This window comes from Saccoglossus kowalevskii, chromosome 18, assembly GCF_978046115.1.
Source record: "Saccoglossus kowalevskii chromosome 18, keSacKowa6.1, whole genome shotgun sequence".
Classification (NCBI taxonomy): domain Eukaryota; kingdom Metazoa; phylum Hemichordata; class Enteropneusta; family Harrimaniidae; genus Saccoglossus; species Saccoglossus kowalevskii.
In genome coordinates, this window is record NC_140658.1 from 17,246,994 (window position 1) to 17,391,172 (window position 144,179).

At 34.7% G+C, this 144,179-nt stretch overlaps 5 protein-coding genes and 1 long non-coding RNA gene across 10 annotated transcripts; 3 read left to right on the top strand and 3 right to left on the bottom strand.

Annotated features, from left to right (window-relative positions):
• Nucleotides 1–2,054: 2,054 nt before the first annotated feature.
• On the bottom strand, nucleotides 2,055–6,036 carry LOC100369738 (membrane progestin receptor beta-like). Of its 3 annotated transcripts, none has more exons than XM_085493400.1 (3): nucleotides 5,990–6,036; nucleotides 5,586–5,699; nucleotides 2,055–4,317 (listed from the first exon to the last, which is right to left on the bottom strand). In XM_085493400.1, the coding sequence occupies exon 3, from the start codon at nucleotides 4,177–4,179 to the stop codon at nucleotides 3,196–3,198; it is 984 nt and encodes a 327-aa protein (XP_085349526.1). In that variant the 5' UTR covers nucleotides 4,180–4,317; nucleotides 5,586–5,699; nucleotides 5,990–6,036; the 3' UTR covers nucleotides 2,055–3,195. The 3 variants fall into 3 exon arrangements, with proteins under 3 accessions (XP_085349526.1, XP_077861675.1, XP_085349527.1); XM_078005549.2 differs by having other exon boundaries at nucleotides 5,586–5,695; nucleotides 5,990–6,035; XM_085493401.1 differs by having other exon boundaries at nucleotides 5,986–6,033.
• A 269-nt stretch (nucleotides 6,037–6,305) lies between these two features.
• Nucleotides 6,306–70,576, top strand: LOC100370435 (focal adhesion kinase 1-like). 2 transcript variants are annotated; one of them, XM_085493278.1, is made up of 28 exons: nucleotides 6,306–6,430; nucleotides 34,185–34,305; nucleotides 35,020–35,195; nucleotides 35,559–35,646; nucleotides 36,520–36,662; nucleotides 36,998–37,052; nucleotides 37,504–37,644; nucleotides 38,663–38,740; nucleotides 39,671–39,775; nucleotides 41,935–41,985; nucleotides 44,780–44,897; nucleotides 53,123–53,162; nucleotides 53,964–54,043; nucleotides 55,223–55,374; nucleotides 55,756–55,840; nucleotides 56,457–56,557; nucleotides 56,747–56,862; nucleotides 57,075–57,175; nucleotides 57,495–57,584; nucleotides 57,991–58,195; nucleotides 59,015–59,120; nucleotides 60,009–60,212; nucleotides 61,119–61,268; nucleotides 62,242–62,355; nucleotides 63,626–63,731; nucleotides 65,235–65,287; nucleotides 65,557–65,691; nucleotides 66,429–70,576. In XM_085493278.1, exons 2-28 carry the CDS (start codon nucleotides 34,222–34,224, stop codon nucleotides 66,750–66,752), a joined length of 3,201 nt encoding a protein of 1,066 aa, XP_085349404.1. In that variant the 5' UTR covers nucleotides 6,306–6,430; nucleotides 34,185–34,221; the 3' UTR covers nucleotides 66,753–70,576. The 2 variants fall into 2 exon arrangements, with proteins under 2 accessions (XP_085349404.1, XP_085349405.1); XM_085493279.1 differs by lacking the exon at nucleotides 41,935–41,985.
• Nucleotides 70,577–70,756: 180 nt separating this feature from the next.
• On the bottom strand, nucleotides 70,757–92,401 carry LOC100370582 (uncharacterized). 2 transcript variants are annotated; one of them, XM_078013760.2, is made up of 4 exons: nucleotides 90,627–92,401; nucleotides 78,210–78,438; nucleotides 75,215–75,385; nucleotides 70,757–73,806 (listed from the first exon to the last, which is right to left on the bottom strand). In XM_078013760.2, the coding sequence occupies exons 1-4, from the start codon at nucleotides 91,755–91,757 to the stop codon at nucleotides 73,274–73,276; spliced, it is 2,064 nt and encodes a 687-aa protein (XP_077869886.1). In that variant the 5' UTR covers nucleotides 91,758–92,401; the 3' UTR covers nucleotides 70,757–73,273. The 2 variants fall into 2 exon arrangements, with proteins under 2 accessions (XP_077869886.1, XP_002740090.1); XM_002740044.4 differs by having other exon boundaries at nucleotides 70,757–73,809.
• A 203-nt stretch (nucleotides 92,402–92,604) lies between these two features.
• Nucleotides 92,605–104,668, top strand: LOC100370736 (squalene monooxygenase-like). The gene is made up of 9 exons (XM_085493249.1): nucleotides 92,605–93,320; nucleotides 93,933–94,161; nucleotides 94,847–95,027; nucleotides 96,014–96,110; nucleotides 96,311–96,596; nucleotides 98,153–98,368; nucleotides 100,355–100,474; nucleotides 100,771–100,858; nucleotides 103,655–104,668. Exons 1-9 carry the CDS (start codon nucleotides 93,171–93,173, stop codon nucleotides 103,857–103,859), a joined length of 1,572 nt encoding a protein of 523 aa, XP_085349375.1. The 5' UTR covers nucleotides 92,605–93,170; the 3' UTR covers nucleotides 103,860–104,668.
• Nucleotides 104,669–105,592: 924 nt separating this feature from the next.
• Nucleotides 105,593–114,678, bottom strand: LOC102805027 (uncharacterized). The gene is made up of 3 exons (XM_006823185.3): nucleotides 114,124–114,678; nucleotides 112,222–112,456; nucleotides 105,593–107,512 (listed from the first exon to the last, which is right to left on the bottom strand). The coding sequence occupies exons 1-3, from the start codon at nucleotides 114,617–114,619 to the stop codon at nucleotides 107,194–107,196; spliced, it is 1,050 nt and encodes a 349-aa protein (XP_006823248.2). The 5' UTR covers nucleotides 114,620–114,678; the 3' UTR covers nucleotides 105,593–107,193.
• Nucleotides 114,679–126,279: 11,601 nt separating this feature from the next.
• On the top strand, nucleotides 126,280–127,595 carry LOC144362642 (uncharacterized). Its single transcript, XR_014926932.1, has 2 exons — nucleotides 126,280–126,429; nucleotides 127,566–127,595. It is a non-coding gene; the product is annotated as an uncharacterized LOC144362642 (long non-coding RNA).
• Nucleotides 127,596–144,179: the final 16,584 nt, after the last annotated feature.

Genomic DNA, 144,179 nt, shown 5'->3' on the forward strand with positions numbered 1-144,179 from the left:
TACATATGAATACAACCATAGTGATTCACAATCTGCATATGAATACATCCATAGTGATTCACAATCTACATATGAATACAACCATAGTGATTTACAATCTACATATGAATACAACCATAGTGATTTACAATCTACATATCAACACAACCATAGTGATTTACAATCTGCATATGAATACATCCATAGTGATTTACAATCTGCATATGAATACATCCATAGTGATTTACAATCTACATATGAATACAACCATAGTGATTTACAATCTACATATGAATACAACCATAGTGATTTACAATCTACATATGAACACAACCATAGTGATTTACAATCTGCATATGAATACATCCATAGTGATTTACAACCTACATATGAATACAACCATAGTGATTTACAATCTACATATGAATACAACCATAGTGATTTACAATCTACATATGAATACAACCATAGTGATTTACAATCTACATATGAACACAACCATAGTGATTTACAATCTGCATATGAATACATCCATAGTGATTTACAACCTACATATGAATACAACCATAGTGATTTACAATCTGCATATGAATACATCCATAGTGATTAACAATCTACATATGAATACAACCATAGTGATTTACAATCTACATATGAATACAACCATAGTGATTTACAATCTACATATGAACACAACCATAGTGATTTACAATCTGCATATGAATACATCCATAGTGATTTACAATCTACATATGAATACAACCATAGTGATTTACAATCTACATATGAATACAACCATAGTGATTTACAATCTACATATGAACACAACCATAGTGATTTACAATCTGCATATGAATACATCCATAGTGATTTACAACCTACATATGAATACAACCACAGTGATTTACAATCTGCATATGAATACATCCATAGTGATTTGCAACCTACATATGAATACATCCATAGTGATTTACAACCTACATATGAATACAACTATGGCTGTTTAAATTCTACATATGAATACAACTATGGTTGTTTACAATCTGCATATGAATACAACTATAGCAGTTTACAATCTGCATATGAATACAACTGTAGCAGTTTACAATCTGCATATAAATACAACTGTAGCAGTTTATAATCTGCATATGAATACAACTGCAGCAGTTTACAATCTGCATATGAATACAACTGTAGCAGTTTATAATCTGCATATGAATACAACTGCAGCAGTTTATAATCTGCATGTGAATACAGCTGTAGCTGTTTACAATCTACATATGAATACAACTGTAGCAGTTTACAATCTGCATATGAATACAACTATAGCTGTTTACAATCTGCATATGAATACAACTGTAGCAGTTTACAATCTGCATATGAATACAACTGTAGCTGTGTACAATCTGCGTAAAAACAAGTCTATTTGTGGGAGTACAGAAAAAAATATACAGACTGAACAATGTGTCACATGACCAAGAGCGGTTCAACTATTACAGCAGGTATTATGTCACAATTTTTTGGCAATGTACAATTTAAGGCAGAGCAGTAAAATTTTACAATGATTACAAGCAAGCATTTTTTTCAAAATAAATATTCACTAAAATAATAAAATTTATACCAAAATGTTCATAACCAAACATCCAGCATTTTATAGAATAAATGATGCCTGATATCAATGACATAGAATAATGAATAAATAAATGAAAAAAAACATTCATCTAATTTGCATAATACACTATTAATCATAGGGTTCGGACACAATACCCAGAATTCTGCATGATTTGTACTCTTGTACACGACTTAAACTTGCCTTTTTAGAGGATGCCTCTATGACCTCCAGCCCTGGGTAAAGGTCAAATACGTTGTCATCTTGAAAGGCTCGACTTAAAGCGCTGTGGTCATGTAAATAAACAATATATTTTAAATGCGCTGTATACATCGCTATGAGTCTCATATCGAACAGGACGCGGCGCGACGACTGCCAACCTTTAAACTTTTCAACGTATCAAAATGTCACAGTTATTACATTGCAGTGTGTTAGATATGGTACCATGTGGTGTATACAACAAGTGTAAAATCTATTGTTTATTTGAAATTTAACGTTTATGACACTTTACATATTCAGTAAGACTTGACCAATAAAAACTCTGGGTGAGAGATTGTAGATGAACTGCACCAATTATTTTTTCCTTCATTTTTTTTTGAGCACCTTTTTTTTAATGACGTAGCTTTCTAGATTTTCCATGCCTGTATGAGATTTTTTTCTGTGATTTATAATTTTTTGTTTTCTGTGTATGTTTAACCCCCCCCCCCCCTCCCCTCTGAGTTTAAATGGACAACCACTATGATTGGATTATTGTTTACACAGATTACCCATTCTAATACATAGTTCACGAACCTCAGAGAAAATACAAATTCAGTGTTTGGGTTTCACTCAAACAAAAAAAAAAACAACAACAAAAAACACAATATTGAGGTAGTGGTATCAAGGTAGAAATAATATATAAATGTACAATGATAAACTGCAAATAAATAAATATTATGATAAATATAATTTGTTTAAAACATAAATTTGACCCAAAACAATTTATAAACCTTCAAATATATACATACATTTTATATATGATCAAAAAAATCTCAGCTTAGGACGCAGCAGTGTGAATGAATATAGAAATAACCTCATTAAGTAAATTCAATGTTACTGTCAGTGTCTGATATATAAAAGCCATTGCCTCAGAGGCCAATCTGAATACATCTCAAAATATTTCAGAACACAGAAGCTCAAGCCATGTTAGTTGGAAAATAATTTAGTAAGACTTCCTTAGGACCCCCTCACCCCTAACTCTAATCCAAACCTTGCAGAAAACTGGGGGTAGTGGGAACATCTTTGAGAGTTTGCCATTCAGACAGTATACTGCCCTCTAGTGGAGACAAATGTCAAAACATGCTCTGTCATCCAGCGGAAAGAAAGTACCGCCCTCTAGTGGTGATGCTGATTCAGCACAAAGACAAATTTAACATGACAAAATTAATCCAGAAATAAATAAGTACATTCTGCAGTCTGTGGTTAAGTGAGTATAAATTATGGTAAAAAAGTGTTTTGGAATAATAATTTGGGATGGTATCATGATTAGTTAAGATTTGAACATAAAATCCTATCTCGGGGAAATATTTCACCTGAGACACTCCATCACCCTTCCACATCCACATTGGCTATTCACCTTTGAGTTTGATTTTTTCCACAACTTTAATCCGAAGCCAAAAAAGGATAATAAAATTAACAATTAGTAAAACTGCAGTTAATCCAAACGTCATCATAAAACTAGGTTCAAAGTACTTCTCAATGATTTCTCGTCTATTAACTAAATCGAAATATTCCGCTTGCATTTGACTGTACGTACATATAGGTATGAAGATGTGGAAAAATTGGTGTCCATGACCAACAATATCAAACCAGCCTGGGGCAATTTTCTGTGGATACGGTAATGCAAAGAAAACTGCTCCTATCAAAAACCAGAACACTTGCGCTTCATGATAATAAATTCCTTCATCTGTACAGGAATTAGATTTACACATGATTATATGGTGAAAAATTGGGGCTATGATCCAGAGGTATAAGCTACCGACAGATCCAAGTTGCCAAAGCTTTCTTGTATAGGGGTAAGGCCGTGTATATTTAACTTTCGGATATCCGTTAGCAAAGCATGCAAATGAAGCCAAACACAAAGTTACAACGAAAAAAAACCATCCACTGCCAATGAATTTTATATACGACTCCTCAGCACTGTAATAAAAGTGAACCATACCACTAGAAAAACCATAGAGACTGATACCAATATAATCCATGAAAAAACAGGTGTAATGAGTTAACTCAGACTGGGACTGGAACAAGTGGGCAGTGCTGCTAAGAAAGACATACATACAACAAGAAGTGCAGAAAATCAGTAATGGCCAGGCATGCGGGTCACTAAGGTCAACCTGGGAAATAAAAGTCAAAGACCGGTACAGTAAAATAGAAAATGCAATGACATGAGTCCAGACATTTAATAATTCATTGTGGACTTGGAACATACTCAGCGCATAGTATGTGATTGGCTGATTTGGGATTCGGTAACCGTTGTGTACATCAGGCTCACGGAACAACTTTGGTACTTCGGTAGCACTCTTTGTACGTGGTAAATTTGGAAGTTTTGCCATGATTATTATCCTCCTTGCACAGCTCTACAATCTGAGGTAGCCTGATAATTTGGTAGATTTCCCACGATGAATTGATTGTATACACCAATAGTAGTAATGTCACATCAAAGGACTTTATTAATCATATTTAAATAGACACTGAAATAGATGAAAGAAAAGTTGTTATACATATAGTGAATACAGTCCATCTCGGCCACAATCTAACCCGGCCAGTTGTAATTGTAAGTGTGAAGTGGTCAGTAACACAAGTTTACAACAACAAAAAATGAAACTGGCATGGTGTTGATTTCAATAATTCCTGTGACTGTGATTGTTGTTGATTTCAGTGATGCAAGTTTACAAAAAGACACAGACATTACATCGGAAACACAGACATTGCATTGGTGACCATCTGGCTCTGCTATGTAAAAACTGTGTATCGTACAGTATTAGTATTTTATTTTTTACGGTGCACTGCTGCACCACTGAAATCAATATCTTCAGTATTTTATTTTTAACTGTGATATGACTGAAACCAACAACACTCGCAGATCATTAACACCCACATAAACCGGCCGACTTTAACCGCTGGCCACGTTCTACCCTCAGCCAAGTTCAAATCTGGCCGAGTTTGGCAGACACCCATATAGTGAGTGAGTAAGTGAGTGAGTGAGTGAGTGAGTGAGTGAGTGAGTGAGTGAATGTATACCATTCATAAATGGTTTATAAATTACAAATTACTGTTGAAAACAACTTAACTGATGTATAAATGTAACTTGGCCAATGATTGAAAGAAATCCACAAAGGCTCATTGGTAATATGTTAATATATGTTACCAATTGGTTTTATAGCCAATAAAAAAAACATACTTGTGCTATGGTCTTCCATATAGTAAATGTTTTATAAAGATTTCATAAATGCATGTCCATTATGAAATTCACTATATTGGATAAGATACTACTTTAGATTACTTAAATATTCACTTTCACTATGCTATAAAAGAATTCACTGTATATAAAGGCATTTCCAATTATATTTTTTTCCTGATTGAAAATAAATTCCCAAGTACACAAACTTGTTCAGTCATAACATGGAGCTTTTTTTTTTAGCTCCATGGTCATAAGAACAAACACGTGGTTATATTTAATGTTATTGAGTTATTTCCGTGAGGGGAAATAATTTTTTGTTTTTATTCGCACTAAAGTAAGAAATATTGCTGCATTAGGTGCATAGGGCGGTGGTCGCCGCGTCGCGTTCGATGCAATCATGGATATGTCACGGTGTATACCGTACACACGTATTTAACACGATGCGCGACCACCAGCGCCCTTTATTTTGAGTTGTCGCGACTTCTCTGTTAGCGAGCTCAAATTTATTAAAATTAGGCTCCGCGTACACTGCAACTAAAGGTAGACACACATATATACCTGAACAGAAAAAAAGATGAACGGATAATGCAGGTTTTCCTCTCGCTTCTGTCACAGGCTCCACTGCTTAAAATCCAATAATATTACAGTTTATATGTCCATCTCATATCCTGTCTGTGTGATAAGAATTAAAGTAGGTTCAGTCTGATATAGAAATGCATGCAGTCTAACCCACGCAATGAAGCGAGCCCCGGCTGTCACCGTGAACTCTGCAATTATTCACGATTCGAAGAGACTCGCGTCCGAGACGCGACCGAAAAGGAGGATCGTTCTCCGGAAATGCGTCGCATGTGATATTTTAGAATACTTAAAATTAGTGTACAATGTACAGAAATGGTATAACATCATACAACAATAAAGATTTTGAGAATAAATATTAAAAAAAAATCAAGCGGCTTACGTACACCAGCAACGGTATCCACATCAATTACTTTCTCTCCGTGTCAAAGGTTATTTATAAACCTTTTAACTCTGAAACAATTATTATAACTTTCATAATTCTTCATCAGTAACTGTCTTATCACATGAATTATTATTATTATTTATTATTATTCACATTATAAAGAATAAAATTGACAAATAAAATCGTATTTAGTATAAGTTGTTTATTTAGTTTTCCCAAAACGATAATAGGATAGTTGGGCCTTCTATGATGCTTTGTAAAATATTGACTAACTTAAAGGACCTCTACCTCTACAATGCATTCTGGGTTATCATCAACCATTTTGGAATGTGTTTAGGGCAGCAATTACTTCCTGGATTTCCGTGAAACTTCTTCCGATACGAAGTAATCACTATTTTAAGAATTTATCAAGCAGTTATGGGGCTGCCCTGACCAAGATACGGTACGTCGTGTTATCTTTATTGTTCTTTTGTAGTATGGTTGAATGTGATCGCGTTCAAGAAGAAACTGAGTTTTTCAGTCCGTTGCTTTACCGATGTGATTGTGAGTCACTCTCTCATCTGAGATTCGCAGAGCGTAGACTTGCCATGCGTTGGTCGCAGTTTCTTATTGTTTAGATTTGTATGCGAGTTATCGCCGATACTAATTGTATTACTCACGTAGAACTAGTTAGCGTGATTTTGTCGTGACGTGAAATTTGACATGGTGCAGTCGTTGCTTGTTGATGAACCATTGCCTCAACCAAGGTTCCACTGGACTGTCAGTTTATTGTTGATCATAAACATGACCTTGTTACTTTGTACGAACCTAATAGTCGAACGAACCTTGAAATAACCCGCCACCCCACCCTACGTATATAGAATAATAAATATTATTTTCAACTCTCCAAAGACGCAATGTTTGGTTTCAAAATAAATTATTATTTTTTTTCTTAGTGATAATATTAGACAACTCAGATTGTTTTGTTGTTGATATATTATCAAATTATTAACTTTAGTTCGTGATTGGATTATCAAATGATTCATATTTTCTGGTCACTGACATATACTTTTACGCATAATAACTGTGCATGAACTCAAAAATATGATATTCAGTCACATCTACAAAAGAAGGCACAGAAATACATACAGCATGAGTTGTATGATTTGTTCATTGAAATAGAATTTTACTGAAAATCAATACCATAATAAAGTTATTTTCATTAGTCTTTGAGTGAAATGTATTTTTTATTTGGTGCAGCTCCTAATTTACATAGTGAGCCCCTGTTACAAAAGGGAAGCAATAAATAAATAAATAAATATTAATCCAAAATTGTCAGTTATATGCAATGTTCCTAATTAATGAGCTTATTTGCATATTGGCACATAATTATAAGAAATTGTATCTGGGATCTACACACTAAATCTGCAGCTTATACCCCATCCCTTAAGGCTTGGCATTAACACTTTCTTCACCAAAATCCAACTTACGACACCATCTCCAAAATAGTTACATTTATAGTCCTTTCCTTTTCACATGGAATGTTGGGAAAATTTCAAATTTTTTTTTCAAAAACTAGAAACAATGTCACATTTGGTCTAAAATTAAGATTGAATTCAGTGAAAATTACAGATAATGTGAAAAAATTTATTCAAATTTCAAATAAAAAAATCGGTGCTGAAAGGACCAACAAGTAATTAGGCAATTGAAAAATAACTAACTTGCCTTAACTCATCGCAAACTGAAAACCTCCACGAATACCCGGAATAAATGAAAATAAAAAAACAAAAACACCACCAACTGATGTGTTAACAGACTATATAGTAAATATATAGAAAACACGTATTTTGAAAAAGTTTTGTTAGAAATGTCAATTTAATGAGCATAAATCAGATGAAATTAAAGAGTTCTGTCTGTTTATTAGTGCTGTTATGTTTCAACACCAGATGACCTCAATCTGCTTTTGTTTACTGGTAAAGAAACCTTCACTGCACAGAGATCAATGATACAGTAGAAAATAGAATATCTGTTCACCAATATATTTATGCAAGGCTTCACAGAGGCCATTACCTGGATGCCCAATGAGCTTGCTATGATGCAATTAGAAAATAACCGATATTTTTTATATCATTCTATGCACTAAGTCAATTTATATATTTGGGTCTTGAAAATGGGTGAAATCTCAACTCTGAAGTTCCAGCCCTGATTTTTGTTTAATATATAACATAATCATCAGTGCATATGAGAAAGAAAGAAAAATGTTGTATGTGTCTCGCATCTGATTTTTGTCACAAGCAAAATGGAAAACCATTTTGGTATAAGTAACTACACCTGAATTTCATGAACTTAACTTATACTAAAAAATATTTTATTTCCTCAATCACCAAATTTACAATAAAAGTGCATCATATATTTATGTACACACTTATCACACAATAGAAATAATATTAATTTAAATTTGTAAGTTATTTATTTACATCCACATTTACAGTAGAGTAGAAAACTGTTGATAAATAAATAATCTCCATTTAGTGTGCATTCCTTGTTATTTCCATCGGTGTTCGTCTCGTGTGTCTCGGTGTTCGTGTACTTATTTTATAAGGTTGGAATCAACATAACAAAATGACTGTTAATGCCCCAATTTTTCTGAACTTTCTTCGTGAATAACAAATTTATATCACTGTTACTAATATGATCTTATTTCTGATAAGTTTCCAGTGAGATAATTCTTCTGTTGTATTCAGTAGAATATTTCTCGTCTGTAATCGCCATGTATAATCAGTAACCTATTTAGTAAATGTAAAACTTGAGTTCAACTCAAACTGAATTAATAGGGCAAAATGTGATTCTGATAACCCAACTATACCTAAAACTGAATGCCTACTCTAAACTCTTTATTTTGGCTAAACATGGAAAAGGAAGGGGGGGGGGCTTAATCACAAAATATTTTATTGAGACTTAGAAAATAGAATTATGGTTCGATGGGGAGGGGGGATTTACTGTAAATATTAAACATTATTAAAGTAATCTGCATGGAAAGTAAATGATGTCCAATTATGAAAAAAAAAAAAATCTAACCTACCCTACTGATTCTTGAAATGCATTTTATAGAAACTTCACAATTATATTAATCCTTATATAAACCATCAAAGTCAACTTTCATAACCATTCACAATAGAAAATATTTTTCACAGATTTTTTTCAAAAATTTAGTTCTAATCCTTTAGCTTTCAGAAAATGATGTCCACTTGGTTCCAAAAAATCAAACATATGGAAAAATATTTAAAAATAGTCAAAATATCACACCAAAATTTTAGTTGGATAAATTATAGTACTCAAACTTGCCCTGTTATACATACACACTGTGATCTGTTAGTCACCTGATGTGTGTCCTTGTAACACTGACATTCAATCCATGCCTGGGTTCTGATAGTGTGTTTATTTAACAGATATATCAGGGAGATACATTCACATTACTTTCACACTATATTTATACAGTCAGTGAAATCAAAGTAGGCTGGCATTCCTTTTTACATTGATTACTGTCCCTGTTGCTGTCAAAAACGACTGGTCAGTTTGAAACTTGGCTTCCCTATTAAAGCAGGTGCACACATGCAATACAGGGCTCCAAATTAACATTGTTTCTTGAAAATTTGAAAAGTCAATTCTGATATCGAGTATAGTACCAAAAAAACAAAATTTCTATCGAATTTATATAATTAGCTAAAATTTAAACAAATGTCAGGTTTTTAGATCCTTCCTAAGAAAAACAGAACAGTTTACAAATACTGTAAAATGACTAATTTTCACTGGGTTTAAATTTCACTGATTTACCATTTCTGGCATATTCAGTGGGTTTTAAATTCACGGTTTCGTCATTTAGATAATGTGTTCTATGCTAAATTTTACATATTCACTGTGTTTTAATTTAGCGCATTTTTCCAGTCAGCGAAATAAGCTAAATTAAAACCCAGTGAATAATTACCCCCTTTACAGTATAACATCAAATCACAGAGGGACTGCGATCAAATGCCAGCCATCATGATCAGCAAAAATAAAAGATTAAGATTAATAGCAAAATATATTTATAACTATTAAATTAAAGGATTAAAGAATACAACTCACTCATAACAAATATGTCTTATTTTAGGATTTATTTTCTATCATTTTTCTGATATTTCAAGTTTTGTTTTGTTGTATTCTTGTTTTCTTTCTTATTCAACTTTATCAAGATCCAACCGAAGATATGATTCAATGAAGATTATCATTACAATTATTAGAACACTAAATTATATTCAAATCTTAACTTGTCAGATCAGAAATCAGTGATTACAAAAAGTTGGGAGACATTCAACTTGGTTCCTAGAAAACAAAATAAATCCATTCAACTCACTTCTATAGTTGTAATATGTCATAGCAATCGGGAAGGTTATTACCAAATTTATGCTGAGAAAATTTATATACATGTATTTCAACTGTAGCTATTGTGTTTGTTCTCATAAAAAGTCTAAATTACTTTAGTGCTGAACCTGTGGCCCAAGAAAAGAGGCTAAGATGAAACTGTTTCTATACTTGGAACCATGTTATAACATACATGTATACCAGTAGAGTAATGTGGTCATTTTCTATATACACATATCATATGAGAGAAATTCCTTCTCAATTTCTTGTAGTCCAATTGAGCTGCTGCTTTTAGAAACTGCATGGCTTCGCTGGGACAGGGATTGGTTGTCTGGGTGCCTCAGGCTACCATGATACCGTGTACATGTAGTAAATTTAATGGGCATGTTGGCCAATCAAAATTGCTTTTTTTCAGTCCCCGAAGGCTTTTGTAGCTGTTTAAGAAAAGATGTTTTTTAGTATAACTCTTATAGAGATTTGTCTGTATCATGTGACTTTCTTTCTTATTTGGTAAGTGTGTGAGAAAACTTATATCTTTATTAGCTTTTCCTTAGGGGACAAGAAATTTCTGCAAGTTCTTGTGATTGATCGCCAGTGTTGCCCCTGCCATATATACTTATGTGTGTACAGTCTGTGTAGTTTATCCACACAGGGAAGCACTATTTAAAAAAAAATATATACATGTATTATTATGAAATGACTAATATTCACTGGGTGTAAATTTCACTGATTTAGCATTTCAGGCATATTCAGTGGGTTTTAAATTCACGGTTTTATCATTTAGATAATGTGTTCTTTGCTCAATTTTACATACATGTTTTCAGTGGGTTTTAATTTAGTGCATTTCCCAGTCAGCAAAATACGCAAAATAAAAGCCCAGTAAGTAATTAACCCTTTTACAGTATATGGTAATAAAGTAATGCACTCAAGCATATTTGATTGGTTATTTCTTGTCACATGTCTTCTTCAAGTGGCATGGTTATAAAAAGTATTTTTAGTCATTACTAAAGGGGAGAAATATGTATTACGTTCGTTTGATAACCATGCGAGTATACGTGCAGATACCGTACATACTTATGAGGTATCCAATAAAAATACAGTATATACAATGTAGCAAAAGGTGCCCCTTTTTCATGGTTTCAATGGATCAATATTTTTTAACACCTTACCACGTTGTTCTTTATTTGTAAAAAAAACAAACAATCTTTGAAAGACAACTTATAGGGTTTCACGTAAGTAAAAGCATGGAAAAAAATACTTGGCTGTTGCAAGTTGTACCGGTATCTGAATTTAGTACTGAGTTTAAATAGAATGTTGATCAGTGCAGTCACAAACCGTATTCTCACTAGAAAAAGTTATGTGGGTGTAAGTTGTGTGTGGTAATTAAAACGATAAGGATCACACAATTTTGCATTCACACCAGCAATTCTTAGAAGAAGCATAAATATAGCGAGTTTTGGATAATGCGCACAATGGCGCTGACTTGTAGATAGGCTATATTTCCGTTGGCCATGTGTTTCTGTCTTTTGTGCACCTTTTAATCGGCAATATAGTTAACATTTGTTCACCTTTTGAAGTGTCTTAATAATATATACATACATATACATGTACGTGTAAACTTATCGGCTATGTCGCTAATCTTCTTTTAGCTGTACAGGGTATATTGAAACCATATTTTGAGTTTAATATCGTGTACAGGTCAATAAACAACCCTAAAATTTTATACACATCATGAACCTGCGTCGTTGCAGTAAGATAAACTTAAATATAGTTGGTATTTGGTAATACCATTGCATCTACAATACCTTTTGTGGTTGATCGCCAATGTTGCTCCTGCCATATTTACGCTGCTGTAACTTGCATCTGTTGTTATGTCAATATGGGTTTGAACTAATTAACATTTGTGTAATGTGTTCACAACTGTTGACCTATGTTGCAGCAGGGTAAAGCAGTAAAATGACACTAAAAACATATGTGAACATTGGAATATTGACCTTGGTAATAATGTTAGACATATTCCTGATTATTATACCAATCTAACGACCATTTCAGAAACTCATAGGAATTTTTGCAATATGATGACTCGGTGGTCTTCTTGAAGGCAACATTTCATGAGAGTTGTTGCGATTCTGTCTATTTAGGACCACAGTCAAATATCATAATGTTGCAAAATTTCATGATTTTCTCAGACTGCGTTCTGTTAAGTACTTTATTTTCACTATTTTTGCTGATGAATCAGTTAAAATAAAATCCAAAAATTCAAATTTAAAAAAATCAGTGAAAATAAATTTCTTTTTAGCTAAAATAAAGTATTTTACAGTAATTTGTCTTTGTGAAATGAGTTGAAGTGGTTTGCAGAAGTATTTCCAGACATACATGTACTAATAAGGTTTGTTAGTCGATATGTCTCATTCTTTGTTTCTAATCTCCTCTCAAAAAAAAAAAAAAGATTGTTGGTGAAAGCTGCTAGGACCAATGAATATAATGCATGTACTGGTATATTGCAAGATATAAATGAATGAATAAATGAAAAAAGGGTTGAATGAAAGCATTCAAAGCTGGATTACTCTTCTAATATAAATGTACGTCCAAGTCTTCGGAGTGTCACCGATGTCTATGACTGTATTCCCATCTAAAATAAATTTAATTACTCGAAATGATTGTTTTTTATTCTGATTTTTGTGTTTCACCTTGTATATGTTTTTTTTCCATTGAGCTGCTGTCGTCCTTATTACTACACATTTTATGCTTTTATTTTCCGATTGCATATTTTGTGATTTTACTCATGTTTGCATAATATTTACTCTGATGTATTTTATTGTTTGGTGTATATTTGTGTGTATTTCCATATACTTGTACATGTATTTTATATTGAATTATATTTTTTTAATATTTAATAATTTTTTGGTAATTTTTGATTGCATAAATCTTATTCTGTGTTTTAGACCATCATGATTACTAAAATAACTACAAGTAATGTTGTAATAATTATCCTAAAATTTAATATGTGAAAAACTAAAATTGAATACATAATTACATGAATAAAAAAAGATCCTAAACTAGGATCTTGCTTCACTCAGATTGATACTGGAATTTCCCACTGAGCATTATTTTAAGATCCCAAAGTGAAATATTCTCTGTCCCTAAATTGTAAATTTCACAGTTTTTTTTCAAATTTTTGCAAAAAAAAAATCTTCCACAAAACTTGTTATCACTGTAATCTTTTATGCAGCTTTTCTATAGGTTAATTTTATTTTGTTACAATTTTCAAATTTTATTTTTGTCTGTTGTTTATTTGTTGCCATATTTGGATTGCTGTCATCAAGTCAATGTCATCACATAGACTTTACCAACTGCTCCTTCATATTCAGTTCAAGGGTAGATCCTTCACCTCATGAATTCTATTTATATAATTTTCACAATTCAAGGTAGAATACAATTCTATTTTTGTTACAAATCATAACATTTTTGCTGGTGGAAATTTTAGTCAATTTGAATAATATTTTCCCAGGATTATTTTGAATCACCATCAAAAGCACCAAGTTCAATGTTAACTGTTGACAAATTTATTTAGTCTTTCTGTTAAGGAAATTTCAGTTTAAATTGACTTTCTATGTCAGTACAATTCTGTACGTAATTGCTTTTTTTGGATCAAATTTAAATCAAAATTTGACGACATAATTATATAAAAAATGATTATTACAGTACTTGTCATTTGCTTGTTACACTCGTAGCGTAAATTCAATTACTTGTTTCTATGGAAACAACTTTTTTTTTGCTAAAAACTGTCTTAATGTATTGTAGTAGGCAAATGCAGACTGAGTATAAGAAGCTTAAATTTTGTTTTTAAGTCTACATGTATAATATTAAACTACTGTGAAAGCTAATACTGAAAACAGTCAGTTTAAGAAAAAAAATTCTTTGTTGTTTAGCCTATAAATTTTCTCTCTCCAAAAAAATTAAATTAATGTTTTAAAATAACATTTATTTATGTAATGCCAAATTGTGTCAAATTTTGAGTACATAGTTATTTTTTTTAATTTTCAGAAAAGCATGCAGTTAAATAGGTGCTATATGATGATCCATCTTATTTTTTGACTAAATTTACATATTTTGTTATTGACTATGATTTGTACTTCCTGCACTATTATTTCATTTTTTGTGGTTACAAAATCTCACTAAAGATAGAACTGACCACAGTGTTGGGGCATCGTGAGCTAACATAACCATAAAACATTCAATGCGTAAAACAGATAACATGCAGACAGCGTATGCAGATAATATCTCAATCTCAGTCCAGGCTTCGCTGCATCTTTTCGTGGTTCGTTGTGAATCCCAAAGAAGTTTATATACAGAACAAAGCTCTTGTTTGATTTGTTCAGCGTGACAGCTGTTATGAATATAGCTGTCGGGTGTTTTTTGTTTTTGTTTACTTGCATGTATTTGTTTGTCTGGATGTCTCATGAATAATTCATCACATTGCATATTGATTAGTGATGTCATTTGAAATACATTTTTGTATATTTTGGTTCTATGACCCTACACGTGGGAAATACTACATTATTCTGGAAACCACTCCTATTTTGTGACAAACTTTTGTAAATTTTGAGAGTAAGGGAAAGAATTCCATAATGTTAATCTGTAAAACAAAGACGTTCACCGTTTTGTTATTTCGTCATCGACATCGTCAAATTATTACGTCATATTGGTATATCTACATGTAGAAGTACATTACATTCTCGAAATTGAACTAATAATGAACTTGGGATATTAATTAATGTAAATTGTACATTGATTTGAGGTGCCGACTAACTGAATCATTAATTTTGTTTGATTTGTGTTTTCTAAAAGACAAATGTTTAATATACAATACTATTAATGGTAAATAGTTATATTTTATGTCAAAAATAAAAAAAATGTTTCATATTAATTCCAAGTAGTGATGAACAGACTATAAATATGTGTGTTTCTGATATTTAAAATTATTAATAACAAAATTTAAATGTTAAAAAATAGATGTCCTCTAATGTGTAATTAGTCTGTCCTTAACTGGTATTCTAGTGCAGTAAATATTGACTTGTGTTACTGATTACAGATAGTAGTGTTGTTTTATTGGACTGATGATAGAATGCTCTTAAGTTGTTGTGGATATTAAGCACCAGTAAGAAGTGTTTTGTAACCGTGGTGAGTTCTGTGACCGTGGTGAGTTCTGTAACCGTGGTGAGTTTTGTAACCCTGGCGAGTTCTGTAACCTGAGTGAGTTTTGTAACCTGAGTGAGTTTTGTAACCTGAGTGAGTTTTGTAACCTGAGTGAGTTTTGTAACCTGAGTGAGTTTTGTAACCTGGTGAGTTTTGTAACCTGGTGAGTTGTGTAACCTGGTGAGTTGTATAACCTGGTGAGTTTTGTAACCTGGGTGAGTTTTGTAACCTGGGTGAGTTTTGTAACCTGAGTGAGTAGTTTAACCTGAGTCAGTTGTGTAACCTGGGCGAGTTGTGTAATCTGGTTGAGTTGTGTAACCTGGTTGAGTTGTGTAACCTGGTTGAGTTGTGTAACCTGGTTGAGTTGTGTAACCTGATGAGTTGTGTAATCTGGGTGAGTTGTGTAACTTGGGTGAGTTGTGTAACCTGGGCGAGTTGTGTAACCTGGTGAGTTGTGTAACCTGGGTGAGTTGTGTAACCTGGGTGAGTTGTGTAACCTGGGTGAGTTGTGTAACCTGGGTGAGTTTTGTAACCTGGGTGAGTTTTGTAACCTGGGTGAGTTTTGTAACCTGGGTGAGTTTTGTAACCTGGGTGAGTTTTGTAACCTGGGTGAGTTTTGTAACCTGGGTGAGTTGTGTAACCTGGGTGAGTTGTGTAACCTGGGTGAGTTGTGTAACCTGGGTGAGTTGTGAAACCTGGGTGAGTTTTGTAACCTGGGTGAGTTGTGTAACCTGGGCGAGTTCTGCAACTTGGGTTTTTGGATGCTTGTTCTGACTCAAGTTGATGAAGGGAGAGAGGGAGGGAGGGAGGGATATTGTTCTTCCAACCCAAGGTGGCATCTAATTGTACAATTCTTCAATTTCTTTAGCATAATGCTAGGTTTATCAGGGGTTAACATTTTTGAAACATTTTCACTATTCCAATACCACAATCTACATGTATTGTAATAAAACCATTATTCTAGTACAAATCAAACTTGTAATCATTATCAGTCAGCGTAAAGTATTTTGTCCAAAAAGGAAAGAATCGGGCTACTGTAGAATACTTTATTTTCGCTTGGAATTTATTTTCGCTATTTTCGCTGAAGGGATGATTCAGTAAAAATAAAATCCAGCAAATATACTTTTTTTCCTATATTTCACATTAAACTCATCAAAAATCAGTGAAAATAAATTCCATAAAAAATGCCCAAAAAGGCTTTTCAGCGAAAATTAATTCCAGCAAAAATAAAGTATTCCACAGTATTTCTAAATTTGTTGCCATAATTTGGGTTGTAAAACATTCAAAATTAAACAGCAAACACTATTAAAAGGTCCGTTTTCTGAAATGATTGACACAAATTTAGAACATTTTCTGAAAATATCAAAATAATTGCTGTTGTCCGGTGAGAATCCGAATCATCATAATGTTCTATATTTAGTACTGTTGCTGGATGAGAAAATCACTTACCGGAACAAATATTGAAGTGTATTTATTTTGGGCAATTTAAATTATCCATTAAGATTATTTCTGTTCATGTAATGTCATTTTCTCTGACACTAATCTAACTCAAGCTATTCACATCTTATCGTGTCAGTGATTTCTTTCAATTCAAAATTGCTTTCTAACCTTCCTATAGAAGAACATTAAAAGTGGCCATTAGTTACTTTTCTTGAATGCCAGTTTTCTAGAGTGTTCCTATAGAATGTTGAATTCTTTCTGCTTGAAATTTTCCTGATTTCAGGATTTATGACTTTCACAAAGAAAAAATTTGACAAAGGTCGCTGAATCTTTGTATTGTAGACTAATCTAAGACAGATTTTTCGCCTCAACAAAATCACACTACCTGGTAGTTTCACTTATTTGCGAAATTCATAAAAAAAATTGTCTTTTGTGAAATTAATTTAAAGTTATTGTAAATTTGCATAGTGAATGTACTGTAGTCTGTTTAATTTTCACTTCTGCAAGTTTTCTTGATTTGATGATGTAATGGCATTCATGGAGATGACATTTTGTGAGATTCGCTGACACTCGTGTCGTATGACCCCAGAGAAATTTTCACTGCTACAAAATTCTGCAATTATTACTGACTCATGAATTTTACAGAAATATTTTTCCTACGAAATTTAAGCAGTTTATGGTATATTGGTTGATTGAATACAATAGCATACATTGGTGCCTACCATTTAATTACTGTAGAACACGTTGAAATAGCTACATGCAATTTTAGCGGATTTGACTCTTGTCTTGAATTAACAGAATCTTAATTTAGCTAAAGTGTCGACTATCTCCCTGTGAGAATATACTCTATTTTAAATTAGCTGTATCTTGAATTAGCGAAATTACAGATTAGCTAAATTAGCTAAATTAGCTAAAATAACATGCTAGCTAAAATGACATCTTTTACAGTATTTTTCAGTACCAGTGTCAACTATGCTAAAAATGAGCATGTGTTTTTGATTAGTTTTTTTTTTAAATAAAACTAAACAAGATCTGTAGGCAATGGGAAATGATGAAAAAAAAAGAAATAATAGAAAAATACATAAACCTGTTGAACCTATATCTGGGTGAGAAAAATTACAGTCAAAAATTTATGTAGAGCACTCTCTAGATACTTGTGGTCTGATTTTAGCAACTGACAGTTGTTATCGTTTCAACGGTTCGATTAATTTGATTATTATTCATATGTTTCCATGAGGAAATGACATACTGGCACAAAAATTATGAAAAAAAATTGAAATCAATTAGTTTTTATAAATGATAATTTTTGGAAACATAAATTGGTAGAGGTTGAGGAGAAATAATTAACTTTCTACAAAATTAATGTTATTTATTTTGTTTGTACAGAATACTTAATTATAATATACCTTTCTAGGTTTCACATGCCTTTAATAATATTTGCACAACTCCATTTGTAGTATTACTTCTGTTTAGCCAACATTCAATAGAGCTGTTTGTTATTCAAACATGATTTAGATTCACTTCTCACTGTTTTTTTTTGCTGTTTTCTCTTAAATTTGAGTCAAAGCTTTGAAATTTGTCTTTCTGTAACCCAACAAAGAATCTAACTGTGCTTTAGAAATACGGTGTGCCAACATTTTTTGTTGGAAAAATAGCAGCTGTTCTCAATACAATATCGTGTTGGGGCTTATATAGTGATTGGTTGTTTTAATTCTGTGCTAAGATCAATGTTTTTTTTATTTAGCCTCACACGTGTATAGATTGGTCTTCTTTCAGTCAATGTTTATGCAATTAGTTTTTATGCGTAGCGAGAAGGCAGCGGCAGATGCGTATGAGTGAGTACGTGTCTTAGCAGGGAATTAGGCCTATTTTGTTGTGTATCAGGACAAGAATGATTTTGAAATTTTTTTTAGTCAAAATGGAATCCTCAAAATCAAGTTGGACGTTGTTGTCTGCTATACATGTAGGTGACTTTTAAAGGAATAAACAAAAATGTTGTGGCACCCTGAATTCCATTGTTTTCACATTTATTTTGTTTATAAAATTGTTTTTATTTTGTTTGAATACCAAATTACAAATTCTTCAGTGTATTTTGATTAAAAAATGTGAATTTTATTAGTAAATTACAAAAGTTTCAACTATTGCAAGAGATTTTTCAAGGTATTTTTTTCAAATTAAGTTTTTCTGTTGAACCAATGGTGTGCCAGGGAATGAGCATAACTGTCGTTCCACCAATAGAATTCATATTAGCTTGGGGGGCCTACTTCTTGTTTGTATGTTCATTATCAAATTGTGTGCCAACTTAATTATTGCATGCATGGACAATGCAAACACAAGTTTCCAGTTGTATGTTAGATGATTTTAAAACAATTGAAATGCGTTGTTGCCATGGGGAACATTTATAAAATGGCCTAGATTAATAAAACTTACTTTTCATACTCCATATTGCAATAGTTCATTGCATAATATGACATGAAATATATCACTCATTTGAAAAACAAATGTTATGACATCATGATTACTTTCGAGTGTCATACATGTACATACAATGTTAGTCATCCAATAGTTGCCAATGCTGCTCATTGCATGAGTCCCATGAGATGTACTGTACACTGCTTCAATTTTGTCAGACGAATTTTTGCAAATTTTGTGGGGCATAGAAAATCGTCAAATTTTGTATTCAAATTATAAAATAGGCGATAGCGATGAAATATAACGGTTTAATACACCGCCTATGAAAATAAAAATGTTGACAACAAATTTCAATGCATTCTGTATAATAACGAGCTTACTTAATTACACTAATTAATGAACGTGTGTTGTATATAATAGAAACTAGGAGAAAACGTACACTGCCGTGGGTCGAGAGACTGAACTACAAACTCTGTTCGTCATTTATGTTTACCATCTTCAAAAATAACAGCTTCGTAGATATACACGTGGTGTATCATTAACCATTGCCAGCGGCATTATTAATTCACCATCTTGGTAAAATTATTTCTTTATGCTTTTGTTAGCTTAAAAAAGTGTCGGACCGCATGTGTGAAGTTTATTGATTAGTTTGCACTGAGCAAGGGGACCCATAATTTGCTGAGTTCAAGGTCTTAATAGAGCCAAAAGCGGTATGTAAAAAAGAAACTTTATATACGAGAGATATTATTTGATCAGAGCAACTGCCTTAGGGTGCTATGTGAGATGTGTACATACCAGTGTCTCTAGACACAACTCTCCAATCATTGCATTAGAATATTAATACTACAGTTAAGACGTCTATTTCTTGATAAATAAGAACAATTGCAGAATACAAGCGTTTTATTATTCAGCATTACTCGTGTATATATTTGTTCTTAAATTATAGCTTAGGAAAGATTGAATCTAGACTTCAGTATGCAAATCACAATTTATGGTGGTGTATCTAGTCGGAGTGCATCCCTAATTTGTTTTCTGCACGGATCAGAATGTATGGAGTACTGTAAAATACTTTATTTTCGATCGGAATTTTTGCTAAAGGAATGATTCAGTGAAAATAAAATCCAGCGAATATACCTTTTTTCCTAGATTTTACATTCAACTCGTCAAAAATCAATTCCATAAAAAAACAACCAAAAAGTCTTTTCAGCGAAAATTAATTCCAGGTAAAGTAAAGTCACTGGAAAATGTAATCTTTTTCAACAAAGGTGATCTTATATAAATTATCTCCCCACTCTTCCACAGAGAAGTGTGACTATTTACCATTTATACCAAACCAACCTGTCACATTTAATGATCATGAAGCAAACTCCGGCTTTCATAGAATTACTGGTACTTGAGTCATTATATATATCTCAATGATCAGTGTATCGCCTGAAAATATTGTAGCTTTCGCGATACTGCTACAATGCGCTTTTTTTTTAAAAAGTTTGGAAGTCTTTGAACCTGTTAGTTTTGAAATAATGTTTGACAACAAATATAGTTTTAACCAAAATTTTGAGGGGGAAAAACAAAAAATCAGAATTATATTGATTTAACAACTGTTATTTGGTTCAATGGTCATTTGTAAATAAATCATAGCCGTCCATATTCAAATCAAGGAATTGTGGGTAATTGATGACTAATTAATGACGTCATCACAATGTCCTGCCCTCAATTTTCACTGCTGATCAAACAAAATAAAAACTTTGTTTATTTCTGTTAACGTAATGGAAGTAATTTATCATCTTAAAACTGAATAATTCATGACAACGATATTGTCATTTCTCTATCTTTTTTCGCCCTTTTTTTATTAATATCAAACTTTGTTAATAATTAATAGTTAAATCACATCTTTGTTCTGAATAAGAAATACTGTGATGAGAAACATGAATATATTATGTTATATCAACAATTAACCCTTTCAGCACCATTGTGGCACTTTTTAGAAAATTATTTTATATAGTCTGCTTCTTCCCACATAAAGTGTTGATAAAAATTTACAAACCTTTCGATCAAAAACTAAAAGCAATATCTAAGCTTGTCTGTATAGTCTAAAATAATGATGAAATTTAGTGAAAATTTTACAAAATGTGAAAATATTTGCACTAAATATTGGGTGGGAAAAATATCTGGCACTTAAACGGTTAATTAAAATATCCAGTGCCTTTCTTGTATGATTCTCTACATTATAGAGCAGGTACATGTATTGCAGAGTTATCATCTGTTTAGCAATAATAATGTGTTTTAAATAGTAAACCATGACTGCAACATTGTATTTACAAAAATCTTGAAATTCAACTTTATTTTCTTGTTACTGTAAAATAATTTATTTTAGCTGGAATTAATTTTCGCTGAAAAGACTTTTTTGGTGTTTTGTATGGAATTTATTTTCGCTGTTTTTTGACGAATTTTTCTAAGGGCATCAAGGCAAACTTGTTGGGTATCTTGGCAATTGCTGCCGATGTCTCCTCAAAGTTCAAGTGGTTGAGCTGTCTAGGTGATGTCTTAGTGATACATGTAGTTGAATGTAAAATAAAAGAAAAAAAGTATACTTGCAGGATTTTAAGATTTTATTTTCACTGAATAATTCCTTCAGCAAAAATAGGGAAAACTAGTTACAAGCGAAAATAAAGTATTACACAGTATGGGTATATATATACACTTTCCAAAGCAAAAATCTTAAAATTCAACTTAATTTTCTTTATTTCTTTAAATTTATTTAAAATACTATTCCAACAAAGTTGGTTCTGAACGAAACAACATTCTTATTGGTAGTACATGTATGTAACCATCATAATCTTCCGCTATTAATTTATTTAAAACAATTCTCAGCTCAGAAACTTATCAATGTTCATGGTGGAAAAATCACAATATACAGAGAAATAGCAAAAATGGCAATATTGAACCATGCTTTCCCTGAAATATGCTGCCAGAAATGGCAAAAAAGGTGCTGTTTAATTGTCACAGGCTGTTGAACATACTAAACTCCTCACGTGATGTCATCTGGAAATAAAAATCCCTTGTTATTAATATTATTATATTAAAGTACTCAAGCCAAGTCCTTGACTCCTCTCTAAAAATACTACAATGGTTACAATGTAGTTGCTAAGATATTTGACCATGATGTCCAGGATTGAGTTAGTGTTACTTGCTGAGAAACTAATACGGTATATACAGAGACTTGTGGTTGATCTGGGTTTTCACTCTCGTATTTATACAGTCGCATAATACTCGCATGGGATAGATATTCATTGCATGGACAACAAAGTCGTATAAATCCTTGGTTACATATTGATTTGTACCTGTTGCGATTCTGAAAGTAGGATGATGTAATGTACAAGTTTATAGTTTTAAAAGATTGTTGGAATTGCTGGTGTAGAAATGATTGTGAAAATATGGTTCTGTATTTGCTCTATTTGTAGTGCATGCACTCATCTAAATTACAGAGGTGTTTCTGTGGCCAAAAGATATTTCAATGGTTCAGACATATGAGGTTTTTGTTTATACATGCATGTGCTTCTATTGAGATGTATTTCCAATAGAGCTAATATGGTACTGAATATTACATATTGTCATATTTCATCTATTAGAAACTACATAGAGATAATATTTAAAAAGAAAATTAACATACCGGTAATTTGATCAGTATAATTCTGTGATTCTAAAAGAGCAAATACGGTATTAGTACGAATCTCATATTTTGAGTATCTCTTTCGTCAATTGTTGATAGATAAGTGTTACTTCATATATTATGATTGGTTGTTCATGGGTTCAAATATTTCTTGTTTTTCAACAACTTACCAGTATGGCACATACTTTAGGTAATCCACATGTAGAATTGGGAAGTTAAAACCACATACAGAGATTTATTCAAATGCTTGAAATTCATAAATACCGGTACTTGTATTATGCTAAAAATAATTAATTTTTGTTTTAAATATATATTAATTACTAATATTAATTACAATACATTTTCAAGCCAAAATTTGTATATACATTTTGTAAAACATTTTTTTTTCAGAAATTTTCCAATGCTCACAAATTAACCTACCATGGCAACTGTTAGTGTAAATTGTGAGCTTACTCAATGTATATACAATGTATACATGTAGTCGCATCTTGCTTGATTTTCTCCGGTGTCTGTTGACTGTTTGCTGTACATGCTTATTAATATTATTGAATCAGTATGCCCGGCATATCTGTGACACCGTGTAATTAAGTTAGATGACTAAAGCATGGAAACGCATTCACTACAGATGACAATGGAATCTTAAACAGTGTACTGTGTACTGTGTAGTGCATGCACACATACCGTACCCTAGACGCTAAGTAGATCATATGATGTCTTAGCTGGCTTCTTCAGTGTAAAGTCAACGAACTTTATACATATCCTGTTGGTTAGTTGCATTTTCAGCACGAGATACATCTCAATCCCAGGTAGGTTTGTTTTTTGAGTCTTCTTTATTGAGGTTTTTGAAATTTTGTTTTTTCTGTCTGCTATGTCGCTGAAAATTAATCTTAATATAAACTTCTGTCCAGGAAATTGCATGATGCTATATATGCTTTGTGTTAAAAACATGCATTCACCCACATTTTTTTTTGACTGACTGCTTGATGATAGAGAAGTATAAAATACATTCAGAATAATTTTTTAAAAACTTTTCATCATAAAAAAGCCTAAAATACAACTGCTTTAATTTAGTGACAGCTGTATGTAAAGATGTATGTTAAGTATGTTGAGACAATTTTTTATACAGGAATTAAGACACAACCTTTTTTGAAATTTTCTCTATGTGCATCCATTAAAAAAATCAGCTGTGAATAATTACTGATTTTTATTACAACTATGTTACATTTCTGTGTTATTTTTATGATGATTGTCAATCATTTTTTGAGTGGCATAATTTTTTCCTGCCAAATTTTTTGGCACAAGATTTTGCACAATTTTGTGTTTTTTTTCTTTAATTTTTTTGTTAATTTTGGACAAATTAGACATAATTTCTAATTAATTACAGATATTTATCAAAATTTTGACAAAATATGAATAAAAACTATGCAAGATTATTTTATGAAAGGTGACAAAAAATAACTTTGATGTTCAAAAAGTGAAATCAAATAATTATTCAGTAGCTTTAAAATATATAGATAAAACGCATGCTGATACGATCACAGAATATTGTACCAGAAAATATATTATACAGATAGAAAATAAAAATAAAAAGTGAACTTTAAAAGTGTTTGTTTTCATTGCTATAATTATTTTGTTATTTGATCATTTTCACTGAGTTTGAATCTAAATCTTAGGTTCTCCTGTAATTTTAAATGACTTGTTCAAATGAATTTAGTTTAGCATATTTGACTTATCAGTGAAAAATAATGAAATTAATTAATATTTTCTAAATCGAAGAACATGTGCAAAAAAACAAACGACTCTTTCTCAGTCTGTTAAAAAGTCTGCAGCTTGAATTTATTTTAATATTGTAAAAGTATCAGCACATGGCCGCTTCTAAAGTGTCTGGTTATTGTGTTTACATATACATATAGGTGTCAGCATCCTTTCACTTGCTACCAGCAGAAAACCAGGCTTATACAATTCTATTGACGGAGATTGAATAGAATTTGTTGAATCCATATTGCTTCACTGGCCAGCTTTCATGTGTACGCACAATGGAGTCTTTTGTAGGGCATGAAATTTGAAAATTGATAGAATTTATTAATATCTGAATGGCTCTCAAAATGAAACCATCCATACAGTGATATTGAAATATTGTGAGGCACATTTATATTAATATTTATTTTAAATTGTCTGAGGTTCAACTGTCATGTGAGCTGCTTGAATTGAAAGGAATATTGATCACATGATCTTCTTGGGCAACTAATGCGGTGAGTTCAATAGTCACATGATCTGTGGAGCAGTTGTGCTAGATTTTTTTAAACACCTTGTGAACTTGTAAAACAACCAATTAGGTGATGTTCTTTTGTCACATGGTTTGTTGAGCAGCCAATTAGAGGGGAATGTTATCTTCTGCAGACTTCACCATCTTTCTATATAGACTACTTGTCCTGGTATAGTCACTATATTTAAGCTTGGAGAGAACACTTAATTATGCAAATGTTATGTATTATGATTTTATATTTGTTTTTCTTTACTTGTCTCTGCGACCATTCCAATCTAATTTATTATGTATTTATTTGTATCTGTACATAAGGCCAATGGCCACAGTACGAAATAAAGATATATATATATTTAAGCAATCTCTATGCAATTTACTGTAAATGCTACAATTATTCACTGGGTTTTAATTTCGCTTGTTTTCGCTAATGAATGAAACTCGCCAAATAAATCCATGTGAATATGAAAAATAAAAATAGAACTTATTGTTTCACTGAAAAATTTGTAAACTTGTAAATCCAGTAAATGCCCACAGAATGAAATGAAATTTCAGTGAAAATAAATGAGTCTATAGTACATGTGGAGTGACATCGATATAACGGCCACATGTCTAATGTAATTAGTGATTACCTTCTTAATTCTGGTTTGGCATGATGAACCTGTCTATATTTAGTGTTTGATATTTTCAATCATCAAGAATATTTTGTATTCATTCTCCAAGTTCTCAATTCTTATGTTCAAGTATTTGTTGAAAAATTGCTCTTTAAAAAAGTGAAATTATTGTTGGATTTTCATTCCTGAATAAATTAATTAACCTCTTATAAAAACAAAACAAAACATCTATCTATAAAAGACGTATACCTTGGGTGGGTAGGAAACGAACAAATTTGCTCTTACGCTACAGCATTTGATTTACATCTAGTTTATGTTTACTGGTACTAGAAGTACCTGTACATTCAGTTTCCAACTGTCTCTCAGTGCCATGTGTGGATTTACTTACTGTGAAATACTTTATTTTAGCTAGAATTAATTTTCACTGAAAAGACTTTTTGGGTGTTTTGTATAGAATTAATTTTCACTGATTTTTGATGAGTTGAATGTAAAATATAGAAAAAAAGGTATATTTGCAGTTTTTTATTTTCACTAAATCATTGCTTCAGTGAAAATAGCAAAAATTAATTCCAAGCGAAAATAAAGTATTTTACAGTAACTACTAAATTAGAAAATGTTTGCCTTTTTTACAACCATGCTGTAACAGCATAAACTATTACTGCTGTAATTACCTCCATGTACATGTATGTGTAGTTTGAACAAGAAGATTAAACTAGCTGCCCTTTACAAAGTCTGTGTACGGTGGTCTTGTTATTATGCCTGTCTAGACTCTGTCTACCGTACATGAATAATAATGACCGCTGCAAAGTGTGCGAATTAACAAAGCTATACAATTTGTATTACTTATATGTATACTGATAAATGTGCATTTTAATTAGGTGATTTGCATATCAATTCACCAATTCAAGTGTCTGTACAAAACTATTGGTACAATGCTATGTAAATTTAATTATATATGATCTTTTTATAGAAAGCGATATCTCAAGAACCAAAATGGGGATGAAACCCATGTGACAAATCTGTGTTTAATAATTAAGCAATTTGCATACCAATTAACCAGTTTACACAAATTTATTAAAATTTACAAAATAGGATGTTTATGAATCTTACATATAATTTTTATCAACTTACAGTATATGAAATTAATTTTGCAGCAATCAGCTTAATTTTCAAGAAAGTTATGGTTGTATTTTAGTGGATAGTGGCCATTTTGTCAGATTATGACGATTTTACCATAGGTTCCTATGGCAGAGATATTACGATATATGTCAAATTGTAGGCTGGTGACATTGTTAATGATCGATATTTCTCAATATACATCACTTTAACACACAAACGAATGCTATTTCATGGTGCCATGGGACAATAGCTTCACTATTTTACATAATAAACCAATAAACATTGTCATGTGATTTATAACCAACTTTCTCAAAAATTGTGAGTAGTCTTCTGCTGGGCCCCGGAACCTGCATACAGTGATTATACATGCAGATATAGTACATCAAACAGTGGTGCAAATTTGCATTTTTTGCTGTATGCAAATTTGTATACTGATTGACTGGATGGTTCAGTGGAGTTGGCATGTGTAGGGAGAAATAGTATGCACAGCAGGAGGTGGGAGTTGTGTGATGTGATTCCCTGAAAAATATTGTTTAGTTTGCACAAATTCTTATCTGAAAGAAAATTTACTGTAAACCGATTAATTTTCATTGTGAGAATTTTTTTGTCATTTTAAGATTTTTGCATTTGCAAAGACAAAGAAAAATTCAGAAAAATTTTCACTACTACAAAATTTCTTCCTATGCCTCGTACATACTGTAAATAATTCACTTTAAATTAAACAGTGCATCATACATGTAGCATGGTTTTTAAAACCCTGTTTCATTCCCTAGATTTCAAAATGCTTGTTTAAAGTAGAATTGCAAGGCTGAATATTACATGGAAATTGAGCCTCTCAAGACATTTTCTTGCATTTCGGGAAGAATTGGTGTTATTCTCTCTACTTTCTTGGGAAAAATGCATAATGTATTCTTACCAATAGAACATAGAAATTTGGATTTTTGCCAATGAATGGCAAGAATAATTCAAATTCTCACCAAAATGCTTGTTGCTTGTTTCATGCTATTTACCAATAGTTTCAATGAAGTCTGCCTATAGCTGTAATGTCAGTCAGCTCTATAATTGGTTGGCCACCAGCATAGTATAACTTTTAGGTACGTCTTTGTTTTGTGATTCAGAAAATGTAAACAATCTTCTACTTGCAATGACACATTAAAACACTATTTTCCAAATTGCTTACTCTTTGATTGTAAGTGCAAAATATTCCACGTTTTCCCAAACTTTTTTATTCCGCTGCATTAATCACATACATGTATATATGTACCGGTACATACCGTTTAACATGTTTCAAATGTTGAGTTTGCTGATCTAAATACACCTGCAGTCAAATATGATTTAATAATTTTGATAATAATAACTTAATATATATAGCAGGCTTTTATAGTCCATGATCTGTTTTAGACAGGCACTCCACATTTTAAACATGTATAAAATTTCATTTGACAGACGAAATTTTTACAAACCTGTTATAACCATGAATAATCAACAAAAAAATCAATTGTAAGTTTTTGGTTACAAACTCAGAACTGCTATCATTTATTTTGGTAAAGTTTTTGGACAGATACTTTTAATATTCCGACTATACCCTGATATGTAGTAAATTGGATTTTATCTGATTGCTTAAAAATAAATGCTAATCTGACAAAAAGAGTATTTGTTCACCTATGTACATGTATTGTACACTAAAAATAGCCGGAAATGAATTTTGTTTAATGATGGCCATAGCGTGTCTTTGTTTCCAAACAAGCGTCTACCCATGAGTCTTTGCGTTTTTAAGCGTGTGTTGTCATCGCTTGGGACTCCTGTGCGTGCACAGTTGACAACGAACATTAGTTGTTGGGCTTCAGGACCAGAACCTCAGAATTGAGAGCACACATGTATACCCACTTTCAAGACCAACTTTGCCATCGTGTGAGAATAAATACTACATGTGTGTGTGTGTATTTTTCTAAGGGCATCAAGGCAAACTTGTTGGGTATCTTGGCAATTGCTGCCGATGTCTCCTCAAAGTTCAAGTGGTTGAGCTGTCTAGGTGATGTCTTAGTGATACATGTAGATGCGTATAACACTGGTCTTTCTAATTTTATCCTGTGAAACTTGCTTAAAAAATTACTAAAATGTCATAAAAAATGCAGCTTGTATAGATTTTACTGTTTATTGGTACTAAGAACAAAATTATGTTTTTCATGCCCACTTCAATAAAATAGATGTCACTCAGACTTGGGTCCTCCATTTTATCATTACATATGTATACTAATGTGTTTAATGGGACCCTAGGGCAATTAAGCTATACTGACTCATTGTTACCACTGAGTGAAGTCAACATTTATAAGGCTTTTTCCCATTGGTTGAATAAAACTTGTTTCTGTTATGTGAGGACTGTTTAGCCAATCAGACAAAATGTTGTATTTTGTTGCGCAGTAATTCCTTGATTGTTTCCTCAGTAGTATAAATTGTTTCTTAATGGCCTCATCATTTTGCTCAGTGCTAGGTCAAAGTTCATTTCTCTAATCAATTCAACTGGTCCAGTATTACATGTCAAGTGTGCTATTGAGTGTTTTCAAGAGTGTGTACTTGAAAGCTGTACAGAGATGATGATTGGTAATCTTCTCTAGTGGTATTCTTGCTTATTTCATGAACTATTTGAAAATATAAAATGACGAATTAATAATGAATGAATGAATGAATGAATACAAAGATGAATGAAAAATCACAAAACGAGTGAAAGACCCGCTTCATTTCCATGATTTGATGGGCAGTAGTCGGTGTGTCATGTTCAATGTGAATCTCATAGTGATGTATACAACGTGTGTTAACTACATTGTTTACCATGTACTGTGCAGCAATGAATATTGCCCTTTATTAAGCAAATACATGTAGATTATTTTCAAATCAAAATGTAATCAAGAGTGCACATAACGCAGACAGTCCTGAATTATTTTGTCCTTGTGGTGAAAGAGATTTAAAAGGGAACTCAGATAGCAAACTGGATTTAAAATATTCATTATCGGAACTACAATATTGATATATCTGCTTACCTGGGTTAATATTTTTCTTTCCGTTGAATTGAAAAAACTGAACAATACAAAGAATGCCCTAATGTAAGACTGCTTCCTCTCGACAGAGTTATTAATCTGGCAGCTGTCTCTATTGAAAGAAAATAGTTTAAACATATATGGACTTACATGTATATATTAAATTTTTATATAGTGTCTGATACAACCACTTGAGCACTGGTGATTGGATTCTATAATTAGAAGCGATTGGAATATTTATTTCACAATGCATTGCGAATATTTGTACTATATTTGTTAAAGTATTAGCGCATATGATTAGGTAAATGATCCAGGTCACAATAAATGCAATTTTTGGAGTTGCATTTTTAATAGAGCAAATACTGTAGTTTGGTTATTTTTGGTAACACGCACTTTCTCTATTCAGATCTCCTATTGTCTCATACATATGTACAATTGTGTCTCTGTTGCTCCAGTCTCATGGAATTTCACGTCCAAGGTTTAAATTATATTAAACTTTATAATATTTTAGTGCATAGATTTTCAAGTTTGTTGTAGGAGACAGATTTGCACGTACATGTATGCGAACCTCCTAAATTTGAATTTTTAACGTAACTAGATAACATGTCTATTCCCTGACATAGCAATGACACAACAGTATAGTAATTTAAAAAAAAAAAAAAAACTTCAGAAACGTTCTACGACCACATGCCTTCTTTATTTTGTCTTGATTACCTTTTTTCCCCATCAATCATCAAACAAGCCCAACTTGATTTTGGGGGATTCCTTTTTTGTTTCAAATCTACTAAAACCTTCAGTTCAGTCAGAGGTCACACTAAATGGTGTATTAAACGAATATATATTATCCTGCCATACATACCTAACATTTTTTTACATCATATCATATCATATAAGTATATCTGTCATATTGTATTGTATTGTTGATACCCTATCGATATACTAGTACGTTATTGCGCTTCTAATGTGATATCGGTGATTCTAATCAGGATTTGGGAGCGGGTTTAGGGATATTACGAACAGGACTATGGGATGATATATGAAAGGTTTTATCTGTAGCACCAGTACGTTTGATGCAATGATTGATATGTCAGCTATTTCAACTAAGAGTGAAATAATATTGTGTCTTGTACAACATGCGTCTGGAACTTGAAGGTCACCAAGGTCAGACAAGTTATATGTATGTGTACAGATGTACCATTCATGGTTCTATGCGGCCGTCTTGTATCGCCTGTTTTTTGTGTGAGACAAGTAAGGAATGAGGTACGAAACCCACGTTTGTAATGCTTCTGTTGATAAATTTGAAAACTACTGCAGAAATTATTTTACGGTAATCTGAATTGCTGGAATATTCTCTAATAACAAAATTTTGATGTGAATTTGCCATCATAATTGAAATACTAAAATATTTTTATTGTTGTCATGGCAACAATTGTGGGTTGTTTTAGACATGAAAAGTAAAATTGCTGATAATATGTCCAAAATGTTGCTTTCAAATTGGCCAACATAACATGATTGCTGTAAGGCCATGTTTATAATTATTGTGAATGTTTTGTCTCGCTTTTGTTGATTTCATTATTAATGAAGTATTTTTCTTGATTCGTTAAATTCACGAAAATTTGTCTTGCAAAACTAACTTTGAATATTTGTAAAACGTATATTAAACATTTGAAATATACATGCACAGTATGTTTTTTTAAAAAAAAAGAAAAAAAAGCATATTTAATGGTAATTTTGAAGTATTGATGAATACAAATTTTGACTGCTTTGTTTAATTATAGTGTAATTGTATAATAGTAGAAATAGTGTAAATACCATCCAGACTAATTTTAGACTTTTATTTGCACTTCAGAAAGATTTTTATCTTTTATCCTTTTTACCACGAATTAACAAAGTAGTCCCATTATGATCTGTACTTTTTTTCAGAAGATTGGGACAAAAAAAGCAGCTAAATTTTTGAGTAAAAACTGAAAATTGACTTAAATTTTGTCTGTTGTGGTTGATTTCAAGAAATATTGAGAAAAAATATAAGAAAAAAGTGCCAGAAATTTTGATGAGAAGTCTGGTGGTAAAAAGGGCTGAGAAAATGTTTTCATTTTACTTTTATATATACACGTATTACGGACACAATATGTGATCGCAATGAATATTAATATCAAGTATATTTCTGCTTAAATAATGACTTGTATAAATATCAAATGTTGTACTACTAAATTACTCCGTCAAGGATTGAAATCTTGTAATATTGAAAAATGTTGTTTTTGGTCAAATCTAAATTAAAAATTAATGAAAAATTTCAGGAAATGGGAAAAATCTGCACCACATTGTAATGAGCCATTAGTGCCTTAGGGTTTTGGTGCCAAGTATTTGTCATAATTATAAATTTATCGATTCACTATTGGGAAAAATTATGAGTGAAAAAGTGTCAGTTTCTCACTCTTCATTGAGAATTGTTGTTATTCTTGCCTCTTCTTTGGCGAGAATACAAATTCTTGCGACTTGATTGGTTAGAATGCCAGGAACTGCGACTGTGCGATTGTTTGTTTCCAGGGACGTGATTTGCCATGTGATAGATTGTTACCTCGTTTGTTGTAAAGAAAGGAGAGTGTTTGAATGTGTGACATACCCCCAAGTACATTTTCCAAATAACACATCTATACAGGATTTTACTGATGGCTAGACTCTATTGTTTTCACAACAGTATAGTCTAGTCCAAAGTGTCCTTAAAAAATAATGTAGTAAGGTGATTTTTTTCCTATGAAACATCACAAAAATAAATCTGCTTTTGTGTGAACAAGATATTTCGTCACTATCGGCAGGCTAATTTTTTTCTTGTTTTTTTCCTTTGTTCAGAGTGTACCAATGAGAAACAGATTTAATCCCCCCCCCCTAATATGGTAAACCGTATTTGCTTTGTCAAAAGTCTGTGTATTTATAAAGTACACGTAACCCCAAAATTGTATTTATTGTACACATATTCCTTATCTTATCTTATTTTGACCATGGATATACTGGTACATATAGCTCCGTCATTATGTGCATGTTCTACTAATAGAGTAAACTTAGGAGTCTCTGTAATCAAGTAAAATCAATGCAAATTGCTGCCATTATATTCTGTGGTTTGTTGACGTTTGCACTGACCAAAATTCACCACATTAATTAATTGCATCTCCTATGTTCAAGAAACCCTAGAAAATAGTCATAAGTTTCATGATTTTCCCAGAATTTGTCTCCTGGAAATTAAATGGCTCTTACAAAATTAAATTAGTGTGCTGTACATTGAATATTTTTTTTTGTTGAGTCAGATTTGATTTTGGTTAAGTTATGTGTTCATGAAGGAACCGATTAAAAGCTTTAACAACTGTAATGTTACGACAGGATAAATGCATGTCTAAGTGAAAGTACCGCTGTAAATGGCAGCCATATTACTGCAAGTGATGATTCACTGTGAAATGGGATTCAGGCCATTTCTGTCTCTTTTATGTATTATTTTCTAAAGCAAAGGAGGTGAAAAAAAAGTAATAAATTCCTAATAATTGATTGATGGCCAATTGAAATTTGGATTGGCATTGAGAGATTGCGCAGGAACTGGAACAGTTAAATGTCGATGGGATGAGAGGTTACTAATGTTAAACAAATTTCTTTTAATGTGTTTAAAATCTATATGATGATGATGATGTACCAAAAAAACATTTCCAGTATTTCTTTCCAATAAAAAAAGTAGTTGGAACAATCTTTTTAATTTCAACTCATGGAAATGATACTGCAGGTTTCTGGCAATCAAAATGCATCCAGAGTTGGCAGCAATGTCGTGCATGCCAATCAATGTAAGGAGTCTCAACAATACTATTACATATAGTTTTTCCAAGATCTGACTTGAAATTGACCAATTGGAACTAAGATCTGACAGCCAATTAAAACTGAGATTGCTGACAATCAAAATAAAAAATTGGCAGGACAGCCAATCGCAACAAAGACTGAACTGGACAGGAAAAAAATGCTAAATGTTTTGTATATCATTTTATTTTTAACATCTGACAATGTTTTTCTTTTTTTCTTTTTATTTGCAGATTTTATCGATGCCATTTATTTTATTGAAACTAGAAGATGACTGAGAAGTCTACCTTGCGAGTACATCAACCCAATGGTGGGTTTAACTCTGTAAAATGTGGAGATACTACAGAGTTCAAGGTAAAGGTCATATTTTGCTCTTACGGACGACGACTACAACAAGAACGTTAACATAGACATGAAGAAAGTACAACCAGGATTTATCTGAAACTCTGGTGGAAATAATACTGTAAAATACTTTATTTTAGCTAGAATAAATTTTCGCTGAAAAGACTTTTCGGGTGTTTTGTATGGAATTTTTTGAAAGTAAAATATAGAAAAAAAGATTTATTCACTGGATTTTTTTTCACTGAATCATCCCTTAGTGAAAATAGTGAAAATTAATTCCAAGTGAAAATAAAGTATTTTACAGCATTAGACAAGTTTTGTGTTCTGCTGTTACATTAGAAACTTGTACATGTAAAAAAAACATGGTGTAAAAAAATCCATTTTGTCTGCGTAGGTGGGGGATGGGTGATTTGTTATACATTCAATAGTTCATCAGAACACAGGGATAATTGCGTGTACATTTTACTTGTAATCAACCCCCTATTCTCACATGGAAACTGACAGGTGGCAATATAACTCAAAACTCATGTTGATTGAAAGTGAGAGTCAGCTTAATCCTGCAAAATGTAAGAAAGATTTGTTCAAACTTGGAGTCGGGTGTGCTGCAATGCATGCTGGGTCGGATGTTTACCACTTTATGTGAGAATTGAACAATGCCTTCAAATCTCCTCAATAATTATATAAAAAAAAACACAAAGATTATTACCGTAATATTTTTCATTTCAGACTATAATCCATGCTGTCGTTACCAGATTAGCAGCTGGTGAAAGGCCGTTAGAATGTTGCTACGCTATCCGATTAGCCGACTCCAAATCCAGTGACTGTTATTGGATTCATCATGACCTCACTGTGGGATTCGTTCGTAAGAAGTATGAGAGTCTACATCATGATGGTGACTGGAAGTAAGATATGTATTGTAATTTAGTGTGCAATTGACATGGCATTAGACCATGTATGTTATTGACACGGCATCACAGAGTGCATATGCTGATAAGCGTATCTTGTGATTTAATAAAGTGAAGAGCAGCAAATGAAAGACTTCGCTGTAGTCACCTGACATTCAGTTGACGTGGTTGACACATTCAGAAAATCAGCCAACTCGAAAAAACATTTTTTTGCCTGACTATGCATATTATACATGTATGAATAAGAGGTTGTTAAATTCTGTCATATTCAGTTTCTCGTAAACATTTTAATTCTTTAGATAGAATCAGTTCATAAAGCAAGTATTTTTATTCAATTTTACCCGATTTTTTTTTTATCAGGTATGAATTGCGGATACGCTATCTACCGAAAAGTTATCCAGATATGTATGAAAAAGATAAAGTCACGTTTTTTTATTTCTATGACCAGGTAATATGATTGTTTTAGAGTCGCATGGTGTGTATGAAAACAATGTAATTGACATGTTTTGTACATGTATATATCATTTGTGACCTTTCAGCATAACAACAGCTTTCTTTATGTTATCATTGAAACCATAATAAGCCATAGGTGTTGATATTCCATTATTAATTTAGTACGCAGTCACTGATTGGTTGACCACCGTCTGCGTGGAAAATGCTGTAATGTTCCATTTCCCTTTTTAAAAGTTAAACGGTAGTTCTGTTCTAGTTTAGTTCATGCTCAACTGTGGGTCAGGTACCGGTAGTTCATCTGTTTACTATGCAACGTTCATGTTTTATAGCATTCTACAAGTTTATGTAATTATCAGAAGTTTACACTTTCGTTTGAAGTGTTTCGATCACCAATAAATGAAGTTTATGTTAACAAGTGATTCGTGAGAGTTCAAGTTCAAGTTGTTCCGTTGCAATCGTAACTCAAGTTGAAATGCAATCCACATACATTTCCAATAGGTTTAGATACCCCTAAGTTTTTTTTACAGAAATATTATACTGTATGTGCAAAAATGTGCCGTATTGTATTCATTATCAAAACATATTTTATCACACTTCTGTAATATAATACGTACACTGCTACAAGTTAATAAAACAAATATTGTATGTATCTCATCAATTTTATGAATAACAATTTCTCAAAATACTAAAAAATAGTAGAATAATGAGCAGTGAAAATGTTTCTAGAAATCACAGTAATTTTGTGCAATTTCATTTCCCTGAAAATTGGTCTCATAAGTTCACAGTTACTGAATTTGACCTATGACCTATCTTATAACCCTACATACATGTAATGAACACCATGTGACACAGATTTGCATATTTGTAGGTTCGTAATGATTACCTGGCCAGCACTGCTGAAAATATAGACCAGGACATTGCCATACAGCTGGGGTGCTTGGAAATCAGGAGGTTTTTCAAAGATATGCCACAAATGGCATTGGACAAAAAAGCCAACTTTGAATACTTAGAGTAAGTACATGTATTTGTGTTAATATCACATTCATTCATGACATGGCGCCCTCATACAACCTGGTACATGCACAACTCCTAAGGGTCATAAATGTACATCCATGGGCATGATCTGTTTACCTCATTTTTTTATTGTGAATTTATGCAACTGAATTTGCTTCTTTGTTATAGGAACCTAAACACAAAGTTGTTGTCTAAACCAATCAACATCATTTTTGTGTCTGCTTTACTGCTTAAAGTACATTGTGCTTTAAAACTATCTCTGTAATAAATAGTGAATGAAGTAATGAATTCAGAATAAATAATGATTCCTTTTTTTTTTTTTTCCATTACAGGAAAGAGATTGGGTTGAAAAGGTTCTTTCCTAGGTCTGCGCTAGAAAGCGTCAAGGTACATTGATTTCTACCTCTGTAGTACTCAACTACAAACCATTTTTCAGGTTCATGTATTGTGAGTGAGAAAGTACTGATTCAGAAGTGAATTTTTAAAAACATTTATTTCCAGTTAGAATTGCATAAATTGAGAAATGTTCACGGGGATGAATTTTGAGTCATTGGCCCACCATTTTGTAAAAAAAAAAAGTTGTTGAATTCTTTCTAACACATATCTGAACTTGCTCCAAGGTTCAAGTTTCCCCTTACAATGTATATGAGGGTGAATTACGTCGCCAACATTGAACATGTCCCAGGGTATTGTTTTCATGTTTGAACAGGTGTTACAGCGCATGATGTCAAATAGAAACCTGTCGATTGAATGCGCATTGTAAAGTTGTCTGAATAAAGACTCTAACACTTCATAGTTGTGCTTTCCCACTGTACATTCTAGAATTCTTTCTCCACAGCCGAAGAATTTGCGGAAACTCATTCTACATTATTTCAAGCAGTACAGTGGTCTTAATGAGGAGCACTGCGTCTACCAGTTCTTTCAATTATTAGCAACAGTATCAATGTTCGATCAAGAGAAATTCAAATGTGCCTTAGGGGTGAGTGAGTTTTCCATTCATTTATGAACGGTACAGTGACTTCTTGGAAGCCATTATGCATAGCGCCCCCTTGTGGCAGCTCTTGGTGACCTGATATTGTTTATACTAATTTGGACTTTGGACCATTTTGGGTTAATGTACTTGTAATAGTGCATATACATTAATTTTATAACATGTTTTATAACAAAGGATGCAAGTTGGATAATAAATGTTACAAAATTACACAATTTTGACAGAAAATTCATTCATTATTTTTTCCCAAAATAATTCATTTAATCTTTTCTCAATTTAGTAATTTTACAATTCCATATTACAATTATGAACATGAACACTTATACAGTCAAACCTGTGCATAATGACTTTATAGACAGGTGGTCTTTATATAGAATTAGATTATAATTTTATGCATATTCAGCTCGTATGTTCCACATAATATTTATCCAGGAAAAAATGAGATGGTGCTGTTGTTACCAAATGACAATATCTAAAATCAAATTAATTCTAAACATTTATTTTAGTCTCTGAACAAAGACGAATCATCAAAAATATTGCTGAAAGGGTGATCTCTTCCACAAGACGGATGGTTTTTATACATAGGTTGTTCATGCGTGTATATTATGCCTGAAAGTGGTCACTATAGGCAGGTGTTCTTTATATAGAGGTGGTCACTATAAGCAGCTGTTCTTTATACAGAGGTGGTCACTATAGGCAGGTGGTCATTATACAGAGGTGGTCACTATAGGCAGGTGTTCTTTATACAGAGGTGGTCATTATACAGAGGTGGTCACTATAGGCAGGTGGTCATTATAGAGGTGGTCACTATAGGCAGGTGGACACTATAGGCAGGTGGATGTTATACAGAGGTGGTCACTATAGGCAGGTGGTCATTATACAGAGGTGGTCACTATAGGCAGGTGGTTGTTATACAGAGGTGGTCGTTATATAGAGGTGGTCACTATGCCAGGTTTGATTGTAATGTAATATAATAATACCCATGATGCATCATGTTTGTTTTCAGACTGGTTGGAGCATATCAGTGGACCTTGTAGTGAGTCCAAGAGACGGTATTAGTTGTCTTACAGATAAGGCAGCCTCTGTAAGTAGCAATATTTAATACATAGCTGTGTGGTTTGGTTTATTGGGAATATCTTTTTCTGTCATTATTATCTCTTATATCTTAAATTCAAAATTGGCCAAGGCTTGGAAATTTGTATACAGTAATCCGGAACATAAAAATCTGGGTCGCTTCCTAATTACACTTGACAGTTTTTCTTTGTTTTTATGGAGATGATATCTGCGCATTTGTTTTGGCATGTGACAGACAAGTATTGTGAAAACAGAAAATCAACAATGACAAGAGAGATTCGTTAAATCAATATTTCGCTATTACGTCATTTTACTACAATTCTCTAAAATTGCATGCCGCTTTTTCAACATGTTTTACAGTATTCTCTCTAATTTATTCAAAACAGTTGGTCATAATTTTTTTTTTCATTGAAAAACTTGATGTTGCCCCATGTTGTAGCATTTACAAGAAAAATAAATTCTATTGTTAACCTATGGAATTAGTATTTTCTGTTCCCGTGAGATCTCAGGTTATGCGTGAACTCTAATATAAAAACATGACAAAGGTCACAGCATCGTACTGACGTCAAAACATTACTCAAAACTGTTTTTTTTTTATATTTCCGCACTTAGTAGTATGCTATACACTTTTGATAATGGTTAGTTTTGATTTGATGAAATAAAGATATCTCAATGTCATAATCCTCTCTAAAAGGTAGAAATATCCAAATTTAACTATAAAAACAAGAAGTTCAAGATAAAAATCAAATCATCTAGTTTTTGAACAGACATTCAAAGCAATTCTTTCACGTATTACGCAGTGATGAGCTCCTCTGAAGTTTTGTTTCTATTGTAATGATAATGTACGTACATGTATGCTCGTACATAAAGTGGGCCTTACAGTTAAAGTAGTTACAAGATGGGAAATAAAAATTAAATTCTCCTTAAATTTACTTTTCAGCCAACTCACATGGCGGACTTCAGCCAGGTTGTTTCTGTGCAAGTCACATCCACTGAAAACGAAAGAAAGGGAATCTTACAGTTAAAAATTGCAGGTGCTAATGAGGTAAGGTCACAGGTCATACTATATAAAGCATTTTGAGGTCGTAGGTCATGCTATATTAAGCATGTTGAGGTCGGGTTACTTAAGGTCGTAGTTCATACTCTTCAGAAGGATACTGTGAGGGCACAAGTCATAATACTTGTGCTGCTGAGGTGAGAGGTCATACTATTGGGCATGATATGCATGATATCGACATGGTCCCAATATATAAGGTTTTCTGGTAAGGTGGTGGTCATGATATCATGATGTATAGTGTCGCTGCATGCATGTGTTGGTAAACATCGATTTTTCTACAGTCCAATGCAGTCCCCTAATGTCAAATACAAATACAAGTTTTGACCTTGGCAATATGTGCACAAACGTGGTTTGTTGACCTTATCTCTTAAACTTGATGTAAAATATTTATAAAAAAGATGCGAGAGATTGTTATACTGTTTTACAATTAATGTGGTATTTAAGATTAATTTGTTTGTTTGAGGATAGTGATGTCTTAATTCCATATTTGGCATCTTGGGTAGGTCGTAGGTCAAAACCCACAATGCACGCTGGTTTTACACCAATATTCCTGATGATTCAGCAGTACCCTAAGAACAATGTCAAATCCAGGGAATCTGGATTTGTTTCTTCCACCATCCCACAATAATATCGTTAATTTGTTTTTATTCTGATGATCAACGTAGATATAATTACTTAGACCTAAACTATGTTGCCAGCAGTGTGTGGCCGATATATTTTCCCACTAATATCACCCTTGCACAGCGCCCTCTGTTGATTCAAACTTACAAAATTGTGCGCAGTGGGGCGTGCATACTGATTACTTCCATGGACGTGTGAGGTGCACATCTTATTTGTTCATACTTGTCGTTGTTATGATGTCATCATCATGTGATATCAATACATGACCCAAGAGTGAATGGTGGCACTTACGTCTGGAGCGAAGGTCATATTTGGGATGTTTGTGTTTGCTTATCTTTTTCTTGTAAACTACCGTATTGCTAAGCAGTCGTTGATATTCGAGACAACATTTTTTTTCTGAACTTTCCAGCAATTTCACAAAGATTTTGTTTTAAAAAAGATCATCGAGACATTAACTCAAAAATCCAAGTGAAATTTTCAGCATTCACAATTTTCTTAAACATGCAAAGTTTGTGAAAATTTAATTTTCATGAAAATTAGTTTCGCAAGAGGCAAATTTTGACTGGTAAAATTGAAAATTTTTGTGGTTACTGTGGTGAATACTACTATAAATAAATAAATGTTGTTCTGATACATGTCATTATGTGAAATTCCTTTCATCAGAACTTCAGTGATTTACTGTGGTTTTGAAAATTTGCTTTCACAACTATAAAGTTAGTTGTTTATTTATCCTATTACACCAGTTGAACTTTTCGACCTTTGACCCCAAAGTCAACTTTTGTTACGTGTCACAAAATAAATCAGCTTAATTTTTTCCATATTTTCACAAAATTGTTGATTAAGTCCTGTATATTGTGTTCCTTTACTTCAAAATTACTAAAAAAAAAAGAAACAAGAAAACTTAATGCAAAATGTTGCACTGACATTTTTCTGGGTGATTTCCAAATGGCACTGTCAACCAATCAAAAAATGGTTTGTTGTCATGTAATAATTCATTAAATAAATGGATGTAATTACTGCATGTATTAAAATGAAAATTACTGTAAAATAATTTATTTTCGCTTAGATTTTTTTATTTTTGCTATTTTCCCTGAAGGAATTATTCAGTAAAAATAAAATCCAGCGAATATACTTTTTTTCTTATATTTTACATTCAACTCTTCAAAAATCAGTGAAAATAAATTCCATACAAAACATCCCAAATGTCTTTTCAGCGAAAATTAATTTCAAAAATTAATTTATTAAAATTTGATATATTGGTCCATTTTTTGTCATTGATATGTCGGACATTATGGCACTCTGTTTTGCATGACCCTTGCCCCTTATTTTGCCTCCCTGCATTGCATGTAACAAGATAGTATTCGTCAATATGATACCATTTCCTGTTAATATGAATCCTGAATCACACCGTATTAGTCACAGTTTATTATTTATCTTATGACGAGCATCTCCTGCATGCCGCTGTTGTCAGTCACACATATTTCAAAAGTATTGTTTCTAACTCCAGACCCAAAATGTTGTTTTAGTTTCCGTGCAACTGCTGTCAACATAAACGAACATGCTCAAATTGTGTACAAGTAAGTACTGCTTGCTTTAGAGCTGCTCAATGTGTTTACTTTCTTTTTTTTTTTTTTAATAATCTTGTGCGTTTTACTCATGTTTATTTGCCATTACTCATCTGTTTTTTATTTTTCATAACGATAAACGGTGTGCATTATTGTTTTGTTCAGTTATTAGCTCGCTGACTGCCAAGCTACTTACAACATACAGAAACTGTAAGAAGGTTATTTGGTCACATGTATGCGAATTAGCAAAATGATGCATAAGTATTTTGGTAGTAAAAAATATTTAGCAGACTTTGCTGAATTTAACCACTTTCCTCAAAACCATTTCATGGTTAAAGAATGCTAGATTGTCTTAACCAGATTTGGTTCTTTTGATCTGAACTGATAGTGAAAATAGATTTAGGATTATTTGATTTTTGTTAACAAAATAGACATATTGTAAAATATGTCTTGATTCTATGTCAGTCAGTGATGCTAATCCCAGGTGGGCTAGTTGGCCATGGATGCCAACTTAATATACTTGTGTGTGGTGGGAATAATAATATTAAAATTACTGACAGCATGTTGTCTGTTTCACATCTTGTTCTCTTTACCATTACATGTAGAACATGTATTCTATATGTAAGACATATTAACTCCTCGTTACTAAGTGTCACATGGCACAGCTGGGGTCCTGTCTTCAAACTGAGTCGTGTCTGGAAATACACAATACGTCTAAACGTATGGCTTTCAGGGTTGTGAGGAAAAGATAGTTCATTTAAATGTCATTATATTTAGTGGATAACCACATCATTGAAATTATTATACACTCAATGTAACCGTCTTTCATTAGCATTTTTGGACACTCCTGTCAAATTTTTTTTTTCAAATATTTGTTTATGACAACACTAAGAAATTAGGCGTGTTTAGTCCTACGTGTTAAAAATGTTGGCATCCGTTGATGGTTGTCGTATTGAAGTTTCAATTAAGTTTTCTTGTAGTATTATTTTCCTGTGGTAAGCAGAGATCAACAAAATAACCCTTTTTATTTTTTTACGTGACAAAGACCGGTAATAATTGAGGGTTTTAGATGGATTTTGAAGAATGATCAATCTTTTTTATTTGATGGGGTAGATTGTATTGTATTCTATACTGGGATTGGTTGTATTATTAGTATGTTAACATTTTCACCACCAGACTTTCTCGCTCAAATGTTTCTGCACTTTTTTCTTATATTCTTCAATATTTCTTGAAATGAACCCTAATTTTGGAGCCAATAGACAAAATTTGAGTCAATTTTGAGTTTTATTATTCAAAATTTTGGCTATTTTTTTCCCATTCTAATGAAGGAAAGTGCGGGCTATATATAAACAGGTATATTATGAAGATTTAGATTATTGATGACACTTATAAATATTAATGCAACTGTTCACACCAATTACACATGATGTTGATACCAGTTCTTATAGATTTGTCAAAAAATGTTTTTATAAAGAAATGGTAAAATTGAATAATTCTTATAAATTAGTTTTCTTTTTGTATACAGAAACAGTGATGAGCATTTAATATAAACACATTGTAGTCTACTGCACCTAATACAGCACTGATAATTTGTTAATGGGTTAGGATCTTCTTTGCATGTATGTTCAAATTCTATGAATAAACCAAAAAAATGAAATAGTGCAAAACAAATGGATTTTCCACAGATAATCTTTCATCAGTTTTTGTATGTAAATGTTGCAAATGTGGTTAATAAAGTTTTCCATATACCGTATATGCATATTAATTAGGTCATTTGCATATCATTAACCTTTTGAGCACCAAAGTCAATTTTTGTCATGATTCATGAAATAGTTCTATATACTGTCTGTGCATATTAATTAGGTGATTTGCATATCATTAACCATTTGAGCGCAAAAGTCAACTTTTGTCACGATTCATGAAATAATTCTGTATACCGTCTGTGTATATTAATTAGGTAATTTGCATATCATTAGCCTTTTGAGCACCAAAGTCAAATTTTTCCACATTTTTACCAAAATTTTTATCTACACTTGTAGCTAATTTTCTCCATTTGGTCAAAATTTTAAAAGAAATTGTATAAAAATATGAAAAAATCATATGTAATAGTGCACTCATCTTTTCAAAATGTTTTAACTGTGTTTAAAAATGATGGTGACAATGAGGTACATAAGGTAACTTTATTGATGGTTTGAAGGAGTATGTGTTGCTATTACCAGAGGTACATTACTTGGGGTTTGCAACACGCATAGTACTGTATGGTGACATCATGCCAAGATTCCATTCAAGTCTCATCTCATAGATAGCGAGACTGATTCTACGACCTTCTGACCTGATATAGGCAGTTTGTAACAAAACAATAAAACATGTATTACCACATTTATAGGGAAAAAATGTAATACATCGAAAATGTACAGAAAATATAGTTATCGTAATCCGTCATATTGTGAGCAGCTATTTTGATTCCCAGTATCCTAGTTACCTCGGGCATGTGCATTCACATTTTTCTGAGTTGGAACGCTTATGCGAGAGCAAGATCGTGACGGGATCTTGGTATCATGTCACCGTAGTTGCAAACCCCCAGTAATGTACCTGTGCTATTACCAAGTAACTTTTGATTAATGTACATTTTTTTTAAATTTTTTTTTCTTTCATGAAATTTTTACTAATGAATAATGAAAGCTCAATATCAAAGATATGGTTTTCAAGACGTTCTGCATGTTACTTTAAAAAATAAATAAATTCTAGTTTCCTAGAATTAATTGTATTACTTATTCACATGTATTATTTTAACTTTTCTCCGCAGGCTGTGTATATTACTGTGCCCTCTGTCAACACTGCGGAGGACATGGCAGATATCATTGATGGTTATTGTCGGCTGACGTTGGATTCCAAACAGTCATTTATGATAAAGCCTCATCAAGGTGAGATTTTGTGGAATTATGAAGTGTTCAGTTTATCATTTCAAGCACATTGCTGTAACTTTCACTAGCATTTTATTAACTACACGGCATCATTCTATGCATTATTGGGTTCTCATTGTGGTGATGGGTTTAGTCTGATGGTGGTGGGTGTGAGAGGTGTATTGGTACATGTATGGGTGTCATTGGGGGTTAGTGTGATCGTGGTGGGTGTGAGTGGTATATTGGTGTGGGTGTTATTTGGAGTTAGTGTGATGGTGATGGGTTTGAGAGGTGTATTGGTGTGGGTGTTATTTGGGGTTTATAGTGTGATGGTGGTGGGTTTGAGAGGTGTATTGGTGTGGGTGTTATTTGGGGTTTATAGTGTGATGGTGGTGGGTTTGAGAGGTGTATTGGTATGGGTGTTATTTGGAGTTAGTGTGATGGTGATGGGTTTGAGAGGTGTATTGGTGTGGGTGTTATTTGGGGTTTATAGTGTGATGGTGGTGGGTTTGAGAGGTGTATTGGTATGGGTGTTATTTGGGGTTAGTGTGATGGTGGTGGGTTTGAGAGGTGTATTGGTATGGGTGTTATTTGGGGTTAGTGTGATGGTAGTGGGTGTGAAAGGTACATGTATATTTGTGTGGGTGTTATTTGGGGTTAGTGTGATGGTGATGGGTTTGAGAGGTGTATTGGTATGGGTGTTATTTGGGGTTAGTGTGATGGTGGTGGGTTTGAGAGGTATATTGGTATGGGTGTTATTTGGGGTTAGTGTGATGGTGGTGGGTGTGAGAGGTATATTTGTGTGGGTGTTATTTGGGGGTTAGTGTGATGGTGATGGGTTTGAGAGGTGTATTGGTATGGGTGTTATTTGGGGTTAGTGTGATGGTGATGGGTTTGAGAGGTGTATTGGTATGGGTGTTATTTGGGGTTAGTGTGATGATGGTGGGTTTGAGAAGTGTATTTGTGTGGGTGTTATTTGGGGTTAGTGTGATGGTAGTGGGTGTGAAAGGTATATTTGTGTGGGTGTTATTTGGGGTTAGTGTGATGGTGGTGGGTGTGAGAGGTATATTTGTGTGAGTGTTATTTGGGGTTAGTGTGATGGTGGTGGGTTTGAGAGGTGTATTGGTGTGGGTGTTATTTGGGGTTAGTGTAATGGTGGTGGGTGTGAGAGGTATATTTGTGTGGGTGTTATTTGGGGTTAGTGTGATGGTGGTGGGTGTGAGAGGTATATTGGTGTGTGTGTTATTTGGGGTTAGTGTGATGGTGGTGGGTTTGAGAAGTGTATTGGTGTGGGTGTTATTTGGGGTTAGTGTGATGGTGGTGGGTTTGAGAAGTGTATTGGTGTGGGTGTTATTTGGGGTTAGTGTAATGGTGGTGGGTGTGAGAGGTGTATTGGTGTGGGTGTTATTTGGGGTTAGTGTGATGGTGGTGGGTGTGAGAGGTGTATTGGTGTGGGTGTTATTTGGGGTTAGTGTAATGGTGGTGGGTGTGAGAGGTATATTTGTGTGGGTGTTATTTGGGGTTAGTGTGATGGTGGTGGGTGTGATAGGTATATTGGTGTGTGTGTTATTTGGGGTTAGTGTGATGGTGGTGGGTGTGAGAGGTGTATTGGTGTGGGTGTTATTTGGGGTTAGTGTAATGGTGGTGGGTGTGAGAGGTATATTGGTGTGGGTGTTATTTGGGGTTAGTGTAATGGTGGTGGGTGTGAGAGGTATATTGGTATGGGTGTTATTTGGGGTTAGTGTAATGGTGGTGGGTGTGAGAGGTATATTGGTATGTGTGTTATTTGGGGTTAGTGTAATGGTGGTGGGTGTGAGAGGTATATTGGTATGGGTGTTATTTGGGGTTAGTGTAATGGTGGTGGGTGTGAGAGGTATATTGGTATGTGTGTTACTTGGGGTTAGTGTAATGGTGGTGGGTGTGAGAGGTATATTGGTATGTGTGTTATTTGGGGTTAGTGTAATGGTGGTGGGTGTGAGAGGTGTATTGGTGTGGGTGTTATTTGGGGTTAGTGTAATGGTGGTGGGTGTGAGAGGTATATTGGTATGAGTGTTATTTGGGGTTAGTGTAATGGTGGTGGGTGTGAGAGGTATATTGGTATGTGTGTTATTTGGGGTCAGTGTAATGGTGGTGGGTTTGAGAGGTGTATTGGTATGGATGTTATTTGGGGTTAGTGTGATGGTGGTGGGTGTGAGAGGTATATTGGTATGGGTGTTATTTGGGGTTAGTGTAATTGTGGTGGGTGTGAGAGGTGTATTGGTGTGGGTGTTATTTGGGGTTAGTGTAATGGTGGTGGGTGTGAGAGGTGTATTGGTATGTGTGTTATTTGGGGTTCGTGTAATGGTGGTGGGTGTGAGAGGTATATTGGTATGGGTGTTATTTGGGGTTAGTGTAATGGTGGTGGGTGTGAGAGGTATATTGGTATGGGTGTTATTTGGGGTTAGTGTAATGGTGGTGGGTGTGAGAGGTATATTTGTGTGGGTGTTATTTGGGGTTAGTGTAATGGTGGTGGGTGTGAGAGGTGTATTGGTATGGGTGTTATTTGGGGTTAGTGTGATGGTGATGGGTTTGAGAGGTGTATTGGTATGGGTGTTATTTGGGGTTAGTGTGATGATGGTGGGTTTGAGAAGTGTATTTGTGTGGGTGTTATTTGGGGTTAGTGTGATGGTAGTGGGTGTGAAAGGTATATTTGTGTGGGTGTTATTTGGGGTTAGTGTGATGGTGGTGGGTGTGAGAGGTATATTTGTGTGAGTGTTATTTGGGGTTAGTGTGATGGTGGTGGGTTTGAGAGGTGTATTGGTGTGGGTGTTATTTGGGGTTAGTGTAATGGTGGTGGGTGTGAGAGGTATATTTGTGTGGGTGTTATTTGGGGTTAGTGTGATGGTGGTGGGTGTGAGAGGTATATTGGTGTGTGTGTTATTTGGGGTTAGTGTGATGGTGGTGGGTTTGAGAAGTGTATTGGTGTGGGTGTTATTTGGGGTTAGTGTGATGGTGGTGGGTTTGAGAAGTGTATTGGTGTGGGTGTTATTTGGGGTTAGTGTAATGGTGGTGGGTGTGAGAGGTGTATTGGTGTGGGTGTTATTTGGGGTTAGTGTGATGGTGGTGGGTGTGAGAGGTGTATTGGTGTGGGTGTTATTTGGGGTTAGTGTAATGGTGGTGGGTGTGAGAGGTATATTTGTGTGGGTGTTATTTGGGGTTAGTGTGATGGTGGTGGGTGTGATAGGTATATTGGTGTGTGTGTTATTTGGGGTTAGTGTGATGGTGGTGGGTGTGAGAGGTGTATTGGTGTGGGTGTTATTTGGGGTTAGTGTAATGGTGGTGGGTGTGAGAGGTATATTGGTGTGGGTGTTATTTGGGGTTAGTGTAATGGTGGTGGGTGTGAGAGGTATATTGGTATGGGTGTTATTTGGGGTTAGTGTAATGGTGGTGGGTGTGAGAGGTATATTGGTATGTGTGTTATTTGGGGTTAGTGTAATGGTGGTGGGTGTGAGAGGTACATGTATATTGGTATGGGTGTTATTTGGGGTTAGTGTAATGGTGGTGGGTGTGAGAGGTATATTGGTATGTGTGTTATTTGGGGTTAGTGTAATGGTGGTGGGTGTGAGAGGTATATTGGTATGTGTGTTATTTGGGGTTAGTGTAATGGTGGTGGGTGTGAGAGGTGTATTGGTGTGGGTGTTATTTGGGGTTAGTGTAATGGTGGTGGGTGTGAGAGGTATATTGGTATGAGTGTTATTTGGGGTTAGTGTAATGGTGGTGGGTGTGAGAGGTATATTGGTATGTGTGTTATTTGGGGTTAGTGTAATGGTGGTGGGTTTGAGAGGTGTATTGGTATGGATGTTATTTGGGGTTAGTGTGATGGTGGTGGGTGTGAGAGGTATATTGGTATGGGTGTTATTTGGGGTTAGTGTAATTGTGGTGGGTGTGAGAGGTGTATTGGTGTGGGTGTTATTTGGGGTTAGTGTAATGGTGGTGGGTGTGAGAGGTGTATTGGTATGTGTGTTATTTGGGGTTAGTGTAATGGTGGTGGGTGTGAGAGGTATATTGGTATGGGTGTTATTTGGGGTTAGTGTAATGGTGGTGGGTGTGAGAGGTATATTGGTATGGGTGTTATTTGGGGTTAGTGTAATGGTGGTGGGTGTGAGAGGTATATTTGTGTGGGTGTTATTTGGGGTTAGTGTAATGGTGGTGGGTGTGAGAGGTATATTGGTATGGGTGTTATTTGGGGTTAGTGTAATGGTGGTGGGTGTGAGAGGTGTATTGGTGTGGGTGTTATTTGGGTTAGTGTAATGGTGGTGGGTGTGAGAGGTATATTGGTATGGGTGTTATTTGGGGTTAGTGTGATGGTGGTGGGTGTGAGAGGTGTATTGGTGTGGGTGTTATTTGGGGTTAGTGTAATGGTGGTGGGTGTGAGAGGTATATTTGTGTGGGTGTTATTTGGGGTTAGTGTGATGGTGGTTGGTGTGAGAGGTATATTGGTATGGGTGTTATTTGGGGTTAGTGTAATGGTGGTGGGTGTGAGAGGTGTATTGGTGTGGGTGTTATTTGGGGGTTAGTGTGATGGTGGTGTGTGAGGTATATTTTGTGTGGGTGTTATATGGGGGTTAGTGTGATGGTGATGGGTTTGAGGTATATTGGTGTGGGTGTTATTTGGGATTAGTGTGGTGGATCTGTGGTATGTAGGTTTACATGTGTGGATATGTAAACTGTTCATTCACTTTATGGATGTGACTATAGGTAACTTTGGTTGTGGTGTGCATGCAGGGCATTGTGTTAATGCCATTAATAATTGGTCATACAGCCTGCTCACATAGCATTGAATTCCACATTTGCTTTATTTGAAGCGATGCTCTTTTGTAAACAAACTGTTAAATAATTATTATGAGTTGATCAGTGTGAGATCTCAAACATTTTCAACTCACTTTAATTTTGATTCTAATAGTGTATTTTTGATATAGCAAATACAGTATGGCTTGTGTAACAACATGTATGACTGCATTTTCACTTTGCTCCTTTCAGAAAATCAAGAGTGAGTTTCAGTATCTAGAACTATTGTCTGGTTTAAATTTCTTCCCTGCTCAAAATGAGAATATAAGTTGTGAAAGTGTTTGTGAGTGATTTTAGCACAAGGGAATGCACGCTTCATTACTGACTTCTGCTTGCACTACATTGTCATGTACGCTAACTTTTAATGCTTACATCATCATGGTTTCCATAGTAACATGCATAATCTTGTTAGTTTCCCATAATGCACTCGTTAGGAGACCTGAACTACACATAGTAAGAGAGTCTTGTAAGTATCCTCTTAGAAATTTAATTTCTGCTAATCTAAGTGAATAATTTTTTTTTATTCATTTTTATGAGTGTTTTGCAAATCAAATGTTATTATATGTAAATTAATTGCAAATAGTATGCAAATTAAAATGTAAATAGATACAAATCAATGCATATATTATGCAAAGAATATGCAAATCAGGTGCACAAACAATATGCAAATCAGATGCAAAAACAGTATGCAAACAACATGCAGAAGACTGTGCAAACAGTATGCAAATAGTATGCAAATAGTATGCAAATCAGATGCAAATAGTATGCAAATCAGATGCAAATAGTATGCAAATTATTTGTAACTGCTAATGAAATGATGCAACTGTTATGCAAAAAAAAGATGTTCAATATCTTCAAATTGCACAAATACATGTAAATTCCTGACAGTAGAGAACTTCTGCAGCCAATAAGGCGATGTGGATTTTTAAAATATGTGCATAATAATCATAATCATTTCCAATAGAAGGTTATAGGTGATTTCAATTTAGGGTAGGTGGTTGAATTTTAACCTTTCACCATCAGTTCTCCTTTTTCATAAAAAAATTCACAAGTTTATAATCTGCACTTCCCTTCAGAAGACTGGGACAAAAATAGCAATTTTTTTTTAATAAAACTGAAAATTGATTCAAGTTATGTCTGTTGGTTCCAAAATTAGGGTTCATTTCTATATTGAAGAATATAAAAAAGAAAGTGCAGACAAATTTGGCCAAGAAAGTGTGGTGGTGAAAATTATGTTTGTTGTGCACATGTTTTAAATAATCAAAGCCCCTGAGTGTCCTGGGTGCAATTACGATATTCGATAAAAGTATCCTGGTAATGCTGACTTAGAAAGATCTATACTATTGGCTGCAAATGATTTGTTGTTTTGTCTTCTGCATAATAATCTTTGCTAATTTTGCAATTGTAGTATTGTTAATCGTTAAATATTGTTGTCAGAGGTTTTTATGATTTTAATATTTTAAGGGATACCATGGACGAAAATCAGTCTGTCTGCAAGAAGCCAAGAGAACTGGTCACTGCTACAAAATCTTATAAATTAGTGAAAATTTTCTTGTGTGGTCTAAAGTTGATTAGTCAGGTTTCCATCAGTTACGAACTGGTTCCTGCATTGTTACCAATTTATTGTTGCAGTCTCTGTCAAGTCTAATTGTCAATACCAGATATAGGTTGTAAAGATGCAGGATAATTTTATTTGATGATTTTTTCTTATTTTCCCTTGGTAGCATTTCCTTACTATTCCACCCCTATCTCCTTTGGTAAGGAATGTTGATTATTAACTAAAACACCAAACAAACAAACATTGTTTCCAGTATGTATGGGGTGCATTCAAGAAGAAAAATGTTCTCTGAGGCCTTGAGCATTTTTCTTTTGAATAACGCTTTTTTCATGGGCATTTCTTAACGATATTTGGAGTTTCGTAGGTTTAACAAGAACACATAGAGAAGCAAATATGGCACACATAGAGAAGCAAATATGACTAAACGTGGTTTGATGATGTCAACATTATGGTGTTGGCAATACTTTCTGTAAACACTGCATACTAGAAATACTCGGTTTGTTTGTTTGGTCTTTGCTCCAATTAAATCCATCCAGTTTCAAGTAATACTGGGCTGACAGAAAAAAGAATTTCACATATCACATCTGAGATGAGACAACCTCCATTGTAGAAATGCACTCAAAGTTATAGATTTAGATGTATTTGTTTTATCGCCATGGTGACCATGTGATCATACTCTTGATAATGTCTAAAGTAAAAATATCCAGTCATTTCAGTCCAGTATTATTTAAAAGTTTTTTTCCATGTTGCGTTAATTTCACAACTGCTAACATTGAATTGTTACATATTTCATGTATTATTTATTTGTTTGTTTTGTGATTTAAAACAACAAATCACGCTATCACATGTTCTGAGGAACATTCTAAAATAATATAAGCTTGTTCAGTTCTCATGCTGCCAAAGCTTGTACAGATACAATTCAAAATTGGGATCATTTGTCCTCGCGTCATTACACATGCTGAAATAAGTTGTCGTTACATTCCAATTTTCACTAATTGTCACACCATTTTTACAAAACAGTGAATTTGTGTTGTATTTTGAATATTTTCATTAACAATCATCCATCGTCTGTCTACTATTTTTCAGCAAATTTTACTAAATTCAATTTTATTGAGATAAAAAAAAATACACAGAATTGATCTTTTTTAGAAGCATTGGCGAAACTGGAAAACTAAAGTTCACTGACGACGATGTTTGCAAAAAACAAACATTGTGTTAACAATCAGCATCACATGAATTCAATGATAGGTCATGACTGAGGTTCTGTTAACATGTTTAATTAATTGCACAGACAGCAGTAGAAATCTGTCAGTGTTTGTAATGGTCACCACTCAGTATTTCACTGCCTGAATATTAAACTTTCGCATCAACCCTAATTTCTGCTTTAGACACTCTGAGTAATCATGTAGTCATGTTTTGACTTGAAAATTCTAAAAAAAACAAGAAACAAGAAAGTTTTCATGAGCTTATTGTTTATTCTACCATTTTGAGCTGCACCAATAGCACTACTTTTTTTATACGTATCAATACATATGGTTGATCAGGTGACGTCATTACAAATGTATGTATTCTGACACATGAAATAAAGTAGTCCCCTAAAAAACTGGACAAATGCAAGTCCTGCACAGAGGAAGACTTTCTTAAAACTCCTGCATATTCATTAACTAATTAGCATATTTCCATATTTGGGCATCTCTGTACATTACATTACATTTCACTCTACTAATTCCACATACATAGTAATGTCTCTAGATATTTACATTACAATTGTCTGTTAAATATTGGTTGTATATTTCAGTGAGATATTTTTTATTACATACTCTTCATATCATGTTTAATATTTCTTTTGATTTTATTTCAGATATGGATAGAGCTCTGCCTTCACTTCCAAGTAACAACAGGTAAGGACAGTGTAACAATACTGTCCAAATAAATAGTATTAGGTTATCTTGAGCATATCTTGGCTGGTTCTCACCTCAAATGTCGTGGCGTAGCAAGCCACAAGAGGCCGGTAACTAGTAGCGATTCCGGCAATTTGATTGGTCTGTCACTTTCTCGTTGCTTGTTCTATTTCTCTTGGTTACCTGACGTCAGCGCTTACGTTCATGGCCTAGAGCAGGGGTTTCCTTTTACTCTCGAAAGTTGGGCGAATGTAGAACTGGTTCTTTTGTTATAAATTTGCACAGAAACTGCAAGAAATGTCAGAAACATTTCAAATATGTAAGGCTAAGAAGGCAGAATGTATGGGCATGGCGTAATGAAGACTTGTTTACAGAAAACAAATATGTTTTTTAAATTACTTCACTCAGTAACATGACTTTAGACCGGAATCCCGATCCAGTGAAACAATATGGCGATTACTAGTTACCTGCGTCCTACTTGCCGTTCGCGAGGGACGCCGGGAACCAGCAAAGAGGATATCGTTAAGCGTGCTTGGTGGCATGTCACACTGTAAAGTTGATACTTTGCAGTGTGATCCTGATTGCATTATTAATCATCATCATTAACCAGTCCACTTTATTCCTTTGTTTTGACACTATTGCCTGAGTCTGTATATCAATAATTGTGAATCTTCCTATCTGGCATGATGTCCTATTGTTGTAATTAATATCAACAATACGAGTGCAGTTTACCTTGGTTAATGAATGTTAAAATGAAGTTATCTTCAGTTATGATATGTTATTTTTGTTTTTGTTGATCAGTACCAGCCCAGCAGTGTCTGTGACGAGAAGTGCCCTCGGTGGTATGTCAGGAATGAAAAAGAGGGGTACGGCCAAACAAGGTCAGTTTTTGATAATAATTTGCTTCTTTAAATGTTGTATACCAGCATGGAATATAATGTGATGTTATTAAGAGGATACAGCAAAAATCAGTATGGTGGGAGTATTGAGATGCTTATCAACAGGCAGTGCTTAACCATGGTGGATTACTTGATTTTGATATATTGTCACTTAAAATTCAGCAAAGTGGCTTGACATAAAATATTTTATTCTCACAAATTATTCATAAATTTCATACAGATCACAGAAAAAATATATTCTGTATAATGTTTCCAATTGAAATTTTGAGTGAAAATAAAGTATTATATTTTAATGACATCATATTATCATACATATCTCGTTTGATGCTCTCTATAAGACATACATTGATGTGGATACAACTGAATGCTGATTTTAGCAATCTTAAGATGGAGACTTTGACCTGAGCTTATCTACATAAATTACATGGCTATAAATATTATTATTATACATCAGTCACCGCAACGCCATAAGTTACAGTGTGTCGTAATTGTGCGGTATTTTACGGGGTATTTTCATCCTACCATATAAAGAAATGCAAATTCCAAATATTGAATGATTACGCGCATAAGCGTCCTCTAATAATAAAAACAAACGTGGCTTGCACCAGAGTTTGACTGGACTACACACAAAGAAGTTCGCTGATTGGATTTCAGCATTCCCATGATGTATCCTTGGAAGGAAAAGATGTATACCTCAAAGTATGCACTCAGACAGTATGCCGCGCATCGACCTTTGCTGCGCGTTGGTCGATACTCCAGCTGTACTGTCTTCTTGCATACTTTGAGGTATCCTCGTAATAACTTTATAATCTCCAAAAAATAAAGAGTACTTTTAATATGTTTATACATGTATAAGACTTTATTATATTACTCTTATCATACCCATCTCGGTATCTCGAAACCGCAGTCTTTCAGTCACTGTACAAATTTTATTCAAACCAACAATTTACTGTTAACGCGTTGTATATGTCGCATCGAATAGGATGCAGCATGACAGCTATTGATTCTTTCACCTACAGAAATTAAAAAAAATACCTCAAAGTTTGTTCGCAGGGGGAAAAGTTTGTTTGTCCTCCCCTTCTCCCACCCTCATACATACACAATCAGGAAGGAAGCGTACATATTGTCTCAGAAAGTAAAAACTATTGTCTTTTGTTTTAGAACACGATGACTACGCCGAGATAGTCGACAATGATGACTATGCAATGCCCGATGCCAAAGATTATGAATTACAGAGAGAAAGCGTTTCGTTACAAGCTATTATCGGCGAAGGACAATTTGGAGATGTGTATCAAGGTGTATATAGTGATATGGTAATTATGTTTTGATTTAATTTTCCCATCAAAGACTACTTCCAATTAACCCTCTAAATCGATATGACACGATTAGTAATACTCTCCGGCACGATATGGAAAATATTAAATTATAAAAATTACTTTTAAAAATATCTTGCTATAAGTTGAGGAATTCCAATTTGAAACTTCACATTTTATAAATAAAATAAGACAAAGGAAATCGAGAGCCACAACATTTTTTAGAAATCTCCCGAAGCCACTGTATAAAATCTTGTTGTTTTTTCTCTTGAAGACCTCTTTCTTCCCAGGAGCCAAATAACTGACTATACTTAATTTTGAGATTCCATTTCGACTAAAAATTCTTACAAATTCAACTATAATATGTTGTTATTCCTACAGGATGGTAAAGTTATAGATGTGGCAGTAAAGACATGTAAAGTCATCAGTGTAGAGGCGTATGCTGAAAAGTTCCTAGAGGAAGCATGTATGTACAAAATTTACTTGTCTGATTTCTCTTTTGTGTTTTTATAGTAACTGTTGTCGGTTTGGAACACTTACCATAATTATCTAGTTTGTCTCATGATTCATTTGATTTTTTATGAAATTACTACTACTCGAAACTAAAACAATTTTTGTATCTGCAGAATTGCAAAATTTTTTTTTTTAATTAATCTCTCCATATGTTAAAGTTATATTAAAGTTATATTAAAGTTATATTTAAGTGTCGATGTCACCTTGTTTTATCTTTCGCAAAATAAAAAGATGCTGAACAGAAAATTATATTCATTTGTCTCAAAAGTAGCAATTATAGAAGACATAAATATGTGCAAAATATTGGGCCACTCTTTTGAAGGGTTCAAGAGGTCAAATATATTGTGGTGTTCATTTGTTTTTGTATTTTGTTTAATGATAAAGGTACATAATAAATGTCATTATTGTCATTAAATATTGTCAGTTATTAAATGTATTTGTTTTGAACAACCTGACAATGACTGCAGTCTGTTAAAATATCAATTTGAAATGAACATAATGATTTTGGATCTACATTATTTTATCTTCTTTTTATTGTAAATTAAAATTAAGACATTTTTTTTTTTTAGATATAATGAAACAGTTTGATCACCCGCATATCATTAAGTTAATTGGTGTCTGTACAGAAGATCCTAAATGGATTGTTATGGAATTAGCCCCCCTAGGGGAGGTAAGAAAATGCTTATGAGCTATGCTGATTGGTCAGTTCAATTATTGCATTATGGTTGTGAGTTAAACAGAAGTTTGAATGTTTGTTTTGTTATTATAACAGGGGTTATGTAGAAACGCATAAAAATATAAATATCAGTTTTCCTCACCACACAAAATTTTATGAAATCATCTTCTTTCTTGTTTCCAGATGAGAACATATTTACAAAACAATAAGCAGGATTTAGACTTAGCCACGTTGATTTTATATTGCTGCCAACTCAGTACTGCTCTGTCCTATTTGGAAAGTAAAAAATTTGTACATAGGTAAGTTTCCTCTAACGTATAATTGTCGATGTTCATCTTCTTGATGTTATAGACTTAATCTGAGGTTGCTTTTATTGGCAAAATGTTTGCGGAAAGTGGAAATAAGCATGTATGTAACTGAACTACTTTCTGTGGAAAGTTACAACAGATTAGTCTGACAGTGAAATAGTATTCATTGTGTAACTACATCTCTTGTATATTTCTGTCTACAGGGATATTGCTGCACGTAATGTTTTAGTTGCAGCGGAAGATAATGTGAAATTAGGCGACTTTGGTTTGTCACGGTGGGTCGAGGATCAGTCATATTATAAAGGTAAACACAAAAGTTGTATGTCTGCTATCATGGTTTGCAACATCACACAAAATGTACTGTTAAACATTTTCAGATAGCTGAATGCTATTTCAGAGAATTATTTCAAGTAGGAATTAGCAGAACCTTGATTTAAATAAGATAAACTACAACTACAATTTAAAAGATTAGGCATTTTGTTGAATTGGCAACATCTTGAATTGGCGAACATACAATTTAGTTAAATTAGCTGACTTGCTATCAAAGACGTGTTTCTACCATTTTACATGCGCACACTCCAGTGGTCACAACTTTTGCTTTAACTTTTGTTTTTACTTTTTAGCTTCAAAGGGTAAATTGCCAATAAAATGGATGGCACCAGAATCTATCAACTTTAGACGATTCACAACAGCTAGTGATGTATGGATGTTTGGTGAGTAAAAAAAAAAGTTGTTTATATGAGATAAAATGCAAGTATTTGAGAAAATTGAAGCACACAGTTTAAGACATATGAAATCTTAAATTGTTGAATCCATTAATAAGAAATAAATTATTTTACTCATGATTTGCATATTGATAATTTACACATTGATAATCTAACATGCATATTGGTGGCAGCCATGTTTGTTTTTATTTTATTCATTTCAAATTTGGAATTTGCATTTCCTAATATGGTAGGATGAAAATACCTCGTAAAATACAGCAAAATTATGGCATGCTGTAACTTGTGGCGTTACGGTAACAGATGTATAAAAATAACTGGTACAATTAGTTTCACAGTAATCTTTTCTTTCAAATATTTAATGTTTTTTGTTGTTTCACCTTTGATGTGTGTCTAGGTGTATGTATGTGGGAGATTCTAATGCTGGGAGTGAAACCCTTCCAAGGCGTTAAAAACAATGATGTCATCGGTAAAATAGAGAACGGTGAGCGACTCGCAATGCCGCCAGAGTGTCCACCCACACTGTATAGTGTTATGACACTATGCTGGTCGTATGAACCTTCAAAAAGACCTCCATTTCAAGATCTTAAAAATAGATTAAAGTAAGTAGAAACACTTGAGACAATTTTGTTTTCAGCTACTCTGTTAATACATTGGAGCCCATGCAGATATTGCTTCATATGTAATGGACAGCACAGTGAACTCTATTGCAGTGAATGTGCACAATTTATGATTACCGTATGGTGATATTTACATATGCTTACATAGATAACAGTGGTGTATAGCAAATTAAAGCGAGGAAGTTGTCACATGCACATGTGTCAGATGGCCATAGCGTGTCATTGTTTACAAATAACTGTCTACCCATAAGTCCTTGCGTTTTTAGTGTGTATTGTTATCATCGCTTAGGACTCAATTCTTGCGTGTGCGCAGGTGACACCATTCCTACTTTAAGTCATGCATATACATGTATGCAATTTTTGTGTGCACTTCTATGAGGAATTTGCTTCTCATAGAACAAATATGGTAGTCATTTATTCTGAGCTAGGGGTTTAGTTATAATGGATGGCATGAATATATTAAAGCAATGGGGCTGTATTTGTTATAGAACATAATGGAGTAAAAATTCTGTAAGAAAAAAAAATCAGCAACTTACTTCTACCTTGAGGTAGAAATCATCTTCAATATGAATCATTTCATATTTCCACTTTCAAGCATGATCAATATTTATCAATATATCTGCATAGAACTTTTGTTATTTAACCTTTAATCAAAATTCATGAGATTGACAGCATTTTCCAATTCCTTAATGACTATTTTTTTTTAAATAATGGGGGAAAAAAATATGCAGTTATATTTTGTGTACATTGACATTGGTTCTTAAAGAGCCGTTATCAGTATTTTTTTTTTTTCATTTACAGTGAAATTCTTGTAGAAGAAAAAGAACGACAAGAAGACAGGGTACGCATGGAGACTAGAAGGGCGGCAGCATTTACTATGGGGGTATCTGAGGACCCACCTCCTAAGGTGAGACAGCATAGTTTTTTGCTCTCACTAGAGGAAAGCTATTGTTACGGTTATGAACTCAGTCTCCATTTTGTTCTTATGTTTCACCTGCTTTAATCTGTTAAAAAGAGGAACAAAAATTCTGATCTGTTGAAAAGCAGCTTTCAATTTCAACCGCTGTTGTTCATTTGTAGAATATTTATAATATATATGACATCATCCCATGATTGCCTAGTAATATCTTATTCAGATCTATTCAAATGTCACAAACTATTGGAAATAAAAAACTCAGGAAATAAAAATATTCTATGTTCATTGGATATATGGAATCACATGATCACAGATGAATGACAATTTTTACATTTTCATTCAACCAATCAAATCTTAGACTGTGATGAGATTTTACTAGCATTACAGCTAAACATGGAATATTGTCACTTATAATCTAAGCTACCGGGGTAGTAGAATATACAAGTCTTTAGAGTTTTTGCATATAATTACTGTTATCCTAAAATATACAGTTATATGTTACAGTTTCTTTAACCATTTTTGTGCTGACAAAAATCCATGCGATTTTAATAGATCATTTTTGGTTCACTGCGAGATCATGTGTTATGCGTGAAATCTAGCGTAAAAACAGCACAAACAAAGGTCATAGCGTCGTAGTGGCGTCAAACATCACGTGGGATTCGACAAATGCGAAAATATTGTGGGGGATATTTTCATGATTAATAATGTGCTGTACACATTTGATGATTTCGATGAAGTAAGGTATTCAAACGCAATATTCCCCTGTCAATGATTGGCCTTTTGATGTGAGCTACGAAATAAAGAAATTCAAGTTCAAAATCAAATTGTTCAATTTTGAGATTTAGCAGTTGAACAAAAAATCACCTATTTCTGTTACAGCCATCAAGACCAGGTTTCCCTCCAACATCGTCAAGTCCTGTACCTACATTTGACAGTGGTGGTAGTAGTGGAGGTAGCGATCATTATCAACCCCCTCCATCTCAGTCGCATTATCAAACCCCTCCCAGAAGACACTCAGGGTCAAGGCTATCAGGCGGGTCATTTGGTCGGCCCGACTCACCAAACAGACCACTTACTGCACAGGTAATAAATATGTCATCACAACTCCTCAGGAATGCAAGAAAATATGTGGCCCCTTAGCCTGCTTAAAAAAAATTGTTAGCATAAGTCCTGCATTATGTGGGTATTTAAAAATATGTGTTTTGTAATAAACTTTAAATTTTCAAGAGATAAACTTTGGATGTCAGTAAAAATTACAATATTTTATACAAATGAAAATTTCTTTGGCAATAACATACAATCCCAGAATCGTGATTATTTTTTTTAGTAAATTTTTAAATTATCATACAGCACTGAAGACAAGTATAGGATTGCTGGTATTGGATCAAATAGCATATACAACTATTTAGTCCCTAACTTACGTCTTTTCACAAATTTATCTCTGACATGCCTGGACAGATCATGTTCAAACTTCATATACCGGTATATATATATATATATCAGACATTCTTGTGTGTAATCTGATTGAAAATGGCTCATTGGCAACCATTATAGTGGTAAAAAATCATCAAAATCAAGCATTTCAGTCATTTCAGAAGCAGATCTCTGGTATATCGTGTATTTTGTTTACACTTTGTTACATACATTAGAAGTTATGGAAACTTGATGCATGTCACTTTAAAAATTTTAATGATAACAAAAAAAAAATATCAAAATGAAGCATTTCTGTCATTTCCAAACCAGATTTCATTTGTATCATGTATTTTGTTTATAACTTCGTACATACATGTTTTTGATTTTATGGAACCTTTGATGTATGTCATTTTGTTTTGCAGATCAGAATAAAAATGACTGACTTGTTAGCATTTTAGTTCAAAGAATGCTGTTCAATAGCTCTATTCTCTGACTAGTCGTGACAGATTACATTCAAAATTCATATGATATATGTATTGTTTACTAAATTCTATTTTGTGTGAATATCAAACTCAGGAGCTGCAAGATCTTGAAATACAGCATAAACAACATCAAGTCCGGATGAGAGAATTAGAACATCAGATGCTGGAACAGCAATTACAAGAACAACAGAAACAGTCAGAAGAGGATTCCAGGTGGCTGGCTGGTGAAGAAAAGTCTCTCTTTGTAAGTCAATTCTTCTATATGGACTTAATATTACACTGTAGCCTCGTTATTACGAACTCTTCGGGAGTCATACACTTAGTTTGTTATAGTGAAATGTGCACTATAATGAGCACATAATACATTGGGTTTGTTGTGAGCGAGAGACATGCTATGTGTTCATTATATCAAGAAATTCTTTATAAAGGTGTTCATTATATTACAGTGTAGTTACACTTTTAAGTCAAGGGTGTTGGGGGGTGGGGTCTACGTGCATTTATCACTTGGGTAAGGTTGTCGTTTGAAAACATCCACCGATGATTTACTCAAAAGTAAAAATTATAATACTTTCTGTCCAGACTATGATATAGGAACGAAAAAAAAACTTCCGTCCAGTGTGCTGAGAGTAGTGAATGTCCTTAGGATGGTAATTTCTTTCTTTCTAGTATCAGCCCATGTAAAAGCTGGGGCTTCTAGATCTGTAATTAAGCCTATTGATCTGATAGATTGTCTGTGGTTTGAAACATGCTTAACCTTTCTACCACAAGATATTTCTGGAAATGAACCTTAATTTTAGAGCCAAAAGAGTCAATTTTCAGTTTTTACTCAAAAAATGTGACTATTTTTGTCCTAATCTTTTAAAGAAACAAGACTTTTTTGTTAGTTTGCGATGAAAAGATGGAACTGGTGGTGAAAAGGTTAAAGGGCTATGGTGATCTCATAACACAAACAAACAAACTTAAAAAGTAGTGGGAATTATTATCGATCAGGGAAATTTACTTAAATCTACAGTTTTAAAATTTCATAGACAATTTTACAGTTGTTTCTAAGCTTACTTGATTGAAGTTTTTGAATTTATGAACAAATTATGTCAGTTAAAATCAAAGATTTTAAGTAGAAATTAGAGGGGTTTGTAGAAAATATGAAAAATGTTGAAATTTCTAGTGAATGATGTAACAATGAGATTGTAAATACTGTGTATCATTGCCAACTGTAGAAGCTTGAAGAATCCAAATCTAAGGAAATTCAAAAGAAAATGGAGATGAGACGAGACATTCCAAACTCACCAAAACATAACTTACAGGGTGCAACAGCTGGGACCATGAATGGGGTAAGTGTTCAGTTTTGGCTGTGAATGGGCAAGTGTTCAGTTTTGGTTGTGAATCAGGTAAGTGTTCAGTTTTGGTTGTGAATCGGGTAAATGTTCAGTTTTGGTTGTGAATCGGGTAAATGTTCAGTTTTGGTTGTGAATGGGGTAAGTGTTCAGTTTTGGTTGTGAATGGGGCAAGTGTTCAGTTTTGGTTGTGAATGGGGTAAGTATTCAGTTTTGGTTGTGAATGGGGTAAGTGTTCAGTTTTGGTTGTGAATGGGGGAGTGTTCTGTTCTGGTTATGTACTGGGTAAGTGTTTAGTTCTAGTCATGTACGATGTAGGTGTTAAGTTCTGGTAATGAACAGGGTATGTGCTCAGTTTTGGACATTAGCTAGGTAAGTCAATTATGGTGAAATTCTCAAGTGCCAATGTTATTCGCCCTGATTGGTTTATGAAAATCCATTGTAAGAAGAATTACAAAAATACATGCACATGCATGGTATGTCAGATCCTACTCCCATCATGCACCTCACTTCGTATTTGTACATAATTTAAGACAAAGGAAACTGATGTCATGTTTGATTAGTTCCCCTTATCTCCTTATTATGATGGGAGCAACACTCCAATCAATTTGACAAATACAAAATGACTTCCTCATATTGTTTCTATAAGTCTGTGTGTCTGTGATAAAGCACCAGTTTGTACTTTGTAATGTTGACCTATAGTATTGTAAGCATGGCTACTTTGTAATGTACAATAATAAGCACCCCCCCCTCCCCCGAAAACAAACAAACATATGCCACATGTTTTGTATCTGGACAAGTGCAGAATAAAATTAGTTACTCCACAACTATAAACTTTACATTAAATCACAGTATATTACAGTGAAGTTGGGATTGAAAATTTGGCTATTTTCACTGATCAGTAAAATCTGTTAATTTAAATCTTTGTGAACGCATAAAATAACAATAAAACTCATTGATAAATTCATGAAATTAAAACACAGTGATCATACTCAAAACATCAAAATAGTGAAATGAAATGTCAGTGAAAATAAATGGTTTTACAGTATTTTCTGAACACATTTTCCATATTTGATTAGTTTTATGCGATGTAAAGTGCTCTAAGATTATGTCATTTCTATTCTTAGTCAGATTTTATATTCATGACTAAACCTATATCAGTTTTGAATTTATAACATAATCTACTATTTTCATAGCATACACATGCAACACATACCACATGGGTGTGATCGTACACTCAAATGAAGCTCTGTATCATTTCATACAGGGCAGCGATGAGAACTCAGCAACCAGACCCTTATATCAATCATACAATCAGTCTATGTCAAGTAATGCTGCGTCTACTGCCCCGGTTACGACATCAGAACACAGTTGTAAGTATATATATAGGTTATTGACCACATACATTTGTGTCTGTATTGATATTGCATAATTGGAGGTTTTGTAAATAATGCTGTATATTGCATGGAGGTCATTGCCCTTACAAGATACAGTGGCCCCTCGCTAACTCGCGCCTCAATAACTCGCGATCGCGACTAAGTCGCGGGTATCACCATAGCTCCCGAAATCATAGTGCACATGTACATGTATTGTTTTTGATGTCAATTTTTTTTTTTTTGTCCACGAGTTTGTTCGTTATTTTATTCATAAATGTGTGACTTTAATAGTGAGAGGCCATTGTATGTATAGCAATAGCCGTGATTCAATTTTGTCTCCATGACTCTGAAAGCCTGAATTGTTGAATGGGTTTTAATTTCATTTTATCGAATGTACTGAATTTAAAATAATTTGTGAAACACATTTTGTAATAAGCACATAACTGATTGTTTTTTTATCACAAATTCAGTGAACTATATATCAAGACGTACTGGTATTATTTGTTTAACCTTTTCACCACTAGTTCCCTCTTTTCATCACAAACTCACAAAATAGTTCCATTTATAGTTTGCACTTTCCTTCAGAAGATTGCGACAAAAATAGCAAATTTTTTTTAATTGAGTCAAATTTTGTCTGTTGGCTTCAAAATTAGGGTTCATTTCCAGAAACATTGATGAATATTAGAAAAAAAAGTGCAGAAAAAATTGTGTGAGAGTCTGGTGGTGTAAAAGTTAATACATATTAAACTACATGATAAGGATATTTAATAATAAATACTTAATATTATATATTTATCTATTTTTTGATAACTTTTAATCACATCTTTTAATTTTTTGGAATTTAGACTCGGGGCCCATACATAACATTTTTCAATGTATTGGAGGGGGGGGGGGTCCAGCTGCACCAAAATTCAACAAAGATTTTCCGAAGTATACTTAAGATTTAATTATCTGGTTTAGATATTGAGTGTATTTAAGAACCATCACTAATCTTTTTTATCAGGGAAATTATATTTTTGTTATTCGTTTTGTTTAAAAAAACCTTCATTTTGTCCAAATCATTTTTTTTACCATTTTGAATGCCATATTTTTCCCTGTCATTTTTTATTTGTATTTTTCCATAATGTCTTTGAGAATTTGGGATCAAATAGACATATTTTCTCATTGACTACAGTTTCTTTTACTAAATACGGGACAAATATACAGGGGTTTATTTTGTGAAATGTGATGAAATTTGGCATTCAAAAGATTAAATATACATAGTGTCATTGTTATTATTTTTGGCGAGGGGGTGGGGGTGGGGGTGTCTGACTTTTTACCTGAATAAATCAGTGTAACTATTTCCATGAGAGAAAACATGTCACCATCAGAAGATGGGAGTATGATTGATTCTTCAGATACTAAGACTTTATTTGTTTTGATAACCCAGCTGTGGAAAAACTTTGAAGCATAATTCAGTGACTAGTCACAGTTGAATAAACAATTCTTTTCTCTTTTCAGATAATGACGTAAATCCCTCAGGTACAAATGAAGTGGAGAAACCACCTCGTAGGGTAAGTACCATGGCAACAAGTACCATAGCAACAAATACCATGGTAACAACAAACTTGTCTGAATTACATACAGTTTCTAGAATTTGTCATGTACTGTATTTGTTCTATTAAAAATACAACTTAATGTCCTGGTTATTCAGCTCAACATTTATTTAGGTTGCTTGATGAGCATCCCCTCCCCCCTTCGATTTAACTTGTGACGAAGTTGATTTTAGTTCAGCATCAGTTCAGTGTTTGATTTGTTTAATTTTGTTTTCTAATGTTTTCAGATTGAACCCACTTTGGATATTGACAGGACCAATGACAGTGTCTTTGACAATACTACAGGCGTTGTCAAGTCTGTCATGGAGATGTCAAATAATATACAGTTTACAAGGCCAGAAGATTTTGTCAATCTTGTAAAGGTATATACAATATTCAGTTTGCGTAGCTAGAATTAGATTTAAAATACAGTTTACCAGGCCAAGAGATTTTGTCAAACTTGTAAAAGTATATACAATATTCAGTTTGCTTGGCCAGAATTATGTAGCAAATACAGTTTTCCAGGCCAAAAGATGTTGCCAACCTTGTTATGTTATGCATATTATACAGTGTACCTGGCCTGTATTTTGTCAATCGTAAGGTATGTATAATAACCAATTAACAGGATACCTGGCCAGAAGATATTGTCAATTTTCTTATAGTATGTATAATATACAGTTTACCTGGCATAATATGTTGTCAACCATGTTAAAGGTCCAAATCTCGTCTGTGATAACAGGGAACTACAACAATGTGTCCAGACATAGTTTGCATTTAAGTGAATCTGTGGACGAGGGCGCAATAACTATCGATGACCTTGTCTGGCTATATTCAGTGAAAGTAAATACAATAACTTTAGCCTTTTGACCTTGAGTCTTTCTGCACTTTTTTTCTCATATTCTTCAATATTTCTGAAAAATGAACCCTAATTTTGGATCCTACAGGCAAAATTTTAGTCAATTTTCAGTTTTTGCTCAAAAAATTGGCTATTTTTGTCCCAATCTTCTGAAGAAAAGTGCAGACTATAAATGGGACTATTTTGTGATGAAAAGAGGAAACTGGTGGTGAAATGATTAGGAGTGTAAAGTGTATGAAAGATTTTCTAATTTTTATTTTTTAGGGAGTTGGGTTTGCATTGAAGCAGTTGTTAACAAGCGTTGACACAGTGGTATCAGAACTGCCAGTTTCCAAACACAGAGAAGTAGAGATGGCCCACAAAGTCCTGAGCTCGGATATGTCTGAACTTGTGAACTCTATGAAATTAGCACAGAAGTATGCTAGTACAACCTTGGACTTTGAATATAAGCGCAATATGTTGAAAGCTGCACACGTATTAGCGATGGATGCCAAAAATCTCCTGGATGTGGTGGACTCTGCTAGACTGCTGGCGCAAGTTGAAGCTCAAGCTCAGTTAGATTTGGACCAGGAAGGGGCGACTGCCTAGCAGGGTACTGCAAAGCATTCTGGGAATATTGTATATAATATGTAGATACTGTATGCCATTGAATTTAAAGATCACTCATCTGGTGTTTTGAATTCTTACTTTTCTACTGCCTTTTCTTCTGCTGTTGCCACCTATGGCAAGTGAGGAAAATCTTTTGTTTTTATATTTATAAGAAAGTTTGTTCTATTACTGACTGGGACACATATGTTCACACTCAAATATATCATTTTCCTAAAAGACCTTCTGGTTTGAATGAATTAGCCATAAAAAACAAATCTTTTCCAAATTTTCTGAATCCACGATGGTCGTAACTAACACACTTTTAGAACTAGAATGTAACTCTGCTAAATTATTTTTTGTGATTGGTTGAAGAAAAAATCTAGAGTATCCAAATTAGTTTTTGAATTATAAACCTTTTATTTTTTTCCATTTTTACATCTGAAAAGACTACAAAAATATGCTAATATGAAAATTGAAAAATCTTTGTTTTCATGGAAAAAACATGTTTGGGTACCCTAGACTTATTTGCTATTTGTCAGTTATTTGTCAGACATTCACTTGGCAAAAATATCAAGAATTTTAGGTGCTTTTAGGTTTTCAATATTTCACTTGTTAGCCACTTCCCTCAATAAATGGAAACATCTTATCCAACTCAAACTCTCACAAAAAACAGGAAAATTTATTTCTGCCTTCAAATATCAACTTTAGAACCATAAAATTGACAATTACAGAGTCTTTGGAGCCTTGTCAATAATCAAACCAACAAATACCAGTCTAACAGTTGAGATAAATAACATCGCGTTTCAGTTGAAAAATTTCATTAATTTGACTGTGCCCACTGTAAAACTATTTGACGATCTGAGATGTGGAATATTGTCCAGTTGCACGACAACTGTAAAAATCTGATAGACCACATGAAATATAATTGTCCAGTAAGGTTTTTGTGTTTAACTCTCTGACCACTCAAGGCAACTTTGGCTACTCTTCAATAAAACTAGAATAATTGTTGGTTTCTTGAAAAATTACTCAAAGAAATCGATTTGGTTTTTATACAGCTGAATACTTTTGGTACACTTAACATGGGTGCTATTTTATAAGGGGATTTTTATTCGGTAGATTCAAGAGAAACATCAAATGAGAAATAGAATGAAAATAAGTATGTCTTAACATTTGATGAATGGCTATACATCAAAGAAAACCATTTACAATTTATTGAATTCATATCACAAGCAGTCAATTATGCAAGCAAATGTTTGTTTTCTAGTTAACACTTCATATTTTCGTCTGTTGTTTAGTTTAGCTCTCTTTGCTGGATGGATAAAATCTTGTTCTCTTGTCGCTGTTTTTTTCCCCCCATTCATTTTGGCTAGTCATGAAGGCTTTCAGACGACGATGTGTTAAACTAGCCAGGAATCAAATTTATGTGATTAAATAGTTCAAATTGCTATTCCAAAACGCTTCATCTGGATTCACAGATACACTTTTATATTGTCAACAAAAAATTTGATTTTAGTGACAAGTTTACACTGTAGGTTAGTCCAGTGTGACCAGGTCATTGTTACTGCAAATTAGCTTAAACCAAAATAGCTGAATTGCCAATTATGGAAAAAATTGATGGTTTGCAAAAATGTTTGTACTTTGAGGTGTGCACCGTAAATGAAATACAACTTAGTACAGAGATTTTTATTAAAATGGCCAAATTGTATGAGATTATTTTGATAATGAGAAATTTGACATATAGCCCTTTTTTCCAGGCCTCTGATAAATTTATTGCTAAAATAAGAACCAGTCAGCTTTTAACCTCTAAGTTAGAAGATGTAAAGTCCGTAAAGTCCGTCATAATTGAATAACAGTTTCACATTTATTGTTATTGCAGCAACAGTACGTGTACTTGCTTCTTTCACTATATTTCTACCACCATTATAGCGAGTCCCGAAAGTATGGTCGCACATTGTCTAAAGATGTGACATATTTTGCATATTGCGGTTATTATTTCACTTCCTGTTATACTAATTATATGTTCATTGTAAATTATATCACAGTATGCGCAACAACAAAAAACTAAAAAAAAAAAAAAGAAGTCCTGTGACAAATTACAGCTTCTGATCTTTTAGACTTTATTTCTAACTGACTGAGATTGGGTGATCTCACTGATGGAAGGGGGTGTTGGGTATTATGGAGAAGGGATTGATTGGAGTGGAAATGCAGAATATATTAAATATGTGAACATCATTCTTGCCAGCATAGGTACCCAGATAGCATTTAGTGTTAATTGAAAAAAAAAGATATTATATTTGAAATATTTTTTTGAATGAACTTGAAATCCTTTGCAATATATAGTAAGGCACAATTGAGGTCAAGTAGCCTGTGAGGTCAGAGGTTATATAGTCATACACAATTAATGTCACGTAGCCTGTGAGGTCAGAGGTTATATAGTAATACACAATTAATGTCAAGTAGCCATGATCAAAAATTATATAGCAAGGCACAACTGAGTCAAGCAAGGTCAAAGGTTGTATAGCATGGCACAACTGAGGTCAACCAAAGTCAAAGGTTATAAAGCATGGAACAACTGAGGTCAATCAAGGTCAAAGGTTTTGCACTGGCAATATAACCTTGTTTTCTCCATAAAAAATTGTTGTACAAATCCATTCAATAATTAATTTTCAGCAGGTTTTTAATAGTGTTGCAATAGTGTATCTTAAAAAAAAATGTTATTTCTATGTTTTATTTTATGTATTTAAAAGTTCTTTTCATGCAATATTATTTGGCATTTAGGAGTTTTGAATGTTTTCATAAAAGGGTATATATATATATTCTTTGGAAGTAGTACCTGAATATGGAGACTTTGAAATACAATATAGTATCAGTTTTGGTCTCAATTCATCCTCAGGTTTAGGCTGTTTGGAGTAACTGACAGTAGCACTACATTCCCAGATACTAATTTTGTATGTAATTCTTTGTTTCTGATTTGTGTTACTTGGTCTCTGCAGCTAACTCATTTTAGAAATGCTGCAAAACTGAGATTATTGTCAGCTACAGACACTTAACCCTTATCTGGTGAAGTCACTGTAATAGTGCATGGGGCTGGCAAGATAACGGTTAAAACTAGAATTAATCTGAATAGGAGTCTACTAATTCAGCAGTCTTGAAAGCTGTAAACATTTTTTCACTATTCTTCGCTCTGAGTTTCAGTTTATTGATGTTCTATTTACATATTTCCCTCCCCCTCAAATGTAGTGTAATAATCAATTGAGGGGGTGGGATGGCACTAATTATTAAATACGAAAAATTGAACATTTTTTTTTATTCCACTAAATAACAGCCTTATACCTCATTGGAAGCACTGTATTTTCAGAATTTATGGTATTTCCTTGTTTTGAAATATCACAGGGTGTCGTAGAGTAGTGGGATTCTATCAATGCACCTTTCTGATAACGCTGGACTTTTGAAATTCAACACGAGGTCATGTTTCAGACCATAGATGTACACTTATCAATGAGTATTAATATTCACAAAGTGAAATCTTGCCCGTCATTTGGGCAACATATCAACGTAAATGTAATACGGTATAGCTTTAACTTCGGCAGTTTGTAAAATAACACTCACCAAATATATTGTGCATTGTTGATAGATACAGTTCTCTTGAATCTTGATGCGAATCTTTCGCAAATTGGAATCTCTAGGTTTGGAGTTCAAACTTGCTGCTTTGATAATGAACTTGAATTCAATAATTCCTTGCCATACATAGATTCTGGTCAGGAAATTAACTTGGGTTTTTAAAGCATTTTTTTAAAAATAAAAGTTCTGTTGTAAATACTGGACATGTTTCATTAGTGTGTTTCCTCTTGCATCATTATCTTTTACATTGATAGTGTTACCGAAAATCTAAAAAAAAAAGTGTTAACTACGACAAGCATCAACACAACTTATCAGTGTCAATTTCCATTTCATTTGTTGCACAAGTATATATTTTAAATATCAGAAACTTGCACACTAAAGTATTTCATAGAAAAACTTTATTTTGAAAACTTTCACACGTCATGGTTTGAATTGTTGAACAATACGATGGAGACATAAAAACATGAATTTAAAACCAATATATAAAAAAAACAACTTGAAATTTGGAAAATAAATTTATTTTCTGAAATGGTACAAAATTAGTGGTAATTCCTATATTTTAGTGCTTGCATTGTGGTCATTTGGAGGATGCAGTTTCTGGTCAATCCATGAACAAATTCGGAGGGACACTATTATAAATATTTTTTCAGTTTAACTTTTAAAACAAATTACAGCAAACCATGTACAGATGAATTGTAAAGAGAAAATACAGCAAAAAAAAAAAAACACAAACATTCCACACTTATTTAGTACAATTTGATAAACTCTGATTAGCTGCTGGTTATTTACAGTCCATTTAATTTGAATATTACGAGGTTATTACGAAATTTGATATTCTGTTATACTCTCTTGCCACAATGTTGTTGCATCCGATGTAAGCAAAGGAAAAAGGTATGAATGTGATGTAAATATGAAGAACGTATTCCAAATAATAACATTTGAATGTGTATCAATAACATTTCATGGACGAATGAATTACAAAACCTTTGTTAAGTGACCATCTCTATCTAAAGACCCAGGTCCATAGAGACCACCATCAGGCAGTCTTGTGACTTAATGTATAAAGGTATGTATGTGACCACGCATTCAGCAATATTTTTTGCCGATTTACCTTTCTTTACAAATGAAAACATTAATTTCATTTTTAAAACAATTTTTAATTTCCACAAGTCAAACCTATTTGACTTTGAACAGCTCAAATAAATTTCTTTTTCTGTTGTTGCAACAGTACCATCTCATATTCAAAAATCAGCATAAATATCACTTGTATATAATGACCATTCTAATAGAGTCCCTTGGGTGGTCAATATACACAGGTTTGACTGTACGTTTCGATGTCAGATGCATAATAATAAATATTTTGTCATGGTATGGTGCCATAAAGTTTTCACTGAACGAAAAGTATATGCACCACCAGAGCAAATTTTATATACAGTATTTTTTCTATTAGAAGTTCACGTAAGCCTAAAATAAGAAAAAACTTGTAGAGTGATCAAGAAATCCTGCTGCATTTAACATGGTATTTACGCAAGTGTATGGACTTCGTATTGAGCAAATATGTTATCTATATATGATTTTTTTTAAAAGCGATTTAGCATGATTATTGAAAAACTTAAATTTGGAATTTAATAATGCAGGTGTTTGTTTACACAAGGCATTTGTCAAATATTCGCTGAAATTTTACAACTTCCTGATTTTTTCAGAACGCAAATCAAATTGCATTTGAATGTAAATTAAATATTCATCTGAACGGAAAATTATCATACAAAACCAATATCTACGACTTATGTATCTTACAATCAGTAACATAGGGTGCCTTAGCAACAACCAGACACCTTAGCTGTTTGATATTTAATCCCCTTTCTGATTGGTTGATGACAATCCATAGGGAAATAAACAACTGTAAAGTGGGCAGTTTAATCCACATATGGAGCTGCGATATCACAGAAATACTTTTTAAGTAATTATAGAATTTACCACACTATTAAGAATATAAGTACAGACAATTAGATAGTCTCTAACAACAAATTTTTCACATATATACTGGCCACCCCCCCCCCCCCCCCGATCCTTCCCTGGCATCTCGACATCTTTGTTTTGCAAGCTATGTCAAAAAAGCCAAATATTACGGTATATTATTACTGTACATGGTAATCAGCAGTTTCAGAATTTTTTTTCTCAGTGAAAACTACAAGAAATGCATTTATAGCATTTAAAAACTGCTGCCTGTCACCCTTCCTGGCTTATCAAGTTTATGGTGTTCGGTGTTGCTATGATACAATATAAGGAATAGTGATTTTTACTGAGGAGGCAACGTTCTCTCCAGCAGTTGCACGTCCCATTTTATAAATATTAAGTCAATTTACAATTTACAAAATCTTAGAATTCTCCAAATTTTACAACTCATCAGTATCCTTAAACCTTTGAGCACTAAAGTCAACTTGTGTCACCATTCACAAAATAGTTCTATATACCGTCTGTGCATATTAATTAGGTAATTTGCATATCATTAATTATTTGAGCATCAAAGTCAATTTTTGTCACTATTAACAAAATAGTTCTATATACCATCTGTGCATAATAATTAGGTAATTTGCATATCATTAACCATTTGAGCACCAAAGCCAACTTTTTCACCATTCACAAATTTCAAACTCACATAATTTTTTTCATTATTTTTCATAAATTTTGATCAAAACTTGTAGCCAATAGGAAAATACTTCCATTTGGTTAAAAAAAAATACATAAAAACAGGACAGATTTTGGTGCTCAAAGGGTTAATATGATATGCATGATCGGTTGTTTTACAAAAAAAAGTTAATCTGAGTGTAAATGTTCTCACAAGAGAAAGGTCATCGTAAAACAAACTTGGCTTGGACAAGGCTCTGTAGATGGTGAATTCACATAAGAGATGATTTCATGTTAACAGCGAGGTGCTTACGGATTCTCTCCAACACCAGGTGGAAATTCTGTTTAAACAGTTTATCATTACTGAGATCAATCTGCACAGTTCTAGCCAGCATCTTCTTAATACCGGGCTGCGCTGTATCGGGCGGCCATGCGACAAATCGCAGCATTATCGGAACTATCGGTTTATTCAGATACTCGGCTAGTGAGAGATCCTTAATACAATTATCAGATTGGATGTACCGTGGAGTGATACAGCATAAAACCACGGCTGACGATTTCATGTTGCGTTGTATATTCAGCTGTAGCGTTTCTGTAACACTCCCGTCCATCTGACTGGTAGTTGAACTTCGTGAGCTGACGCTGCTATGTCCACGCTGTGCCATGGTAGGGCTAATATCGGCCCAGCACGGCAAGCCATTAGATTCTAATATTCTCCTAATCTCCAACACCTTGGTTTGCATGTCCCACTGGTAACTGATGAAAACCTTAGGTTCTGGTAGCTCTTCTCCAAAAGAAAGCGTAGCTGCTATGAAAAAGATGAAATCATATCAACATCACAATATTATAGATGTCAATTTCATATCAGTTATTGGGATTGGAGATATATGTCTGCTCCATTTGAAATACAACACTGATAGTGGAGCACATTTAAACCAAAAATGTATTATATGCTAGATCATTATGACTTATTTTGATCATAGACACACCTCATTTACATATAAAGTACATGCATTACACATACAAATGTACTACTGTTTTTATTTGAAAGATCGCCCTGGGATGTTTTCACATCCATGCCTGACAGATCGGCTTTCTCATACAGTAATTTCAGTCTACACTTGGTACTATTCAATCTTTTTTACGCATGACTGAACGTAACTACAGGTATGTGGCAAAGGAAAACCAAGTGCATATAGATTGTAACATTTCCTCGGTCAGCTTGAATGACTTTGACTCCATGCCATATATGGATGCCATGAGTGACAGGATGCGTGAATTCACTTTTTTGATTGGATAGCATGTCAAAATTATTGTTACAACGAACTTGCATTATATATTTTTGAGGGAAAACAAAGAGTACAGGTACCTAATCTGTTTGATGTTCATCATGAGCATAACTTGGATGAATCAGCGTTATTTTTGTCAGTATTTACTGTGGAATACTTTATTTTTGCTGGAATTAATTTTCGCTGAAAAGGCTTTTTAGGCATTTTTTATGGAATTTATTTACACTGATTTTTAATGAGTAGAATGTGAAATATAGGAAAAAAAGTATATTCGCTGGATTTTATTTTCACGGTATCATCCCTTCAGCGAAAATAGCGAAAATAAATTCCAAGCGAAAATAAAGTATTCTACAGTATTTGTTTTTACAGCTTGAATATATCGCCAAGGTGCTGAAACATCACGGGTGGATCATGGGTGATCTTTTGCAGTGGGATGAGTTTCAGACAAATATAATGGTAATTCAATATATGTACCCAAACTCGTCTGACTAACCACCCATCCCCCCAACTTTTGGGGCATTTCTATTTTAGGGTTCACGTTTAGCTAAGTGCCAATCTCTGCCAAATTTGACTGTCTAGTCATAAAACGTGCTCAGTGAATATTGTTTGACTTTTCCGCATACACATGTTATTGCAAAGTGCTCGCTATTAATATTATATTGTGCTTTTTTTGGAACCAGAGGGTTATTTTAATATGTAAATTCACCCAGTTTGATGTGAACTGTTCACATTTCTACTGTCTATATTTAGTCTAAGCTAATGGGTCCTTTTCTTTTTTGGAGGGGGTAAATAAAGAGTGTTGTAAATTTAGATTTCAATATCTATAACTGTAGCGTTTTTCGCAGTACAAATCTGTAAAATTTTGAGAAAATGCAAAAAACGTAAGCCATATGTAACAAAGACAAGTTGATGCAATGCACATACCCTGTGAGGTTGCCAGTACTTGTAGAGGTTTCAAGCCTTCCGCCATTCTGTTCAGATATGCTTGTTCGAGTACCACACCCGGTACTTTGCGCAGCGGTTTGATTTGATGTTCAAGTACGTCCATGCTCTCGGCGTACATCTTCGTTTCAAAATCGATGGCAGGACATTCACCTAGCAGTGGATAAATAGAATAAATGTTAGTCTTTTAATCACCAGTTACCTCAAATTTTGTCTGTTGGCTCCAAAATCAAGGTTTATTTCCAAAATATTGAAGAATACAAGAAAAAAGTGCAGAAAAAATTGGGCGAGAAAGTCAGGTGATAACAAGCCATGCATGGCACAGTCCCCGTTAGTTATCAAATTTAAGATATATAGTTTTGTTTAAGGTAATATAGCTGGAATATAACCATGTCAGGAATATGATTTTTTAACATTAAAATCAGCATTCAAAATCAGCCATTGTGAATACATGTATATATATAACATGATGTATAACGAATATAAAATTTAAATATAATAAGTCAAAGCATTTATAAGATATGGCTCTAGAAGCCCAATCATTAAAACAAAATGGCCGCCAGTCAGCCATTTTGAATCCAATCTGAAAAATATAATGACGAGCATCAGGAACCCGTAATGTATGTATCAAGTTTGAACGAAATCCACCCATAAATGCTTGATATTTGATGATTTTTTAGCACAAAAATGACCACCATTCAGCCATTTTGAATAGGATAGTCAAACCAATATATCTGTTTATCTATGTCTAGAAGCCCATTCATTAAAACAAAATGGCCGCGAGACAGCCATTTTGAATCCGATCTGAAAAATAAATAATGTGCATCAGGAACCTGTAATGTCTAATATATGTACCAAGTTTGAACAAAATCCATCCATAAATGCCAGAAATGCTTGATATTTGATGACTGTTTAGCACAAAAAAGGCCACCATTTGACCATTTTGAATAGGATCGTCAAACCAATACAGTAAAACCTGTCAAAACCGACCTCTGGATAAACCGACCTACTGTCAGAACCGACCGATTTATGTAGTCCCGAAATTTCTCCATAGACACCTATGTTAAAACAACCTGTGAAATCCGACCATCCGACTTATTTAGCAAGTTGCAGAGCCACAAACACAGTGTAGCGTTGATGAATACCTCCACTTTGATGAACGTATACCGACTGAAGCAATGTATGACGGCGATTGGGAGCAACAGATTGTTAAGAATTTTATTGCAGACAAAGAAAACTATGAATCTACAGACAACGATGACATAAATTGCAACAACAGTCAAATTATCAACCCCCACAACAGCAGTGACTTGACGTGTGGCGATGTGCTAGACATGTTGACGAGATTACAAAACTTCAATTACTTGACAGATATCCAAAATTTCATAATTCAAACGGAAAACAAAATTGTTGAAAAAAGATGTTCTTTAAAGCAGTCAAAACTTGATGATTTTTTTACATCGTAATTTGATTCATTGACTTAACAGCAAAATCGACTGTCTGCATAAATTATGATAATTACTTGTAGCTCTCGTGAACTTACGTTGTGATGTCATTCAAAATAGACGCCTTCAGTTACGATACGCAATACTTACCCGGTCTGTTCCAACAGTTATTTTAATGTTTATTGATTTCATGTACATACCATAATATTCTTGTCTTGTTTGGTAAATTATTTTATTGAAACAATACAATAAATGTAAATACATGTATAATCACCGGAGGCAAACTCCGGTGTCTTTCATTTGTTCCATGTTTACAGCACATGTAATTGTTGTTTCAATCGAAGTCACGCCCACCCTGAATAAACCGACTCCCTCTGAAAACCGACCATAGATCCCAGTCCCATTCATGGTCGGTTTTGACAGGTTTTACTGTATATCTGTCTATCTATGACATGATGTATAATGAAGATTTAAAATTTGAACATAATCAGTGAAAGCAAGTCAGAGATATGGCAGGAGAACCACATTCATTAAAACAAAATGGCCGCCAGTCGGCCATTTTGAATCTTATCTGAAAAACAAAATTATTTGCATCAAGGTCCCATAATGTCTAATGTATATACCAAGTTTGAACAAAATCAATCTGTAAACAGCCGAGAAATGGTTGATTTTTAGGATTTTTTAGCACAAAAATGGCCGCCATTTGGCCATCTTGAATCAGATCGTAAAACAAAATGATGTGCATCAAGGTTCTATAATGTCTAATGTAATGTATATACCAAGTTTGAACAAAATCCATCTGTAAACGGCCGAGAAATGCTTGATTTTGATGATTTTTAGCACAAAAATGGCCGCCATTCAGCCACCTTGAATCAGATTGTGTAACAAATTGACATGCATATGTATAATATCATGTATTATGTATGTGTGAAGTTTGATTGTGATTGGTCCAGGGATTTCTAAGATACAGGTCCAGACGCACGCACACACGCACGGACACACGGAGGTCAAAACATAAGTCCCCGTTTTCGGACTGCGTCCGAACGGGGACTAAAAAGGTTAAACGCCATGAATGCTAAAGTCAGCATTGGTCACTTCTCATTCACCTAAACCTGTATATGTTTTTCAATATAAATTATTTTTAAAATCTGTGGCCAATAAAAATTTTAAAATCTGTGGCCAATAAAAAAATCTGACAATTAGGATTAAGATGAAAAAAAAATTAGACAAAAAATTATTTATTATATTTTTCTGCACTCCTACCATTAATTAATATAGGTTGAAATTTGGAAAACGTTTCACAAAAATAACACAAGAGGGCACTCAAAAGTTTAAAGAGGGCGCTGTTTAGGAAGAAAACTAGTCAACCATGAGTCACGTTGCGAGAGGACATTGTTGCTTGTAATATATTAATTATTAAATACGTGCTCTATATATAAAAACACTCCAGGTTTCCATTTCCTGCTAAATGGGAAACGATAACAATTGATTACGAGAAAGGTTGGAAATTAAAAAAATAACACGACGTTTACCCAACACGGCTTTCACAGAAGGCCTCAACTTTGGCCACACATTCTTGAACATTGCAGTAACCAAGGTTTTTCCCAGCCAATCAGCGAATAGCACCTCATGGAAGACAAATGGAGATGATGCAGCCGCTTCGGTCAGAACAACAATGACATGCTTGGCTGTTGCAACGTGGGGGCCGTTGACTTGTAGAAACTCGTCTTTTGACTGACCCAGCTTCTCATGTGACAGTACCTGCAATGCATTATGGGTGAAATTAGTTGTCAGTCAAGAATAAGTACAGTCTATATATGTAAAAATTACCTGTCTATAGTGACCACACATTTAGGCAGTCCCAAGGCATAACGTATGATCAACCTGTGTATAAAAACCATCTGGCTTATGAGACAATACGTTCAGCATTATCTTTGTAGTTTAGCCTTGCAATTTGGTTCAGGGACCAAAATAATAATTAGCATTCTGTTTATAACAGAATTTTGCATTCCTGAAAAGCCATACTAATCAACTCAAATTGTTCCAACAAGTACTATTTTATGTATTATATAAATGTACAAGTTGATGATCCATTAAAAAATAAAGTCTATATAAAGACCATTTTGAATAAGTCCCTTGAATGGTAGCTATACGCAGGTTTGACTGTTACAACATAATGTTAATATTAAAATATTATTATTATGATAAATTATGGAATATTAATTTTTTGAAGATTGTACAAATTTCATATTCAACGTTCCATAATTATGTAGCATGTGTGGAGAAGGAGAGATGGTGAATGTAATGCCATAACAATAGTCGCAGAAGGTGACTACACAGAGGTCAATGGTTCTTTGATTTAGTAAACCTGTGCAGTAAACAATTCAACTATAAATCCCAAGTAATACTGAGTAAAGCCAGAAGTCACCAATGCATGACATATCTAAGCCGAACTCAGGCGTGACCTCTGTAACGTGTCTAACAATGCAGAATCATTTGGTAGTAGACACTTCCTGGAAACCATAAAACAAACAAATACAACCCACATGCATCAAAAGATGATAATTTAACAGTCACGGCGACGCTAGAAACACTATATCGGTGGAGCCGATCAGCATGCAAAGTTACGGCGGTGTGGTGTTACTAGTAGCATACTTTGCGTCAGGTTTACTGATAAACGTGGAAATAAATGAGGTCAAATTAGCGACTAAAAAACTTTATAGTATACAGCTCATCAAAAAATCAAAGCTGGAGTGGAACAACATGCTATTACTTCAGTACTGGGTAGATATAATTAAATACACAATACCATCGACGTGATATAACTTCGGTAGATATACTTAGCTACGCATTACTGAACATGCAAGTTTTGACAATACTGTAGCTGTGTATGCCCGAATACTATACATATATACACGTACCTATAGCTCAATATTAGTATACTTAATGAACCATAATTTTTCAAGTGCAACTTTTAGTGCAAAGTTTTGAACTAATGATTTCTTTTCAAATTCTGAAGCAAACAGACAGGATTCCCTGTTGCATGCATGTCTGGAGAGCATGCAGTTATGTAGTATTGTCTGCAAAACATTCAATACTACTGCCACTGTTTTCTAAGAGGCAAAAATAATTTCTGGGTCATTGATATTTTTTACCCTAGCAACAGGTGTTACTATGGCATATGAGTATCATAGTGTACATGTAATTATAATGACAATCACAGTATGCTGCATGTTTATTCAGTATTATGACCAAATTGACACTCCAAGGATACCAGAGTATGACATCATAATTTGGTACTGTAAAATGACTAATTTTCACTGGGTTTAAATTTCACTGATTTACCATTTCAGGCATATTCAGTGGGTTTTAAATTCACGGTTTTATCATTTAGATAATGTGTTCTATGCTAAATTTTACATATTCACTGTGTTTTAATTTAGCACATTATTCCAGTCAGCGAAATAAGCTAAATTAAAACCCAGTGAATAATTACCCCTTTTACAGTATTTTGGGGCTTTCGCAAATACATGAACGTAATGTAATGGTAGACATGTATAAAGACACTCTCTTTAATACTAGAAATGTACAAGGGGTATCCAAATTAAAAATATTTTGTATAAACTTGCATTAAGACTGGAAGAGGGCGGTCAATGTAGTATATATCAGCACAATGGTGACATGAAAATTGGTTTTAATTTCTACCAAACCAAAATAAAGTCGGTAGGCTTTAACTGGATTGTAAAAATGCATACACAATGTACATCTAAGGCCAGACTGTTATTATCCCTTGTTTCGCAAACCCACCGAATGAACGTGAGCCAAAAATGAAATAAAAATAAAATTTTATTTCAGCGTAATTTCTCGCGCCCGCCGACTTGCAAAAAAAATATTATTTTTATCTTCATTTTTTTACCGCCTGCCGCATAACAAATCCAAGTTGCATTTTTGTGGGAGTATCATGATCAAAGTACCGAAGTCTCGCTCAGATGAGAAACAAGGTTATACATGGAATAAAATGTTATTTCATTTCTTCTCTCCGATCAATGATCTCACTTACAATTCTTTGAGAATCACACAAATCTAATGGGAAAAAAAGAATTTATTTTATTTTTTTCCGCCCTCCTCAAAAAAATTGCCTTATAAAAACTCGAGAAACAAGAACTAAAAAAAGTCTGGCCTAAGAGAGGATTTTTGTTGAACTTCTACAAGATGTTATGCGTAAAAACATCTGTCATAAAAATCGAATGATTTGATTTTGAACTTGAATTTGTTTTACTATAGTTCAATGTCAAAATACTGATCATGGTGTGGATATTCCCTTTTGTGTTTGTCAAAACTTTATGTTTTACTGCCACTACGACCTGTTTCTCAAGTTTTTTTTTAGTTTTTTATTTACAGCTTATTGTTTAAAAAAGGACAGTGGTCATTGTTTGTTTTTGATAAATGCATTGAATTCCCCACAATCTATACATGCATATTGCACTGTATGTTACTAGTATGTATGTGAGTTTTGATCTGGGTGAAATGAACACAGTGCTTATAGGTTCATGTACTTTAATACATGTATAAAACTTAGCACCATCTACTGTAAAGGGATTAATTATTCACTGGGTTTTAATTTTGCTTATTTCGCTAAATTAAAACCCAGTGAATATGTAAAATTTAGCATAGAACACATTATCTAAATGATAAAACCGTGAATTTAAAACCCACTGAATATGCCTGAAATGGTAAATCAGTGAAATTTAAACAGAGTCAAAAATTAGTCATTTTACAGTATTTTCATATTGGTATGTACCGGTAATCCACACACATGTGTGGCAACGCTCTTTAATAACAAATTTTATAAATATTTGACTGAAAAATAATCATTCAACAGTACTAAATGTCCTGTCCAGGTAAGCCTTCAAATTACAGATGGTCAGTTTTATCAACATAGAAACTCTCTTCTGTATTAAACCTGGAATTACAGTTAATTGTGATATACGAGCGAAGTATACGTTCTCAGGTGCACGTAGAGTTTCTCTTTTCTCACAATGATTCATGCTGACTGTTTCTAAGGAAATGTAGTGTTGGTTGCATAGCAACACATCTGCGTTGCAAATCACAGAGTAAAAAATTGAGCTACTTAATAATCAAACTCGTCTTTTATGGATTAAGAATTGTTTGTTTTAGTCACAAAGGATTTAGTGTTAATTGGGTCATGATGATAAATGGATATTTTCGTTGAAAGGGTTGTGGTCGTCATGCGCGAGTTCAACAATCTTGTAAATAAACAAGGTAATTTACATGCAATGTACATCACTATGGCTCCCATATACACTCCACGGCGTAACGGCCATTAACCTTTATCAATGTTTTAAGCAGCAGAACAATAAAAAAATACAAGTTCATTGTATCATCAACGTCACTGATGTTCACTATAAAAGTTCACTTTGTGAATATATCATTCACCCTGCACTTAACACTAACAGTACAATTGTAAACCAATGTAGCTGCAAAAATCTTCAAGAACTAATCAAGGCCATTAATTGTAGCGTTGCCATGTTCAATGGTATCTCTAATCTCAAGAAAATAGACGCGGTGTTACAAAGGATAAAGGGGCGCCACTACAAGAAAAATTACAGAGTATCTTACACATAGTGAATAGGTAGTCCATTATGTGAGCAATTTCGAAATGTGTTACAGTCAATTCCAAAATAAATCGCTTGGATTAATAACGCTGGGTACACACAAGCGGTGCATGGATAACGAGTCAAAGAGCAAAGTCTATTTAGTTTAAAGTCACAGGGAAAAAAGCCACAGAATAAAAACTGCATCCTACAATCTATGCAATGATCCCTTGCCCAACTACTGGATTGATTGATCAGATGGGTAGGTAATATATTTATAACCAAAACTTGCATAACTACATAATATAATATATTGGGGTAAATAACAAGAAATTGTTAACTTCACCTTGATTCAAGAGTATCATTGTATGACACTAGGATTTTTTTTAGTAAGATGGATAACAATTCACCATAAAGTTAAATACTTTTTAATTATTTTTTGGAAAATTTAAAAAAAAATCAGCATTATGACCACAAGTGCTCAAATGATGCAATAAGACACCTCACTGCTGTTTCAAAAAATGTTTGAAAAGTTTAAATAAACATTACAGTTTTGCAGAATGTGGAACCAACAACGCTGAACTGTTTATAGTACAATGGCATTCCTTCACCAGCAAACTAAAAGACACACTCAAGACTTTTCAACTCAGAAGACATTTCTCATTTTAAACATCCTTTTCATAATCCCCAGACAAGAAAATTACAATACGAGCGGGTCAAAGCACGCCACTTGAAAGGTCCATTGTAAAGAATACGGCAACAATGGTACATGCAATCGTGCACCCCTACTAAGCAGATAGTTAATAAATTCAGATACGCAGTTTGGGAGACGACTCACCTTATGACCATGTAATAATGACGTGTTGAATTAAAAGCGCAACAGACAATAAAAGTTTACAAGGCACCGTGCCACTTGAAGCCTGGCTTTGTTGTACAAACAACAAATGCCAATCATGTCACTATTAACCGTGTGTGAATGAAAATTTGACGTTTTTGATTTTACCAATCAGCTGAATACTGTAAAATGATTAATTTTCACTGGGTTTAAATTTCACTGATTTAGCATTTCATGCATATTCAGTGGGTTTTAAATTCATGGTTTTATCATTTAGATAATGTGTTCTACACTCAATTTTAAATATTCACTGGGTTTAAATTTATCGCATATTCCAGTCAGCGAAATAAGCAAAATTAAAACCCAGTGAATAATTAACCTTTTGACAGTACTTAATTTTATCTTCAACATAAACGTAGCAATATTAAAGTTAGATGCACCAATATCAAAGCTAACCACAGAAATATAGTATTTGCTGTTATACCGTAATAATGTTTTAACAGAGACGCATTGTAAGCCAAAACTGTTGACTCAAGTACACAACATCCACAATTTCAAACCGAGGAGACCAACACAATTTTATAACATTTGCTATGAGCAACTCACAGTAATATGGTAATAATTATGCAGGGTTTGAACCTCTCAGAGACATCAAAAGCAATTGTCTCAACTCGTTGCGTTTTTGGAGTCCCGGCAATTTCGAGTCCCGATTGTGTTAGTACTAACTCTGTAAGAAGAATATTTACGTACATTGCAAAGTACATTTGCCCCTTAAGCAAATAATTTATATTTGTTTTAATTTTAATCTGGACTTAATCTTAAGGATTCCAAATGCTGCAAATGATAATCACACCAGAAAACAAGTCTATTCTATAGTATTTCTATGCACATTTCATCAGAGAAAAATTTGTCAAATGCAATTGAATAATGATGCACAAAACCGCAGTGAACAGACAGTTTTAATAAACGAGGGACAAACAGAACATCTGTGTTGCTGTCAGTAGGGAATTGAAGCTCAAGTCCCTTCAAGCAGCCATGGACGAAAACTCGTTGGGTCAGAAAACTTGAATGATTTTCCATCTGAAGTCACAGGCAACAATGATATCAATGGCTGCCTTTCAGAATGTGGAATTGAGCAAAATAAATCCCAAGTTGATTGGATCTAAAGCCGCTATGAAACTTGAAGTACTAGTATGTTTGAGTAAACAACATAACATATACATGTAACAACAACATATTTACTTTGCTGTTTTGTAAAGATGATTTTAATGATGGATATTCAGTCACATTCAAGTTCAGACAACAAATGCTGTCACAAATTTAATTATGTGTATATAAACAAAAACGATATAAAAAAAATATCTTAAACTAAGAAACGCTGATTTTAAAATTCCCAAGACAATAAATTCCCAGACCCCAACCACCTGTTGATGAAAATACTGTAAACGTATTAATTATTCACTTAATTTGGCTATTTTTGCTGTTAAGTAAAATTGGCTAAATTAAATCCACATGAATATGTCAAAGAACAATAGCACTCATTGTTTTCCTGCAAAGTTTGAGAACTTGAAATCCAGTGAAATTGCTCAAAACATCGAAATAGTGAAATTAAATGCCAGTGAAAATAAATGGTTTTACAGTATCATATTGTAGTAACACACTTCTAAATTTAGCTTTAAAAATATAACTAACGAGTAATAAAAACAACTATATTTTAGTTCAAGTTATTTCGTTCACTCAATTCAATTCCCTGATTGGAAGCCAGCACATTCACGATAACCTTTCGCACACGTTATCAGTACGATTCAGATTCAATAAAAAAAGTAACCTTCATTCTCTTTTGTTAGCAATGGACACAAAGTGAAATTGAACGTGTTAACACAAACACAAGTAGAAATCAAATACGTTCATTTGCTTTTCAGCAAAACTGGCAAAATGAAGTCTATTGTTACAACAAGTTGGGATGTTTACATGGAAACACCATACCAACGCAAACTTTCTCTAACGTTGAATACACTACCAGTAGCGTGTCGACATACACTTAGCTGAAATGTAGCGCCAAGGTGTAAACAACCGTGTTTTGAGTTACAATCAGAATGACTCAGCTTATGGGGTACTGATTTATTGCAAAGGAAAACGACGAGCCGTCAATTCAGGAAGAGTTGTTCATTTCAAACACAATGTCATGTTTATTCAATGCCTACAAAGCAACAATGCTACAACGTACCGTAGTGAAAAAATTCTCATTCAATTTATACTGCACATCGAAATATGATGCAAACCAATTTGCTCGTTCCCCTTCACCACAATACTATCAAATAGCAAAACGGGCGAATAAACATTTATTTGCGTCACAAAGAATAACATAGTAAATTTAATGGCTTTGACCATTATACTTTGGTTGGAAGTCGTCAGTTTTTATGGAGAAATGCACAATAGGAAGTCGTACAAGTGCCGCTAATTAAAAATTGAGCTACATTACAGTGGGTAGAAAAACACGAGTGTTTCACCACTTGACCTCCGATTACACATTCACTCCTTAGACTTGAGCATGAATTTACAAGTCCAGGGTGAATTTTAGACTCCTCTCCTCATAATTGCAATAATTAATCTAATAATCATAATAATTAACCAGCAAAAACATTGGAGCAACATTTTATAAGCATGCAATCTGACTTCGATAGTTCTGTTAAAAATCTATTGGAATTTACGTTCTCCACTTACGACAGGTGGGGTTTCTATAACTTCCGAACCCAGATTGTTCGTACCACCCGCTACATTACATGTAAATTTCTAGATCATCTGATTGGTTACTCTGACATTAAGGCTAGCTACTAAAGTAGGTGATATAAATGTATTCTATTACACATATAGATATACTATACTAGGACAAATCTGAGCCGTTTTTTTACTGTATTAAATTTTTTTTCCCCTTGGAATTCAAACAAAAACAATTTAGCAAGCTGCGAATCATTTATAGAGAAACATTTCTTTCAACTGTATTCCAGATTCTCCCAATAAATGAAAAGTATTGATTATACAGTAGTAAAAAAGGGGACATTCACCCACTCTAATTAGCCAACTGACAAGTTAGTTGCTTTGACTAAAATGTATTTTAGTTTCAATTATTTGGAATTAATTTAATTTTTACGACAAACAAAATGTTAAGTTTAATCTATTGAGCATTAAAGTAAAATTGTCACTATTCACAAAACGAAACCCGTCATTTAAAAAAAAAAATGTTTTTACCAAGATATGTAGGTAACATCAAATTAAGTCTACTTGGTTCAAAATAAATGAAAAAATTCTAGAAAAATTCAGAAAAGTTTTCAAGATTGTGTTGAAAAAATTTATGGTGTTCATAAGGTTAAGCACCTTGACACCAATATGTCATGCACTGCCCATAATACAGAATAAAACTTGTAAGGCATCCAGCGTTAATTTAATAATTGCCGTCCAGTTTCACTAAATCATTCACAATAAAATTTAATTTTGCTAAATTAAATTCAACAGAATTTTCTATCAATCTATCATTTTAAAACCCAGTGATTATACATGTACCCCAAATATTGAAATTAAACCTTGGTGAAAATCAAATGCTGTTACGATATCCTCAGCAGCATATGTAGGAAACCGTAAACTTCACAATTATTTTGTGAGTGATCACGACACAAGCAATCAAACAGAGATTTGTACCAACCAAATTAATCAAGCTTGGCTGAATGAATTTATTTTACAGGTGAGTGCATTCTACTATACAAGATTTCAAAGAAGCTTGACACTAATATATTGTAGGAGAATTCATCACAAGGTTAAAGTTATAGAAGATTTGATATTGCAGCAGGTTTTAAATTCACTGGTTTTTAAAGAGAACAGCATATTATGTAGTTGAATTTGTATATTCAAGTTGAATATTACAATGTAATTTAATAATGAGAATGCTATTAAAAGTCGAGTTTTGTCACTATTCATAAAACAGACCTGCTTATTTGTTTTCAACTTTCTACAGAAATGTTGATTAAAACTGTTAGAAACTATCATCTATTTGGTCAACATTACAGTAATTAGATAAAACAATACAAAAAGGTAGGATATATTGTAAGCTGGATTTTTTTCATCATGCATCATTTTTAGTTTTTATGTTTAATTTTGTTTACAGTGTGAAAATTCTGGATAATAGATTCAGTTCCATTGAATTCTCATTAACAAAATTTGCGATAGGTAATGAATTTTGAATAGGGTAAGGTGGTACACTAGTATTGATTTTGATTGATTTTTCAATTATATTATATTCAAGTCTATTCATAGTCAATATCAATGATTGAAATCAACATACTGTCTTTGCATACATGTATATCTTAATGCTGTGTGTTGCTAGGCAACATACACCAAAATATACACTAACCAAGTTGTAACCATGGTAACCTACTATGCAATATAAAAGATACTTTGATATTGAAAACATTTGGGTTACAGGTACATTTGTACCAGTTGGCTGTCACTGGGACAGGACTTGATTTTCAAAGTTGTTTACGGAACTCATTTTCGAGGCATGTTGAAAAGGTTTACACTCACTGAAACTGTGTAGTGAAAATTTAAGTATACAAAGGCAGTCAGGTGGGGCATCAAGGCAATGACTCGGTGTCATATTTCAAGCCTTGTTGGCTTTTTTTATTGATTGTTCTTGTCTATATTTTCCCTCAGGTTAGTGATCTGATTAGGGAAAAACAGTGCAAAAGACAGATACGAGATATGCGACTACAATGACAACATTGCTGATGATTTCATTGATAAGAAATCCAAGTTGAAACAAACGCATATTTCTAAAAATATTAATGACACGTTAGCGTGAAAGAAATGACTTCTCTTAGATTGTTCAGTCTACTGTTCCAGCGTGTTGGTACGCTAGTATAGTATGCATCACTCAACGTACAGACGATCACCTGAATTATTTACTTTTCGACAATTAAACCCTAGATATCGAACTATTGATGGGGTTCTGTATTTCTCAGAGCAATTGTAATTGGCTTGCATATGGAAAAAAAGAATTATCGGTATTAGACAGATTATATTATCTGTAATCTAGAGGCTGAAGCAATAAAACTGTTTGGTACGATACATAATTTATAGAGTTCATTATTTATGACCGTGCAGTTGGAAAACAAGTATACTGTGATATGTAAAGGTAAAGGTGCTTACGCAAACATGTCCTTATTTTCAACATGACATACATATTTCTGTCAGATTATGGAACATATATTACAACAAATAAATAGAGTTTTTTTCAAGTTGCATGCACTTTAATCTGAGTTCATTACTCCCAAATTTTGAAAAGTTTATGTCTATGTCAAATTTATGACATCAGTAACTGCAGTTTAATTATTGCTAGAATAATCATTATGTTTCATACAATATAATGTTTAGAGTTTGTAATTTTCTAAAGAGTTGAAAAAAAAAATTTACCACGAGAGGTCGTTTAATAACACAAGAGAGCGATGTAGCCTTAACCCATCCAAGAGTTCACAGAGTAAACAACATTATTCAATAAACCTTTTATCCAGAGGAAACTGGTTAGAGACTTTTACAATTTATTATTTTTTTGCATTGAATAACAATTTTTTTATACCTGAGTGGCTCAACATTGAGCATGCGGAAACTAATCACTGCTGTCACTTACCCTAGAAATAGTTATGGTTTAGCCAAGACTCATTAGATATTTTCATAATTTTAATTATTAATGAATATACCACAAATATACTTTTTCCAATATTTCAGTATAAAAAATGTACAGCATTGGAATACCGTGACCGGTGATTAAATTACCATATGGTTAGCCAATCAAATTAACCTCTGCTCTTATTGAGTTAAAATGTTGCATTGCAACAAATCATTGTTGTGAGTTGTGCTCGAAGTGTCAATAAAATGTTTTTTTAAGTACAAGCAAAGAAACAAACAAATTTGCTGCTTTGCCATGTATGTATATCACAAGATTGGCCAATTACCTGTTTGTAAACTCTCGGTAAACGACATAATCAATTTGTATTGGCCGACAACTACCTCCATTATTAACAATTCTGTTAAGCCTAAAAAGGCAATTAGGAGCTGCATATTATAAGCAATACAATGTTAAAATGTCGCTGAAAGTAGTGAACTGTTTGATTGACGACTAAATATGCCAAGGAAAAGAAATAATATATTTTCATTGTTTCTAATTGGTTAAATGTTTAATATTTTACTCAAAATTGTAAGCACACTACACTAGCTGCACTGTTTATGGATGATTTCACTTGTGTGTTTCTATAATAAGTTTCAACTCTGACATGATTTATTTTGTTAATATGGTACATTGTAAGAGGACCAGCTCTGCAATGCAGCATGAAGACAGGGTAAGGCTTATGTTGGTAAAGTAAACACTTCTGGTTAAAAGGATCTTAAGGGAGGTGAAACGCAAGATGCAAGGTACTCAACTATGGTCAAGGAGGATTTCAATAACTGAAAAGAACCACTATTCAGTTCCTTGACTATGACAGAAAGGAATACGACTTGAAAAAGTTGCTTAGCAAAGGTCAAAGTTCACTTCAATTTGACAATTAAAAAAGTGAATGAGATAGTTTTGAATAGAATATCATAACAGGCTGGGCTATACAGACAGATGACAAATTGTACATGCTGGAGGTGTATTCAATAATAATCAAGTCTGTGTTGTGATCTGCATTGTGTACGAAACTTGGAGAGCATAAATAATGGCCGTCGCATTGAGACCAATGAGTTGTGTGCCTTGTCAGACATCTCAACACTTCACGACACACCCCAGATTAATAGATGTACTTCAGTGTTGGTGTGTTCATTAAAATGATCTGCAGCCCACAAGATCTGTGTTTTCTCAATATGGTTGAACTGAGCCTCCCCCATTCCTGGTCATCACCAGACAAGGAATACAGAACCCCCTGATGAGTTATTTTATAAACCCCTCCATTTGAGAATACTATTTGAGCTAATAATAAAAAAAAGTATGCAAATTAATATTGTTATGCAAATTTGACAGCAGTGCCATCTATGATGTAAAAAAATATGCGTATAAATATTTGATACCTGTAAACCCATATATATGAAGTTCTTTGGAGACCATATTGAAAGCATGCAGCCATACGTCAAAAACACATGTACATAAACGACCACAAATACATACTGTAAAAGCATTATTTATTCACTGGGTTTTAATTTCACTATTTTCACTGACAAGTAAAATCTGCTACAATAAATCCATGTGAACATGTAAAATAACAATAGAACTCATTGTTTCCATGCCCAGTATGTGAACTTAAAACCCAGTGAAATTGCTCAAAGCATTGAAATAGCGAAATTAAATGCCAGTGAAAATAAATGGTTGTACAGTATATAAGTGCATGTAAAGTTGGATTTGTGGATGTTGTTGTGTTAGAAAAGAGAACAATAGAAAGTACAGAAGAACAGGCTCTGATTTCCACTTGATGACCTACCTGTAAATTCTTTTTCCTCAAATCCTGTTTTAAGTTCTGTGCCAATCTTACATCCGTTGGATCGTACACTAAGTACACTGTATCCTGCTTCGCACGGACAGTTCTCGCCCTTAGGTGCCAATTATCAGCAACTTTGTGTTCTTTCTCCAGGATGGCAAGAATCTGTTGAAGGATTTTCTTGCGGACAACTCGACTGTCGACTCCAAGGAAATCCTGCATATCCTGATCATTCATGGACATCAGGAGAAAGCCATCAACTTGATTCTCAGCAAAACTCTGCCGATAGAACTCTCGCACACCGAGATCAAACAGCCATTCCTGTAGGTCGTACTGGCTCCACTGGCATATTTTCTTTTTTTTATACTCCCCGGTAAATTCCTTGGTAGTGTTTGGAAGCAGCGGAGTGTTTATCATAGCAAACTTCTCCAGTTGCTCCATCAAGCTACCTACCACTACTGATGCTTTCTCTGCAATACTACTTTTAACATGAGCTCCTGTTAGATCAACAAGCTCATGCAAAAACTCGTTATACATGCGGGGGATTTCAGTAGGAGTGAACAAAACTATGAAAATCCTTGGGACCACATTTCCTGATCGGACTCTCTCCAGCAAACATCGTCCTTCGTACACGGATACCGGACACTGAAAGTAACTGTCTGACAAGAAACATATAGAGGCTTTGCATCTCTCCACAGCTTCCATTCTTTGAGAAAACCATGCAGGACTGTCTGTATTTTTCTCATCTTTGTCGAACCATATATCCTCACTCAAATTATTTTCTTTAAGTTGTCTAACAGTTTCAGCTACAAACTTTCTCTCCTGAAATCCAGCGTCAGGTGAGTACGAAATATAAATGCATTTTTTCGCCTTCTTGGCCTTACCATGCGCTGGTTTAGGGTTTCCTGGGGCAGTCATCTCCAGCGATCTCTCCATTTTCTTAGCTTCTGTTTTTACGATGTCCTCCATGTTTACTTGTGGTATCTGAATGTGGTCTGAATCGGATGGACGTTTTTTCTTCTTTTTCACTTCTGATCCACCAGTTCTGTTGGTACTCGCGTCTCCGGTTTCGTTCTCGTGGTGGCCATTTTCTTGCGGGTGATCCCGACGATCTGGATTTTCGCCGTCGCTCATCTGTTCTCGATTTATTGCTACGTTACCGTTACGACGAAGGTTCTTCTACTTTTCGGTGCAGGCAATGTTATTATTTTGCTATGAGGGTACAACAGGTGCCTTGTCGACACTTAATACCACGCCGTTTCCTTCGCCTTCAGCTGGATCATGGGGCCGGACAGTCTTGTTGTTAGCGGGCTGTTCCGGACTTCCTTGCGGAATTGCGTAGGCTTTACTGTCAACCGCGGTTCCGTATACTTCCAGATTATCATTCACGGTTCGGTCGTTACCAATGTCGCTTATTTTCGGGACATGGTCACGTTGATTCCGCTACACTACGTAGCGATGTCTAACACTTAGAAACCAAACACAGATATGTTGTCTCATGAATATTCATTTATCAAAGTGGCTGTCACTTACACCATTTTTACTCCAACCGAATGCGCTTGAACAATCTCCTGATAAAGTAATGCGTTCATAGGCACATTTCATCAACTTTACAGAACGATTCGTGTCAGTGTTCACGTAAAATAAATTAAAAACCTCAATTTCTCAGCTCAGTGGCCATACGTATTTCCTTTATTTTCCCCTCTACAGAGAAAATCACTTCCACGCACTAGTAGTGCTGTTCTGTATTTTGTTCAACCTCCTACAAATGGTTTGAAATCTCAGACAAGTCTCGCGGCCATAGGCTACGAGAACTAGACGAGACCTACCAGTGAGACCTATCAGGCGATCCTATTTATAGCTATATGACGTCATAGTTCTTCAGGTGAAGCTTATTTTATGAAGAAATGCCATTCATAGCGACGAACTTTCTCTCGCCGACTTCGTTCACGTTAAAATGAGCAATAAACTCTACTGTATTCAAAATTCTTCAGCTTAGTGCTATTTTTTTCATGACTTTCACTGAACGTGATTCACCCATTTGATTGGTCGAGAGTGGATCAGCAGAGCACATTGCGATTTGATTGGTCAATTCTGCCGGGTGACATGAGGTCAAACTAGGTTGCTCTGATTTGTAGTGTGTTTTCATTCAATACTGCGGACAAGACTTGTAATACCAGGTTATGTACGGTACAAGGAAAGATACAATTTATTTTAATTCACAAAGCCTGACCTGCAAATGATCTGTCATTTTTTTCGTCACCTTGCAAGAAGCAAATAACAGTCACTACACGGATATTATTGACAGCTGAGTGCCACGATACTGGAGTCAGATGTCACTGTCAAGATAGCTGGATGTAAAAGGAATCGGAACATGATCATTCCTTATATTGTTTCATGAGACGACCAATACATGGTGATGTATACGTGATACTCAAAAATATGTGCCAGCTTACGACAAACTACTGAAAAATCGGATATATTTACTGGATAAATTCGGAAATTACAGACTTTTATTTAAAAGACTGCACGTGAAGGCTGCTCTCAATGTCCCAGGTAGCAACGATTATGATGAACATGATCGAGAGATGCTTGCATTTCCTTCCCGAAGCGAACGGACAAAATTTATCGATGTTGACGATATTTTTTAGTCTCGGATTATTTTTATATTTTGTACTCGGTAAACCAGAAAACAAGGTATGTATAGTTGTTTTCCAATCTCCTTATTTAATAAATTGTTATATTTATTGAGGATAATTTTGTACTATATTTGGGAAATTAATCACTTGATTTTCTTCATTGGTCATTAACGAGAATGTCAGAATGAGGCAATATTAATTAATGATTTCAGATTGTCAAGTATGTTCAAGCTAAAATGACTGATTTAGTAATCTAGCGATTTTTATTTGTACATGAAACATTAGGATTATCTATGAATTTAAAACGTGATTTTAAAACAAGAAACTTTTATTTTAGTGGAATTCGGCAATATGTCAGATCACACTGTCTAGACATGATCACCTCATGGTGTGGTGTATATCATGTCATATATACTACATTGTTGAAAAATCAGTTAAATTTGGACTTTGAACTTAGTTGCAGATCAAATACTGATATTAATTAATCTGCACTTCAACTTTTGCAGCATATTATCGGATACATTTAAAAAATCGTATTCCTGATTTGTTGTGCTGTTCACGCTGGGTCAGATCCTGGACTTAAATTGGTAAGTTGAACTCTAGAGGGCGTTTACTTTAAATATTGCCATACTTAACACAATTTCATTATTTTGGTTTTTAATTATTACAGAAATTATCAAATAGGAATTCGTACAGCAGAAACATGGGGTCATCGGCAGATGAACCAGATGTATTGATTGTGGGATCAGGTGTGCTTGGATCTGCCATGGCAGCCACGCTCGGCAGAGATGGGCGTCGTGTGACTATTATTGAACGAGACATGAGTGAGCCAGACAGAATTGTTGGAGAATTACTACAACCAGGTGGTTTCCAAGTACTCAAAAAGTTAGGCCTAGGAGGTAAGAATACTGACTATTTTCATTTTTGATTAATCATGCTTCTGCTCAGATTTAAATACCAATGGTTGCTCTACTGTTATATTTTTCTTAATCAATTACTAACGAGTTACAAGGAATATAAAATCATGATTATATTTTTAGAATCAAGATTTAAATGCAACAAGACATAACATATCAGGGAGTTAGCAAAAAAAAAACCTAGAACAATCCCTAAGTATGAATATTGTAATACAGTGAGGGACTTTCTTATTGGTGCTGTTGAATGATCTAATGTTATGAAAATGATTTACTACATTTTGTGACAATCTCACTTCCCCTGATCCCACTTGATTTTGGACTAATTAATTTTGTCCAGGTACGTACTATGTTTAAGTTGTTGTCAGTTTTCATATTTCAACAATACAGTGACTATGTTATACAGGGGGGAAAGTTGTAAATTATCCATACAAACCTCATTTGCGGTCACTTCAACCATCTGGGGGATGTTGATGGGGTTACAATGATAAGGACTTTCCTGGGGAAGTTGCAAAATACCTGTACGAATCTCTTTTGTACCCATTGTAACATGAAATCAGAATTCAGGAATGTATATTGAACACTAAGATTAGTCACACACATTTTTAGTTGCTAATTATTTGTTATTTATGAGTTTATACATGTATGTGAAATTTGTCTTTTTATTCAGATTGTGTGGAAGGCATAGATGCACATGTGACGCATGGATATATAGTACATGATAGAGACACACAAAGCCATGTTAAATTAGACTATCCATTAGATAACGATAAACAGATAAAAACAGGTAGAGCGTTTCATCATGGTAGTTTCATTGCACAGTTAAGGAACGCTGCTAAAGAGCAGAAAACGTAAGTACGTTATAGTAATCTGAGAAGTAAATAATATGTAGCTTTGTACTACTGTGATCATAAATAAAGAGATTTTGGCCAAATTGATATTTGTCATCTTTTTTATTTTGTCAGTATTATGGGTGGAATACTTTTAGAATATAAAAATGAAATGTTTTGAGAAACAAGAGTCAGATATGGCTTGGAAAATGACAAAAATGTGAATTTTTGCACTGGCATGAAATCTTAGCATCTCAAAATTTCATATATTGTTATTGTATGAATCCTAATATTGTTAATTTAAAAATATTTAAAAAAAAATGAATGTCAATATTAATAAAAAGCCTGGAAATACGCTGAGTCGATCAATTACCTCTTCATAGTGTGAAACCTAAATATAGTGCCATTTTAATGTACCTATAGAAATGCCAGACTGATGGTCTGTATATGGGGGTTGGTTAATTAATTTGTGTATTGAAAATATGACAATAATTTCTCAGTTAAAGGGGGGAATTTATAAACAGATATTTGATGATAGTTTTTAAACTCTCACAATTGCCAAGCATTGTAGCACGCAAAGGGACTCCCTAGACTGGTTGAAATAACCTAAGGGAACTATTGGCCAAATAAACAATTATGTGTGGCTCCTATAACCCTATCCTACCTAAACTTTTACTGCTCACCCTCAACTATTTTTGGCTAAACATGGAAAATTTGTGGAAAAATCACTCTTGCTTTCAATGTGCCTTGAATGAACCAGAATCTGTTATCCAGAATTTTGACCAAATTGGGAAAACTTCATTGTGAATATCATTAAACATGAGATTGTTAAGTAATCAGCCAGCTAATCAGAGTAAATGATGAACAAAAAAGTGATAAAAAGTAAAAAAAATCTGTTTGTTTATAGGTGTATATTATAGCAAATTGTTTTTTTTCAGGATGCGACAATTACTGATTTCACTGCCATCTATATGTTTCAATCATACTATGTCTTATTTATTTTAAAGTGTCCGCTATATTGAAGCCACAGTAAATAGAATAGTTGAAGAAGATGGCAGAGTGGTTGGTGTGACTTATAAAGACAAACAAACTGATGAAATCAAGGTAAAAAAAACAACAACACTGCTGTCATCACATTCAGTAAAAAATTGGTATATTCTGAACTTTGGAGGCTCAATTTCAGTCACCAACAAATGGCGATTTTTGCCATCACTATTGCCAATTTCTATCACAACCAATGCCAATTACTGTCACCACTTATGCCAATTTATTTCACCATCAATGCCAATTTACTATGTTTACAGGAAATCAGGGCCCCACTAACAATCATCGCTGATGGATGTTTTTCACGCTTTCGTAAACATCTGGTGAAATCCTCAACGAAGGTTACATCGCATTTTGTCGGAGCTATCATGAAGGACTGCCCCCAGTTTGTGGATCATTATTCTGAAGTCATTCTAACCAATCCTTCACCTGTACTGGTCTATCAAATAGAATCACATGAGACAAGAGTATTAGTGGATATACGAGGTGATATGCCCAAGGATATTAAAGATTACTTATTAAGACATGTACATCCTCAAATGCCAGGTAATTTCTAAGTTATTAATACATTAGGATAGGATATTTTATTTGGCACATACACAATACAGAGCTAGTGTAAAGTTCAAAATAACACAAACAAAATAAGCTAAAAAAATTCTAAAACATGAAAAACAAATTTTGCTAGACTACTACAAATAAAAAGATCAGAACTTGAAAGAATCAAAACAAAAATATCCTCTCTAGCTAATAGTTGTAGACTAGGCGCATAAACATAGAATGCTGTAAATAATGAATTTCTTAATTCCCTAATTTTGTCATGATTACATCTGAAATGGTAACGTTTTTCATCACCAACTTCATTACAGTTACACAGATGACAGAATCTGTCTTCTCTTTTAATGCCTCTATGTCGATCTTTTTCTACTGGTAGCTGATTGGCTGAAATCCTGAATTTTGTTAGAGCATTTCTAAATTTCCTGTTTTTGGTGTTTTCTAAATATTGTTCAAATTTAATAAAAGATTTAAAAGTGCTATAAGTGCAAAGTACATTTTAGGGTTTGAAATTATCACATGATACAAAACCCCTAATCAACCTCTTGTGCTTGTTACCCTGAAAAGTAAACCTGGGACATTTTTTTCTGAAAGTTTTCTATTTTCCTCAGGACGAGTGGGATTCAGGATTCAATTAAATTACTGTAAAATCATTATTTTTCACTATTTTGATTTGAATTTATTGATGCATTTACATTATTTAATTTTTGAGATGTGTTTAGGTAACTTAATACAATAACATCAAGTTTGCTACTATTAAAACAGATGATCACGTTTGTTTTGACTTTTACAATTATGGTTATTATATGCTGTTATTCACAATAACATCAAGTTTGCTGCCATTAAAACACGGGAATGACCTAAAATTCACGATTGTGACTCAGAGAGATATATGGCGGGTGCCACATGTGGAGCAGGATGTGCTCACTCTTTTCGAAACACCTGCATCACCTCTTGACTCGTGCCTTGAGGTCCATGTATCTCTCTCACCGATTTGACAGTGTGTTGCTTGTTTTGTTTGTGTCCCCTGTGTGTTTTCGGATTTGTAAATATTGCCTTTTGACATTGATTGTTTGGATTATAGTTGGGTATTGTTGCTTGGATTTTTACAAAACCAACATAAAAATATATGGTCATCAAACTACTTTCCACAAAAAACACAGATCTGACCTCCATGGAAAAGTTAATTTTTGAGTCATTTGGTGTGGATTTCCCATTCTCGTCATCATATCTCCAAATTTCATAAGATGGGTTTTTGTGGTTTTCACAAATTGTTAGAAAAATTACTATTTATTTTTTGTGAAACAATGCTTTAACAAGACAGTTTTCGCGAAACAAATATTTTGTACTATTTAAAGCGCGGTGGTCGTCGCGCAGCGCATGTTCGAATTTCATGTAAATAAACAATGTATTTTACATGCGTTGTATATGTCGCTTTAAAATACTTTGATGACTGAATAAATAATTAAATTCATCCAACTATGTAAAGTACATTCTACATGTAAATAATAAAACAATCAATAAATATCCTTATCCAATTTTTGTTACAGATCATCTGAGAGGACCATTCAAAGATGGCATAGAGAATGGGCGTATACGTACTATGCCGAATAGTTTTCTACCTCCAGCACCAATCGCAAAACCTGGCGTGTTGTTGCTCGGCGATGCTTTTAATATGAGACATCCGTTGACTGGTGGTGGAATGACAGTAGCATTCAGTGACGTACTCATGTGGCATGAATTATTGAAAGATATACCTGACTTGTGTAAGTATACCACCGGTCACTGGTAGCATAGTGGTTGTTGCGTCAGACTCATGATCGGTAGACCCAAGTTCAAATCCTACCTTAGGCTGAACATCAAAGGGTCGACCCCTACCCTGGGTGAGCGTGCCACAGACTCAATGGGAAGGCCAATTCCACTGGCAGAGATTCATTCACTAACGAATGTGACTTTGGGTGAACCTTGGTTAAGGTCCGCAGATGCTTGTGTTCGATCGAGCCTGGTTGACGCCAGGATAGCGCATTAAATTGCCATTTGACAGAGAGGTGGCCACACAGTCCTGTCATGTACATGTAGTCCCAAACATGAATATGACTTCTGTGGCAAAATGCACTATGTGTCAGCACTAGCACTTGCAATTTGCACATACAAAAAAAAAAGTCAGAAGAGACAGCAGTGACACTCAATGTCCAGAACTGTCGCCTGGCACACAAAAAAAAAGTATACCACATTTTATTCACAATCAAAGAGGATATTTTCAAGTTTATAGGGATATAAATTTACACGGAATATATGCAGATTCACTTTGATTTGTATAATGAAGGATACAGTAATTTGGGGAATAGGTGAATCACTATAAATCTGACAAGTGTGAAGACATCGTAGGGTAGGGATTCACGTATGATTTGCTAGGATTCATGATGCACGATTGATACTCCTATTGAAATTTCTATAATTCACACAAATGCTTATATATAGCAATTTAAGCCAATGTAACAATATTTTTGTGTGGGGGAAAAAAAGGGATCAATTTACCTATTTTTTGTTTGAATCAAACTGTACGCTGTTTTCACGCTCGTGTTAGAACATGATTTGAAAGCATTAATAGCAATTAAAATCAAGCAAATAGGAAACTTACATTTCAAAATCATATTTTCAAACTAAAAGCCTGAAAATTATGTATTATGGCATGACACATTATGTATACAAACGATATACCAGTACTTGGTAGACTGTCGACAGTCCCTCTGGCCTTACGTGTGTGTGTTTTTTTATTAATATTAATATTAATCAAACGCCGTAGGCGTTTGCGAAATGCCGAAGGCATTTCAAGCGAGGGCCATAAGGCCCGAGAGACTGTTATAGCCTGCTGCGCCACCACTCGCCACTGTAGAGAAATTCTCCTGTAGCGTACCATCATGATTGACAGGCAGAGTGATGTCATAAAAATGCTAACCAATCACAAGTCACGCAGTCCCAGGTCAATTTCCTCTCCTATCACCACCTCAATGTTGTTACATACGACGGTTTTCGACGAGCCTTTAAATAACTTTCGCCGACATTCTGCATCCTTTTTACCAGAGAATTCTCTTCCGCATAGAATACAAATTAGCTCCTTGGATCGGGGGGAAATGCACAATTTACTCACTACTTTCGTCGGAGTTTTACTGGGCGAAATGTTGTCGTACATCATGAGACACCAACGCACTCTTCCTTTGTTTAAAATTAGATAACTCGCGTTCGCAACTTGTAGTTCTGGATAATACTTGACAGAAAACGATCTATACTCGGCGAGACAATCAAAGTCATGCGTGACATAAAAAAAACCCGCGATTTGACCTTTGCATAACAGTTTAACTCCGCCCATATGCAAATTATTACTACGTCATCGAGATGCATGCATAATTAATAGCAAGGCCAGTCCTGCAGGCTATAACAGTCTCTCGGGCCTTACGGCCCTCGCTTGAAATGCCTTCGGCATTTCGCAAACGCCTACGGCGTTTGATTAATATTAATAATAAAAAAAAACACACACACACGTAAGGCCAGAGGGACTGTCGACAGTCTAAGTACTTGGCAATGGTGTACAATAAGATTGTGTAGTTCAACAAATCTCTGTGTCTAGGACTCTTGTATCTGTGGCTTAATCAGACAGTATTACAAATATGGAATTTTGAGACTAGTATCACATGTAAGGACATTCATTTTGGTTTTAACTTGGATATTTGTATAACAATTGTTTTTTACAGATGACACAGAAGCCATGTCAAAAGCTCTTCAACGCTTTCACTGGCAGAGAAAGAATAGTCATAGTTTTGTTGTTAATGTATTAGCGCAGGCTTTGTATGAGTTGTTTGCAGCCAACGATGGTGAGACTTTTCACTTTTATCTTGTAATGCATTTGAATGGGGAAAATTTGTTTTTCTTATCGTTTATGTTAACACATCGTCTGCTGTATGCCTCCTCGTATAGCTGAAATTAATGGAAAATGACAACATCAAGTGTTATGGGATTATACTTGCATGGACATGTGAAGAGGAAATTATTAATTAAAGTGTATTTTGGGGACTGTTAATCAATATGTTTTATTCCGACAACAAAAACGCAATATTTAAAAATTATATCCCAGTACGATGTATAATTTTTTCAATATTTTTTTCTGTAGATGGATTGATGCAGCTAAGGAGGTCATGTTTTAAATACTTCCAGTTAGGTGGTATGGCTGTTTCTGGACCGATCGGTTTATTATCAATGTAAGTACTAATAAAGCACCATGGTTCAAATGTATCACAAGATAATCACCTTGTATTTACAAGTGATCTTGGTATATTTTGCATCAAGTTTTGTTATTATTTTTTTGCTAGATGCCCCTCTCGATGTCCCGCTAGATGTCCCACTAAATGCCTCGCTAAATGCCTCGCTAGATGTCCCACTAGATGTCCCACTGGATGCCCCGCTAGATGTCCCGCTAGATGTCCCACTGGATGTCCCACTAAATGCCTCGCTAGATGCCCCGCTAGATGTCCCACCTAGATGTCCCACTAGATGTCCCACTGGATGCCCCGCTAGATGTCCCACTAAATGCCTCGCTAGATGTCCCACTAAATGCCTCGCTAGATGCCCCGCTAGATGTCCCACCTAGATGTCCCACTGGATGCTCCGCTAGATGTCCCACTAAATGCCTCGCTAGATGTCCCACTGGATGTCCCACTAAATGCCTTGCTAGATGTCCCACTGGATGTCCCACTAAATGCCTCGCTAGATGCCCCGCTAGATGTCCCACCTAGATGTCCCACTAAATGCCCCGCTAGATGTCCCACTGGATGTCCCACTAAATGCCTCGCTAGATGCCCCGCTAGATGTCCCACTAGATGTCCCACTGGATGTCCCACTAAATGCCTTGCTAGATGCCCCGCTAGATGTCCCACCTAGATGTCCCACTAGATGTCCCACTGGATGTCCCACTAAATGCCTCGCTAGATGTCCCGCTAGATGTCCCACTAAATGCCTTGCTAGATGTCCCACTGGATGTCCCACTAAATGCCTCGCTAGATGTCCCACTGGATGTCCAACTAAATGCCTCGCTAGATGCCCCGCTAGATGTCCCACCTAGATGTCCCACTAAATGCCCCGCTAGATGTCCCACTGGATGTTCCACTAAATGCCTCGCTAGATGCCCCGCTAGATGTCCCACTAGATGTCCCACTGGATGTCCCACTAAATGCCTCGCTAAATGCCCCGCTAGATGTCCCACCTAGATGTCCCACTAGATGTCCCACTAGATGTCCCACTGGATGCCCCGCTAGATGCCCCACTAAATGCTTCGCTAGATGTCCCACTAAATGCCCCTCTAGATGCCCCGCTAGATGTCCCACTAAATGTCCCACTAAATGCCCCGCTAGATGTCCCGCTAGATGCCCCACTAAATGCCCAGCTAGATGTCCCACTAAATGCCCCGCTAGATGTCCCACTAAATGCCCAGCTAGATGTCCCACTGGATGCCCCGCTAGATGCCCCACTAAATGCCCCGCTAGATGTCCCGCTAGATGCCCCGCTAGATGTCCCACTAGATGCCCCACTAGATGTCCCACTAAATGCCCACCTAGATGTCCCACTAAATGCCCACCTAGATGTCCCACTAAATGTCCCACTAAATGCCCCGCTAGATGTCCCACTAAATGCCCAGCTAGATGTCCCACTAAATGCCCCGCTAGATGTCCCACTAAATGGCTCTCTAGATGTCCCATTAAATGCCCCTCTAGATGTCCACTAGATGTCTCGCTAGATGTTCCACTAAATGCCCTGCTAGATGTCCCGCTAGATGTTCCACTAAATGCCCAGCTAGATGCCCCGCTAAATATCCCGCTAGATGTCCCACTAAATGGCTCTCTAGATGTCCCATTAAATGCCCCTCTAGATGTCCACTAGATGTCTCGCTAGATGTTCCACTAAATGCCCCGCTAGATGTCCCGCTAGATGTCCCACTAAATGCCCAGCTAGATGTCCACTAGGTGTCCCACTAAATATCCCGCTAGATGTCCCGCTAGATGCCCTGCTAAATGCCCCGCTAGATGTCCCGCTAGATGTCCCACTAAATGCCCCGCTAGATGTCCCACTAAATGCCCAGCTAGATGTCCCACTGGATGTCCCACTAAATGCCCCGCTAGATGTCCCACTAAATGCCCAGCTAGATGCCTCGCTAAATATCCCGCTAGATGTCCTGCTAGATGTTCCACTAAATGCCTTGCTAGATGCCCTGCTAGATGTCCCACTAAATGCCCCTCTAGATATCCACTCGGTGTCCCACTGGATGTCCCACTAAATGCCCCGCTAGATGTCCCACTGGATGTCCCACTAAATGCCCCACTAAATGTCCCACTAAATGCCCCGCTAGATGTCCCACTGGATGTCCCACTAAATGCCCCTCTAGATGCCCCGCTAGATGCCCCACTAAATGCCCAGCTAGATGTCCCACTAAATGCCCCTCTAGATATCCACTAGGTGTCCCACTGGATGTCCCACTAAATGCCCCTCTAGATGCCCCGCTAGATGCCCCACGAAATGCCCAGCTAGATGTCCCACTAAATGCCCCGCAAGATGTCCCACTGGATGTCCCACTAAATGCCCCGCTAGATGTCCCACTGGATGTCCCACTAAATGCCCCACTAGATGCCTCGCTAGATGCCCCACTAAATGTCCCAATAAATGCCCCGCTAGATGTCCCACTAAATGCCCCGCTATTTGTTCCACTAGATGCCCCGCTAGATGTCCCTGTTGGATGTACCTGTGTGATTAATGAAATTTCTGGATGAAAGTGAATACTAAGTTATAATGTTCCAAATGTGATGCAGTGGTCTGCACTGTTCAATTTTCAACCAAGTAAACAACCATGTTTTCCATTTGATTACTTGCTCTCAGTCGGCCATGAAACACCAGCTTAGAACATGCAAAACAAAAAGTACATGATCCTACACAATTTTGTTATAAAATGTATCTACCCATCTACATCTACAAAAAATGTTCATTTGTGCTTTATTTTGTTTTTTCAGATTGACACCAAGACCAGAGATTCTGATCGGTCATTTCTTTGCTGTGGCATTTTACGCAGTATATTTTGCATTCAAAGACGAATTGTGGTGGAGTAAACCGAGAGCTATTTACAACTCTTGTTTGATATTTTACAAAGCTTGTCACGTTATATTTCCTCTCATATTCTCAGAATTGTATTCAGTCATGAAATACAAAATTGTGTGATTTTACTACAGCAACAAAAAATATGCAATAGGAACCAGAACATAAGTAATTCCAGTCAATTTGTTATATAAAATTGTCATCAAAAATTTAATTGCTTTTTTTTTTGACAAAAATTCTGATGACCAAAAACATTAAACAAATTTTATGGGCCTAATTGTAATATGTATCATACTGAAATACCTAAAATTCTTTGATTTGATAATTTAAGGATCTTTTTATGGAAAATCATTTTCTCTGTTCTAAGGAACCAAGTGAAATCTTCACTGCTACAAAAGTTTGTGATTTCATGAAAAATTGTTTCGTATAAAAAAATAAAAGCAGTTTGAAACAATGACAAGCCAACTACTATGTGGTTTTGAAGAACTTACAGCATGTCTTGGTTCTTTCAACTTCCTTGTAATAGTCAGGAAGAACTGCTTGTTTCGTAATATTGGAGTTTGTTATTCGCTCGAATTTGAAAACATTCGTGTATGAATGAATGAATGTCACGGAGACTTCCAGTCTTGAGCAAAAAAATTTCACAATTTGTTCTTTACTGGCCAAATTAAAAAAAATTGTCTGGCAGAATGAAAGTGGATTGCAGTACCTAATTTGCTCATCTTCAATAAAAGTGCATATACACCAAAAATCAAAATAGCAGAAATGGTTACGGGCTAATATGGTAGTTCGAACTTTTAAAATATTGTATCTTATAATGCTGGAGTATAAATGACAAACCAACTATAATGTGGTTTTGATGAACTTGCAGCAAATTGTAGTTTCTTTGTAATATAATGTAATAGAATTATGAATTAAATTTTTCTCTAGAACTGCTGGACAAATCTTTTTAAAGGGTGGTGGTTGTCACGCCAAGCATGCGCAAGATATGGGTCTCGTATGAACAAAGATGGCAACTTTGACTGCGCAGACAAATGAGTACAAACTGAGACATTACCAAGCTTTAATTAGGTAATTCCTTTGGTGACTGGAAGGTATCAAAAGAGTCACTGGCAGTAATTAGTGCACCCAGGTCAAAACTCGTACTCATGATTTACAAAAGAGTGCATTGGATTGTGGGAAAATCACTGTTTATCAACACAAATGTCGCACATGTGTGGTGCAACGACCACAGCCCTTTAACATATTTATTGCAACTATATTAGCAGATCAATCTATCTTTTTATGAGCATGAAAATTTATAACATGGGCTTTTGAGATGTTCCATGTTTTACCAGTCACAGGTATATATGATATTATAAGAGTTTTCTGTCTGATCAGGCAGTAATTGCAAGTAAAGCAAGAAAACTGGGGGTACTGCTTGTTTTTCATTGCAGTTGGATTACCAAAATTACACTCCTATAATTCGACCACCCAAATAATATTTTCTGTTTTTCTTCTATCAATTCAGTCACCTGCAAAAATAATTATTTTTTCCTGATCGAATTATTAGAAGGATTACGGTACATATGACTGCTTTCCAACGGTATAAGTTCTACCAACTTAGAGGAGTTTTCTCCCATAGTATCTAAGCATTGTCTATGTACCCGGCAGCCATTTTGCACAAAAACAATTTTAAAACTATTTATATTATACATTTATGGAGATATGCTTGAAAATAATTTTATTAACACTTGATGTCAAACCTGAAATATTTTTTTCTTTGATTTTATGTGAATAATTTATATGTTATATGGTGTCCTGCCTGATTCCTACCTGTGTATACTAGTAGCCCACAACCATGACACCTTTTGATCTATACAACAACTGTACCGGTATATTTTATTGCACAAGTAATTTTGATATACATGTCATTCATATGACTGTCAAATACTTTATTTTAGCTGGAATTAATTTTCGCTAAAAAGACATTTTTGGTGCTTTGTATGAAATTTATTTTCACTGATTTTTGACATATTAAATGTAAAATATAGGAAAAAAGATATATTCACTGAATTATTCCTTCAGCGAAAATTAATTCCAACCGAAAATAAAGTATTCTACAGTATATTACAAGTAAATGTGCACACATCAGTTTAAGAGAGTCTTCCAGTAGTTTCTGGTGAGAACTTAAATGTTGAGTACATTGACTTCACATTCAGTTTCTTTTAAAAACGCAAAGCATAATAATAGCACATGATATTCATCAGTAATGCTCAATGAGACACGTGCATTTTACATACACTTGTTGAAAAAAGAAAAGTTTTTTTAATTTTGTAATTGAAGACATCTACTGATGAGCTGATGAAAGGTTGAACTTCTTACACCAAAACTACTTGATCACCAAAGCCAGGACCTTCAATTATTGAGTTTGCTGCCTGTGTGTTTCTCTAAATCATTCTGTAAACTGTGGTAGCAGAGGTTTCACTAAGTTTTAGGAGTAGGTGGCCTAAATGTTGCACTTTCTATTACTAGTAGTTGCATATTTTCTAACAAGCCAAGTACCGATAGTCAGCTATTTATAGCCGGTATCTGCCTCTTAACAAAGCCCCTGTGGTACTACTATAAATACTTTGTTTTCACGTGGAATTTATTTTGGCTGAAGGGATGCTTCAGTGAAAATAAAATCCAGCGAATATACTTTTTTTCCTATATTTCACATTCAACTCGTTAAAAATCAGTGAAAATAAATTCCATACAAAACACCCACAAATCAATTCAGCTAAAATAAAGCATTCTACAAGTACCGGTATTCATAATTGCATGCTTTTCATTTCATTACATATTTTGATAACTTGTTATCATGGATCTTCTCTGAATAGTAAATACTAATAAAATCTGTAACATGATTTATTATTATAAGGTAATAAATTATCTGCTTCAAATTTTAAATCAACATTCCATTGATTATGTACTAGGTAACTTGAAATTATTTTCTAAGAAAACTAATTTGGTATTTTTTTCCCGATCGAATAAATTGCCAAATCGTATTTTGTAGACATATACTATTTATTGTATGTTTTCTATGATTTTGATCAAAAAACATATTGTTCCATATTTTGCATGTTCCTTGTTGGATCCAGTATATACACCCAGAAAACCAATATTACCGGTAATATTTTTTGGTTGTCACCTGCATCAGTTAAAACTGCATCACAGCCTTTTATTTTTTAAGGTTTCAATTCTCATGACATCAAATTGACCAGAAATGTTTTTCTTTTTGCTTAGCCTTCATGCTTTACCAACAAAAAGTTACACTTGCTGGTACAACTTTACTATATATTTTTCCCCCAAAAAAATTTATATAATTGGTAAAACAATACCCCCAAAAACGCGCCAAGGTGTGTGACCTTTGGGGTCATACATATTTGCATACAACTATCCAGCAAAGACTGCAATACTGATTTAATGCCTCGATTCAATGTTCCCATGGTTTCATTTTGGTTGCTAATGACGATTCTGTGGCTGGTGTATTTGTTGGTTGAATATTCAACTCCTCTACTCCAGGTAGTGGTTCTCCTTTTTCTATCTTTTGTAACAAATCAAAAAAAGATGAAGGATACTGTGGACCTGCAGCATCTGCATCGGTTGTGCCATTGGCTCCAGAATCTGTATATTCATCTACTTGATGGGTATACTTAGTTTCCTTGGTCTGAAGCGCTGATTGTGACTGCGTTTCACTTTTTCTTTGTTCAAGCCAAGTTTTATAGTTTCCCAGTGAAACCTGCTGATGAAATCTGAGAACAAATCACGACCAAAGAATTAATATTTAAGGTCATATATCGCATGGCAATGTTCAATTGTTTATTATGTATGAATCGCTGAGGTATAGTGTGTATATCTGCAGGGCATGTGTAGATATGTTTCTTGTTTTTTTTGGTAGCACTATTTATCCACACATTCGTATGTAATGTACATTCTATATATTTTCCCATATCTGTAAATGGGTTTGCCTGCTGAATTAACTTAGTATTAAAAGTTGAATAAATAAATACTAAAATAACATGGAACAGCATTCGTTTGTTTGGTCCAGTAACATATTTTGAAAAAATTTTGGCAAATTACAGTATTAATACAAATTAGGAACAATTCCATAGAACACAATGTTTAAAACATAATAGCATTTGTTGTCACTTCCAGATTTTTAAAATAAGTCAGAACAATTATTCTATGACAATTTCAGACCTCTATCATTACCTAAATCTGTGGTCAAAATTTACCACTCTCATTGTTTGAATTCAAGCAAGTTATTTCAGCATATTGCAATGCATTGTGGGAGTAAAATATCTCTTGAAGAATACCGTTACCATATTTTGCTCTACTAAACCATATCTCTAATAGAAGTACACATAAACCAAATAGTGCATTCATTTATTGTATGAATTATTGTCAATTACGTATTAAAGTACATGCACTACTAATAGAGCGAATATGGTACATGTATATAGTACTCAGTGGCAAATTGATTTGATGTACGAGAATGCAACTTGGTGCTAGATGGTGCTATAGGATAATCCACAAACCTGCAGAGAGATTTCAATCAGTGCATACAGCCATACTGAATACTTAATGGGCGGTGGTCATCGAGCAGCACATGTTCAAACAAACTATGTATTTTACACACCTTGTGTATGTTGCTATGAGTCCTATATCAAACACCACCGGCCTTTAATTTGCCATTAGGCCACACTGATTTAATTTTATGAATGACATCCTCTGAAGACCCCCAAAAAACTAATGCGAGAGGGCGAAAAAAAAAAAAATCCTGCCAAAAAAAAAAAATGCTGCTAAAACCACAGGACTATGGAGCTGTTACCAGCATTACGAATTGAACCACAGAACACAGTGTATCAAAAAAACAACAAGTCTTTATTTGTAGGAAGCACATGTTGATGTACACATCTCGTACTGTATTACTGTCACAGGTTTGATTTTGAAAAGGCAAGAGGATAAGGCAGATGTTAGCTTTGCCAAAGGCATACACATCAACTCAATAATAAAGAAAAACTTGTGTTGTATTGAAAAAAAAATTTAATTAAAATGAACAATAAGCTTGTCAACAGCAACCTGGAAATTAACATCTTTGACATTCAAACTACAGCTTTCAAAGTGACACTTCACAAATGCTCTACTTTAAAGTGCCTGTGAAATGGCTGCTATTTTCACGCCTAAAATTATCCATTGATACATAAATATTATTAATTTTTATGTTTCTAAGCATGAATTATTTGTTTTAAGTGAAAAAATGTGTTTTAAACTCAATCTACGTCAACTTTATTTTTGTGTATTTTAAAACGAGGCTCCTCATTAGCTTCTTATTTGCATACAGAAATTCCCCTTGTGACGTCAGGAGGGGAAGTGGCATGGCAGCTTGCATTGCAGATACGTGTAAATAAGGCAAATTTTTTGTGCAGTTTTCTCGTCTTTGACTAAATTTTCACTTATGTACTTGTTCGTCGAAGGGGGAATAGACCATAATGAACACAAACTATCAATTTTTGTTGCATGGGGTTGAGTTAGATGCGAAATATGTCCTTTCTGGTGTAGCTGGTCACGGTGATCATCACCGACACCGGCGCACGTTTGTACACTGTCGATGGACAAAATAGAATTTGACGTCGGAATTATCTCGTTATTTAGCAGGTTACCAGGCACGTCACTACACTGTTTTATTTCATCGATCGTCTGAGTAAAACTTTCAAAATTAAAATAAAAGAGAACATATTTTGACATTCTAAACATTAGACTATCGTGATCACTATAAAATAATTTAAAAAAACGACAAATCACAGTTACTAAATAAATGACAGCCGCGTGGAAATAAATTCACATTTTGTTGAAATAGGTGAACGCGTCGGGTCATGACGAGGGCAAGTGCGTTAAAAGCGGCGTTTAATCGGATAACAAAATAATCGAGATCGACACACATACAGATAAATTCAGAGTGGATTCGAGTTAGCGTGATCCATGGAGTGATTGTCATAATTATAACATATCACAGTCCCTCTATCACAGATCATGGAGGTAAAAAGAGATCAAGCTGCAAGCATGGAGGTAAAAAAAGAACAGAGATGTGAATTCGACATTCAACACCAATCAACAAACAATTCAGAAACTTTCAGCCTTCGAAAATGAAAACAATTAGCAGTGTGTAAGGGCTGGGTAATTTCACTGTCAAAATTATTGCTACCTTTTACTAAACAGGAACTAAATGGTCTCTATAAAACGATAATCATGTTCGCAAAAGAAGTCAACTCATTTGAAACACTTGCCGGAGGTCTCTCTCTCTTCTGTAATCCGCCTCGGTGATCATGGTCTGGAATCTATTTCTTTCAAAAGTGTTGCACCAGGTTTATGTTGTCGGCGTTTCTCTTTAAACCTAGTTTTTTTTTTCATGGACGAGGACAGTTTTTCCACAAAAAAAAAGAATCTGAGGTTAAGTGGCTTTCATCCACTGATTTCGCACCTTCGGATCGATTAGAAACGTGTCAATACTTACACTATGACTATACGTTTCACTGCAACTGCCCACAACACAAAATCTAAGAACTCTCTCTCCAAAAAAAAAGAAAATAGACCAAAAAAAAAAAAGAAAAAAAAAACGCCGACCGAAAAATGTATATCATTTAAAAGTACACTGAATGACTAGTGTTATTACGGCTCAGGGGTATGACTTCCTCTCACATTTTGGCATTTGGTGGCGCACTTTCGGCGAGAGTCGGAAATCCGGAAACAGTCGACCGTTTCAGGATAGGTGGGCGTGGCTACAACGCGAGAAATATCCCAAATTTACTTGGATACGAGTAATCATTTTCAGCAAAAAAATTAATAACTACCCATTTCAGTGGGACACAGATCTAAAATGGGAAACGTGAGGGTGGGAATTGCACAGGCACTTTAACTATGTAACAAATTATAAGAGGCTCGATATTGAAAAAAAAAAAAAAAAAAAAACACCAACAGAGAGTCAACAAAAATTTGGATGCAGAAAATTGATGAAAATTTGTCACATGATCAAAATATTACTGTCTGTGCGTGCAAGCAAATCATCCGAATCAGAAAATGAAAAAACAAATAATAAGAAACTTTATTTCACCCGACTTCGGCCAAGGAGCTTCTGCTGCTTTCGTTGCAGTTTTGTCGACTTCAATGCGGACAAAGCAACCGAACTGACTTGTCGCCTGACCGACTTTTAGGTCATCATACACCTCCACTCCTCTCCCATTTCTCTCATCGTTGCAGAAGAAACGCGGGACAGCCACTCTGGATAATATGTCCTTAAAGTTGTCTGGGCGAAACTCGCTTGCTGCTAACGATCTCTCGTATAGCTGTGTAAACGTCACATCTCCCTGGCCAACGTCAATTGCATACCAGTCTACAACAATCCCTCCGTTTTACCTCTGAACTTTTATGCTCATGAATTTTGGTGGTGTGGTCGTCATGTTGGATCATTTACGACAAAATTGGCATGTTTTGACGCAATATCCTTCCCATAGGTCTTTGCGCTTTACATAATGTGCATTGGTTTTGAGGTAGTCCAAAACGAGTATTACGACAATATGAGTTGTCAAGTTCTGGACAGAAAACCGATCTCCGGAGACTCGTCGTCAGAGATTTTTTGTTGTTGTTATTGAGAACAGGCGAAAAATAATGCGCGCGCGGATGTCATCCATAAAATTAAGTTGATGTGGCCTTAGCTATTTTTAGCTGTTTCAAAAACCACACAATACATGTAAATAAAACATACTTGGTGCTATTTAGAATAGTCTATAGACCCTAGAAATTTCTGTTGAAATTTGTGCATATAATTTACCTAATTTGCAAAAGCTCGATCGTAAACCAAGTGGAAAAAAAATATGCGAGTTCACTTTCAATAGAATCTTCACTAAATACCCTCATCTTTTTATTTACCTTCCCTTTAAGTTAATAAAGTGAGCCTTTAATCCTTCAGAAGGGACTATAGTATATCCGCAAAATATTTATTGCAACATGTATACAATTTTATACAATTTTCTATAATTGTTTTCACAAATTTGAATATAATTTATTATTGAGTATACAGCAGGGATTTTTTTAAACAAGGGAACAGGGGCGCACCACCCTCATGCCATGGCCATGCGCCCCCCTTACCCTGAGGAGCAGATCCTCTGGCAACTATAAAATTTTGATAGACCAGGGATCACATGTGTCCACAGTCTTCAACTGTGACTTGTCTGACAGTAATTTTGGCCCTAAGGAAGCCATATAATGCTCCATTTTAACTTACAATTATCAAAAACTCTATCTCTCCCCCACTTGGTAGCGCCGCTGAATTGCAGTGCCTCCTTCTTGCAGTTTTTTTTCTAGAAAAACCCCTGGTACAGTCTTGATCAAAATTTTAAAATATTATTAAAAAAAAAGTCTTGTGAAGTCTTTCAGCAAGCGATTCAGTTTTTTAATGTCATACCTGTTATAGTAGAATATCTTTGCCTCCAGTATTGCTTCTTCTTTAGTTTTATCTGGAGATGAGTGGCGAAGAATACTCTTTAGTCCGGTCTGGAACTTATCATCCATGTCAAAATTAAAATTATGAAATTCTTCATAAGTCCTGTTATGTTTTTCTTTTAGCTGTGATTTGATATTATCCAGATTACACGGTGGTGCTATAGGAAGGTCCCACTCAGAGTTGCTGTTTAGATGGTCTATAAGAACAAACATTAGGTAAATGTTAGTTGTCAGATTATGTATTACAAACTTTTGTTGGGCAAACTTGATAAATATATTTTTGAAAATGAAATTAGGTAAATTCAGTTTAAGCTTGAGCTGTATATTTTTAGACTCATGATCTTAGTTAAAATCACACTTTGGGTTGAAAACCAAATTACACTAGCTTGGGTTTTGTGAGCCACAGACTCAACAGAGTGGGCCAATTCAGCTGGCTACGATACAATCTCGAATGTATGCGACTTTTGGGTCAACCTTGTTTAAAGGCCTACAGGTTTTAGACAAGGCCTGGTTGATGGTGGGATAGCACATCAAATTGCAGTAATGTCACTGTGACATGATGGTTCCTTGGCTCTGTCACATGACATAATCTGAACACGTAAATTGGAGCTGAATTCAAATTTTGCACTTTTGAGCATGTTAATGTACCTGGGTGCTCGCTGCATTTCCCTGTATGTTAGTAAATGTGACAACTGAGAAAGAAAAGAAGAAATATTTTCACTACTGAAAAAAACTTGATGATTATTCAACGTCGTTAAAGCGTCCAAAGCTGTGATTTTTTTTAATGTATTTTAAATGTAACCACATACAATTTACCAAATCAAACAATTGCTTTAGGCACAATTGCATGGACAGAGTGACCCTACACAAAGACTAATGTCACATAAAATGTGATGGGCCAAATAAGTCACAATTTGTTGAAATTAGTCATGTTGTACCACAATCTTTGAGGTCCGTTTGACAAAACTGGTTTCAGTAGATGAACCCCTTTGAGACCTGTACACAACCTTGCAGCCATCTTTTTTCACTTGAACTTTAATGTACAACATCATAAAGTGTATGTATATACTATATTCCAGTATACATGTAGCATAAAGATAATGACACAGGAAATGTTTGACTAAAAAAAAAAATTGGTGAAAAAGATTGACAATTGCAGCTATAGACACTTTAACTAACTGTATCTATTCAAAGTAACATTACTTGTATACAAAAACAATATACAGTACTTTGAATTTGCCAAATTGTAAATAGCAAAACAGGGGTATCTAGAAAACAAACTAAACATAGCACCAACAGTTCGACTAATTGCAGCAATGATGGAAAATTATAATACACTGTAAAATGACTAATTTTCACTGGGTTTAGATTTCGCTGATTTACAAATTCAGGCATATTCAGTGGGTTTAAATTTATGGTTTTATCATTTAGATAATGTGTTCTATGCTAAATATTCACAAACCCAGTGAATAATTAAACCCTTTACAGTATATTGCATCTTATCTGTTTATCCCTTGCTTAAAATATTATGATCCATTTTCATGGATAACCACAGTCACTTTAGGTCTGAAAATGCAAAATATGGGTCAAATATCTGAAAATGATGTTTGAGTCATTTACTATTGATTGGTTGCTATGGTAAATAAGTTTTACCATCCCTTTTTAACATTTTTTGTCAAATTTGTGCTGTGTTGATACGTAGCAATGATAGCATGATTTCTGGTGAAATAAAATGTTTAAAACCATGTTTAAATGTGTGTTTGTTGTTGTTGTTGTTGTTGTTGAAGTTACACCAAAAGTTGGTGCCTCGCATACACGTATATAATTCAACTGACCCCACTATCCCCGCACCCGGATGCGTTACCTGAACATCTGTCAGTGATCCAAAGTTCGACTGGTTTTGCAAATTTCTCCCATATGTCTACAGTCTCTTCCACAATTTCGCAAGATTTAAATATATTACAGTGTTTCAATACGAAATTAGCATACGACACGGGTTCGCACTGAATAGGCATGTTGAACTCTGACCTCGGTGTGCCTGAACCGCGATTTAGGAATCCCGTTAAGGTGTCCATTATCACTGGAGGAAAGTCCTGCGTTTCATTTTCGTTGCAATAAAGGGTGAAAGCAAGTAAACCCATGCAGGTCAGTTGCATGTCTTGGTATCTGGTAACAGCAGACGACTCCATTTCCGGGTCTGGCGACCATGTTGACGAAAACCATTTACTACGATATTTGCTGGGGAATTTCTGCCCGAAAACCAAGTCTTTAAATCTTTCATTAATTTCCTCTGTGTTCTTTGAAATGTCCTCAATCTTCCACAACAACTGTGGATCAATATTTTCAACAAGTGTTTCCATTTTCGCCAAATAAAAACAGAACGGTCGACTGCATCACACTCGATGCTTACTATCAGCTGTAGTTGTTGGTATCCCAGCAAGGGGGGCCTTCATTGGATGATGCTGAAACTATTGGCCAATTAAAGAAACCGTCTTATTAAACACTCAATTAGCTGCGACAGTCGTTTTCGAGCATGCGCAGTGGCAATGTCTTATCAAAATGGTGAACACCTCAGGACGTTCTTTATAATATACTTCAACATGATTAGTTGGATAGTTATATCAGTTCCGATAGAATTGCCAATGTTGTGGCGTAAATCTTGTCATTGACGGTCATGAATTCAAAGCTCAGCGACTTTTTCTAGCTGCAAAGCAAACAGACGTTTTTTGTTGACTTTCTGTATTCTAGGGATCAAAAAAACAGCATCAGTCTGACCTGCACTTCAGCTGAAACTTTGAATTATGGACGTTTTTAGATTACATGTACTCTGGCGATATTTCCTTTAACAAAGAGAATGTCCAAGACGTGCTAAGAGATGCTGATTATTTTCGATTGACTACTTTGAAAGATTTTTGCCAAGTCTATTTGCAAAAAAACAACTGACCCCACAGTTGCGTTCAAACCAGAGACGTTGCCGAGTTGTATGGTTTCAATATTTGCTAAATAAATATGAAAATATCATAGACGATCATTTCAGTACTGTCCTGAAAGCGACTACTTGTTAATTATGCCATTCGAACCACTCATTTCGCTGATATGTATAAGAAACACAGCCAGACCGCTGCTTACCGGTGTAGAACTATATTTGATCTGCCCTATGACCCTAATACAGGAGATTCTAACACAAGCACATATGAACAATAGAGGGCGCTACTACATCATGACACTATGCTGAGTGATGCTAGGCCATACAACATATTTGTGACATAGTGACCGCTGCATGCTAGGTGACAAGGCAGTTTCCGATCAAGGTAACCAAGGTGACATGCAGAGTGCTTGATTTTTCAGCGGTGTTTAAAAACAACATCTCGTTGCTGATTTTTCTGTAATTTCCAGGGTATTTTTTTTTATTTTTGATTAGGCCAGATTTTTATTATCCATTGTTTAGCGAACCCGCCGAATGAACAGGAGCCGAAAATGAAATAAAAATATAATTTTATTTCAGCATAATGTCTCGCGCCCGCCGACTTGTAAGCGCAACAAAATGCTAAAAAAAATATTATTTTTATCTTCCTTTTTTGCCGCCCGCCGCATAACAAATCCAAGCTGCATTTTCGTGGGAGTATCATGATCAAAGTACCGAAGTCTCACGCAGACGAGAAACAAGTTTATACATGGAATACAATTTTATTTCATTTCTTCTCTCCGATCAATGATCTCACTTACAATTAATTCTTTGAGAATCACACAAATCTAATGGAAAAAAGGAATTAATTATATTTTTTTCCGCCCTCCTAAAAAAAATGCCTTATAAAAACTCGGGAAACAAGAAATGAAAAAAGTCTGGCCTTAAAGGGCGGCAGTCGTCGTGCCGCCTCCTGTTCGATATGGGACTCATAGCGACGTATACAACGCGTGTAAAATGCATGTTTATAAAATGTGTATTTACATCACGGTTACTAACCGTGTTTACATGAAAGTCGAACACGCGCTACGCGACGACCACCGCCCTTTAACCAACACTGAAAATTTAAAGGGCGCATGAGCGACATCTGTGTTGTCAAACACTGATTTTCCCATAATACAATGCGCTCTTCTAATGGAAATCTTGCACTAATTACCGCTGCTGAATCCTTCAATAAAAATACCCCATTTAAAGCTTGGTAAATTCTCAGTTTGTACTTGTTAATTTCCGCCTATATACTAGTATCTCGCGCATGCGTGGCGCGACGACTACTGCCCTTTAAGTTATGGATGATAGCAACAGCAGTGGTGTTTATCTATTGCAATGCTATCAGCACGGTGATCGTTACAGTAAAACGGAAATTGTTTTACTTCCTTTAGACAAAACATTTTTTTAGTTTCGCCCACAATGCGAAAAAGCTTGAAATCTATGCACCAAGAAAACAAAAGATATTGTGGCCTTGTTTTGCGCGAAAATTTAATCGCGCTATCAGGCCTTCCTCTTACATGAAAATAAATAAAAAAAGATCCAATTATCTCACAGTATACCACTGGAATCTGCCAGACTAGAAGAATGTCTGTTTTTGTAGTTTGCGAGGCTAGTTGATCGCGCTTGACGAAGTACTAGTAAACAGGGAGCCAGGACATATCTCCAACAGTGACTTGTTAATCAAAGAGCACCGTAAACAAACTTCTGGGACTTTTAATCACATACGCATGTCTCGACGCATGGAGCGGGAAACCGTAGACTTATTAACCGTAGCTCATCATAGATTTGAGTGTAATTCACAGAAGCAGTTGTTAAATTTCGTGACCAGTTTAGAATCTTAGAAAGCACGTACAGTCTTCAAATAACCACAATAGATAGAGTGGGGTTCAAGACCGAATATACGTTATTCCGGCGTTTCATACTTTCTATTAATAATTTCACTTTCAAATAATATTCATGAGATATGGCTACGTCATAACCTCTTTGTTCTGCTTTTACTGGCCCTTGTTAGTATATTGTTCCATTATTTTGCTGTTCCTCGTCCTTGTGTCTTGTTGTCTCTTATTTTTGTCCACTTCTTCTGTGTTTATTTGTTGAGTTTGATGGTTTTATTGTCTTTTATTTTCGCCATTATGCCAACTATGAAGCAATTGGAGACCTGGGCATTCTGGACATAGGTTTCCTTTGCCTTGATCGGCTCCTTATTGTGTTTTTCTGGCTTGTGTCCACCTGTGGAGGAAGGGTTAAACCCGACACGTTCTGTTTTTTATTCTCCATATTAGTGCTTTTTTTTATTCCCCGCTGGTCGGTTTTGTTGTTTAGCACAGCATACATGGCTCGGGCTCTTTTGTCCATATTCCTCAACTCATGCGTCACCACATTGAGGTCAACCACATTTATTTAGTAACTGTGATTTGTCATTTTTTTAATTATTTTATAGTGATCACTATAGTCTAATGTTTAGAATGTCAAAATATGTTCTCTTTTATTTTAATTTTGAAAGTTTTACTCAGACGATCGATGAAATACAACAGTGTAGTGACGTGCCCAGTAACCTATTTTGTCCAGCGACAGTGTACAAACGTGCGCCGGTGACGATCACGGTGACCAGCTACACCAGAACGGACATATTTCGCATCTAACTCAACCCCATGCAAAAAAAATTGATACTATGCGTTCATTATGGTCCATTCCTCCTCGACGAACAAGTACATAAGTGGTAATTCAGTCAAAGACGAGAAAACTGCACAAGAAATTTGCCTTATTTACACGTATCGGCAATGCAAGCTGCCATGCGACTTCCCCTTCTGACGTCACAAGGGGAATTTCTGTATGCAAATAAGAAGCTAATGAGGAGCCTCGTTTTAAAATACACAAAAATAAAGTTGCCGTAGATTGAGTTTAAAACACATTTTTTCACTTAAAAAAATAATTCATGCTTAGAAACATAAAAATTAATAATATTTATGTATCAATGGATAATTTTATGCGTGAAAATAGCAGCCATTTCACAGGCACTTTAAGTCATATTTCAAGTCTACTAGAGTATAGTTTTTATTCAGCTCCACAAAACATGTAATAGTGTGACGAAGATCAGAAAGCTATTGTATCGACATGGTTTTGGAATTGTATGGATTGAACAACAAGTTGGAGACAGCAAAAGTTTTTAAAGCTTATTTTCACGAGAGGTTGTGTAATTGTTATCGTCAAGAATGGTCGGCAGCGATTGGTCAATCAGATAGATTGCGTTGTTATGTTAATTTCAAATTTTTGTTAGAGCCAGAACTGCATTTATCATGTACATGTATTATGAAGTTTAAATTTGCTCTGGCAAGACTTCTATCAGGGGGAAATCTCTCTCTCTCTGGGGTTTCTCCACACTTGCCAGGGGGAAATCTCGTCTCGTCTCTCTATCTCGTCCCCTTGAGGTACGGGATCGGGGAAGTCACTTTAACTTTACAGTCAAATAAGACACACACAACGAAATACGTTTCAGCTCTCGTCTTAGTCGATCTTTTGGAGCACTCTATAACTGTCTGGACTGGACTCTCGACTGCCCAGGACTGCGTCTGTCGTGGAGTATTCGCCAAGACCAACTCAAACTCTCTTTATTCATTTTCAAAACTCTAACCAATTACAAAACAGTAAAAGACTCTAGGGCGTAACCTTCAATCATAAAGCCAATCACACTAAGTACTGAATACGTCATATCTTTTGATTAATCGTTAACTACATTAATAACTATGGATATAAACTGTCAGAATGGCGACGATTATCTCGTAATTAGTTCCAAATCACTGAGCCAAGTTCCGTCCAAAACTTCAAATAGGCCTACACGATGACAGACATAACACAGCAATTCGCTAATAATCAGTTAATTAAGTCGGTCAACAGATACACAAAAACAAATTCATGACACTTCGGTGTTCAAGTCATAAATTGACAGTGAAGACAGGACGGCATAGTAATCCAATAATTCCTCTCCGGCTGAGAATTTGTTTTTATTGTCAAAGTATAGGAAGATCGGTAGTTGAGGATGAATTCCATTTTATTCTATTTTGTCCATTGTATGAGAATTGTAGAGATGACTGGATCCCTCGCCGTTTCAGAGTCTATCCATGCAACGAAAAATGTGAAACACAATATAAACTTTCAGTGTATGTACATAATTCTTTTAAAATCCTTAACAACTTTCTCTCAATTTTGCACTTATAGTGATGTATTTGTTTAAAGCGCGGCAGTCGTCGCGCTGCGCATATGCGACATTTGTGTTGATAAACATTGATTTTCCCACAATCCAATGCGTTCTTCAAATGGAAATCACAAGTATAAGGTTTGACTTGGGCGCGATTTGCGCTGATTTCCGACGATGACTTCTTCGATACCTTCTAATCACACGAAAATTGCCTAATTAAAGCTTGGAAACGCCTCAGTTCGTACTCGTTGATCTGCGCTCAGACTAGTAATACAAGTCTGAGATCTGCGCAACAGTCAAAGTCGCCATCTTTGTTTACATGAGACCATATATCTCGCACATGCGCAGCGCGACGACTACCGCGCTTTAATTTTGTATTATAATGATTGATGTGACTAAACAAATATTCATGTAAATTTCGGGAGAAATTCTAAAGAGTATGTCTAGTCATAACTGGATCGTACAGAACAGTCAACTTGACGTGTACAATGTACATTTACCAGGTTTACACGGCGGCAACTTTTCGGAGCCAAACGATTGTTCGTTTATACGTTTGAAGCCGAGCGACAACCGATAATCAATATATTCTCAGTATATGAGAGTCTGATTTAGATCTAGATGGCAACATCTCTTAAATATCGATGCCATTAGATGACCGTCCATATTTTATTATCATGATCGGACCTACATTTTGTGAGAAACAGGTATGCTCGGAGAAAACAAGCGATCGAGGTGGTTGCAATTTGCTCAATACATCTACATTACAGCTCATCACAGAAATGACTAACGATATTCACTCCTGAGATGCCATAACGAGATTTGTGGAGACTCATTATGTACAAATTTGGTGCGCATGTTATATGGAAATTAACAATTTACGTATTTCGTGTGCACAGTTTTGTTTCTCAAATTCACCAGTCTAATAAGGTTCATTGGCCATTGGGAGAATACATTGGTTGTGTATCGCTAAGACAACTGTCCCTCAATTGTCATAAAGTACAAGAAGTGGGAGAGAGTTGACATTCTCAATTGCTTTGTCACAGAGTTGTAAGCCTTTTTCCGTTTGCTGCATGTTGTCGGAATCCTTCAGGACACACGGTATAGTTGTGGTTGTAACACGCCATTTATTGTGAAGGATTCAATCAGGTAGATACAGTACAATATATTGACATAAGTTGGTTGCTACATGACAGTCGCACGGCTACGCCTGGAGATACATGTTGCTGGACAACCTCGAATGACCAAGATGACCGACCGACGACGACGACGACGACCCGCCGAAAATGAAATCACTCCCGTCTTTTTATAGGAGACGAATCATGGGTCACGTGGTATTCGTAATGTAGTTACATTGGGCAATATGTAAATATAACCAGATAATATAATTGGCGTACTATGGGTATAGTAGTTGTATTGAGCGTTCATTAATGGAGAACTCACAATCAACGCCAAAGTAATAAACTATAAGACAATTGAATGTTACGTAACGCTTGGTAACCTTTTCAAAAAGAAATGACTGGGACTTCATGGTGGCCTAATAAATGGTTAAAGATCATTCGAGTGTATCCAAGTCTGGTAACATGCTAAGTTCCCAATATAGAGTGACCTCACTCCATAAAATGTGTCCCACCTCAAAAGTATTCTAGGCTGGTAACAGCTTGTTGAACTATCGTGTTTTATATCGCCGAATCAGTGCATTTTAAAAGTGGGGCTCATCTTGTTAATTTTGTCATTTTTAATTAAATTTTTATTTTATTTTCTTATTTTTGTGACTTGTTTTGTTCAAACTTGTGTTATGTATGAATACTGTGGATATATTTGATTTGTTTAAACAAAATAATCGCATTTCAACATCGAAAAAGAAAAACTTCCCCTAAACCTTTAAACCGGCCAATGAAAACATGAGCTCAATTTTTTCCTGGCCTTAACCAATTTTATGACATCTTTGCTAATTAAATATAAAAATCGTGCTTTGTGAACCTGTGTTATTCAAACTAGCAATTAAGTGACAGTGGTATCTGCACTTTCATGCAATGCATTATTAGAGAGAACGTTTATTTGCATATATATAGAAAAATGTTAGCACACCCAAATTCAATTAATTGAATGTCAATTGCGCGCGCGCGCGCGCGTGTGTGTGTGCGCACTCACGTATGAAAGTTCCTCCATTATTATTTCAAAAACCAATGAATTTCAGTGTTTTGGGGTAAAATGCTATGAATATTAATTAGCTAATTTGCATAATTATTTCAAGCCCTTCCCCTACTATTTCACGAATCTCTCATCAGGTTTCAATGAAACTTGGTAAATAGATGCCCTGGAATAAGTCCCGTGTATGCTAAGTTCAGGGTTAAACCCATGCATAATAATTGCCTACTTAAAGTGCCTGTGAAATGGCTGCTATTTTCACGCCTAAAATTATCCATTGATACATAAATATTATTATTTTTTAGGTTTCTAAGCATGAATTATTTTTTTAAGTGAAAAAATGTGTTTTAAATTCAATCTACGGCAACTTTATTTTTGTGTATTTTAAAACGAGGCTCCTCATTAGCTTCTTATTTGCATACAGAAATTCCCCTTGTGACGTCAGAAGGGGAAGTCGCATGGCAGCTTGCATTGCCGATACGTGTAAATAAGGCAAATTTCTTTTGCAGTTTTCTCGTCTTTGACTAAATTTTCACTTATGTACTTGTTCGTCGAGGAGGAATAGACCATAATGAACACATAGTATCAATTTGTGTTGCATGGGGTTGAGTTAGTTGCGAAATATGTTCGTTCTGGTGTAGCTGGTCACCGTGATCGTCAGCGGCACACGTTTGTACACTGTCGCTGGACAAAATAGAATTTGACGTCGGAATTATCTCGTTATTTAGCAGGTTACCGGACACGTCACTACACTGTTTTATTTCATCGATCGTCTGAGTAAAATTTTGAAAATTAAAATAAAAGAGAACATATTTTGACATTCTAAACATTAGACCATAGTGATCACTATAAAATAATTTAAAAAAACGACAAATCACAGTTACTAAATAAATGACAGCCGCGTGGAAATAAATTGAAATTTTGTTGAAATAGGTGAACGCGTTGGGTCACTACGAGGGCAAATGCGTTAAAAGCGGCGTTTAATTGGGTAACAAAAATAATCGAGATGGACACACATACAGATAAATTCAGAATGGATTCGAGTTAGCGTGATCCATGGCGTGATTGTCATAATTATAACATCATATTAAAACTTTATTTGGTGAAAACACATTGACCAAGCCCGGATTCTTATTTCATAAATTATTACGCAGATCAAGCTGCAAGCATGGAGGTAAAAAAAGAACAGAGGTGTGAATTCGACATTCAACACAAACCACCAAACAATTCAGAAACTTTTAGCCTTCGAAAATGAAAACAATTAGCAGTGTGTAAGGGCTGTGTAATTTCCTGTTTGTCCGACGCTTCGTTTTCGTGTCACTGTCAAAATTATTGCTACCTTTTACTTAACAGGGACTAAATGGTCTCTATAAAACGATAATCAGGATCGCAAAAAAGTCAACTCATTTGAAACACTTGCCCACAGTCCAGAGGGACTGTGACTTGCCGAACGTCTCACTCTCTTCTGAAATCCGCCTCGGTGATCATGGTCCGGAATCTATTTCTTTCAAAAGTGTTGCACCGGGTTTATGTTGTCGGCGTTTCTCTTTAAACCTAGTTTTTTTTTTTATGGACGAGGACAGTTTTTCCAAAAAATGAATCTAAGGTTAAGTGGCTTTCGTCCACTGATGTCGCACCTTCGGATCGATTAGAAACGTGTGAATACTTACACTATGACTATACGTTGCACTGCAACTGCCCACAACACAACATCTAAAAACTCTCTCTCTCTCTCTCTCAAAAAAAAAAAAAAAAAAATAGACAAAAAAAGAAAGAAAAAAAAAACGTCGACTAAAAATCTATATCGTTTGAAAGTATACTGAATGACCAGTGTTATTACGGCTCAGGGGTATGACTTCCTCTCACATTTTGGCATTTGGTGGCGCACTTTCGGCGAGAGTCGGAAATCCGGAAACAGTCGACCGTTTCAGGATAGGTGGGCGTGGCTACAACACAAGAAATATCCCAAATTTACTTGGATACGAATAATCATTTTCAGCAAAAAAATCAATAACTGCCCATTTCAGTGGAATACAGATCTAAAATGGGAAACGTGAGGGTAGGCATTGCAAAGGCACTTTAATTGCCTGCATAAATAAGGGGTAAATGTGACCTCATTAATATTCATAATCAATATCCCGAGCAGATAGGGACATACGATCAGTGCAATATTGAATGTGACATGTGACTTCAGTAAGGTACATAACTGGAATAAGAAATCCTGCATATAATGAAAATAAACCAGTGTTATGACGAAAACATTGGACAAGAGATACTGTAAAATGACTAATTTTCACTGGGTTTAAATTTCACTGATTTACCATTTCAGGCATATTCAGTGGGTTTTAAATTCACGGTTTCGTCATTTAGATAATGTGTTCTATGCTAAATTTTACATATTCACTGTGTTTTAATTTAGCGCATTTTTCAGTCAGCGAAATAAGCTAAATTAAAACCCAGTGAATAATTAACCCCTTTACAGTATGCGTATCGTATCAGATGACCACGTGACCTCATTAATATGCATAAGTGTTGATAGATACTGTTGCAGATAATGCAACCAGTGTTATAAGTTTTGTCAGACAAGATATAATTACAGTCATCATATATGGTCATAATTTTATTAAATACGTATAATTGTACTTGCCACCACTCTGAACACTGCTTGCAACTATATTTTTTGAATGTCGTATTGCACTTTTAGAAAGAAATGTGACTAAGTGCAAATGGTCGAAATAAGACATATATTTCATTGAGTATGCATGCAATAAATGCTCTTGTCAGTCGCTCTGCCAAAAATCCTGTTTTCAGTACATTTAGATTGTTTTATTTTCTTGTAAACCCTGGTATTCTACGTTACAACACCTTGAGGGACGGTGGTTACAACAAAGGTGTTTCTATCTAAGCACGGGGAATTCGAATTGGATTATTTACAGAACCAAAAAACTGGAGAAATGTTGAAGTAGCCGAGTACAGTGGGCTGTCATCTTGGACATATGTAAATGAGACGGGATTCCGATAGTCTGTCTGTTTTGTACTTGCATTCATTGTGCTTTTAAATAACTGTGTATTTTGTGGTTTGCAATATTGGCTGTGGTATTTATAGGCAAATGGTCATGTTTTGTATGTTTTCTACAGTTCTGATTAAACCCAAAAAGAATTTGAATCCTAAACTGTCAAATTGAAATTATGAATAACCATACTTTCACTTTAAAGGGTGGTGGTCGTCATGCTGCGCATGTGCGACATTTGTGTTGATAAACATTGATTTTCCCACATTCCAATGCGCTTTTCTAATGAAATCACAAGTACGAGTTTAACCCTGGGAACCACTTGCACTGGTTACCGCCGGCGACTCCATCGATACCTTCAACACACACACACACACACACACACACACATACCAATCATACACATTTCAACCCATCAGTGTGTACTAGTTGGTGTGCACAACAGTTAAAATCGCCATCTTTGTTTATATGAGACCCATATCTCGCGCATGCGCGGCGCGACGACTACCACCTTTTAAAAAGTATAAATGATAATTCTGTAAATAGAGGTCCTAAAATCATTTATTTTGCTTTTTGTTGACTTTAAATTATATAGTTCTAAAAATCTCCGACGCAATGCAATATTTGCGCTGTTCTCCCTGTATATATTGAAAACAATTTCTTCAACTATAAAATAAGGTTTTATGTTGAGCCCTGTACATTTTAGCTTGTACAGTCTCCACAATAACCACAATAGACAGAGTGGGGGTTCAAGACCGAACATACGTGATTTCAACGTTTCATAATTAATGTTTTTTTTAATTAATAATTGCACTTTCAAATAATGAGATATGTCTATGTTATTATAACCTCGTTAAAGCACGGTTACCAGCACGGTTATTAGTTATTATTAGTGTACACAATTCCGGCAGGTCCATTTTTCGTATTCCACAACGCATGTTTCACCAAGTTGCATTGACGGTGGAGTCCACGTGCACTCACAACAACGCATGCAAAGTATTAAGACTATTGGTTGAACAGTTAACACTGTCGATTATAAAAAAAATGGGGGGGGGGGTCTAGCGTAATAAGGGAAAGAGGACAGGGCATATAGTGAAGACTGTAGTTACAATAAATATCTGGCTATATTATACTACTAGTGTCTTTGTGACTGAATGGTGCGTATAAGCGTATAAGTGTCGGACGAACCTGCTGTACTACTCACTGCCTTGCGAGTTACCCATTCCCCGGTGCAATCACTTTCCCTACATTAACTTGACGAGCCATTTACCTTTAGCATCCCTGAAAGACGCAACCTGCATTGTCTACGCATGCGTCATCACAGTGATAACTTAACTTAAAGTAACAGATTTGTTAGGAAAATCCTATTCAAAAGAGAAACAAAATTAACAATTCCCACCTTTCAGCAAAAAAGGGTTATCCAGGAAGTAACACAGTAACTACTGTAAAGACACTAATATGTAGGTAAAAGATAAAACACAAATCAGAATCTTCAATTTCATACAACATTTATAACAAAAACATGTTATAAAGAAATGTTTTAGCTAACATTAAATTTCAGATTCTGTGCAGTATTATATTATACCATAGACCCTCCAGTAGAGGGATACGAAACAGCCGGTAAACATCAAAAAAAATGACAAGACAGGATGTACGAGCTACTTTTGCATAAATTAGTTTTGTCCCGCTATGCTCCAACGTGGATAACTTCCTGTGACGTCACAGCGCAAACATAAACACATTCAGTTTTGTCTACCCGGCGCTTGCTTGCAGTGAACGTTTTTAGCTTTCGTGTCGAATTCCGCAATTTTCCCGACGATTACAAGTGTTGAAGTTTCTTTGAAGAAGTCTTCGTTATACAGGGTACGTAATACCACGTTTTATTTGTTGTCAGCCCGTGTAAGCATTTACATTTATGCAATATTCGAGTCTTTGTTCCTTGTCAGGTCAATCATTGCATAACCGTCTTGACCGATTTGAAGTTTGTATCCAGTTGTACAAAATTCAAACACTCTCAGACCAATTTTTACCGGTGTATTTCCTGTTTTGGTGATAAATGCCTAGTCTGATGTTGTTACTTTTTGAATACGCGTATTTTTTTCATAAATTTTAGTCCCACAATTTTAGTATGACGTGACTGAGTGCGGCCATTACGTGGTCTATGCCTTGCGAAGTTCGTGTCCAGTTATACGAAAATAAATATCCACGAGTCAAGTTTTTGCCGATTTATTTCATGTTTCGGTGATTGTTGCGTGGTCTGATGTTTTTACTTTTTGAAATCATACAGTTTTTCACTAATTATCGTCCCAAAATTTTAGTACATGTACATCGTGTTTGAGTGCGGCCATTTTGAATGTTTATGTTGTCTGATTAGTGATATGAATTGTGATTTTTTTGTGTCCAGAAATTCAAAATAACCTGCAGTCACAGTTTTATCAATTTACTCCATGTTTCGATGATTATTGCGTGATATGATGTTGTTACTTTTTGAAATCATAATGTTTTTCGCTAATTATCCGATGTTACCTTTCAAACTCAAAATTGTTCACTATTTATCGTCCCACAATGATATTACATTGTGACTAGGTGCCGAGTGCGGCCATTTTGGATGTTATGTCGTAATCTGTTTCCACGTTAGTGTCATGAATTTGAATAAACCCCGCTGTCGTTTTTGTTGTCGCCAATATGTTTTTATGATTGTTGAATGATGTTTTTACTGTTGCCATTATGAAATATTTACGTGTTCTTAATGTTTTGCTTTGTCTTGTTCTGGTCATTTATATTGTAAGCAGGGGGGGGGGTCTTCAAATCTGTTTTCCTTACTCCAATGCAATGAAGCCAAATATGTTTGGAATAAATTGAAAGTATATTGATTATTTCCCTCAAAGCTCAATGAATTTAATTTAATAATATCCACAGGCTTCCAAATCTAATTTACTGCTGTGTTATTTTTGTTGTTTTAATGTATTATTACTAATGGCATATTTTTTTCTTTATAGACTTGAAGTATGCCTTTTAAGTGTAGAAAAGGTATCAGCTATCGTAAAAAAAACTATGAAAGAAAAAAGACCCTCAAGTCACGCCAGAATAAACAGAGTTCAGATACTACTTGTATAGGGACTGTACCAGCTACTGAAGTTTCAGTACCCAGTGTTCTGGAAGAATTTGCTGACTTAGTAAGCAGTCTGCATCCAGTCCCTGATGTACTGAACACGTCACAATCTTCTGATATTTTGAAGGAGTTTTCTGACATTGCTGTGCATCATTCAGCTACTCAACACCATATTCCTAAAGTAACACCAGTCACATATCCAACTAAATGTGTCACAACAGATCACAGTGCATGCAATTCCAGCCAAGATCTCAGCATTGACAATATTCCAGAACCTGAAGAAGATTCCATTGTTGAGAGTGCTCCAGTACCTGAACCAGCTATCATAACTCACCATAGTGTACACATTCATGACCATCCTTCCTACAACAACCCATCAAAAATTCCAGCAATCGGCTGCACGGTGTATTCACTACCTTATAACTCTATCAGAAAAGGCTTAGGTAAATGCTTCCTTCCACCTGGCTGGGTTTACCAAGGTGACAGTGAATCCATCCAAGTTTCATATTTGATGAAAAATAAAGAAAAACAGCCTGAAGTCACACGAAATTTAACAGTGTTTTATGATTTATGCTGGTCTGTGGTAATCCATGGTGAACATTGTGAGAAAAGATTGCTATTTTCCAACACTCCACCTAACATTTCAAGTTTGTCAACTGTTGTGGGTCTCATCAATGCTGTACATTCAGCCAGGATTTGCGATGGGAATCCTGATCACAAATTTCATGAAAGTGCTGCAGCTAGAAATGGTGTATTTAGAAGTAATGGAAAACATGGTTCAGTTGTAGTTAAAAAAAACGCGCATCATTTTGGAAAACTGCGCTGTACCCTTGTCTAATATGATAATGGCATGATCTAAGCTGCGCTTGTGTCGATGGAATGTGACCGTTAGGCCTAGATTTTAAAAGTTGCAATTCATTTTGATATCTAACTGAACCGCTGTATAGGTAATCTTGATAAAGCAATTGTTTGACGATTGGCCTGATTTAGTCAGATTGAGCCAATGGGAGGTAACATAAACTGGGTCGCCTTCCAACTACAGTATCTATTGCGCTTTTGTGCACGTGAATCGAATAGAATAGATAATGGCGTTTTAATGTTTTTAATTTTAAAATATAGCGCATTTATTACACTTTCTCTGTTGAGAATATATATGTTAAATAACGAATAAGTATATAACAGTATTTCCATATCCCAAACAGTACAGCAAATGTTTTGCGGGTAAATTTATACTACATATTGATATTTGGTTACTGCGTTGTCGAAGTAACACGTGATTAGTGGAGTAAATTAATTTTCTACAGTTATTTTATGTTAAACGGATGTTTTTCCACGTTAATGATATCGCTGTCAAGCTAAACAGAGCGACTCTTTGCTTGAAAACAGCTTCTAGAATTTATCTGAAGGTGTAAATATAACGTAAATATACGATTTTCGTCAAACTAAATGGCTGCTGGTCAACTATAACGAAAGAGATTGTCATTGATGTGTCACAATTGCGAAAGTAAATTGATCAACAAAAACGAGAATTTTATTTCCTCTGTCAAGTTCGAATAAACTAAATAATAAAATAAAACAATTCCAAACTTGAAAATAACCAATTTGACAAACGAATAAATCTAATGGCCGTTCTAACGAAATATCTGAAAAAATAACACAAATAGGTGATAGGTGACATAAACAAGGGTGTTTTTTTTAATGCCAAATATCTATGCCATTTATGCAGCCCGAAGAATTAACTGGTTGAGACGATTGGGTGAAAATAAAATGTCACATCTTTGAAAAAACAATCATTTTGGGCAAACTGATATCAATTGGTCACGAAAGTCCTTCAAGTGAGGTGACCACAGTACCTTTTAAGTATATTACAAACTTGGGTAAGACTGAATTCCGACGAGGGCTTCAAGAGCAATTAATTTGGAATAACAAACTGATTCTTCGAGGGTGGAGGGGTCTATAGTCTTCATTCAGGGTTTTATTGATGTATGGGGAAATTAGGAAACTGCTGACATGGAAGGAGATTCACAGCGAAGGAGTGTCCAGGTAATGCTTTCTAAAATGATATGACCTGATAAATGCGTACCTCACAAACTAAACATTTATGATTTTGATTAGCATGTTAGCCCTTTTTGTCAAACTATTTTTTCTATATTTTATTGGCAACATTACACCATAATGATTACATTACACAGTTGAATACAGTATTCCATTTCCTACATTGCATCTCTAGTTTGTTCGTTCATTTGCTATCATATAGTCAATATAATAGTTAGACTCAAACACGGCAGTACATCATTTGATTTACAAAATTATAATATAAAAAACTGCGGCTAAAAGTTTTGTGAACTACAAATTTATCTCGCCTCGGTGTTAAACCTATTTTACTATGTTATTGATTATATTGATGTCTTGGTTGCAAATTACCATTTCGTATTACAATTGACACTCGTATCAGAGAATTCCAACTCATAATCCTTAATATTCCGAGCACAAACAATACATTATTCTGTTTGACCTGTGTAATTTCTGTTCATGCTCTGAATCTCTTATCCATTTGTTTTAACAATGCCTATATATATATATATATATATATATATATATATATATATATATATATATATACATATACATGCACACACATATACATGCACACACATATACTCGTGTAGACATAAAAACCAAAAGCCGGAGTTCGTGACATACAAAATGTATGTAAACTATTTTCTGGAAACTTTTCATAGTAAGAAACTGGGAAATTGTTTGGAAAATGCTTTCCAGTTCGCTTCACTATATGCAGATTGAATGCAATTTGTAATGTACAAACCAGGTATGTGAAATTTTGTTAATTTCAGTGCTAACTCCAAAAATAAAAAAAAACTGTCAAACCCCCAATTGCTGCGATCGTGATTGCTGCGATTGTGATTTATCTATAAAAATTAAAAACGATACGAAACTCAAATCACTGTTCACCTTTGATACTACATAGGAAACAATCAGACCTGTGTTCATTATGATTTCACATCAGAATGTAATATGTCCATCACTATATAAGACAATTAAATACATACAGACGTATGTGTATTATTATAGTCGTATACAATTATAACCACTCCTGTTGCAATTAGATTGTCTTCAGGTTATCACTACATATTACATCTTAAAAGAAACGATCGCCTTACCAACCCATCGCTTTCTCTCTATAAACAGAAACATCAATATGTATCATCTTGAATTGTCAAGGTATAATGTTCCCGCTTACTGCAGTCCATCCTCCCATGAGTATGTATCTATAACATCCAGTTCCAGTGCTTTTTTTGAATTAAACATTTTGTTTCATAACCTTTGCCTGCCTCATTATGAATTATATTTGTAAACTAGACCTCGATTCACTGGAATATATTACGCCCTCTACGACTAATTGTCGACCCTGCTATATTTTATGTTTGGAGTTGTACCCAATCTATTTTTTTATGTATATATTTTAAAAATTTATTTTTCTTACATTTTTATTTATGAGTATTTGTTTGTTTTATTTGCTGTTATTATTTTATTATACATGTGTCGTAACTCGGTCAGTTAAGGTGACCTAGATACGATGTATAAAAAAAATTAACTGCAAGTAAAACCAGGAAAAAATATTCGTAAATAAACAAAAATAACAACATCAAAATACAAAAATAAAGCCCAAACCCACATCGGATTTTAATCAGATTGGAGTTGTACCACGAATGTTTTTAATTCACCATTGGGCGGTTCTAACTTGAAGATTCCCGTGGTTACATGTCGTATCCTGTCTATTGTTATGATAGATTAAATGAAAATTACAGACAATTCAGACAAATCAAGCTATGCGCATTTACAACAAAAAATTGATTGACAGAAACCTTCCTTAAAACCATTGGTCAAATTAGTTAAATCATGATCACGTGATGGTCACGAAACATACATTTTTGGATGCTTGTGCGTAAAGGCTCATGGGACAAGGTAAGGCAGGGACGAGTTTTTTACATTTTTAAATAATGATTTTTGTTATTTTCTCTCTGGATTATTTTTCCCCTTAACAATTTGCGTGTTGATTGTTTTTAATGATCCCTGCAAAACTTGTTACTGCAATGATAATGGTTCATTTCTAAAAACGCATAATAAATTGATGTTACTTTGCTAAGATGGCATTTCTATCAATGCAGAAAGTGAATCATATTTACAACTATAATGTTCCTGCGTGCATGGAAGTAATCTGTTTAACTTTCATGCTTTGTTACAGTACGTGACGTCATCCGACTAAAGATATAGAAAGAGCTAGTGTGACGTCACGTTTTGTAGACGGTAAAGTTTACAATATTAATACCACAGCAGAATGAACACACTGCGTCAAAGTCTAATCGAAGTTGTCTAAGTTGTACAATATTGTTATACATCTGTCACCGTAACGCCATAAGTTACAGCATGACTAATTTTGCGGTATTGCAATGGGTATTTTCATCCTACCATTACATCCATGGTCCTACCATATTAGGAAACGCGAATTCCAAATACGGAACGCGCGTAAGCGTTCTCTGATAACAAAAAAACAAACATGGCTCCCCCTGGTTTGACGGGAGCCCACACAAAGAAGTTCGCTAAATCTGTTTAAATCTGTTCTAAACGTTTTGGATTTCGGCATTCCCATGATGTATTCCTGGAAGGAACAGATGTATAAGGTTATAAGGTTATTACGAGTATGCACTCAAAAAACACGAGGACGATGGGTCGGTCGATACTCGTACTGTCTTCGTGCATACTTTGCAGCATCCTCGTAATAACCTCATATTATTAGTAATAGTATTTTTATTTTACTGAAACTCGGTTTTACATCAAATGTAGGGTGATTGAAATCACCCAAATCTTGTGCCTATTTCTAGAGAATGGAATGGAAACAATTTAAAGCAGTATTACATGACGTATAATCCATTTTTTGTGCAGAGTACTACGTATGTTATGTCTACTGTTAATTACATGTTTCCGGAAAACAATTTCTTGTTTCATCCAAATATGTAATCTGGTAGTGTTTCGGCAGTCAAGCAGTCAAATAACAATTTGCCCTGACCCATAGACATGTTTAGCGTAATAGGAGGCGCCGCTTAGTCTGTGACAGTGAAACATTGTTGCAATGCTTTGATGTAATTGATAAACAATACAGCTAACTGTATACCAATGGAGTTAGCCAAATAGCGATGTACATTGCAACATTTCTCAGTAGATTATTCTCGCGATGTAAATGCAAATTAAAGTTGTAAGTATATATATATGACTTATATTTTGAATATTAACTCATTGCAGGCACTGGAGGGATATAACTTGCGTGATAGAAACTGAACATGAGAATAGATATTTCTTGTTCTGTGAGCAATAGGTCAGAGATAAGCTCGATGTTCTTCTCTATTGTGGGCACCAAGCAAGACACAACCATGTTGAATAGTTATACACCAGTAATCGCCATCCCTGTAGATTCGTTGTATCTGCGTTTGTTGTGTGGAGATAAACTATAAAACGTGTTACATAGCGTCCGGTGCATCTGATTTTCCAGCCAGGTCGTTCAGCAGTGTCGCGTCGTTTACATCCATGTGACAGTACATTTTAATAAAATAATGCAAATAGTTAGATTAGTAAAGTTTAGACGCATATACAATATAAAACAAAAGGAATTTTATTGATTTTAAGCATTAATTTTGTTGGAATTGTATGGTAACAAATAAATCACTCTCTCCACAACATGCAAGGTTTCCATCAACTACTACAGAGAACTCGTAAAATTTGTAATTCGGAGAATACCATCTTCGTCTGTGCTGTTCTAAATATAACGTTTTGCGCAAAGATTTAACCCTTTTTTGTTTTATTTTTCCACCAAATATTTGTAAATTTTATCGACTGACTTGATACTGAAGAGCGTTGTTTCATTTATTTATATAGCTATGCACGGTTACTACCGTGAGCTATGCGACACGAGAATCACCTTATATTTCTTTAAATTTTTAAAAAAAATGTAACAAACGCAGATTTCCGTGATTTGTCACAGCCCAGTTTATCGAGGACAGACCTTCTACTGTACAATACATTTTGCGTAATCAAAATTTGAACGAGGCCACCATTCCTTTTCAGGAAATTTGGCTATTAGTTAAAATTTCGATAATTTGACTAAAAATAGACAGTGTTAAATGATAGAACCATTTAAAAAATATGAGTGAGTTGGAAAATTGTAATTCATTTGGAAATACACCTCGACTGAATGAGACTAAAGGACGAGTAATGATTGGTACTTCACGAACAACCATTTGAGGGTAGCCGATGTCAAAAACATGTTAAACTCATTTGCAATACTTTTGTTATTAATCAGTGTTGTATTGGATTCTAAGGATTTTACTAGTTTAGTCATATTTACATACCGACATCGGATGTTGAACAATGAATTAAACTTAGTTAGTCGGTTAAACGTCCGAGTTAGGCCCCAAGTTTGAAAATTAAGCACGTCTATGTCACCTGAGGGGTCAAGTTCTATTTTTTCTTACTTTTCAAGTCTAGTCAATGACCAGAATACTTCCGACTCACCTGAGCGAAAAGGTAATTTCTTCTAATTTCTTTTTTCATTTGAAAGTAGGTAGCTGAATTGTACAAGATCACCACATGATTATAATTTTGATTTATCAATGATTTTTCATATCACCGTATTGCCATGTGTTATTGCTAATATATTCTTTTATGTCTGAGTTTCTGTTTGAAGGAAAGCTATGTGATGATATTTTAAAGCGATATGCATAATTTGTGTCCGAGACATTGTCAGTATTCGATGGATGAACCATGTATATGTTATCCAAATTTGAAATCTTCTTCACATTGTAGTGTCTACTCAAAGTAGCACACATCTAAGAAAGATATAAAACAGAGTTCTAGCGCTGATACATATGAGAGTAAACAAACCCACTCGAGCCACTAACAGTTTACAGCTACGTCGTTGTAAGTGTATTGGTTAATCAGTGGACTCGGCAGTATTCCGAGACATTAAGGAGTGTAATCATAACTTATTTCTGATACTGCATGTCGCAGTTAATCTGTCTAATGAACGCGGGCACATAATGGTAGGACACTAGTAATTGAACTAAAATTTCGAATAATGTGGTGAGAGAAATTAATGTGAAAGCACAAGTGGATGTGTTGAGTAGGGGAGACCCGGTTGGGTCACCATTCGATACTTTTGGAGGAGGAGAGACATAAGGTATCATGCAGAAATTAGATTACTTTAATGAGCACTGTGTCCCACTGTTGCATCGGTTACGACTTGATGCTGAGGTGGCGACAAATAGGGAGTTATTGATTGCAGAGGCTATGTAAGAGAATCAGCCATATATATGAGGTGGTTTGTGAAATTTTCTTGGACCCCAAGACCTAAGCTTGGTGACACCATCATTACACTTAGTTATTTTGCGGGCAGAGGGTGGGCCATGGTGAAAAGTGTTACTGGATACTAACTTGGTCAGCAATGAATGTCAGAAGTACGGATAGAGTTATGTATGGTTTCAAATGAACTCCACATCATAGCACCGATCAGCTTTCCTCCCAGGTTCCTATCAAAACTATTTTGTCATTAGATTATGCCAGAAGTTAGAAAATTGTTACCATATTTCAGGCAAGAGAAACCTGTTGATGGAGCAAGATGTGTCATTTTCAGCAAAGAATATTGTATGATTCTAGGAAGCAATATGGTGTCAGATAAATGAAAGGAATACATGTTGAAGGGGAAAAGGCAGGAAGTTGTACACATATCTGCTCGATGGTGCGATCGAACATACTGGATATGGTGTCTATTTTGACTTACCTGCAGTTTTTGACACAAAGGCCGCTCTTGATGGGAAAATACTCGCTACATGCCCATTTTGCAACGCCTTCATATCTACACAACTAATAATAACATGTTGTTGCCTAGTGTACCACTTTTCTGTTGGCAAAGCTATTAAGAGTTATACCAGTTCAATGTGTGTGTTATGGCTCAATTTAGCACCCACGTTTTGACGAAATGACTTGTTGCACATTAGGTTGATAAAAGTGAACCCATATTTCAACATCTGATTGATGCGTGAACAGCAGGAGAAGGTGCTTTTAGAACATGATCTTCAAACAATGAAAATGTATGGGTTTTGTTGTAAATGCAAAGGAGTATTTAATTAGTATTTCTGGGAATGGTTTTCAGCAAGCATCAGAAAGGTGTTTCAAGATCAGAGACCTGGAGGTCTCACTTTTCACCAGCTGCACCGTGGATCTTAGACAGTGAGCATTGTGGGTATGATTTCATCCCTGAGCTTGGGCCTCAATCATTGCTCAGAATATGTCCAGTCAAGGTACTCCGAGTCTAGTGGTGCTGGTCGCTGCTGGGAAGGAACACACATAAACCATGGACCATCGTTCAGCTGTTCTCAGGTGGTTGAATACTTATCCAATATAGACAGGCGTCTCAGACCAATTTACTCTAGTTGTCACTTGTCACTGACGTAGGATTGTGAGCCAACCTCATAGACTGAAAGTCAGGTGGAATGAACCCATAGCAAGCGAAACTTTACATAAACATACTGGAGATGCTGACGCTCAAGAGGGCACTATCTCACTTTCTGGATGAGGTATGGGACCGAAAGCCCTGGTCCATTGCAACAGCACAAATGTAATAACATATCATGTCACATAACATAGGGGATGAATTCCTCACGCTAAGCCAGCTGGTGTATGAGTTTTTGCTCTGGTGAAACAAGAGATAGAAGCCTGTCAACTGGCAAGGTGGAGTAACGTTCATACTCCAACCTCGAGTGGCCGACCAACCATGACCTTGCAAACAAACTGTTTATTCTAATGCCACTGATCGGCCTGTTTGCCTCAGTTAAAACCCTCCAACTCCAAAGATATATGATCACGCATGATTAGCAATTATTGTGCTGAGTGGCACTGAACTGGCTAGCAAGACTGTAATTTGCACTTTTGTTCTTGGTAATAGCCAAGCCAGTAGGCGTGTCAAAGATCACGGGGTACTCGCAATGATACCAGCACTTTTTCAAATTACATGTCTAAAGGCTCTCCAGTAAGTTAAGAGACTGTCCAACAAGATCACGATTTGAAATCATCATTTGATTTGTGATTGGTGTGATCAAAGAAAAAATAATACATTGAAGCACATTGTACCCATATTAGTGCATGTTTATGATCATTTTTGTCATACTAAATAGTCTAGCCCCAAAAGACATTAATCCCTAGGGACTGATTAACACTTGGACATTTGAAGCTCAAGACAGTATTATTGCTCATTGTGAGGCAAGGGCAAATCTAGCTGTAAACTACTTATAATTAGCTTATCTATTTACTTTTCGACCCCACGTTCACGAAATCGGGGAGGAGAGGGGGGGGGGCATCTTATCTAGTTAGATTTAAGTAAGTGTATAACTTCATTTCTTCGGGGTACTACATTTTGAAGACATAATTCGGACGGTTAGCCTGACTTTAATCAAATTAATGCTCACCATTGTATTATTCAAGTTAGTATGGATTTACTGCGTAAAATTTCAAATTAGTTCTGGGGGGGGGGGTGAATTTGTGCAGTTAGTGTTGTTGCGGTAAGCTGTTGTTTTGTTGGTGTGTTCAAAATACTAGACGACAGAAATGACAACTATATGTGTTTTATATTGCGCTTTGATTTTAACATTTGTGAGATCATTTTCAATTTGTACATGTAGCTTATGTGTTTTATTCTAATAGGTTTAATCATTCAGAAAATGACAAATAGCAAATGCACTTTGAAATGAAGGTAGTGGTTGTGTGGGAAACATGAAGCTGATTGCAGAATGCTTGATAGGCAAGGAATGACAATGCAAGGAATGGCAAAGCACATTGGTGAGTGTCTGATATGCATATGAATGTTACATTATTGGTTATTATTACAATATCGTTTAATTATTGTTACATTATTGGTGAATGATACTGGCAACACTGGCACAGTATTTTGCTTCAACCTAATCCTCAGTATTCAACGACAGTTTACAAACAATCTCTATTTCTTTGATGATAAGGAATGTATTACATTATCTCGTCCAATAAGACCTTTTATAAATCCATGGGTTGTTAACAAGTGTAATTTTATAGTTTGAGTTTTAAAAAGATGTTTAGTTGCATATTTGTGAAATATCCCGATAAAAGATATATTGTATGCATATGTTGTATGCAAATCCAATAACAAAGATTGTAAACTAGGTGTCCAATATCAATAATGCAGTAGTCTAGGTGCAATGTATTGTTTTGTCAGTTTAAAAAACATATTTTAATTTTGTCATTACGAAAAAAAAATACTGAGGGTATAGTGATCTGAAACCTTGGATTGAATAGTTCAGCAATCAATACATTGGTGAGTACTGATATGTTGTTGTATTTGATTATCGCTAAATTCTAGTCGGTGTGGTAATAATTTGTTATTATAACTTGTTATATAAGTTATAACTATGTAAAAAATCTAGATATTGGGTAAATCAACCAATTACAACAAAAAATGAAATATAGTCTGTTTTAAATATATTTTTTCTTCGATTATAATGAACGACAAAGTAGACAGACAATAGTGAAATTATATTTGATTGTCAAGCTGGTCGTTTGATAAAAACACGGCACTGGTATTAATTACGCAAATATTTAATATTTCCGATGGAACTGGCGGGGAAAATGTACTGTCGATTTTTCAAAGACATTCTACAGAGTGCTTCAGTTGTTGTTGTATAAACAATGAGACAATGTTTTGTATTCTACGATTTATTTTTAGTAATGTCAAAGCACGTGTCAAGTTTTCTGAATTTACAGCTGTTGATCGATATCCTGACAGGATGAAAGTTAAATGAAAATAAAACGAGAGATAAATTATGATCTGTCGTGAATGTGTAGGACGTGTTTTCGTTGTTCCCTACTGCCTTTCCGTGTTGTCACACAGATAATGATCTACAACCGGGTCAGGGAGTATATGCAAATGATGTAGTTCACTGGATATCGAGGATCATTATCACCTTTGTCTGTGCAGTCAGCCCCAGTTGTAATGTATGACGTAAAAGTTAATTCCTCTCCGTTTTTTTTAACCAAATAATAATTTCATCGGCAATCTACGGACTTTAGGATATTGAAATATGATGCTTCATTTTACATAGGGAAATAGAACACAGGGGATTCTTCTTAAATGTAACGTGAAAATCAAATCAAATTTTTAACGCGTTTATTTATTTATTTATTTATTTATTTATTTATTTATTTATTTATTTATTTATTTATTTATTTATTTATTTATTTATTTTCTTTCAACACTCATTGTAATATTTGCATTTGAGCATAATAACATTGAAACGCCACAAATAAACCGATAAGCCGACGACTTACCTGACAATGGCCAGTCGCATGGCGACAGCTAATATACAATGCGCTACTTAGGTCGTTTTTTGTGAATTAACGGGAACGTGGTCGGCTGTTACCATATACTGACTTGAAGATACTGAAATACGTTGTTTCATTTATTCTTGGATGGATGTAGACATCCATCTTGTATGTAACGTGAAAATCAAATCACATTTTTATAACGTGTTCCTGTAATTTATTTTCAATACTTATTATATTGTATTTGGACAAGTAACATTGAAATGTCATAAATAAACCGACATACCGACTACTTACTTGGTAATGGCCAGTCCCATGGCAACGACAACGATATAATGCATTACTTAGGTCGGGTTATGATTTGCGGGGGACATGGACGTTGTAATGTCTTAGGTATATATGTATGTATGGATGAATGCACTCTGAAAGTACATTGAATTTAAAAGGAGTTATTTCACTTTGTAAGACATGGCTGTTTTAATAAGTTAATGGAAAGCAAGACGCCAATATACAATCTCATTTATGTGATGAATATTATGAATTAGAAACACGTCTGATATTTTGCGCCACTATACAAGTAATGTTTCATTTAAGAACTAATTGATCGTTTCACATGCACATAAAGTCTATCGAAGTCTTATAAATATGTTGCTTGTATCCCGTCTGGTTTGTTCGAATTCGTGATATCGCACTGCGTTACAACGATATTGGGTTATTTTCATGGATATTTGATCTATTTTTATAGGAAAAGTAGTTGACCATATATTTTTTATTTGAGGTTTTTTTAATCAACATCACGAAATAAAACCATATCGTAAAATTTAAGGAAATTCAAACTCTGTTTTATTAGAAGTCATATAACTTATATTCCGAATGCTGTAATTATATCAGTTATGCCACGTGTTGTAAACACATTAGTCCATAGTTTCGCTCTGACAATCATTCAAATACACGAACAGTTGTAATCCCTTTAAGAGAGTTCGAGTCTAGTTTAAATGTTGAACTTCCGAGCATGTTACTGCGCATACATGTGTAATGCTTTATGAGGAATACATTAAGCCCCATTTAATATGCCCAAAAAGTATTAGACACTGGAAACTCATAAATACAATGTGTTGGATCCACATCATTAATAAGTTTTTTTCATTCCATATCACCTAGCGCACCTGTCATCATGGTTACTATCCGTGCTGGCATTTAATATGTCTAAAGCCAAAGTTCTAGTAATTAATAAAAATGTGTGTAAACAATTTAAAATGGAAATATAATGGTATATTAAGTTAAATGATTTTTTTTATTATAAGTACCTTGATGTTTCTCGATTTTAATGGGCATGATTTTTTCGTGCAAATATATGACATGGATTTTCGTGACCCACCAAATGTGTCAGTCTTTTTTTAGAATATGGGAGTTTCCATTATTACTAAAGTGATAACTTCTACCTCATAATTGTTAACGTCAACGCGAAGTTACGGCCACTTTTCGTTTTAGAGAATAACGGGTCATCATGTCACATATCATCTTTTTTGCAAAACGGAACTGTGACACTCAAAACAAATACAAATGAAATTTTTCGAAAAAAGCACGTCAAATGATTACTAAAAATGTATAGGGTGTATAGGTTTTTGCCACTTTTGATTCAATTACAGCCATCGACATTTTACTAGCAAGTTACAGAGAGAATAATATCCTTTTACCTTAAACACAGCAAAGCATTGTATGGAAATCTTGTAAATATTCCAAAATCTAAAAAAAAAAAACATCTAAAAAACTGTTACCATATGTTTTACATTATCGAAATATCAGAAGTTAGATCAAAGACAACCTGGATGGACAAGGTGAAAAGATATTGAGTAATTTAAGAGATTGTGTGAGACAGTTGAGAAAATAGTGATTGATATAACTAGATGTGTAAACATGTTTGTTTTGCACTTTATACACTACCCTTACCTAAAGTGGCACTGTGACTGACGTATGATGGTACAGGTTTCTTTTTTTCTGACTGTAAGTTTGCTTATGAAGTTGAAATACTTATGTATTACATATTGATATACGATTGTTAAAAACATTTTTCCTGCTCTTCTCTTTGGCTACGTGTAAAAAATGACGGGCAAAATGACGTGGAACGATCCGATGTCAGATAAAATATCACGTTTTATTATGTTTTTTCTCACTTAGCATTTTAGAAAGAAATACATTCCGGTACTTTACTCCAATTCTTATATTATGCAAACGTTCGTTAATTTACTTTCCTCAAAATTCATAATATTCAGCGTTTAGCAGCATTTATATTCCACGCAATATCTTTGCGTAGAAATGTTTTTAGTAACATGTAGTGTTTTATTTAATTAATGAGTAAATCAATTTCCACTTACTTGAATCAGATTTACTTGTGATAGATATTTGTGTAGAATCCTTCAAAGACGCCTTTGAAATCTATTCAGTTTTTCTAATTGATGCTGAGATTCGCAAAATGATCACTATGTGACTTTGACCATAACATTTTGAAACATAACACCATATCTGTTGACACCTTTCTCATGAATTCTTCTATAACTGAACTGCATAAACGTGATCCTTTGACATATACGCACGGATTTATAACCATTTTACCCATAGCTCTCCTCTTTCTTACTTCAGGCAATTTTCTTATTTCTCGTATTCTTGTTTCTTTGATGTTGAACGCCACACTAAAAATCACATGTGTGCGCACCATTACACCCATGTTTCATCAGTCGCTGCTCAATTTCGATTCATGCTTTGCAAGTTATCGAGCTCTATAAATAATTCACACATTAGATTCCTGATTATTACTTGAAAGAGAGTGGCGATGTTATCCAAATTAACAACTTCATTTACCACATGTTTTTTGAAAGCTTTATAAAAAAACTTCTCAATATACATCTATGACTGGTTATTATTCTGCGATAAAACATTGAAAAAAAATCATAAATTTATTCTCCCGTAAATGTAAATTTGACACGTGACTCTAACGTGATAGATTTGACGAGGGTTTTAAAGTCGATAACCAATGGAACCGCTATTGAACACGAATGAGTTGTTCAAAATATCTATGAATGATACAAGACCACTGTAAAAGTTATTGATCACATTGTTAATAATTACACACGAAATTAAATTAAAGCAAACTACTGTGGATGTTGCCAGTAATTTATAACAGTATCCATTGTTATGTAAATATATCAATCAGGGTCTAATCCATTCATTTGGCAAACATTACTGATCCTCAGATTTCAAAGACTATTTACAAATAATCTATACTGAAAAGGGGTTAATTATTCACCGGGTTTTAATTTTGCTTATTTCGCTGACTGAAAAATACGCTAAACATAGAACACATTATATGAATGATAAAACCGTGAATTTAAAACCCACTGAATATGCCTAAAATGCTAAATCAGTGAAATTTAAACCTAGTGAAAATTAGTCATTTTACAGAAGTTCAAGTACATCTGATAAGATATAATAAACAATACAACAGTTACTTCGAACACGTTACGGGATCTCGGCACGTGCCGAAATTTTCAATCCTTCATGTTTGGAGAGGGATTATAGTTAGGGGGGGGGGACCCATATCGGGATCCACTCGGCTCGTGTCCAAATCACGTCTTCATTTGTCGATCTGCTATTTGACCCAAACATGGAGAACGATACGTATATGGTAATATGATTTGTTGTGATGGTACTTATTACGAGTCAACGTGTGCATGAACGGCAAAGAAGATTCGAAAAAAAAATATGTTCAAGTCGACGAGACATTGCAAGAAAATACCGGTTGCAGAAGCACGTAAATATGCTTGGCTGACAACGGTTTGCGTTAATTTCTTTCATTAATACACCATCCGATCATATATAGCTTCACTTCCCTCAGTCGTCATGTCATACTAATATGAATCAGTATATGTTCTCTTAAATTCACCACCGAGGGTATATTTCGGTTTGCGCCGAGCGTTCAGGCAGCAAATCTCGACGCGTGCCGAGTTTCGGTCCCTATCATCTATCGACCGTTCCACACAAGTCTCGGTTCCAAGTCTCGGCAAGTGCCGAGATCTCTAACGTGAACGCCACAATGTACTTTATTTTAAAACATACATTATGCAATAAACAATTACTTTTTAAACGCCCATTCGAGTAGCATACAGGCGATTTCTTTTAATTAGCTCGTTTTCTTGTATTTAAATAAGACTACTTTATGACGACACACAGCATGCACGTTTGACAGAAGTGACTATGAAAAAAATATTTTGTTATATTATTTTAAAGGTATTAACTTAACTAATTCTATAAGTATCGAGAGTTAATGTCGCAGTGTGCGCCGCTAAATAGGGTTTACACAGGTTGACTTATTGAAAGGAAGCAGGTTTACAAATAAGAATCATTTTAAAATTGCTCCTTGCATGACAATTTCAGGCAAACATATGCAAACAAGCGCCATGAGAACCATGGCAACAGTCAAATGACAATCGAGCGAGGACAGTGTAAGCACTGTCATGGTTGCCCTTTGGTTTAAAATAAGCCATGTTTGGTAATTACTCTAGCAGTCTTAGGTGCACCTGTGACTTTGGAATTACTTCTGTTGCCTGGTTTCTTACTTTGCTAGGAGCCATTTTTGGTCTTGAACTTTGTTGCTATGAAGAGTAATTCCTCTAATAGCTACGAACGGTGTTATACTGCGGATGGCTGAGGACAGTATCAGATCTAGATCATGTGATTAGGCCGGGAGTGTGTATTTATTTAATAGAAAAACTCATCAGATACAAGGGATCTCCTTAACGAATCAAGGCTGTATTTTCTCAGTGGGAAAAATACATCTAGGACAAGTCACAGTGGAGATGTACCATCAAGTGTGGTGAAAAACGAAAACCAATCGATCATGCCAAATAATTTCTTCCTTACTCCCTCGAATATATTAGGAATCCCAAACCAGATTTGATGAATTGACGAAAACTCAATTTGTGTCAGGCGAAATACAAAAAGTTATTACATGGATGAAATTGACAAGCAAAGAAGTCGTACAAAGACATGGCGTTGTAAGAAGTTAGAAAATATGCTAGATTGAGGAGAT

Excerpts from the sequence above, each read along its gene's own strand:
- LOC100369738 (XM_085493400.1), bottom strand. The coding sequence starts at position 4,179 with ATGGCAAAACTTCCAAATTTACCACGTACAAAGAGTGCTACCGAAGTA.
- LOC100370435 (XM_085493278.1), top strand. The coding sequence starts at position 34,222 with ATGACTGAGAAGTCTACCTTGCGAGTACATCAACCCAATGGTGGGTTT. Across the intron at positions 36,663-36,997 it reads GCCAACTTTGAATACTTAGA|GAAAGAGATTGGGTTGAAAA; the intron begins GTAAGTACATGT and ends TTTCCATTACAG. Across the intron at positions 44,898-53,122 it reads TATGATAAAGCCTCATCAAG|ATATGGATAGAGCTCTGCCT; the intron begins GTGAGATTTTGT and ends ATTTTATTTCAG.
- LOC100370582 (XM_002740044.4), bottom strand. The coding sequence starts at position 91,757 with ATGAGCGACGGCGAAAATCCAGATCGTCGGGATCACCCGCAAGAAAAT. Across the intron at positions 78,439-90,626 it reads TGAGGAAAAAGAATTTACAG|GTACTGTCACATGAGAAGCT; the intron begins GTAGGTCATCAA and ends AATGCATTGCAG. Across the intron at positions 73,810-75,214 it reads AGTACTGGCAACCTCACAGG|CAGCTACGCTTTCTTTTGGA; the intron begins GTATGTGCATTG and ends TCTTTTTCATAG.
- LOC100370736 (XM_085493249.1), top strand. The coding sequence starts at position 93,171 with ATGTCCCAGGTAGCAACGATTATGATGAACATGATCGAGAGATGCTTG. Across the intron at positions 95,028-96,013 it reads GCTGCTAAAGAGCAGAAAAC|TGTCCGCTATATTGAAGCCA; the intron begins GTAAGTACGTTA and ends TTTATTTTAAAG. Across the intron at positions 100,475-100,770 it reads GTTGTTTGCAGCCAACGATG|ATGGATTGATGCAGCTAAGG; the intron begins GTGAGACTTTTC and ends TTTTTTCTGTAG.
- LOC102805027 (XM_006823185.3), bottom strand. The coding sequence starts at position 114,619 with ATGGAAACACTTGTTGAAAATATTGATCCACAGTTGTTGTGGAAGATT. Across the intron at positions 112,457-114,123 it reads GATCACTGACAGATGTTCAG|ACCATCTAAACAGCAACTCT; the intron begins GTAACGCATCCG and ends TTGTTCTTATAG. Across the intron at positions 107,513-112,221 it reads AAGATATTCTACTATAACAG|ATTTCATCAGCAGGTTTCAC; the intron begins GTATGACATTAA and ends ATTTGTTCTCAG.